At 42.9% G+C, this 144179-nt stretch overlaps 2 protein-coding genes across 10 annotated transcripts; both read left to right on the top strand.

Annotated features, from left to right (window-relative positions):
* Window positions 1–60645: 60645 nt before the first annotated feature.
* LOC102457772 (phospholipid scramblase family member 5) lies at window positions 60646–80245 on the top strand. Of its 4 annotated transcripts, XM_006116280.3 has the most exons (8): window positions 60652–60923; window positions 65599–65750; window positions 71895–71937; window positions 72871–73091; window positions 74262–74423; window positions 77143–77304; window positions 78230–78312; window positions 80107–80245. In XM_006116280.3, the coding sequence occupies exons 1-7, from the start codon at window positions 60911–60913 to the stop codon at window positions 78266–78268; spliced, it is 792 nt and encodes a 263-aa protein (XP_006116342.1). In that variant the 5' UTR covers window positions 60652–60910; the 3' UTR covers window positions 78269–78312; window positions 80107–80245. The 4 variants fall into 4 exon arrangements, with proteins under 4 accessions (XP_006116340.1, XP_075793792.1, XP_075793791.1 ...); XM_075937677.1 differs by lacking the exon at window positions 65599–65750 and having other exon boundaries at window positions 60650–60923; XM_075937676.1 differs by lacking the exon at window positions 80107–80245 and having other exon boundaries at window positions 60650–60923; window positions 78230–78358.
* A 22909-nt stretch (window positions 80246–103154) lies between these two features.
* Window positions 103155–143908, top strand: LOC102445273 (phospholipid scramblase 1-like). 6 transcript variants are annotated; one of them, XM_075937673.1, is made up of 9 exons: window positions 103155–103206; window positions 118254–118283; window positions 120596–120697; window positions 127166–127329; window positions 129914–129956; window positions 132042–132262; window positions 137067–137228; window positions 138427–138588; window positions 142929–143908. In XM_075937673.1, exons 1-9 carry the CDS (start codon window positions 103170–103172, stop codon window positions 142986–142988), a joined length of 981 nt encoding a protein of 326 aa, XP_075793788.1. In that variant the 5' UTR covers window positions 103155–103169; the 3' UTR covers window positions 142989–143908. The 6 variants fall into 6 exon arrangements, with proteins under 6 accessions (XP_075793788.1, XP_075793787.1, XP_075793786.1 ...); XM_075937671.1 differs by lacking the exon at window positions 103155–103206 and adding an exon at window positions 107125–107251; XM_075937674.1 differs by lacking the exon at window positions 103155–103206 and adding an exon at window positions 115502–115594.
* Window positions 143909–144179: the final 271 nt, after the last annotated feature.

Below are 144179 nucleotides of genomic sequence, written 5' to 3'. Positions count from 1 at the left end.
AATAATCAATTAAATGTCCATCATAGGGTGGTAGGCAATCTTCCGGTCTGACAATTTCTTCCCTGCCCAGCTCCAAAATATTTATCATCCATAAATATTCAATCCTGAGAATGTTCAAAGGGATATAATTCTGATCATTGTACTGACAAGAATTACAGGACCAATTTGAAGCATGACTGACCCCAGCCTCATAACTCGGCAAACAGAAGTAGATGAACTGAAGAGGTTCTGTGAAAAGAAACAAATTTAATGGGGCAGAGGGTTCTTGCTCTGCAAATTTTGAAATAATAGTGAAATCTCTGTCTTAGAAAATTTTAGACCAATCTCCTTAAGAGAAAGATGTGAGTGGACCCTAAGAAGCCTAATGGATATTTATTTAGGATTCTAAAATAAGTTATCAGTTGCAAATTATGGTCTATTAAAAGACCCAGCACATGAACCAGAAATTCTGAGCTACTGCACACTCAGAAGTGTTATGACTTCTAAAGAAATCTGTGTCAGCATGAGTTTCATATGTTCAATATTTTTTGTTGCTTCTATTTTCCTTATTTAATAAATCTGACTGTCCCAGATTGTAATGTTAGATTCCAATGCCGGGTTCTCAAAGCAGATCTTATAAGAACAATTTATTTTGCACACCCAAGTGCTGTCCACACACATATTTTGATGTTTTGCAAACAAGAAATATCAATTTCAAACCTTGTTTTTGTTCTCTGAATTTGGTCCATTTATATTAGCCACTGCAAAGCAGGGCTTACATCATTCTGGCACTTTCCTGGGGAGCTGGAACAGTGTTACGTTACTGCAGGTACTATAATTTATGAGTGATAGCACAGAACTAGAAGTGCATTCTGGCTCCACTTCTTTCAGGGTGTGAACTCCAACCTGGAGTACACACACACAAAAAATTGGTAAAACCTACTGCAATATTTTTTTACATGGTCACAGCCTATAGGCCCAGACTCACATAATGCTTCCATAGCCTTCCACTCTGTGGATTTTGGTTCTACATGCTGAGTCTCTTTGAATAGATAGAAAGGTCCAAACCCTTTCAGGGGCTTGGTTAGGCTTGTGTTGCTTGGACAGGGACAATGAATACCGCACAGCTGACATTTCTGAACTCTTCAAAATGGGAATAGTTTTTTTTTCAAAAAGGTGATACAAAGTATAGGTACTATTGAAATATACCTGGCATCTGTTGCTGGTTCCTAATTGCTATTTGTATGAGAAATATATATATCTTTGGCAGACTACTAAATATTACTGCTTAAGTCTATTACTGGGAAGCACAATTTTCTGTAACTTAATTTCCTAAGCCTAATGAGCCTAGTAAATTTGCTCTGATGTCTTCCCAAGTTAATATATTAAATCTAATTTATTTGGCAAAAATTGGATAAATTTCCTCTTAATTGAATTAATCTAGAAGGGAAAATATATATATTACTGTGGAAATCTGTGATTTATAATCCACAGATGTGAAAGTCCTACTTTCATTCCATTCATTTACTAAGTTAAATTGCTACTTTTTTGTTTGTTTAGTCTACCTGGAAAAATAGCAAAGTGACTGATTACAATTTCGTCTTAGTCTTATATGGAAGTTTGCTAAATTTACACTATTTTTAGCACTATAAGGTATATAGAACTTCTTGTTCTATATGATTATTTGAATATTTACCTAGCTGTTCCATATCACATTTCAGTCAGCTACTACAAATTCAGTATAATGCTGTAATACTGATGTTTTGGATTTGTCCATTGACTTGCTTGTAAGTCTTTCCCAAAACAAATACATCCAGTCAATATATAGAATAGAAACCATTGCTCTTGATTCCCCATTGTTAGCTGAACCCATAAAACCCTTTTAACAGAGAGGCAAAAAGCAAAATTGGGACCAATTTACTTTGTGAATTATTCTCTGCTTGAATGTGAATGGTTTAATCATTAGCAGTAGCAGACCACCATGAGAGGCAACATCACACATATGTTACATACCTCTTCCAGTAAGGTAATGCTAGGCTGTACATTGCATCCAGCAGATGGCTGGAAAGCTATGATATGAGAAGTATTACTGTAATTGTACAAAGTATTGGTAAGGCCTCATCTGGAATCTGTGTACAGTTCTTGTCCCTCATGTTCAAGAAAAATGAATTGTAACTGAAGGCGTTCCAGAAAAGAGCTGCTAGGATGAGAAGGGGGAATGAAGACCTATTTTATGAGAGGAGACGACAAGACCTTGGCTTGTTTAGCCTCGCAAAGAAAAAGCAGATGGCTTGTTCTGCCATCTGTCACTACTGTGAACAGCCATTTTTCATCCTCTTTGGAACCTCCCTTCAGGAAGTTGAAGGCTGCTCTGAAATCCCCCCTCACTCTTCTCTTCTGCAGACTAAACAAACCCAAATCTCTCAGCCTCTCCTCATAGGTCATGCACTCCAGCATCCTTATCTTTTTGGTGACCCTCTGCTGGACCCTCTCTAATGCATCCACATCCTTTCAATAGTGGGGAGCCCAGAACTGGACACAATACTCCAGATGTGGCCTCACCAGAGCCAAATAAATACCTCCGGTAAAACCAATTACGGAAGATGAAGAGCTATTAAAGCTGAAGAATAATGTTGGCATAAGAACAAAGGGTAAAAATAGTCAGGAACAAATTCAGGCTAGAAATCAGAAGAAAGTTTCTAATCATTGGTGAAGTGAGGTTCAGAAACAGCCTACTAACAGGCATTGTGTGAGAGGCTGCTTAGAGGCTCAGGGCTCAGTGTGTGGAGCTGACTGATTGGGTGGAGCTGATTAATCACCTGTGAAGTTGTGAGGCTACACAGGGAACACTGAAAACAACTTACATTTGTTTTAAGAGAAACCTGGACAAATTAATGCGGGGAATTGTATGCCAGAGTTGCATGTGATGGAGCCAGGGTTCCATAGCCTGTTTATGCCTATGGCAACCTGCTACCATTTTAATTCCCTCCCCCTCCCCCCCCCCCCCCCCCCCCCGCTGGATTAGATGATCTGATGATGACAATGATGACCTGATGATCCCTTCTGGCCTTAAATTCTATGACTCTACAATCTTTGACAAATATGTTGCAAAGGTCACTAGTAAGCATGAGTTGCTCCGATGCACCCGAGTCCATTATGCCACTTCTGATCTCTGCAATGGCTATGGAGACAGTCCCACATCTCAACAAGCCTTTTGCTCAGAGAGCCATGACTGAGTCACCTAAAATTGTAAAATAACCTTGGAAATGTAAATGATAAGGCTGAATTCTGTGTTAACCAGCTCAATGGAACTGTATGGGGAGTAAATCAGTCAAGATTGTGGCCCCTGGTATTTAAATTAGAAATAGATCTAGAAGTCTAGCATTTCAAAACTATTATCAGCCATATCTAAGGTAATTTATCAATATGCCTGGAATTTCCTTCTCTATTTCCCCAGATTTTATATCTTTCCTGTAGAACAGCAACAATATGAAAAAATAGTCAATAAACTGCAATAGTAAGGTCAACAGTTTTAGTATTAAAATCAATTTACAGTATGTTTGCTTGAAGTGCACATAAATTCAAAGAGGCAATAAGTATAAACAGAATAGCTGATTTCTTGGATGCGCTCCAATATAATTATAGCTATCCACCCTTGTGACTATTTGTGAGTGTAGCTTAAAGCTATTTGCCTGCCCTGAGGTACAGTAGCAGCATTTTTATACAAGTCTGCATCTGACTGAAATGCAAAACTCAGTAAACCTGGAAAAGAAGCTAACAAGCTTGAAGAAACGTCTGAGTAAAAGCAAACAGCAGATTAAATGTACATTTTGATCTTTGTTAGCAGTACCACCCACCTCTGAGTATGGATAACCTCTATTCTATTTAGATTTGAAACTGAGTTATTCCTAAAGGATTTGTCACAAAATAGTGTATTTCTAATAGGCAATTATAAAAAATGATCATCAATCACATTTATTGCAAACATCTCATAAAACAGTAAAACATTTATGTGGCTTTGGAAGGCAAGTATGTTGCCATGTAATATACCAAGATTTGCATATAAAGAACAGCAGGCAGCAAGCAAGTATATTTTCTTTCTTTTCTCTCCACAACCTCCATTTATAGACATATAGCCGATATTTTGAATCTATTTAATTTACATCACATATAGCTGTAACACATGAGTGATATTAATTGACATTAGATCCCCAAAGCAACCCATCCTTTGGTAACCAACAAAAATTCTTTCTTCAGGTAAGGCACATTAGACAGCTCGTACCTTGTCTAAACCTATTTGTCAACAAGGAGGCAGACTTTTGTTTCAAGCTGTTGTACACCTGTCAAGAATTTTCACTCTTTCTCTTGTCTCACATTTGCTTTCCCTGATTATCAAATTCAATAAAGGTTTTGTTTTCAAACTAATTCCAGTAATGTTGGGTTTCTGTATTGTTTCCATTGTTTGCATGTGAATGAGAATAAAATGAATTTTATGGCTAGAAACACAGCACTTTTTGTGTGCTGCCTTATGGCAGCTGACCATCAATACCTAAATCCACTAATCCTCTCTGTAATCATATGTTCACGTGCTGTGCAAACACTCAGAAATCATTTTCCAGAAACATTATTTTTATGGCACAGAGTGTGGATAGCAAGGGCTGTAGGATACAAAATGACTAACCAAATGTTTGGCTATTTATATGTCAGAGCTGGGCAGAACTGTCTTGAGCGGGGTTTTTGCACAAGCCTCATGGCAAAACAAAGCAGAAAACTTAGTAGTGAAGAGGAAAAAAATGAATGACATCATATAGAACAAATCTGTGGGGTTTTTTTGTTTGTTTATTTTTTGACATTTGACTTCCACTATCATTTTTAAAAGATTCTGATATCTATTTACTTGTCAGGGCTGGATTTAATTCATACATGCTGCAAACAGTTCTCCTTGTTAAGATATTGATATAACAAATTGCTGCATGTTTTAGAGATTGATTCTTGCTGACCAAAATGTGCTTTCAGATTGGAAGTCTTTTCCCCCTCCTCCAAATAAACCCTGCTGAGAAAGAAGTCTGACTGCTACACCAAGACATATATGGTTTTTAGTCTGCTTCTATCTGGCAAGTTGAAGATTCTATAAAAATTGCATTTTTAATTAAAATTACCTAAGGATTTGGCAGAAGAACCTTGGCAAAAACAAACTAACTGTCCATGGTCAGGCAGAGTATTAGCATACTGATTGGTTGTTACTTCTGTCAGTCTTCTTTCTGCAAAACTATGACAGGCCACACAGCAGGGAGCAAATGATCATTAATACCCTATCCTCTGGGACACAATAAACTGCCATTCACTTGCATACAAATAAAATACATAAAGCTTGTCAGACAAGGTGACAGCAAGAGAGATGCTTTTTCAAAATGGTTTTATATTGCATTGGGATGTGATCATTTAAAAGATTTTTTTGTTTCCTGGAGTATATCATCTTGACAGAAGAATCTTTAAAGCTGGAAGCTTTAAAAAGAAAGTCTTTCTCCATATATATTTTTAAAGAGCAGTAGATACCAATAAGTGTTCTCTGATATTAAACTGACATTTTAGTGTATTTATTAACTGCTGGAAAAAACATATCTAAAATCAACCATATTTACCCATTAATGTAGCCCACAAAGGTTGAGGTTCTACATGCATACATCTACACTCATGCCTACACACACTGGATTTTTTAGATACTAACATGCAAAACTCAGATTCTAAAAATCCTTTTGGAACTTAAACAAACTTGCCCAAACCAGAAAACAGCCATCCTGAGCTTTAACGGGATATTCTGTTTACAAAGCTAAAAGCTGACAATCTGCCAAAAATAAATCCTTCGTTCTACCTTACTTTTGGTAAGATCAGGTACAGGCTAGGATCTGACGTATTTGCTGCACATAATGCTATTCTGTTCTGGGAAGTACATGATGAGGATAATTACTGATTTGTGAGGGAGGGGTTGCATATTCTGGTTGCAGTGTATTTAACACATCAATCAATGAATTATTAGGTGATTACTTCAGTGGAGTTTTGGGTGGGAGTTTAGGGTTGCATTAACCAGTCAGTAATGAACCACACAGTGTTACTATGCCAAGAGTGAAACTGGGGCAGCACCTTGTAAAAACAAATGGCAATTAATTAATGCCTTTGACATTTATTATGAGAACAATTATCCTGATGTGTTGTTGGTTCACAGTTCCCATCTCTGTCTAAGACACATTCAGAATGCAGTGTATGGCATTACAGCATATCTCATTGCACCCATATAAGTACTCCTTTGCTGGACAAATATATTCAACATTCTACTACATAGCAAAAGGTCAGATTACATCCACCATGCCCACATAAAGATAGCAGCTTTTTAAAAAAATGGAGCAGGTAATGAGCAGCTGTTACACTTTTGCTTTCTGGATCCTTATGCAGAATGCATGGCGTACTGTGACTGTTCTTTTCTTTCAGCTCTTTGTAAGATAAGGAAGAGGTCAAGATCTCATGAGAGTGGAGACTTTATCATCTTTCAGTTTACTTCAGAATATAAGCATCAGAATGTGTTATTTACTTGTGCAGAGCTACTCTACTGATCTTTCTATCAGATACATTAATATTATATCATACCTGTGTTTCTTGCCATGCTATAAGACCACACTGTTTAGGATAAACTAGAATTTAGGTATTATTTGTTTTCTAGAAGAACCATTTCTAAATGAGAAAAAAGGTTTACAATGCTATAAATGTGAACTAATGTAATGGTCTGTTTCGATTGTTGCATATTCTCAAGGCCCATACTCACATTAAAATATCCATAATAGAAAATAGGGAATTCTTTACATGGTAATACGAAAGCCAGTGCTAATTAGGTCTTTTAGCATCTGCTTAAGAATGAAAGTATGGCCATATTGTATCAGACCAAAGGTACATCTAGCCCAGTATTTTGTCTTCTGACAGTGGCCAATGCCAGGTGATTCAGAGGGAATGAACAGAGTAGGTAATCATCAAGTGATGCATTCCATTGCCTATTCCCAGTGTTTAAAGATTACTTAGAGCCTATTCCCAGTGATTAAAGATTACTTGGGTCGGGACCCAAATATGGGTCACCATTACATTTGAAAAGGGTCACCAAGTGTCTCCCCAGATGGCTCTGTCCCCTTCCTCCTCCCCGCATTTTTGAATTGCCTTGCGTCACCAAGTCTTCCTGAATTGTCAAAATGAGTCGCCATCTGGAAAAGGTTGGCAACTGTTGACTTAGAGTATGGTTCCAAACATAAATATGCAGTTATTAAGCCTTAAAATTCCACTTCTACTCTAAAGTAGAAGGTGTGTGTGTTGTAGTCGTGGTGGCTTTGTGTAATATAATATAATTTTGGTGTGTGTTTGTGTGTGCTGGTGAGAACAGCACACTTGTTGGTTGTGTGGTGGCCTATTCAGTACCTGGTGAGAGCAGAGAGGGCAGGGGAGGGTTCTTGGTGAGAGGAAGTTCCCTGCTACCTGCCTACACTCAAGGTCAAGGAAGGGTTGTGTTTATTTTCTCTTTTCATTATGTGCTTTGGCATAGATAGGGTGGCTAAGGGGGAGGGTTCAGATAGCATTGTGGCACTTGTGACAGGTAGGGGAAGATATGGCAGTAAGATCCGGACTGGCCATCCAAGGGGAACGAGATTTAGCCAGTTATGTGCTATTCCTTGTTCCAATCCTGTTCCCAGCCTCAATAACTCTGGGAATCTTAACACCTGGCCATCAGCCCTGAGGGTGCTGCTGCTGAATGCTAGGTCAGTATCCCACAAGACAGCTGTCATCCATGATTTAATCCTAGATGAAGGGGTCGACCTGGCTTGTGTCACTGAGTCCTGGCTGGGAATGGGGGGAGGCATTGACCTTTCTCAATTGTACCCAGCTGGGTTGTCGGTACAGCACCCGCCGCGGCTCGATGGTCGAGGAGGTGGGGTGGCGATTGTCTATTGAGATACCATCTCACTGGCTAGGGTCTTGGTCCAACAAAGTGTTAGATTTGAGTGTTTGTACCTGATGATGGGTGGCCAGGATAGTGTGCTGCTTGTGTACCGCCCACCTCACTGTATGGCAGATGCTCTGCTCGAACTGGCCGAGGTGGTCTCAGACATGGCATTAAGTCTTGGGGGACTTTAGGCTGTCCTGTCTACTCCAGCCCAAGATTTTATGGATACCATGACAGTCCAAGGACTATCCCAAGAAATAACTGCTCCCACCCATGTTGCAGGTCATACGCTTGATCTGATCGTTTGGACTAAGGGTGATAGGGTATGTCTACACTACAAAGTTAATTTGAACCAACAGCCATTAGTTCGAATTAATTTTCATAGGTGCTACACATGCAAACTGCTAGTTCGAACTTAATTCGAACTGCGGAGCACTTAATTCGAACTAGGTAAATCTCATTCTATGAGGACTAACGCCTAGTTCGAATTAAGTAGTTCGAATTAAGGGCTGTGTAGCCACTTAATTTGAACTAGTTGGAGGCTAGCCCTTCCCAGGGTGCCCTGGTGGCCACTCTGGACACAACCACTGAAACTCTTCTGCCCCCCTCCCGGCCCCGGAGCCCTTGAAGGGGCACGGTCTGGCTCCAGTGCTTGTGCCAGTTGCAAGCCTGCCAAGCACCCAGCCAGCAGACCCTGTACCTGGCACGGGATGAGCCAGCCACCTGCTGCCACCCAGCCCTCTGCCTCTTCCCAGGACCAGGCTGGCGGCTCACAGGAGCCTGCCCGGGGCTGCAAGAGGCGGGCGCCCACCTGGTCTAGTGCAGAGATTGTGGACCTCATCGAGGTTTGGGGGGAAGCCTCCAACGTCCACGATCTCCTCACTAGCCACAGGAATGCGGCCGTCTACAGCTGCATGGCTGACAGCCTGGCCACCAGAGGACACATGAGGACCCGGTAGCAGGTCCGCTGCAAGGTCAAGGACCTGCGGCAGTCCTACTCCAGGGCCTCCCAGCCAAGGGCCGACTCAGAGGCCTGTCCCCACTTTGAGGCCCTAGACCACATTCTGGGGGCTCACGCCATCCATGCCTCCCGGGTGGTGATCGACTCTGGGGCAGAGGGACCCATCCTGAACACGGAGGAGGAGGACGCTGAGAGCCAGGAGCCTGCAGAGAGCCTGCCCAGGACCCAGGACCACCAAGGCACCCCACAGACCACATCGGCTGTGTCATCTGAGGCCGGGGAAGGCTCCACATGTCAGTGCCATCATGCTCCCTGTATGTGTATGGGGGATGTGGGGGGAGAGAGAGCCCAGGGACCATGCACCTGGGCCTTGCCCACCATGGAGCAGCAGCTGGGTGTCATGCAGGGGTCCTGGCCCATTCTCCACATGCCGACCTCACCTTGTAGAGGTGGGTTGGGTTTCACCCACCATGTCCCCAGGGAGAACTGACCACTGCTCTTGTTTCACCACAGCCGCAGCACCTGGGACTGAAGGGTGCACCACCCCACCTGCAACAGCCACCTGCACCCAGGCCAGCAGGCGCACCAGGAACCTGGAGGACTACCAGCGGCGGCCTGTGGCTACTGGAGCACCAGATCTGCATCCAGGAGCACTGGGTACGGGAGGACCTGCAGCTATGGTAGCGGAGCTTGGAGGTGCTGATGGAGCAGAGCCGTGCTCTCAGAGGTCACCTCCAGACCCTGGTGGACAGGTTCCTGCCTCCTCCTGCTCCAGCCCCTGTGGCCGCCCCAGCTCTCACTCCTCCTCCCACCCCTGCTTTCTCTCCCGCTTCCTCTGCACTCCCCGTCCCTCCTGCCCCACCCTCCACACCCACTCCCCCCCGACACCCCCGCACCCGCAGTGCTGCGAGATGGGAAAGCAGCAGGACCCCCAACCCTGAGCTTTCTCTTCCCTTCTTCCCCTTCCACCCCCTTCCAGCTCCCTCCTCCCAGGTTTCCCCCTCTCCTCTCCCCCTCTCACTCCTCCTTCCCCCTCCACCCCAGTTATGTAAAATAAAAAGAGATTTTTGTTGGCAAAACAGGTGTCTTTATTTTACATTAGCAAGGGGGGTTAGGGAGAGGAAAGGGGAAGGAAGGGAGGGTGGAAGAAGGCCCCAGTGGGGCATGCAGGGAGAGTTCAGTCCTCCTCCTCCACCTGGAAGCTCTCCCTCAGGGCTTCCCAGATCTGGACGGCCCCCCGCTGGGCTTCCCGGATGGCGGTGGTGTGGGGCTGCGTGTACTGGCCAGCCATGCGGTCAGCCTCAGCCATCCAGGCTGGCAGGAAAGCCTCCCCCTTCCGCTCACACAAATTGTGCAGCACACAACATGCTGCCACCATGGGAGGGATATTGTGTTCGACAAGGTGGAGGCGAGTGAGGAGGCACCTAAATCGTGCTTTCAGGCAGCCGAAGGCCCCCTCGACCACGATGCGGGCCCTGGTGAGCCTGGCATTGAATGCCTGGCAGGAGGGGCTGAGGTGCCCTGTGTACAGCTTCATCAGCCAGCGCTGTAGGGGGTAGGGTGCATCCCCGACCAGGCACACGGGCATGTCCACGTCCCTAACCCTGATGTGGGGGTCAGGAAAGAAAGTCCCGGCATGCAGCCTCTGGCACACAGAGGAGTTGCGGAACACCCTGGCGTCATGTGCCTTGCCGAACCAGCCCACATTAATGTCCATGAACTGGCCCCGTGGTCGAACACGGTCTGCAGGAGCATGGAGAAGTACCCCTCCCTGTTGATGTACTGGGAGGCCTGGTGTTCCGGGGCACAGATGGGGATGTGCGTCCCGTCAATGGCCCCCCCACAGTTGGGGAAGCCGAGGGCGCCAAACCCCCAGATGACGGCGTCTGGGTTGGCAAGACGGACCACCCAGCGGAGCAGCACCCGGTTGATGGCCTTGACCACCTGCAGAGGGATACAGGCATCCACGAATCACTGGGGCACCTGGGTGGCTGGGAATGTTCATTCCCTGGCACTGCCCCGTGCCCCACTCCCAGAAGCAACCCCCACGGGCGGCATGTACTACCGCCGGGACAGACTGAACCCTCCGGTGTGGGGCACTTTCACCTCCTCCCCCTACGTTTTCCCTGGTGCAGCCCATCCCTTCCTTGCAGCCCCCCCTTCCCCCAGCCCAGTGGCCGGTGGATGCCGTACCAGCATGAGCACTGCTCCGACGGTGGATCGGTAGCTGTCCAGCATGGAGAGCTTCCACAGGGCGATGGCCACACGCTTCTGGAGGGGGGTGGCGGGCCTCATGTGAGTGTCCCGTCACCGCAGAGCAGGGGCGAGCCACTCGCAGAGCTCCAGGAAGGTGTCCCTCTTCATCCTGAAGTTCTGGGTCCACTGTTGGTCTCCCCAGCGCTCCAGGATGATGTGGTCCCACCAGTCACTGCTGGTGTCCAGACGCCAGATACGGTGGGGCACGGTGGCATCCGGGCGCTGCTGCCGCTCCTCCATGACCCCCGGGGAGGCCAGGGGGAGCTGCAGGGGGCTGATGTGCACCAGATGGTGCAAGGCAGCTTCTACCCATTCTGGCAGGCTTGCAGCAGCAAGTCCAAAAACTGGAGCAACACGCCCAGGGTGAGCTCTGGCTCCATATTGCCAACTGCGGCGGCGTCCCCAATGGAAACCACCGACACAGGCAGGCGGAAAGAAAAATGCTTTGCTATCCCTTGGTGAGGTAGGCAAGCAAGTGGAAAAGCTGAGAACCTGCTGTCCGGGGGGGGGGGGGGGGTCCCTTTAAGCACAACCCTCAGATAGCCTCAGACAGTAGCCACACAAAGCAACTACTGACCTGATGCCCTGCCAGAACCGGTTTCAGCTGCCCTTAAATGCGACCCAGCGTCTAATCAGTGTGGATGCGCTAGTTTGAATTAGCAAAACGGTACTTCGAACTAGTTTTTAAGTCTAGATGCACTAATTTGAACTAGCTTAGCTCAAATTAGTTAATTCAAATTAGCTTAGTTCAAATTAACTAATTCGAACTAAGTTAATTCGAATTAGTGCTGTAGTGTAGACATACCCATAGAGTTCTTGGGATAAGGGATGTGGTTACACTCTCTTTGTCATGGACTGATCACTACCTGGTCCAGTTTAGACTATCTGCTGACTCTCCCCTTCACAGAGGTGGGGGACCAATTAAGATGGATGGCTGATGGATCCAGAGGGCTTCCTGAGGTCCCTGAGGGATTGTTCAGCCATTATGGCAAATGGTCCTGTCGATGCCCTAGTCTATATATGGAACATCAAGGTAGCCCGGGCAGTTGACATGATTGCTCCTAAGCACCCTTTTCAGGTTAGTCGAGCCAAGTTTGCTCCCTGGTTTTCTGGGGAGTTGATGGCGGCAAAACGATCTGTGCAATGGCTAGAATGCCGCTGGAGGAGAACTAGATCTGAGTATGATCGATTGTGGGTTAGAGCTGACTTGCAAGCTTACTCTGTGGCAATGCTGACAGCAAAGAAAAGCTACTTTTCCACCCGTATCACATCCACACAATACCGTCCAGCAAAACTGTTTCGCTGGCACTCATGATGAAATGGAGGAGCTCTTGGCTCCCCACTGTGTCATTTGTTCACAAAGCACTTTGCAGATATGATCGCTCACATTCTATCCTGATTTGAACTCTGGCTGCTATGTAAGTGGGGCACAGAATGTGTTGAGTGCACTACCCGGTTGTTTTTCTTTGGAATAGTTTCAGCTCTTGCAGACTGAGGATGTGGACAAGGTGCTTGGAGGAATGCGATCTACCATATACTCGCTCAACCCCTGCCCTTCATGGCTCATTAAATCTAGCCAGGAAGGGATGACTGGCTGGGTCCAGAGGATTATTAATGCATCTTTTAGATCTGGGATGGCTTGAAAGATGCGGTGATAAAACCTTCCCTGGATCCACATTATTTGAATAACTATCGCCCAGTTGCTAATACTCCATTCTTGGCCAAGATACTCAAGTGAGCAGTGGCATTGCAACTCCATGCTTTCTTGGAAGAAATGAATTATTTAGATCCATTTCAGTCTGGCTTTAGTCCAGGTTTTGAAACTGAAACCGCCTTGGTTGCCCTGGTAGACAACTTCTGCTGGGAGATAGACAGGGGGAGTGCATCCCTGTTAATTCTCTTGGACCTCTCAGCGGCTTTTGATACCATCAACCATGGTATCCTTCTGGAATGCCTGGTGGAGTTGGGTGTTGGAGGTCTGCAGTGGTTCCGGTCTTATCTGTCGGGATGTTTTCAGAAGGTGGAGCTAGGAGGCTACTATTCGACCCTGTGGCAATTGTGCTATGGGATCCCACAAGGGTTTTCTGCTTACCATCTATATGAAGCTGCTGGGAGAGGTCATAAGGAGTTTTGGAGGACTGTGCCATCAATATGCAGATGACATAACATTATTTCCCTGTGACATCAGAACCAGGTGTGGTGATGACTGATCTAAACTGGTGGTCTGGATGAAGTCAAACAAGCTGAAGTTGAATCCAGATAAGACTGACGTCCTGTGGATCAGAAGGCCATATGTTAGGAAATGTGGTATGGTACCTGTTCTAGATAGGGTTACTCTCCCCCTGAAAGAACAGGTATACATCCTAGGAGTCCTCCTGGACCCTTTTTTAACATTTGAGAACCGGATTTCTTCAGTGGTCAGGAGTGCTTTTAGGCGGCTTCGTCTGATCTTCCAGCTGCGACCCTTCCTGAACAAGTATGACTTGGCCACAGTGATCCATACTCTTGTTACATCCCGACTGAATTTCTGTAATGCCCTTTATTTAGGGCTGCCTCTAAAGAGCCATCAGAAACTTCAGCTGGTCCAGAATGTGGCTGCTCGAGTTTTAACTAATACTTGTTATACGGAGCACATTATGCCAGTGCTCCGGCAGCTGCATTGGCTTCCAGTATGTTTCCGGGCACAGTTTAAGGTCTTGGTTATGACTTATAAAGCCCTAAATGGGTTGGGTCCGGGGTTTATGAAGGACTGTCTTCTCCCATATGAACCAGCCCGGGGGCTGAGGTCATCTGGGGAGGCTCTGCTCAGTGTTCTCTCACTTATGGACATAAGATTAACATCTACGTGGAACAGGGCCTTCTCAGCTTTTGCTCTCAGGCTATGGAATTCTTTTCCTCGGGATATTCGCATGATGTCAACATTAGCAAGAACCAAATCGGTTTCTGAAGTTTTTTAAGTTTCCCAATTCTTCTGGGTTCTTACTGGACAAAGAAATGTCAAAATGGAGAATATTTTTGATATAGCTAAAGTAAGAAGCATTAGGAATTTCACAAGGCAGCTAAGTACTTACGCCCAATTTTGCAGAACCAAGAAATGTAATTGGTTTATCTAAGCATCCACGTTTTTGCTTCCATTCTACACTTAACCTTATAAACTTTCACCCTTCACTATGCCCTCAGATTTACCTCAAAGTTCTTGGTCATGTTTCCTGAACCTCCTAAGTTATAATGTCATTATTATTATTGTTATATCAAATATGCCAAAGCTTAAGTATAGCACTGTATCTACAACCGATGATCAGCATTTCTAGCAATGCTGGATCATTTGCTGAAGTACTAATGGGAAATGGGACATTATTTCTGCAGGTAGACAAAGAACTAACTAAGTAATTGTCTACTTGAAATGACATCATGATGACAACTGAGATGAAAAGAAAAGGACAGTTAGAATATAAAATCCTCCTTTCCTATAGGAATGATAGTTCTTTTCTCTAGAACCCTGCTCTCCTTGCGTGCATAGAATTACCATGGAAGTCACTGGGAAACCTATATATGAAAGTAAGCAGAGAACCAGTAAGTGTGGTTTTCTCTGATTTTTTCCTTTGCAGAAGAACATTAAGAATTTGTTCCAAAGTCCTTTGAAGTCAAACAAAAGACATCTATTGATTTCAATGGACTCTGGGTAAGTCCCTAAATAAAAAGATGCACTATTTCTTTAAGACATCGCTTTTATTTTAGCACCAGTTTATCTAGGAGTACTTTAATTTTAATGCAAAGCTAGGAATTGTTGATAGAGTAGGTAAGATGATGCTTTCCTTCAATTTTGCACTGTGAGCTCTTAAATACCATGGTAGGCATTGCTTTGGCTATGCAAAATTTCAGTGTTTTTTAGCATGATAATTTTCCTTTGCTCTTCTTTAGTCCTATTCCTTCATGCTTGTGCATGCATAAGAATGAAAGTTAGGAATGATTAAATGGCAATGGCATTGCAATATCCCAAGAAAAATACTACCGTTAATGAGAATTGTGCATATAACCCCCTGCTCACTTCAATGACAATTCTGTGCTACGGCACTGTCAGATATAAATAATAAAGAACCAGATAGCTGAATAATAAGTAACTTCACGAGAACTACATCTTTTTAAGTATTAAGGACACAATCAGTTAAATCCTCAGGAGCAGTAAATCAGGATCTTTCCATTAACTTCCATTCAGCAACACATTGATTCACATCAGTTGAGGATCGAGCCCAGAATGACTTGACCTGTAAGTATGCAGTTCTTTAAAAAATTCTATGAAGTGGTGGCACAGACGTACGTTGGGTTTTAAGATGTTAAAAATGAAGCAGTCATTAAAACAACAAAAATATGTAAACCACTGCTTGAAAATCCTTAACTACCATCACTGTCCAAAAAAAATCCTGCATATGTTCCAATAATCTACTGAGTAATACAGTCCATTGTATTCTGAGTAAGACGAAAACTTCTCATGAGAATGTTTGAAATGTCACTGGGGTTGAGTTTACATCAGGGTGCAGGTGGCTCTACAAAGCATTTGCTGAAGAGATGTATGTTTATACAGTTGCTGCTGCAAGATGGTATTGATTGGTTAGGCAACTAATAAAACAAGCAATCTCACTTTCATCTTTGTGGTTCCTGTTCGCCCAGAAGATGGAAAAATGGTTTTAATTATTTACCCCTAGCACTTTGCTAAATTTTAATATCTCTTTCCTTACCACCCCCTCAACTCACTTTTGTTCTAACCAAATCAACTGCCCTCTTGTAGTCATAATACAAACTCTGCAGGCACCAGGGTGGAAGACTAAGTTTTTCCAAAGTGAAAAACTGAAGCTATTCCATGGGCCATGACTGATCAACAGAAGCGAGGGTGCTCTGAAAACTCACTTGTGGAAAAAAGTGTTTTATTAACAGTAAAGTCTGCGACAGTGTTTTCATGCATTGCCTCATTATCACCAATGTGTGATTATACTTTTTTTCAGGGAAAATTTTTACAAAAGCGCAATTTACCATGACGGAATCCAGCAAGCATGAGGAATGATGAGGCTGCTAGATCATGAGCACAGCATGCTCAAATGGGGTGGGTTGAAGGGTTGGTACAAGTAGCTATACCATAATGCTCAGCAGGGAAAACAAAAGGAGTAGGAAAGTAATGACTAAAATAGCAGTGAGTGAGAGTGCAAAACATTCAGAGCAGACTCTGACCTTTTCCCTAAATTCAAGCCCTGATTCATATAGTGGATGTTAAAATGGGATTTCTGAGCTAAAACGATAAAAAATAAGCATAAAGAAGGGAAAAGAGTTGTTTTCATTTTAAAATAATTCCTCATGCTGTGAAAAAAATTAAGGATATTAGAGAGATAAGGTGGGGAAGGAAATAACTTTTTCTGGATCAACTTCCGCTGGTGTTTACACAGAGATTCTTGTCATGTCATCAAGCAAAGTTGGTCCAATAAAGGATATATCTTCACCTCTCAAAGACTTACATTTGATAGAATCTTAATTACAGAAAAATCCAGGTGATCACAAAACTAATATCAGAATTTGCGTCTAGAATGGAAGATTAACTGATGGCTACAGAATATAACTAACTACCTCTTTCCAAAGGAATGAATGGAACACTTAATTGCAGTATGTTGACACATTGGCACAAAAAGCCTGCAAACATCCATATGCAAATTAGGGGTTCTGCTGAGTGATTGAAATCAATGGAAGAACTCCTAATGAAGTCATTGGAACAGGTCCTTGATACCTGTAGTTATAGCTATAGTTTGAACCTCCTAAATTCAAGACACTCTGGTCCATCAACATCCATGATCTAGCAGATGTTGCCAGACCAGAGAGCTCTGGTGCTGGGGAGTCTGAGCCGAGCAGGAGTCCATCAGTGGGGAATCCCACCAGTCGGGCCTGTGGTGGCTGGAGACCCCATTCAGAGGAGCCCCAGCCTGGCAGGGCAGAAGTGGATCCATGGCAAATGGGGAGCTCCGTCCTTAGGGATACCCAACCAGCCCTCTGTGCCCAAGCCCAGTGACAGTGAGACTGCAGCAGCAGTGATGCTGGAGCAGAACCAGCTACAGGGAGGAGCAGCAAGCTGGGAGGCTATTGTCAGGGGGCCTCCCCTGATCTAGCAAATTTCCTTATTTGGGATGGGTCAGGTCCTGAGAGTGCTGGTCCAGGGAGGTCCAATCTGTACAAATTCATGTTTAATTAGAAGATAGAATGTCTTTCTGCTAAAAGTCCTCTAAATTTACTATTTTGAAAGTGTTCCCTTCTCTAATGGTTGCAGATATATTTCTAGTGTGGAATCCTTTCACTTCAGGTATCAGAGCTACATCCCTTTCCAGAGTCCTGACTGTGCATTGGAATTTCTGAATGAACTCCTGCCTCCCTTTAGGTTTTAGGAGTCTGGAACAACCTAAGTAAGGGTTGTTTTCCAACAGTGTGCACATATGCCTGGTTGAGAACCACTGAGGTAAAGTAATAGAAAGCTAAGTTGTACCGACTTCTGTTGAGGAAAGATAGAAGTTTTACTAGGAGGGCTTTTCTGTGTAGTTCAAAAGCTTGTGACTTTCACCAATGGAAATTGGTCCAATAAATACATTACCTCAGCCACCTCATCTCTCTAACATCCTGGGACTAAGATAGATACCCCAATACCATAAACAGGTAAAGTAATAGGAAAACACAAGAACGTTTTTTGTTCCCTCTATAATTTTTTTAACACTCGTAGTTTAATCAAAATATGAAAATAAATGTCCCAGACATACCAGGAAATTGTCAATATGAAATGAGTTGGCAGTCTCAATCTTAGTAGAAAGGCAGCGACACCTCAAACTCTCCAGTTATAATCACCAGCTTTACAGACAGTTTCATCCAAAAAGCCAAGTTTTGAATGGGAACAGTTTGTTCTCTCTCAGTTGTGAGATGGGCCACTGCAAACAGGTGAGATAGAACTGAGAACCACACACAGCTGTTATATTGCTGGAAAAGACCTAATGAATGATTCCATCCTAGAATAGTCAACCACACTATAGTACTAATGGGCACTTTTAAAAATGTATTTAATTAATGAACTAATATAGAGCGTGGGTAAGTTGCCGAACCCTGACTGCCTTCTGACCTCTTTGAAAGAAAAGAGAAAAGATACTCAAGGCAATGTCTAAGACAAGGGAGCTTCCGGGTGGCCCAGCTGCTGGGTCCAATGACAAAAACCAGATGGAGAGGGAACTGATGAGATTTATTCCTGTTTCTGAAGTGGCCTTCCTGGACTCTTGTGGTCTCTGATGTCAGGTAATGTGGTGTCTGGTAATGACTGTATCACGTGTGTTAATGATGAGAGCCTTTAGAAAGTGTTTTCTGGTTCAAAAAGAATGGTAGCATGTGAAACCTAATGCTAAAAGGTGAGAGAGAGGAGTACAGATTGGGAGAAGGAAGAAAAAGTCAGATGTGGCAGGTTTGTATGGGTATAAGTCCCATTCCACCCCAACCCCCCAACACACACACACACTTTCCTCATAAGGGTTGGGGGTGAGGGCTTTGGCTCTGGGTAGGGATGAGGGGTTTAGTGTATTGGAGGGGTTCAATGTGGAGCAGAGAGTTGGAGTGTGGACTTGGGGGAGGGGGAATGAAGGATTTGGGATGCAGAAGGAGCTCCAGGCATGGGGAGAGGGTTGGGCCAGGGATGAGGAGCTCAAACTTTGGGCTGCAGCAGGCAGGCATCCTGGGGCAGCAGGCAGCGAGAGATCACAAAGGGTCCAGGGCAGCCGCTCTCTGTCCTGGGTGAAGGTCAGGGGAGGTAGCCAGTGATTGTATGCAGGGATGGGAGGCAGGGCTCAGGGACAGACCTGGCCCTGACATTGTTGAAGCTAGGCCCCAGGGACCCCACACTGGTGAAACCCTGGCACTGGGCTCATACAACTTGATGTCCCTGGAGAAGGGGCAAATTATCATGGAGGACTATAGTGTGAAAGCTGGGATGGGCCCCTGTTAATTGTGTACCCCAGAAGGGGTTTGCATTGCACACAGGAGTGTGACTCAGCCAGAGGGCTGAATAGGCAAAAAGGCTTTTTTTAAGGCACGATGCAGTCACATGCACTTAACTAGATGGGGGTGCTTGCGGGAGGCAAATGCTGCCCTGTTACAGTGGACTAAAGTGAAAGTTATTCAAGTGTATTTTTGCTTTACAAGGCCCATTTTATCCTTGCTCCTTCACATTCTTGCTTTTGTCTGAACTGTGCACTCTTTTTGTTACCAGGACACATTTCCTTTGTTATACTTCAGTTCATGTTTTGTTTTATCTCCAGTCTATTTTCCAGAATTTCATTTGCATGCAGGAGACACATGTTGAGTTCATTGCAGAAGTGATCCACATTCCCCTCACCCATAGAATAGACTGGAAACCCATGTAAATGATACATACCATTTATACATGATGATGTTCAAGTGCATCTTCCAAAATTTATTAACTTAATGTAATATACACCAGAGACAATGATACCTATGATTACAACAATTTAAATGGAAGTTGTCTGTTCTTCTGCAATGCAGGTTAACACTGCAAGCATGGAAAGCACATCTCTCCATGTAAACCAGTTGAAAAAATGATAAAGTGAGTCTTCCAGCACTTTTTAATGACTTATGGAGGGATAGGCATTGTTACTGGTGTTACAGATAGTTAAATGTTGGCCATAAAACCAGTGGAAAGCCACACAGATATAGTACAGTAGAACATCAGAGTTATGAACACCAGAGATACAAACTGACCACATCACCACACACCTCATTTGGAACCAGAAGGATGCAGTCAGACAGCAGCAGAGACAAGCAAAAACAATCAAACGACCAATCAACCATATACAGTATAGTATTGTGTTAAATGTAAACAGCTAAAAATATAAAGGGAAAGTTAACAAAAAGGATGTGAGAAGGTTAGGAAACTCTTTCTGTGTTTGTTCCATTTGAATTAAGATGGTTAAAAGAAACAATTTTCTTCTGCATAGTAAATGTCAAAGCTGTATTACTCAATATTCAGTTGTAAATGTGTGAAAGAACCACAATAATATTTGTTCAGAGTTATGATCAACCTCCATTTTTGAAGTATTCATAACTGTGAGGTTATGCTGTACAGTAAGTATTACAACAAAACAAGGGATTACAAGAGCTTAATGAAAGCATGAACATGTGCACCAATAAATGCAAATAAATAAAATTAGCAGTGTGTGTCAAGGAAAACACTAGGACAATAGGGTCAGTGGGTGAGGTTGGCCCACAATCACACTTGAGGACAGCATGGGATTAAGGCTACATTGTGTTTTGTCCTTGTTCTTATTAATGTAGTTGTGGATGGTAACTGATGAGACAGAGAATGCATTGTAAGGCATCACAAAACATATGTGAAGTGTCACTTCTGAATCCATAATGACCAATTGTTTCTGTCCCATGAGGTGAAAGAATATTTGTCATGTGCCCCCTTTGCCAACCTATATTTTAGAAGTGATATAACACAGATACAAAAAGAATTTCCCTTTTTATCTCTGTTTTTATATTCAGTTATCTTTATTGTCTTTGTTTTGCCTCCAACAGGCATTTTACACACTCAACAGTATTTCATAACCTTTCATTTTAAAGGTAATTACTACTGCTGTCCTCCAACTTGTTGTGTGATACGCAACCAGAGGGAAACTTTCAAAAATTCAGTTTTGCAAAACCTGTCCTAAGAACTTAGCTTGAGTTCCCAGAACATCTACAACTTGCCCTGTGACATCTTTAATAATAAATACTATATGTCCTTAAAATTGGCACACAACATTAGACAAGCCAGTATAGAATAACAACCCCTCCAATTAAAACAGGGACCTAGGAAATGGTAATTGCTTTAAATGTATGTGATTATGTTGGATCCTCCCCCACTACACACATACACACTACCCATAGATAAATTACCACCTGCAGTGCATGATAGTGGACATGGTAAGCGGCTGTCACTGTAGATCTGTAATTATGCAAGTATTTGTCCAATATTACGCAATTAGATGGCTCCATTTCTTTTTCTTTCTCTTGGCAATGTTTTTGTAGGTGTCAAAAGCACTGAGCTATCTACTTGTTCAATCACTTATGCCTTAGTGGAACACAACGAGCATGTTACTTGATGCTGGCATTCTTTCTATGCCACAGGATGTCGTCTGATCTGTTTTCAGTGCCACATCGCTTTTTTTTTAATAAATGATTTCTGAGATTCCCACATTAAGATAAGATGCATTTTCTTGCTAAAGATTGAATTTTATTGTGAAGTGCAGGAAATAGAATCTAGAAGAAAGATGCAGCTGCCTTCTTCATTAGAAATTCCTGTCCTGAATACCTAATCCAAAATATGATCTGGCTGAAGTATGCTTTTGGCACAGTAACATAGATCATATACACAGTAAGGGTATGTCTACACTACCCTCCTATTTCGAACTAGGAGGGTAATGTAGGCATACCGCACTTGCAAATGAAGCCCGGGATTTGAATTTCCTGGGCTTCATTTGCATAAGTGGGGCGCGCCATTTTTAAAACCCCACTGGTTCGAACCCCGTGCAGCGCGGCTACACGGGGCACGAACTAGGTAGTTCGAACTAGGCTTCCTAGTTCGAACTACCGTTACTCCTCGTGGAATTAGTGTTTTTCATTCTCAGAACTGTTCATGTCAGGTACTGTGAGCAGGGGCCTGCCTCTTGCTCACAGCTTAGCTTTGCTCTATGTTAGCCATGTTTTGTCCATTGTTCGCTGGGCCTCAGGCCTCAGACTAGGCCTGTGCTGCATGGGCTTATGTTTTAGGCTTTCTTCTTACTAAACAGGAAAGAAGGGAAAACAGTTACAATATTTGAAATGTAAGATATTCGGTAAAGCTTTCATTTTTAGAAGAAACCCCCTTCTCTTCTTTGATAGTTGTTTAGATGGTATCTAGGATAGTAATAAGTGTCCTCTTGAGGAGGAGAGAAAAAGCTAGTTGAAATGGACTAAATCTATTGGTAATCCCAAGTCCATTTCCAACAAACAAAACAAACATATGGAAAAGTGGGAGACAGGAGAACAGCAAAAACAGAAAATGCAATTTCTATCTCTGGTGTTGACTTTCACTTGCATCCTCACTGCTGGAGGAACACAAGCCCAGCATGCAGTCTTGTTAGCCACTCCAAGATCTGGCACACTCATATCAGCACGGGGCTATTGCTTTTAACTGCTCCTTTTTGGTCACAGACTTACAATAGTGTTGCAAAATATATAGTCTTGGCCAGTTAACCAGATCTCTTTTTAGAGACAAGGGAAAAGGAAAAAGATGAAATACCGTGGTGAAGAAGGAAAAGAACATACAAAGAGGAGAGGGGGCATATGTTGACAAGGTCTCAGATCCCAGGTGGTGTTTAGGTTTCATGCAGAACTGGAAGAGGTGCCAATGCCATTTGTGTCCAGTGCGGTCTCCGAACATTTTGCGGGTCAGGAGATAGAGGACAACTATGATTGTCAAGCTCACAGTAGCCAATCTTTTTCAACAAAGTCTTTCTTTAAGGACCCCAAAAGGAAGTGATGGGAGGAATAGCCCATCATCTCATTATTTTGTTCACTGGTCAGGTAGGATTGCCAACTTTCTGATTGCAGAAAACGACACTCTTGCCCTGCCATGTCCCACCCCTTTCCCAAGGCCCCACCCCCTACTCAGTCCATACTTTCTTCCTCCATTACTTGCTCTCCCCTACACTCTCTGACTCGTTCATTTTCACCAGGTTTGGGGATAAGGATGAGAGGTTCAGAGTATGGGAAGGAGCTCAGGGCTGGGGAAGAGGATTGCAGTATGGGGTGGGAGCTATGGGCTCTGGGATGGGGGTGCAGGATCCATAGTGGGGCCAGAAATAAGGAGTCCAGGATGCAGGAGGGAGTTTAGAGTGAGGGCAGGAAGTTGGGGTGCAGGAGGATCTTCATGTTGTGGGCTCTATGCAATACTTATCTCAGGTGGATCCCAGAAGTGGATGTCATGTCCCTCTGGTTCCTACACACAGGGTGGCCAAGGCCAGGAGGCACCGTATGCTGCCCATATCCACAGACAGTGTCAGCGCCACTGACTAAGCTGCTAAAACTCTGACCCCAGCAGTCAGCTTCAGACAGCTCCTGGAAGCAGCTGGCAATTCTTAGGCATAGGTGCAACCAGGGGGACCCTGCATGCTGCATCTGCCCATTGCATAGGCAGTGCCCCAAGTGATGGCTCTGCAGCTCCCACTGGCCATGGGTCCTGTCCAATAGGAGCTGCGGGGACACAGTCTGTGGATACATAGGCAACCCTACAGGCACACCAGTTTTGGTTCACTGATTTCTCATCCATGCTGTCTTTGTTTATCAAGCATAATCTTCACATAGTCCTTGCGCCTGATTCATCAGAAATGCAGTACATTTAGGATCTGAGCTTTGCCATTTGAAAGGATGACTGTTCCTAGTAAAATAGCTTACTCTTGGCTTTTTGTTTCTGTAGGGGCTGAAGCCACAGGCTGCCCTCAGGGGAAGTGACATCTCTTTATGTTGTACAAGCTCCCTCAGTGCAGGTCATCCAGACTGAAAGATTTGACCCCTAAGGCTAAGTTACATAGTGACTTTGTGTAGATTAAAATTTCTAGATATCTACTTATGGTGACTTTAGCTTCATGTCATGTAATTACTGTGCACCCACCCAGCCAGATAGGTGCCAAAGGTTGCCATACACTAAACAATCAAGAAAACCTTATGTTGTTTAAAAAAAAGGCATAATGCAGTATTCCATTATAATACTTCAAGAGCTCCCTCTAGTGGTGACAATGAAGATTTAATTTAATTGTAAGTAGAATACTGCATAATTACCGGAAACAGGTGCATGATAACATATGAGGCCTTTGGATTGTAGGCACGATGGGGACACTAAACATCTAGGATGGAGCCTTATGTTTTGATTTTGCAAGTCTCCCACTAAACCAGCGAAAAATGGGGATCAAAGGGCCTTGTCTTGAGCTTGCAAGAGGGATAGTCTCAGGGATAGCTGTGTTAGCCTGTAACTTTACAAATAACGAGCAGTCCTGTGGTACCTTCGAGACTAATATATATATATATATATATATATATATATATATATATATATATATATATTGTTTCATGAACTTTTGTGGGCAAAACCCACTTCTTCAGATGAGCATGAGTGAGGAAAAAAGGGGGATTCTCCAAATTTAAAACAGAAAAAGAAGGGAGAAAAAAATGAGGGAGAAAAAGAAAAAAAGGTACCTGTCAATTGTAGTGCCAGTGCTAATGAGGCTAAATGAGTGGGCTGGAAGTATTAATACTATATATATTTTTGTTAATCTTTAAGAGCACATCTACACTGTGTCACATGACTACTTGTTTTGCAAGAGGGACAGTTAAACCTTCCCTAAAAGGATGGGATACTATCCAAGGGTATGTCTACACTACCCCGCTAGTTCGAACTAGCAGGGTAATGTAGGCATACCGCACTTGCAAATGAAGCCCGGGATTTGAATTTCCCGGACTTCAGTTGCATAAACTGGGTGCCGCCATTTTTAAATCCCTGCTCGTTCGAACCCCGTGCCGTGCGGCTACATGCGGCACGAACTAGGTAGTTCAGACTAGGCTTCCTAGTCCGAACTACCGTTACTCCTCAAAATGGCGGCGCCCAGTTTATGCAAATGAAGCCCAGGAAATTCAAATCCCGGGCTTCATTTGCAAGTGCGGTATGCCTACATTACCCTCCTAGTTCGAACTAGGAGGGTAGTGTAGACATACCCCAAGCTAGCTCTTAAGATATACATCATCTGCCCAGTCTGATGTGAAATCTGTACACTTGGAATGTAGTAGAAAGTCAGTTTCTCAAGATGAAGAATTTGTTTTGTTTTTGTTATTTAAAGAGAACCTCATCTTTAAAGGAGCAACTAATATTTCCTTTGTTATTAGCATGTTAAAATATCATATTTAATAGATCCTTTAGATGCAGTGTATATTTATTCTGAAATTGCTTCATTATTTTAAATAATGCACTTTAAATAATGAGGGTTACCAATCTTGTACTCTAGATACACTTAGCAGGATTAAAAATAAGATCAATAAATATAATTGTAATGTACAAAATGGGTATCTTCCTGGATCTGCTTTTTGAATTTATATTTTTAAAATAGCATGTTTTAGATCTTAATGAATTAGATACAATGAAAAAGCTGTGTCCATCCTTGGAATGGATTTATGGATTTGATGAACTAGAAAAAAGAACCATGGCAGCATAATCCCCCCTATGGTTTATGAGGGGTTATATATGGTAAAGGGAATGCTTGCCTGATATTTTCTTTCAAATGAGTTGGGGATTACAATTGGAGTTTCTCAGTACAGACAATGAATAGAGAAATCTAGCTGGTTTTGCTTAATGCAAAGGATATCCTTGCCTGGAATTAGAACACCGTTAACCACATACTTTCTCTCCCCAGAAAGACTTCATGAGTAAAGTCCAAATAGATCAGATTTCCTATTTAAATGGCTGAGAAGAGTGGAAAAGTTTTAGTAAAGCAAATTTAAACACACAAATTACTGCCTTTTATATAGGAAATCGGTATTCAAGGAAAAGTGCTTGTCCTAGCCTATCCCAAAGGGACTGAAGTATCTGTGTTTGACTGAATGGCCACTTGATGGCAGTGTTCTACCACACAAATACAAATATGTCAGCATTTGACAGTAGAAACCAAGAAATTTAAAGAAAACATCGTGCATGTGTCAAAAGTGCCCAGTATAGATAGCTCCAGATTTAGTTGCAACATTCAGTTCTGTGATTTATTTTAATAGGGTTTCTGTGTCTAGGTTATTCCTATGTATTATACCAACTGAACACTGTCCTATAACTCCTGTATCAGATCATGCAACTTGAACAAAATAACCCTTTAAAGAGGTAGAAATAGGTGCATTTTGTTAATAGATCACTGGGCTCTGATGATGAGGATACAATATTTATCTTTCTACAGAGTTATGCAATGATTAGTGGAAATTTTTCTTTTTTTAAATATTGCATTTTAAAGCAAAGATTATTATGTTTTATCCTGATCCCCACAACCCAAGTTCAGATACAAATATAGAACAGCCATCATGGATCATCTAGCCCAATATCTTGCCTTCCAACAGTGATCAAGGCCAGGTGCTTCAGAGAGAAGGAACAGAAGAGGAATTATCAAGTGTTCCATCCTTTGTTGACCACTTTTAGCTTCTGGTGGACTGATGCTAGGGACACTCAGGGCATGGGGTTGCATCCCTGACCTTTCTGGAGAATAGCCATTGATGGATCTGTCCTCTGTGAACTTATTTAATTCTTTGTGGAGTCCCATCATAATTTTGGCCTTTAAAACATCCCCTGGCAACAAGTTCCCCACAATGACTGAGTATTGTGTGAAGTACTTTGATTTGTTTTAAACCTCTTGCCTATTAATTTCACTGGGTGCCCCTGGTTCTTGTATTGTATGAAAGGGTAAATAACACTTCCTTATTCACTTTCTTAACATCATTCATGATTGTGTTGATCTCTCTATTATATCTCCCCTTAGTCATTTCTTTTCCAATCTGACAAGTCCCTGTCTCTTTAATCTGTCCTCACATGGAAACTGTTCCATACCCCTAAACTTTTTGTTGCCCTTCTCAGTGTCTTTTCCAGTTCTAATACTTTTTAGATGAGGCAACCAGAACTGCACACACCATTCAAAGTGTGGGTATACATGGATTTATATAGTAGTTTTATGGTATTTATTGTTTTACAATCTGTCCTTTTCCTAATGGTCCCAAACGTTCTGTTAGGTTTTTGACTGCCGCTACAAACTGAGCAGATGTTTTCAGAGAACTATCCGTAGTAATTCCAAAATCTCTTTTTTGAGTGGTAACAGCTAATTTAGATCCCATCATTTTTATGCATAGTTGGGAATACATTGTCTAATGTACATTACTTTTCATTTATCAACACTGAATTTTATCTGCTATTTTGTTGCCTGGTTGCCCAGGTTTGTGAGGCCTCTTTGCAACTTCTCAAAGTCTCTTTGGACTTAACTACCTTGAGTAATTTTATATTGTGGACAGATTTTGTCATCTCATTGTTTGCCTCTTTTTTCCAGATCATTCGTGAATATGTTGAACTGCACTTGTGCAAGTACAGATTCTTGAAGGATAGCACCACTATTTACATCTATCCATTCTGAAAACTGGTTATTTACTACTCTTTTGTACGCTGTCTTGTAACCAGTTGGTGACCCATTAGGTCTTCCCTCTTATAGCCTGACTGCTTACTTTGCCGAGCGCCTTTGATGATGGACTATGTCAAAGGCTTTCTTCAAGTCAAAGCACACTAGAATCACTGGACTGCACATGTTCACATGTCTGTTGACTCCCCAAAAAGAATTTTAATAGATTGGTGGGGCATGATTTCCCTTTATAAAACTGGTGTTGTTTCTTCCCCAATATTTCATGTTAATCTGTTAGTCTGATAATTCTGTTCTTTACTATAGTGTTCAACCAATTTTCCAAGTACTGAAGAACTAGGAAAGGAACCTGTAATATTATTATGTTTAAGTCACAAATCCATATTAACAGAAATAGTTTTCAGATTGCTGCCTCATCTTGTCTTATCTCATCTTAAGAGCCTTTTGTTGCATTTAGTAACTTACAAGTTCTTAGATGATCTTATAGTCCAGATAAAAATGGAATTACCATTGGTTTAATATATATTGGAATATTAAACAAGCCAGTTAATTAATAATACTATCTGCAAAATATCATGATTTTTAAAATACTGGTAAGTTGGCTAGTGCTTTTTGAAAAATATATTACAAGTATATTTGAATAACAATAAAGGACACAATCAAGATTATTGACTCAAAGAATTGGAAAAGCAATCCAGAACTGGGCTTAAAATGTAGAGTCCAAACTGCACCCACCTGTGAGGTTTGGGAGAAGAGGGGGTGAGAATTTTATGAAGAATAAAGAGTAGATATTATTAATTGGCAGCATATTCATGATTACATGACATTCCTTTTTCTTATTGTGCCTTCCAAATATTAAAAAGTATTTCTGATAACTACCAAATTTCCATAGGAATAGTAACAAATATTGCACCAATGGAAATAATATCATAATTTTGAAATGTACAATGAGTAGTACTTTCTATAAACTCTACAGAAATTAAATGATTATTATTTGAACAGGTTGTTTATGTTCCCACTTAGACCTGTAAGAAAAAGAAATGTCTAAACTATAAAGACCTTCACAGCAGTCTTTATTCAAGATTTATTTGGACTACTTGGCTTTGTATTAAAAATTCCAGCCAAGACTATAGTTGAACAGTAAGGACAACATTAACCCTATGCAGATGACCAAAATGAGATTTAAATAGAACTTTGCACTAGACCTTTTAATGATCTTCTGTGCACTGGTGAATCTCAAACTAGCAGAATAAAGAATAGGATTGTTAAAAGTACTCAGTGTTATCCAAACTGTGCTCTTGTTCAAGTCAATTTTCTCTAGAAATTACACTGTAATTTTGATGGAAACAACAAACTCAGGTTACTGCACTTCCATTTGCAATATTTTCCACTGAACAACCATGTGAAATTCTATCCGTTGTGTAACAGTAAATGAGAAGAAAACATATATCAGTGACCTAATGTCACCATGGTAGTAGATGGAATTTGCAGTAAATGTATTCCCAACATATATCAGCTTATTAGTTCCTATGCAACTCATAAATCCATTTAATATTAAGTTACTGGATAGATAAAAATAAATTTTAGCACTGAATTTGTAGAGGCCATAGAAGATATTTACAGCAATTAAACTAATACATAGAAATTCTTTTTAGGCTGACTCCATATTTACCTTCATGTAATAAAGTTTGGATACATCACAGTCTACTACACAAAAGCATGGGAACAATGGGTGTTGACTAGGAGCATGGCCCGATCTGTAAATATATTCTTTGCTCTGTGAACATAATGGAGTAGCAAATGCACATCAGCTACTGCGGGTTATAAATGATGCTTTTGTTCTTCACCTACAACTGCATGTGGCTGGTTACTTGAGCTATATGTGCTTTTCAAGAATTCCTTCCTAAATCACCAAAATGTAATGAGCATATACCTTTCTATAGTGAAGAGTTACATACTTAAATCTCTCTCAACTAGGGTGAGATGGGATAAAACTAACTCTCTGCAAATAACTGTTGTGTTCTGTCAAGATGCAGTGAAAATTAAATTGGCAGTCTGGCTATTTAGCTGGTGTTCCTTTGCTAAACTAAAGGCAGACTGACTTTGGAGTAACTAAATTTTAAACTTCACTCCTCTTGCGCATCTCAGAATGTAACTACAACCAGTTATTCCGCCACACTCGCACTGTACTTCCCCCATGGTACAGCAGATACAGGCTGGCTGTGTATACATTGGCATCCCTTTCCGGAAAAGGGATGCTAATGAGACACTTCGGAATTGATATTTAAATCCCCCACGGCATTTGCATTTACATGGCTGCCGCTTTTTTCTGGCTCGGGGTTTTTGCAGGAGAAAAGCGCCAGTGTAGACGTGATTTTCCGGAAAATAAGCCCTTTTCCGGAAGATCCCTTATTCCTACTTTCAAGTAAGGGGATCCCCTTTCAAGTAGGAATAAGGAATCTCCCAGAAAAGGGCTTATTTTCCGGAAAATCGCATCTACACTGGCGCTTTTCTCCGGCAAAAACCCCGAGCTGGAAAAAAGCAGCAGCCATGTAAATGCAAATGCTGCGGGGGATATTTAAATCCCCCGCGGATATGCAATTCCGAAGTGTCTCATTAGCATCCCTTTTCCGGAAAGGGATGCCAATGTAGACACAGCCGCTATGTCTAGACTGCAGGCTTCTTTTGGAAGAACCTTTTTTCAGAAGAGATCTTCTGAAGAAACTTCCTCCGAAAGAGAGCGTTCGCACTGCCAAAGCACTTCAAAAAAGTGATCTGCTTTTTCAAAAGATAGCATCCATACTGAAAGGACACTATCTCGCATTTGAGCTGTGATTACTGTGGACCGAGTGTCCACCAGGGCACCTGTGCTTTTTCCTCTTTCCTCTTCTTTTGAAAGAACTCCCTCTTGCCTGTCCACACACACCTTTTACTGAAGGAGCTCTTTTGGAAAAAGGCTTCTTCCTTGTAGAAAGAGGATTACCAGCACCAGGAAACCCCCTTCATTCTTTTGATTCGCTTTCGGAAGAACGTGATTGCAGTGTGGACGTAACTTAAGTTTTGTTGGAAAAACAGCCTCTTTTTCCACCAAAACTCTGTAGTGTAGACATAGCCACATTTGCTAAGCTTGGACTACAAACACAATTTACAGGTACATTTCCTACTGCTAAGGTTAAACAAATGGCTATTTGTTATTTCAAGTACTGATCCAAAGCCATATACACAGCTAACATTTTTAAAATCTATGAAAAGACTGTTACCATATTCACAAGGGTTTGTGAAAAATAAGGAGGCAGTTTTCATACTCGTAACACTAGAGAACTGAAATGAATTGTATGGTCAATGGGAGCCCTTGAGGTTATTTAGTTTTCCATAATCTATAAAGCTTCTTCAGAATCATGTCATTAGCTTTCCTGTGGCACTGCACAGCAGAGCTAATAATGCAATTATGGTTCATGTAGTTAAACTGTGCTATTGATATTTTTTTCCCAGGAGGCCTTCATTTCTAGCAATTGTAATCATCTTCATTGTACAGCTGTATGGATTCCACGTTTCACTGCAAGAGAAATAAAATTGCAAATAAATACAAGCTTCCCTAATGTCTCTGTAAATGCCAGATTTAGTAACCATTAACCAAATGTTGGAGTCTATAAAATGTATAATCTTTGTATAAAAAAATAAGAGGCTACATTCAACTCTTATTCACAAGGATTACTACTATTGCACAGAGGCAACAGAGCAGAATTTTGCCCAATATTTGAAAAAGAGAACACTAGTATTTTATCATTTGTTGCTCTTTGATTCCATCTAATGTATTTTTTCTTTTCCTTTTACAGTATCTAATTCTTCTCCCCCTTGAATTTCAAATATGCTAATTCCTAGAACAAAAAGCTTTAGCAGCTAAATTAGAATAATTATCATGAAAATGCTATGTGCTTCTAGTTACAAAAAGTTAGGTTTTTTTAACTTTGAGTTCCTATATTAGATAAATGTGGAATTCAGAATTATTCACTTTTAACAGACTTACAGCTGATAAAGTCCCTTATTCCAAGCACAAGATCATTAAGATGCTATTTAGTCTATTATTGAATTATCCATAAGTGAATCCCATTCAGAAAATATTCTAATTATTTGGAGTAGGAATGGTTTTCAGCTGTGCCAGTCATTACTATAGCAATCCCTTAGTAATTTGCGCTAATGATGGGCAGACCTATTGCAGATTCTTGATTTTTGCAAATGAGAGCCCAAACTTGTGAGGAGCTGAGAACACTCAGTTCTGATGTATGCCAAAACTGCTATATAATGGCCTACTAAAAATGATGCAGTAGGCACTGAGGATGCTCACTGCTTTCTGAGAGGGGTTTGGTATCTTACAGGCAGATCTGTGGTAAGTAAATAAACAGCATTAAAAACACAAGTGAAGCCCCAGTAAGAGGATGGACTTTTTTTGTGGTGGCAATTGTAATTTACATTCTGTTATTTATGACAACATTTCAGAGTAAACTAGGAAATGCAGTATACGGTGTTTGGCAAAAGCAATGAATTCTTGGTAATAGCAAAGATTACCAAAGGACTTTGCTATTAAAGCTTTGCTGACAAAATCCTCTAAAGTACAGGAGACAAAAGTATGCTGAAAATGCACTTCAGAGAACAAGTGCATTTAATGTGTCCTATGGCATCTAAGAAAACTGCACTCAAACTCCCCTTTGAAAAGGAAGAGAAGGGAGGGAGGTTGCTGTGATTCATGCCAATGGGCAATGTAGCAGCATAGGGATGTTGCCAACTGTGACAAAAGTAAAGTAAATGTGGCTAGGCTGAAACTGATCTTGCAAATAGAAAATGTCTGTGAATACTGGAACATGGAGTTCTCAGCGCCTTATCAGTCAATTTTGCATGAAAGAAACGTAACACTATACCGGTCAATGTAGAATTCTGGTGTGTCTGTGGTGGAGAATCATAACATCCAGAACAAACCCCAAGGAGCAGTGATACAGCAAGTGGGTACTATCATCTTTTAATGGTACTTCACATTATATATGAACGTGAAATAATTAGAATGTGCTTCCCTTCCCACATGTCCTGATCAGTGACAGACATACAGCCAATCAAACCTAGGTGGTACTTGGTCCTGCCAAGAGGGCAGGGGACTAGATTTATTGCACTCTCACGGTCCCTTCCAATTCTAATATTCTATGAACCTGCTCAGAACAGGCAGGGTATGCATCAGATCCATCATTTGTCCAGGCTTTTCTTGAAGATGTGAGCAATAGCAGTCTTCAGGCCAAGTTCCTCATTCTGTACGTTGTCATCTGTGACATTTAAAGCTGCCTCTGGTAGATTTAATTTCTGCTCCTCTAGCATCATTTCAGAATGCCAGAGAGGAAAATCATGTGTTTGATATTGATTCCTCTGGCTATGTCCCCTTTTCTTGTGACTACAATCAGGAGGTCCAGTGGAATTGCTGGGTCCCTGGACAAGGAAGGGGAGGGCCCAGTTCTGTGTCTGTGAAGGGAAGGGGCCATAGGTGGAAGGGGAGAGGGTGAGGCTAGCGTCCCACCACCAGCGCATCAGTGGTGTTAGAGTGCAGTAGTGACAGCAGCTCAGAGCCCTGGGCCCTTTTGAATCACCAGGCCCCACAGCAATTTTCCCCCTTTGCCTTCCATTGGTGGGCCTGACTACAATGTCTTTTCCAGTCCTCCACGTGATGTGCACTTGGTACGTTGTGCTTCATTACCATGTTGGCACTTGGAGAAAAAATAGCCGTGTTTCCCTGTGCCATCACTTCACTGATTTTACACATACTGGCTGTGTCTAGACTGGCAAGTTTTCCTCAAAATCAGATGATTTTGCGGAAAAACTTGCCAGCTGTCTACTGGCCACTTGAATTTCCGGAAAAGCACTGACGATCTAATGTAAAATCATCAGTGCTTTTCCGGAAATACTATGCTGCTCCCGTTCGGGCAAAAGTCTTTTTCCAAAAGACTTTTGCCCGAAAGGGCCAGTGTAGACAGCATAGTAGTGTTTTCTGAAAAAAATCCCCGATCGCGAAAATGGCGATCTGGGCTTTTTTGCGGAAAACTGCGTCTAGATTGGCCATGGACGCTTTTCCGCAAAAAGTGCTTTTGCGGAAAAGCATCCTGCCAATCTAGACGTGCTTTTCCGAAAATGCTTTTAACGGAAAACTTTTCCCTTAAGCATTTTCGGAAATTCATGCCAGTTTAGACGTAGCCACTGTGATGCACCGAGCAGTTTTTCCCTCCTCTGAATCTGGCCTCGCTTACAAGATGAAAGGGCCTGTACTAATAGTGATGGTGGTGGTGACAGTTATAGATAAAGTTCAAATGTAACTTCCATTTCAAACCTTATTTTTGATTTGCTTATAACTTCCTCTGGCTATTTCCTTTAATGATGACATATTCTTTGCTTCAGCAAAGATGAGAGGCTTTTTTCATTTTATTTTTGAAGAGTCCTTGGTAAGCTCTCGAAGAATTCAGTAGGGTGTTGTTTCTTGGTTTTGTTTTTAAGAGAGATGTGCAAGTCAAATATAGCTGTCTCATATATCCCACTCAGAAACGTTGTGTATGCATAACTCAGCAATGTCTTGTTCAAGTCTGTTTTAGGGAGCTCCCTGGGATCCAAGGAATAAGCTGGTTTGTAAGAAATTGGTCCTGTAGTTCTGAAATTTTGATCATTGGTGTGCTTTCATGTATGCCAAGTAAGATTTTCCATCTGGTTCTTTTGCTCAGATGAAACCTTAGAACTTTGGGGGACTGCTGTGAATTTTTCTTTCTGTTGTGACTTCAAATATTGGGGATGCTGGGAAATGCTTTACAGCAATCAAAACTCAGATGTCTGACATGCTTTTGGAAATCAAAAACTTTCTAGAATTGCAGCAGCCCTCAGCCTAGAGGAAAAACTGGCAAAAGCTGGGACCCCAGGATTCTTGAGCATAGTGTCTAATTCTGCCTAATGGCCTTAATTCCATGCAGTGGGATTGCTCCCATGAATCTTTTCTCATGTTTTTCTCCTTAGTTCTCCAGGAGCCCCAAACTAATGTTGGGTCTGATGTGCCTACCTGTACGTTTGCTTTTACTCCCCACAGAGAACAGAGTGAAAGTTTTGAATAACCAAGTAAAAAAGGATGAGTCAGCTAGGCATGAAGCCATTTTGAAGAGGACTAATGGGCTACTGTGCATATATATACATTCACATAAACATGACATTTGGACAGAGAAATATGTCACTTGATGACCACTGAATGTTTCAAGTGTATGCAACTACAACACACCTTTGGTGCTGCTCAGTGTACCAGCTACATGCCTAATGTTTCATGCAGGCCCATTGGTGGGTAGATCTGGGGGGAACTAAAGGGGACAACTGCCCCAGGGCCTAGCAATTCAAAAGGCCCTGGGGCTCCCAACTGCTGCTACCGTGACTGTGGCAGCCATTGGTGCCCCAGGGCCTTTAAATCACCACTGGAGCCCCATATAGCATGGTCCTGGAGGACAGGGGAGAAGTGCAGCACCATCTTGGCAGCACTGAGGGATGGCTGCCCCCTGGCTGTTCTTCCCAAGGCTTTGCCCTTTACAGGAGTATGGAACTAGCCCCCCCCACACACACACACAGCTTGCCCAGGGGCCTGACAAGTCTGTCAGCCATCCTGGTTCCATGAAGTCCAATGGAATAGAATAGATAATAGCCACTGAATAGGTTTGTTGGAAAACCAGCAGTGGGAAAGGATTTTGGAAACCTCATTTATTATTTCTTTTTGTTATTGATAGTGTAGTTGAAACATTTTATAAATCATAGAATACTAGAACTGGAAGGGACCTGTAGAGGTCATCAAGTCCAGTCCCCTGCCCTCACGGCAGGACCAAGCACCATCTAGACCAGTGTTTCTCAACTTTTTTTTGAAAAGGGGGTACTTTATTAAAAGAAAAGGTAATCTCCCCCCCCAGTACCTACAGTTTTCAGACACACAACTTTTTTCTACCATTGCAACACATTTGTTCAAACAACTTAATCATGGCCGGGTGGGCAATGACATTTTTGGGTGTAAAAAGTACAAAAAATAATAAAGCACTATAAAACTTAAAACAAATTCAGTTTTCTCCAAATTTCAGTTGTGTTGATGTACCCCCAGACTTCTCTCAAGTACCCCTAAGGGTACTTGTACCACTGGTTGAGAAACACTGATCTAGACCATCTCTGTTAGACGTCTATCTAACCTGCTCTTAAATATCTCCAATGACAGAGATTCCACAACCTCCCTAGGCAATTTATTCCAGTGTTTAACCACCCTGACAGTTAGGAACTTTTTCCTAATGTCCAATCTAAACCTCCCTTGCTGCAATTTAAGCCCATTGCTTCTTGTCCTATCATCAGAGGTCAAGGAGAACAATTTTTCACCCTTTTCCTTGTAACACCCTTTTGGGTACTTGAAATCTGCTATCATGTCCCCTCTCAGTGTTATATTTTCCAAACTAAACAAACCCAATCCTCTTAGTCTTCCCTCATAGGTCATGTCTGGGGTGCCTGGGGTGTTGGTGAAGCAGTAGTACCTTTGCAGCGAGAGTGACATACCTGTCACGCCGGTCAAGCTGCACCGGTCCTCATACCATGTTCAACTTGTACAGTTGCCTCCTCATAGCCAGATGGATATGGTGGTGGGCACAAAGTGGTTCCTGATGTTGGCCTGTCAGCTGAACACCATGTGGGCAGCCAGCCAAAGATTTTTTTGTCTGGTGAGAGGAACATCCTTCCCCATCCTTGTGTTAAGTGGCCAATGGCAGATCCCATGTGGAGATGGCAGATGAGATGCGACCTGGACAGCCAATGTTTTCAGATGGATTTGTTGCTGGGTCCTGTGCTTTGAGACATGGCCTCCCAATCATCTTGGACCTCTTTGCCATTGGTTCTAGGCTTTCCTTTGGTCAAACATCGTGTAGTCACTGATGTGCAATGTCATCTCCATATAAGACACTATCATGCACAGTCTGTTCCTCCTTCAGGTCATGTTTTCTAGACCTTTAATCATTTTTGTTGCTCTTCTGTGGACCATCTCCAATTTCTCCACTTCTTTCTTGAAATGTAGTGCCCAGAACTGGACACAATACTCCAGTTGAGGTCTAGTCAGCACAGAGTAGAGTGAAAGAATGACTTCTCATGGCTTGCTCACAGCACTCCTGTTAATGCATCTCAGAAACATGTTTGCTATTTTTACAACAGTATTACACTGTTGACTTATATTTAGCTTTTGGACCACTATGACCCATAGGTCTCTTTCTTCAATACTCCTTCCTAGAGAAACTAAAAAACAACAATGGTCCTGTCGCATCTTAGGGTACGTCTACACTACAACATTATTTTGAAATAACGCGTCTACACACAAAATGCATTTCAAAATAGCATTTTGCTGTTTTCCCCATTCATGCCTTGGAACACCAGGCCTCCCCCTATATCAACCACTTGGGATACTTTTCCATCATCCTGCAGACTGTGTCTGACCACCGGGATCACTTTGTGGACATCAGTGTGGGCTGCTCCAGCAAAGCACATGATGCACGTGTGTACCGCAACTCCTCCATTTGCTAGAGGATGCATGCCAGGACTTTCTTCCCTGACCACCACATCAGGCTCAAGGATGTGGATATGCCTGTGTGCCTGGTGGGGGATGAGGCCTATCCCCTACAACCCAAGCTCATGAAACCCTACACGGGACACCTCAATCCTCCCTGACAGGCAGTTAATGCCAGGTTTGGCAGGGCCCACGTCATGGTGGAGGGTGCCTTTGGCTGTCTAAAGGCCCATTTTAGATGCCTCCTCACCCGCCTGGACCTCTCCGAGCGGAATATTCTGCACGTGGTGGCAGCGTGCTGTGTGCTGCACAATTTGTGCAAGAAGAAAGGGGAGGCTATCCTTCCAGTCTGGATGGCAGAGGCCAAGCACTTTGCTGGTCTGTACATGCAGCTCCACATGGCTGCCAGGCAGGAGGCCCATCGAGGGCCGTCCATATCCGGGAGGCCCTGCGGGACAGCCTCCACCCAGAGGAGGACTAAAGTCTCCCTGGTGGGCCCCACTGGGGGCTTGTGCTTCATTCCACCCTGAAATCCTTCCACTTACCCCTCCCTAACTCCCCTTCATGATGTACAATGTAGACACGTGTTGAAGAAAACAAACTCCCTTTATTGAACAAAACTGGTGTGTGTGGGGGGGGGGGGGAGAAGAAGCGAGAGAGTGGGAGAGGGGAGGGGTAAACCTGGGGGGAGGGAGCTGGAAGGGGGAGGCAAGGGGAGGAAGGGGAAGGAGAGGCTCAGGGCTCAGGGTTGGGGGTCTTGCCGGCCCATCTGTCTCCCAGCACTGCGGGTGTGGGGGCATTGGCATCCCCACGGGGGGAGGGGAGGAGAAAGAAGTGCAGGGGGAGCAGGAGTGGGAGGGGGAGCAGTAGCTGGGGAGGCAGCAGGGGCTAGAACAGCAGGAGGCAGCAATCTCTGCACCAGTGTCTGCAGGTGGCCGCAGATGGCATGGCCCTGGACAAGCAGCTCCCACCAGCTCTCCCACTGGAGCTGCAGGTCTTCGTGCACCCAGTAGTCTAGGGTGCAGTGCAGGCCTCGCAGTATCCCCAGGTGCTGCTGCTGGTACTCATCCTGGTTACAGGTCAGCGGGCTGAGTGCCCGGGTGCGGGAGGATATCTTGGGCAGGGTGGTGCACCCTGCACTTGCAGCTGGTGCTGCTGTGGAGAAACAAGAGAGGTGGTCAGTTATCCCTGGAAACAGCCCCCCTCTGCGAGGCGAGGATGACAGGTCTCCGTACCATCTGAGCTGATGTGCTAGCAGAGAGGCCATGTTCAGGATGTCCTGCTATCTCTGAGGGTATGTCTACACTACCCCGCTAGTGTCCCACCCCGGGGTCAGGAGCATGTCATGTGCCTTCATACATATACGCGTGTGGGTAAAAGGTCACGCCAGACAGCTGGGACCATGTGTCCAGGGGTGGCACGGCATATGCACAGGTTGCTGCATGAGCCAGGGCCAGCAAAGCCCACCTGAGTGGTCCCTGGTCTCCCTCTCCTCCCGCCCCCGCATAAGGGGACAGTGATGGTACTCACATGTTGTTGCCTCCCTGGCCACCAGCGACAGGTCCTCTGGGACTGCTCGGGGGCCCTGGCTGCGCGGCATGCTCCCTCTGGGATCCTGGCTCTCCTCCTCCTCCGTACCCTGACCAGGGCCCTCTGCCCCAGGGTCGATGACCACCTGGGGGGCATGGATTGTCCCGCTCCCCAGGATGTGGTCCAGGGTGTCCAAATAGAGGCACCTCTCTAGGTCTGCCCCTGGTTGGGAGCTGCCCTTTGTGGCCCTGGCATACTCCTGCCTCAGCTCCTTGATTTTCATCCAAAATTGCTCCTGGGTTCAGATGTGGCCTTTGGTGGCCAGGCTGGCAGCCATCTGCCTGTAGGCGGTTGCGTTCCTCCATCTGGTGTGGAGATCATGGACGTTGGCAGCATCCCCCCAAACCTCAATCAGGTCCATGATCTCCTTGGACCAGGAAGGCACCCACCTTCTCCAGCCCCTGGCAGGCTCTTGGGAGCTGACAGACTAGTCCTGGGGAGTGGTGGAGGGCTGGTTGCCAGTGGCTTGCTGGCTCATGCTGCAACCTGGCTCAGGGGCAGCAGCAGAGTGGCTCTGGGCTGGCAGGCCTGGCTGGCAGCCACAAAAGACTATAGCCACCCTCTACCCCCTTTAAGGGCTCCAGGAGGGGGAGAGGAGTTTTCCTGTTTGTGCCCAGAGTGGCCACCAGGGCACCCTGCAAAGGGTTGGAGGCCCCCTATTTCGAAATAAGCCTCTAGACAGCGCTTATTTCAAAATAGCAATTTTGAAATAGGTGCTCTTCCTTGTGGAATGAGGTTTACCAATTTCAAAATAAGCCTTCTGCTATATCGAATTAATTTCAAAATAGCAGTAGCCTTGTGTAGACGCTAGTACAGTTATTTCGAAATAACTTTGCTATGTAGACATATCCAGAGAGACTAACCAAGAAAATATAGAGAGAGTATCATGAGTTTTCATGGGCACAACCCACTTCTTCAGATGACAAATATGGGATACGATTGTTGTTTTTTTAAGTTTTCGTTAGTTACAGACTAACACAGCTGCCCCTCTGGTCCTTCCTAGAGAGTCATTTCCCATTCTCTGTGTGTGAAACTGATTGTTCCTTTCTAGGGGGAGTTCTTTGCATTTGTCCTTATTAAACTATATACCCATTTACCTCAGACCATTTCTTCAGTTTGTCCAGATCATTTTGAATTATGACCCTATCCTCCAAAGCACTTGCAACCCTTCCAGGCTTGGTATCATCTGCAAACTTAATAAGTGTACTCTCTATATCTAAATGGTTGATGAAGATAGTGAACAGAAGTGGTCCCAAAACTGACCCCTGTGGAACCCCACTTGTTATGTCCTTCCAACATGACTGTGAATATTAATAACTACTCTGAGAATGGTTATCCAGCCAATTATGCATGCATCTTATAGTCCCATCTAGGTTGTATTTCCCTAGTTTATTGATAAGAAGGTCAATTGGAAGAATAAAAGATCAGTATGGAAGAAAAGGTCAATATGAAGAATAAAATGAACTGAGACAAAGCATAAATAATTATTGCAGAATAACACAGTGTTCCATTTATTTTCATTAAGAAAGATATTTCAAATGCATTAAGCAGCAAAAATGAAACTTCTTAAAATTAAAAAATAGTGCTACACCATTTGTTGGAATTTCTTGACATTGGTATAAAATGTGGAAAACAAATTGGATTAAAACTTTAATTTCTTTTATTGTTATAATAATTATTATTTATTACTACGGATGAAATGCTTTATTAGAATTAAGCTCATCTGAGCTTCTTATTCCTCAAGTATGCTAATTAATAGAGTAGGATCAAAGATTTGTTAATTAAAATAAGATACCTCGGGGAACTGAAATTAATTTTGATGTCCTAATAGAGTTACTATTACGCCATTAAATCTTCTGGATGTTTTAATTTTCTCCACCCCACCCAAATAACTGAATAAATGTTTGATTTAATTTAAATTTCAAATACAAATGTGGAATGACTCACTGCTTACGAGTATAAAGGAAATGGATCAGTACAACAGTATAATTTTGAAGTAGATCTGACCTACACACAGCATTAGATAGACTCATTAGCTTTTTGCCTCTCAGACACTAGTGCACTAGTATTTTGTTTGCTTGTTTGTTTGTATTCACCAAGCCAAGGAATAGTGTTCTTAATGTCCAAGTGGAACTGAGTCCACTGCTGAATTTGGTTAGTGGGTGCTCCTGAACAATATATATTATTGTTTGACCTGTGGCACAGACAACTTGGGTTGTCTCAAAGACCCAGTGACACTAGCTGGCTATACATAGGCCTTTCCCAATGTAGAATCAGTTAAGAAGAGTCCACTGATGATGTGGCAGGTGGAAGCTGGGAGGGTGTGCACTAGGGTCAGGGATGAGGACCTGATTGATGGTTGGTATGAAGTACCAGTCTTCCTACCAAAAGGACTCCACTGTCATATCTTGGCATGGAAGTAGGCCTGGCCAAAGAGTGTGTGGGGTCCAAGGCAGCATGCTGAGCCGCACAGCTGTGCAGCTTCCAGCCATGTGGGCAGGGCCAGGAGCTGGGCAACGTGTGGCCCTATATATGCAGAACCACGGGGCCTGAATACGCAATGGCCAAGGCAACCGCCACACTCACCTTGCCCAAAGGCCAGGCCTGCATGGAAGCTTTAACTACAATGGGTATTGTGATAAAAGACATATGACCTAAAAAGATAATTGAAAGAGCAAGCTAAGATTGGCAAATACCTTCTCAAGCAATTTCCCAGATGCAATCTCCCTCTTGATGTAAGAGGGTACAATATGGCGCTAAAGAGGAAGCCATAGAAGATATATCAGAGAGGCCCTTTGATAATTAGCGCATTGTTGAGTTGAGTGGCAGGTCAACAAGTTTGGTGTGTGCTGAGCAACTCTGTAACCACACAGTACTCTGCTTTTAAGTTTGAGATGGCAAGGACTGTCAGTGTTTTCTCTAGGGTCATGCCTAAGAAAACTAGGTATGCTTCATGCCTCTGACCATTCTTTATGATATTTAATTCCCTCACAGTATTGGCATGGGAGATGTAGAATGTGCTAGAAACTATCCTGCTGCTACTAAGCTGCAAGTGCTATATCTTTCAGTAGTTGCCCAGATGTGTAGCATTGTTGTTTAGGGTCTTTTTTTCGCTCAGAGAAAGTTGGACCTATAGCCTTCACATAGATGAACCTCTGTGACTGGATTAGTGGCAGGTCATTGATGAATACATTAAACAAGGTTTGGGCTAGAACAGGCCCTGGAGTAACTCATTAATCTGTTTTTTTCCCCCTTGTTTTCTTAGCCACATGCATGCTGAACCATCTGTAAATTTACTGAACCATCAGTAAATAGGGTTGCCAGGTGTTCGCTTTTGAACCGGACAGTCCAGTATTTATGCTTTCTGTTTGTGAAACAAATTGAGAAAATATAAATGTCTGGTATTTTCTAAATAAGATGTAATGTAGGTTGTTATGTAATGTCAAGTGTGTCCGGTATTTTTGTTGAAATCATCTGGCAATCCTATCAGTAACCCATGGTGGAAAGACTCTTGATATTTTAACAAGTAGACCTGTGTGCCACACTGTATCATATGGTCTACTGAAGTGAAGGAAAATTGCACCTATTTTCAGTGTTTTTTTGAAAACTGGTTTTGATATAGCACAATTGACTTTGTTGAAAGCCTGCTTCCTCGACATTTAAGATGTTCTCTACCTCTGGTATTGTTGGCTGTAAAATTAGGCATTCTAGAACCTTGAGGTGCACAGAAAGCAGTGATATCAAGTAGTAGCTTGATGCCTAGTTTGGGTCTTTACCAGGTGTGGGAAGGCCAATGAGCTTTTCACCATACTAGTAGAGATCAATTTGTGAGCCTTAACTCTAATAGTGAATTGAAATAAGTTGTTGATTTCTGCTCCTCTCCTCCCTCACGGAAACAGGTGGCTATACTACAACTACCACAGCCACTGGTCTCCTTGTGAGTAGTATTTCAGGGTATGTCTACACAGCAAAGTTATTTCGAAATAACAGCCCTTATTTCAAAATAACTTTCCTAGTGTCTACACAGCCAAACCGCTATTTCGAAATAGAAGAGCGCTTATTTCAATTTTGGTAAACCTCATTCTATGAGGAATAATGTCAAATTCAAAATAGCTATTTTGAAATAAGTGCTGTGTAGACACTTATTTCGAAATAGGGAGCCTCCAGCCTTCCCAGGGTTCCCTGGTGGCCACTCCAGCCTCAACCAAGAATACTCCACTCCCTCCCCCCCTCCCTGGAGCTCTTAAAGGGGTAAACTCTGGCCATAGTCCCTGTGCCAGCTCCAAGCCTGCCAGCCCAGAGCCAGCAGTGCCCCGACCCAGTGGCCCCAAAACATGAGCCAGCAAGCCACTGGCAGCCAGCCCTCCAGTGCTCCCCAGTAGCAGTCTGCCAGCTCTCAGGAGCCTGCCAGGACCCGGAGAAGGCGGGCGCCTTCCTGGTCCAGGGTGGAGATCGTTGACCTTATTCAGGTTTGGGGGGGGATTCCCCCAATGTCCATGATCTCCACACTAGATGGAGGTAGGCAGCCATCTATGGCAGGATAGCTGCTAGCCTGGCCACTAAACCTGTGAACCCAGGATCAGGTTTGCATGGCAATCAAGTTGGTTCAGTGAGACCCTGATCTCTGAGCTTCCCCTCCCCACTTCTTCCCTTTGCTTCCCCCTTCCAGCTCCCTCCTCCCAGGTTTCCCCCTCCCCTCTCCCACCCTCTCTTCTCCCCTCTCCCACCTTCTTTCCCCAGTCTCACCAGAGTTTCCTTTCCACCTCCCCAGTTTTGTTAAATAAAGAGTTTGTGTTCATGAAAATACATGTATTTTATTTGACATCAAGAAGGCAGGTTAGAGAGGGGTAAGTGGAAGGACATGAGGGAGGAATGAGGTACAAGCCCCCACTGGGGCAGACCTGGGAGGCTCTTAGTGCTCCTCAGGGTGGAAGCTCTCCCGCAGAGCCTTCTGGATTCTGACAGCCCCCCAATGGACCTCCCGGATGGCAGCCTTCAGAAAGTGCAGCCAGGCTTGCAGCAACGTGTCCAAGAGAAGCACCAGAGTGCACAGGAGCAGCTCTGGCTCCATGTTGCAGAGTTCTGTTGTGTCCCAAGTGAGGACAACCAGAGCATGCAGAGGCAAAATGCTTTGCTGTCCCTTATCGAGGTAGACAAGCAAGCAGGGAAACCTGAGAACTGGCTGGATGGTGTGGTCCCTTTAAGCACAGACCTCAGATAGCCTCAGGCAGCAGCCCCACACAGTGGGGGTATGTCTACACTACAAAGTTAATTCGAACTAACGTCCGTTAGTTCGAATTAACTTTGATAGGCGCTACACAGGCAAACCGCTAGTTCGAACTTAATTCGAACTAGAGGAGCGCTTAATTCGAACTAGGTAAACCTCATTCTACGAAGACTAACACCTAGTTCGAATTAACTAGTTCGAATTAAGGGGTGTGTAGGCACTTAATTCGAACTAGTGGGAGGCTAGCCCTCCCCAGCTTTCCCTGGTGGCCACTATGGGCACCACCAGAGAAACTCTTCTGCCTCCCTCCCAGCCCCGGAGCCCTTAAAGGGACACGGTCTGGCTACGGTGCTTGTGCCAGGTGCAAGCCTGCCAGCACCCAGCCAGCAGACCCTGCACCTGGCACAGCATGAGCCAGCCACCTGCTGCCAACCAGCCTTCCACCTCTTCCCGGGACCAGGCTGGCAGCTCCCAGGGGCCTGCCCGGAGCTGCAAGAGGCGGGCACCCGCCTGGTCTAGTGCGTACATCATGGACCTCATCCACGACCTCTGCACTAGGCACAGGAAAGTGGCAGTCTAAGGCAGGATAGCTGCCAGCCTGGCCACCCAGGAGCAGGTTGCATGAAAATCAGGATGGTCCAGTGTGACCCCCGACCCTGAGCCCTGAGCTTAGAATGGCCGTACTGGGTCAGACCAAAGGTCCATCTAGCCCAGTAGCCTGTCTGCCGACAGCAGCCAACACTAGGTACCCTGGAGGGAATGGACCGAAGATAATGACCAAGCCATTTGTCTTGTGCCATCCATCTCCAGCCTTCCACAAACAGAGGCCAGGGACACCATTTCTACCCCCTGGCTAATAGCACTCCATGGACCCAACCTCCATGAAATGATCTAACTTCTCTTTAAACTCTGTTCTAGTTCTAGCCTTCACAGCCTCCTGCAGCAAGGAGTTCCACAGGTTGACTATTTGCTTTGTGAAGAAGAACTTTCTGTTATTAGTTTGAAGCCTGCTACCCATTCATTTCATTTGGTGTCCCCTAGTCCTTCTATTATGGGAACTAATGAAGAACTTTTCTGTATGCACCCTCTCCACACCACTCATGCTTTTATAGAGACCTCTGTCATATCCCCCTCAGTCTCCTCTTTTCTAAGCTGAAAAGTCCCAGTCACTTTAGCCTCTCTTCATATGGGACCTGTTCCAAACCCCTCATCATTTTAGTTGCCCTCCCCTCTCCCACCTTCTCTCTTCCCCTCTCCCACCTCCTTTTCCCAGTCTCCCCGCGTTTTGTTCAATAAAGAGAGTTTCTATTTTTGAACACACGTGTCCTTTATTTTGTACATCAGGAAGGGGGTTAGGGAGGGGTAAGTGGAAGGAGGTGAGGGAGGAATGGGACACGAGCCCCCGATGGGGAGAACTGGGCTGGCTCTGTGGGCTCCTCGGTGTGGAAGCTCGCCTGCAGCCCCCAGATTGCTCTCCCCCGGATGGCAGCCTGCAGCAAGCCGGGCTAATGGCCGAGTGCTGTGATATGCCAAGTGTGGGCACTTAGGGCACTCCAAGCCAGGACTGCTTTGCAAGTGGGGAACCCCTGAGAATGGTCTGTCCAGGGTGGGGGGTCGGGTCCCTTTAAGCACAGCCCTCGGCTAGCCTGAGACAGCAGCTCCACGCTTTAAGTCCTAATCTGATGCCCTGCCGGCACTGCTTTTGGCCATCCTTAACCTCGGTTCAGGGTCCACTCAGTGTGGACATGCTAGTTCGAATTAGCAAAATTAGTTTTTAGGTCTAGATGCACTAGTTCGAATTAGCTTAGTTTGAATTAACTAATTCGAATTAAGTTAGTTTGAATTAGCGCTGTAGTGTAGACATACCCTAAGTCCTGACCTGGTGCCCTGCCAGAACTGGTTCTGGCCAGCCTTAAATGCGATTCAGAGTGCACTCAGTGTAGACATGCTATTTTGAAACAGCAAAATGCTATTTCAAAATGCATTTTGTGTATAGACGTGTTATTTCGAAATATCTTATTTCAAAATAACTATTTTGAAATAACACTGTAGTGTAGACATACCCTCAGAGACTGAAGACAGAATGCCTTTTAAGATTCAACTGTCCTCTCAAGATGGGATACATTACTAGAGAATTATGGGGAAAGATATACCGTGGGAACCTGCCCATGATTTCCCATTGCCTTGATAAAGACTCAGGCTATGTCTACACTGCCAGATGTTGGAGGTGGGGATAGGGTCAGAAAAAGATATGCAATTGAGAACAGCAATTTGGGTATCTTTTTCTGCTTGTTTTTCAGAAGAGGCTTTTCCAACATTTGACCCATCTACATGGGGCTAAATGTCAGAAAAACCTCCTCTTTCAGAGCATCCCTTATTCCTCATAAAATGAGGAATACGGGGATGCCAAAAGAATGTGCCCACGTTTTCGGAAACTGCGGACGCATTCCCTGCATTCCCCTGCATTCTAGACATAGGCTCAGTGCCCCTGGCTATGGTTATGACAACTTACATGAATATTAATTTTATCTTCAAACAGACACAAAAGAGAACAGAGCTATAGCCCAGTGGGATATAGAGTCTTCCTAAATGTTACTCTAACTAGGGGGGGAAACATGGTTGGCCTAACCGAAGTAAAGGGATTTTCAAGGGTAGAGCAGGCATCAGAAAAGAGTTATATTTTGTTCTGTGCCTTATCACCAAAGCCACCTTCATCCTGATACCAGAACTTTTAGGGATGTAGCTATGTAGAAAGCAAAAAAGGAAAGAGTTTGGCTTTCAGAGCGAGATTGTTATATTGGATGGTGTACAAAATCTTGATTTGATTTGTTATCTGAACAAGTGATCATAATAGGCTGTTCAATGTGAAGCATCAAGATATCCTTTTAGAGAGTCATTACACACTAGTGTAATATGGTTTGGTCATGTTATTGGATTTTAAAGTGAGCAGACAGATCACTATTATACCCCCAGGTGGTGTTTGCCCCAAATTCTCTACAAAGAGGGACATGTGAGGTGTCAAATGAAAGCACATGCTCTGCTGATTCTATGTATGATACACATGTACTTGTTTGATTTTTGTATGTGAAGTTATGACTATGGGCTCTGTTCTTGTATTGTAAATGTTGTCTGTTTGGGAGGGAGCAATGGGCCTGGACTGACTGTCGTAAGGAATGATTGTTCAGTGAATAGCTATGCTAATTAGCACTGCTCCATGGACAATTGCTCTCAGAGTGGCCAATACTCACCTGAGGAATGTGTCTGGAAGCCTACAAACCAGCCAGTGCATAATGACTATTTGCATGTGAAACACAGACAGGTCACTTGATCATGTGATCAGCTCCAATTTGGGAGACACCAGGAATATAAAAGTCCCATGAAGCCATCTCCATCTTGTCTTCAATCTTGTTCCTGATTCCAGATGCATCCTTGCTAGGGACAGAAAGCAGGAAGGACTGCTGACCCGTCCTGATACAGGATATATACCAGAGACTTTTAAGCTAGCAGTTTGTAACAACTCTGCTTAGAGCCTGCATCAAGAACTTAGTGTATAAGGTCCAGGGCTGATAGTGGCACAAGGAAAGCTGGGGTGTCTGAGGGGTTTTGCTTGTGAGGCTTCCTGCTGGCCAAACTGGCAGCTGAAGTGCTCTGTTTGACTGGTTTGTGGCTTATTTGGGAAAGGTCTCCAGTTGAGGGCTGTAAGTAGCCCTGTTTTTGAGCAATTCTCCCTGAGCTGATGCCCTCAGTGGTACCCAGACCCGGCCCGGTCTGCCACAGATTTCCCCCATTATTTTTCAACAGCATTGAACTACTGCTATAATCATTTTATGTTAATGCTGGACAAAACCCCAAAAGACTTTTGGGCCTTATTCTCAGAGATGCAGAGCACCTATAGCTCAGCTAGACTTGTGGATACTGAATGACTCTGAAAAGCCAAGCCTTATTGTTTTTCCTGGGTCAGATAAATTACTTACAAGGTACTTATTTGACAAGTTCAGATGTAACCTCATGCTTCAGGTTACATTTTACCAAAACAGGCTTTTTTGAAAGATTTCCAGTACTTCCTGGTTCCAGACAGCTCAGAAGTCACATTTACGGAGCCTTTAGCACTATATTTGTAAGGAGTAAGAGGCATATGAGATATTTTTGTTAAGGAAGGAAGAGGTGCATGAGGGTTTTGGCAATTATTGAATAAGGTGGTTTTCTCTTTCCTCTCCTTGTCTGCCCTTTGGACCAAATTCTGAGAAGCAAATAAACAGCTAGGCTCTGAAGAAATATCTGAGGTGCAATGCTGCTGAGGGAATGAATTCTCAGCACCATGAGGTTCTTCATGGCCTTCACTCCTGTATGACAGGCCTCTGGCTACTCCAAGAAAAAGGGTAGAGTAGAAGACAGAGTTACTACTTATTACATCACCAACAGGGGGGGTGACCCGTATGGATTTTCCATACTTGCATCACAATCTCTTTTTCCTAGTGTAATATGGTGTAATATGTGTAGTGTAATATGACTTTGTGTTACAGTGTAAAGAGCCTCTTTTCTTGTCTCCTCTAGTTTAGCAAAAATGTGATATTCCTGCAGTAGGGATAAGGAAGCCATTTTAGGTTTTGACCAAATTATTCTTGTTTTAGTCTGGGATCTTGCTCCCCCATCCAGTGTATTTTCAGACCCATAAAATCATTGCTGAAGATAACACTAAAAGAACCAATACATTTTCAGTATACAAATATTATTAACTACAGGATTTTAAAAGTTTTCCTAGTGTCTTCTGGCATTGGAGTTTAAATTAAATTATCCTAAGCTACTCCTTCCTAATTCAATTAAATGATGTAATAAACAGTTAATTACTTACTAAACTACTTTAAAGGTTTTATTAAACTTTATTTAAACAAACTCACAGCATTTAGCTTCTTAAAAGAGCTAACCTACAGGCAGCATGGTCAAAGGATGAACTACTGAAAACTGCTGAACAGTGTGGTGTGGAATGGGTGCACTGTCAGAGCAGTTTATTGAAGAGAGCCACTTCACTATGTTGCAGATGCTGGTGTGCCTGCTGCACTATGTCAGTAAAACTGCAGGCACATTTGGTTGGATGGAATTACTGTAGATCCTCAGAAAAGCTGGACCTCTCAGAAACCAATGTTCAAAGTGGGACCCTCATGAGATGATGGTAGATTTAATCAACTGGTTTTTCCAGTGCAGAAAACCAAGACTGATAGGGATAGAAAGGGTGAAAAACTGGAAATTGAAAATGAAGCTTATTGTGACACAGCCATGGTGTGAGACTTATTTTAATGCTCATCAGTATTCCCTATCCTTGGAAAGGGAGGAAAGTTGCATCAGTTCCTATGAACAAGAGAGGAGAACATGATTAAATATTCCTAGTGGTGATAGTAATAACTGGACTGGTATACTAAGTAAATAGATCATAAAATGGCACCGAGGCTTATTTTATGCTGCTCATCTAGCTGCATGTTATCCAGGGTACTGCTGTCCTCCTCTGTCATATTATGTATTAGAATTAGGTTTGTCAGAATTCAATTTTAATTGTTTTTATAATTTTGATTAATAATGTTTGTTAGATATTTTGAAACATATATTGATTTCAATGTCCATTCTGACTTCAGTGTCCATGTTGTGGGATATTATGGGACATCAGACAATAGCAGCATTAGACAATAATTATTTAATGACAATAGTCATTGAGATTCAAAAAGTTAAAATTTTTAAATCAGCTAAAACCCCAATTGTCAACATCTTGTATGACAAAACATACAATGTACATAGCCTTACATCGAACTCTAGTAAGTTTGAAGGCAGTCTTTTTCTTTCTTTTTCCATCGGGAAATTTTGATTATTATTGATAGAAATATTTTGTTGGCTTGTGTGTATCAGTGAAATCAGCATTTACTAATAAAAATCTAATCCATTCAGGCTTACTTATAATGTGCTTAGTGAGCACCCAGTTGTGTTTCATAGTACTTATTTGCAATAACTTAACATTCAAGGGCTTCAGTGGCTAATGAAGCGCACTCAAAGCATCACAGAATTGACCCCTTCCTTTGTGGTTGGTACAAACATTTGGTTGAGGGAGAAGAGTTAGCTGCACTATTATTGTTTTGCTCTTCTATCACTATTTTCATTGAATTTGAAATATTGTTGAGATTATCAGGCTCGATGAGTAACTCTTTGCTGTTACTCTAGTCACTAGGAGCAGCAGACCTGGTGAGGGGACAATGGTAATGTTGGGGCTGCTCTATGTTTCCACCCTTGGATGGCATTTTTAAGCCAGTTGTTTCACATGGCTGAGACTGGGCAGGGCTGCACAACTGCTGGGAACAGAGGTGAGAGCAGGACCTAGAGGAGGAGGAACAGGAGTGACCAATGAGTTACCTTAGGTCAGGCTGGGGAGCTGGTAGGAACTGGGATGACTGTTCCCAATAACCTGTGCAAAGCATCCATCTTGGCTCTCCCTCCTATCACTGACACCTTGAGCTCCCCTCACTCTTCCCCACTCTCCTCCCCCTCGCCATGCTCCAAGCAAAACACTTCCCCCTGCTTCCTCTCACTGCCCAGTCCCCACATTTAGTATGGTGCTTAGCATGTTTAGGTTTCACTGTGTACCTCTGTTTCCTCCCCATACATCCATTTGAAAGGAGCTTCTGCTCCCTCTGGTAGCCAGGATAAAATTGATAAAGATTGCTGGTCCTGATGCTTCAGGTTACACATGGATTAGCAGATTGTCAGGAAAAAACTACCCATTTGAAACCAAATTGTCTAGTCCCTACTCCAAATGCATTCTGGATGGGTGGCTTGTCTCTAATGAGTAAGTGTGAGGCTGGAATAATATTCAGCCTTGCTGAAAGGACACATTGAACCCTTACACTTTTGTGCACCTGTACGAGACAGGGCCCAACCTGGCCTTATAAACTGAACTCCATACCTTTTGAAGTTCATCATTAACAGCATACAAAACACACATCCTGGTTATGTACATGCTAAGCAATTTGATATAGCTAGATTTTTTTATTCACTTAGCTATAAAAGAGTTTGCAAGGTTTTCTTATGTCATGTAAAGATGTCTAATGGTAAACTCATAACTGCTGAAGAAAAGTTCTTCAGCCAATATCATCTACACAGTGTGATAGTACATTGGGTAAGTCATGTTATCATGTCTCCCTCAAGTGACAGGTCTCATAAATGATAAAAGCTGACTGCTTTTTCCACATCTAAAGGAGTTACTCCTTTATCTCATTTGGAAAAAATGTGGCTTTTGGGATTCATCTTTCCATCATCCAGAGACTCTTCCTCCTTCAACCCAGAAACCTCCTTGAAGGCATGTCTACACAGCAGGGCAAAAGTCAAACTAAGATTAGCAACTTCAGCTACGTCAATTGTATAGCTGAAGTTAAAATAGCTTAATTTGGCTTTTGGCGTTGTCTACACAGCAGGAAGTCAAAATGAAGGTTACAAGAGTCGGAGTAAGAAGTCCTCCATCTCGACATTATTTTGAAATAATGGCTTGCTGAGTAGATGCACATTTTGTTATTGCAAAATAACGTCAGTTAATCCAAAAGAACTGTGTAGTTGTACCCTATAAGAGCATTCCCTCAATCACTTAAGGAGATAAGCTGATTTCTTTTAAGTTCATATACATTTTTTTATTGATCATTTCTTAGTGTTGTATTACTGTGGATTTTTTAAAATTAGATTTGATTTGTTATTTGACATCCTGAGGATTAGAGCAGGGCAGGGCTGTCACCATAAACAAACACAATAAGATATATAAAAAAAATTATTATTAATTCTATAGGAAATTATATTTCAAAAAACTTAAACACAAAGAATCTAGTAGCACCTTAAAGACTAACAAAATATCTAGATGGTATCATGAGCTTTCATGGGCACAGCCCACTTCATAATATGGGTGCATTTTGAACATGAGTAATTCCTGGCAGGACTGTGCTTAAAAAAAAGGCATGACTGTTATTCCAGCAATGCTGTGGACTACTGGTGTTTCTAATAAAGGGAGTTTTGTCATAGCTATCATTAAATGGAACTGTCTACATTTTACCCATTTATGCACTTACTAGTCAGATAAACTCCCCGTGTGATTAATGAGAACTGTGCTTACATCAGGAGTGTGGGATCATGTTCAGAGACCATACTTTTCAAACAAAGCCTGTATGTCAGCTGATCTGATCTATACAATCTGTGTGCGTCTAGACTGGCAAGATTTTGCACAAAAGCGGCCGCTTTTGCACAAAAATTTGTCAGCTGGCTACACTGGCTGCTTGAATTTGCGCAAGAGCACTGACTTTGTAATGTACAAAATCAGTGTTTCTTGCGCAAATACTTTTACGCTCCCGCTCAGGAAAAAGCCCTCTTGCGCAAGAATACTTACACCACCAAGAATACTTGTGCAAGAGGGCCAGTGTAGACAGGGAAGAACTGTTTTCCACAAAAAAACCCCGATGGCTAAAATGGCGATCAGGGCTTTCTTGCGCAAAATCGCGTCTAGACTGGCCACGGATGCTTTTGCGCAACAAGTGCTTTTGCGCAAAAGCATCCGTGCCAATCTAGATGCGCTTTTGCAGAAATACTTTTAACGAAAAAACTTTTCCATTAAAAGTATTTCCGTAAAATCATGCCAGTCTAGACACAGCCTCTGTGTATATTTATCCTGGTTTTATCATTATTTTATTCCTTAGGAAGGGAGTGGTGTAAGGTGAAGCGCAGAAAGTGACTGCTCTAAGTGCTTGTTAAGTATATGATTCCCAAACATTGCTCCTTCTTTGAAAACAACAACAAAAGTCCTAGCTCCACAAAGCTGCTTCTGGCCTGCAGCTTCAAACGTTCACATCCTACTGATAAAAGGGCCTGATTTTTCAAAGGAAACATTTTTTTTCAGACCTTCACTCTAAGCAAAGTTTCACTGCAAGTGAAATTACAATTAGGAGAGTGAGATGTACTGAAACAAATCAGAATTTACATTTTACTTACTTTCCTATAAACAGCAACTTTCCTATAAACAGCATCCCCCCATATCAGAGAACAGGTATCTGCCAGTGATCCACTATAGGCTTCCATAGTAGAACCTGTGCATGTGCACAATAAAGGTGTTGGTGGATGTAGTACAGATTCCCTTCTGTGATTGATTCTCAGAGGACATAAGTCAAGTGCAGGTTCAGATAGGAAACTGTGGAATTCAAGCTGTAGCAATTCATGATTTTAGCTTTGGAGGTCCCTGGTTGAATCCCTGATGTGTCAGACAAGGCATGTACATAACGAAGACCTGCACCTTTCAGGCACTATGTAGCAATAGGTGAAGAACATGCTAAGTAATTATCTTTGCCTGCTGGAGGTAACTGTACAGTAAGTTGTACAGTTTGTTAGAATATATATAAACAGTGTCCTTAGACAAAGTAAACTCAGTGAATTTAGTTGAAATATTCAAGTTATAAGTAGGCTCCCATGGGGAGATTTCTTTGTAGCCATAATGTCCTCCTTGCAGGAGGAATAACAGTTCGATTTAGGGCTTTAATTTGAAATACCAGGTCCTTGCCGCGTGTAAATGCAGGCAGTTAGTCCAGACTTGAAAATTTCAAAAATGGCAACCGGTCGGGAAGATGCAAATCAAGTATTGGATATTTAAATCCCGGGCTTGATTTGCAACTTCGAATGCCTACATTAGCCTCCCTAGTTCGAACTAGGGGGCTAATGTAGACATACCCTTATAATCATTGAGGCATGGAGGTGTGGAACAGGAAAATGTTGATGCAGGACGCATAGACATTTTTCTCCATGAAAATGAATATAAAATAAGTTCCACATGACAGGTTAAAAAGTGAAAAATTAACTACTTTAAAATCTGCTTAGATTCCCAGCCTGGATTTCAATTTTCCATTGTTTTCCATTTTAAAAGAAAGAGGAAGTGATGGTTCTAAATAATGAACTAATCTGAAGAAGCACTATGATAGCAAATCATATTAATACTGTAGCAACTACTTCAACAGCAAACCACTATAATGGCAAAATATTTCAGCTGCAAAGCCCTCAGATATCAAAATGCTCCATCAGCAAAACTCATCAATAACAGAACTGCTGTGATACAAGAAATACCCATTAACAAAACTTACTAGTGACAGTCTGTGAAATATAATCAGGGCCAGAGCCTCAACTAGGGCTTGACTCAAAGTAAAATTAGCGTAACTTTTACTGATTTAAATGGCAACTATGGTGATTGGTACCAACTGAGGATTTGGCCCTCAATATTTATAAACTCGATAGTATGTGGAGCTAGCAATATAAAGTATATTTTGCATGTCAAGGCATTCCACATCTATTTATTGTCTTTGAATTGTTATTTATATAGTACCTGAAATATGCAAGCTACTTCCCAAAGGGCAGAATTCACCCCTCTTCAGAGACCCAACAGACCCATTTGCACCATTTCAGGGCTCATGTGGAACTTAAACGGTGCATAGGCTTCATGCTGGCTGTTCCCACAAGGGTGAGTTTGACTCATAGTTAAGATTCATCCTCTTCCCCAAATATCTTGTGGTATTTAAAAAAAAAAAGAGGGGAATAATCCAAGAAGAGGAGACAGCAAAGATGGAATCAATTAATCGAAGAGTGTAATAATTATTTCTATAGTGACGGTCATCCAAGGATCAAGGTGTACTTTGTTGGTGCCATTACTGAAGTAAAGCCACCTCTAGTATGGAAACAAAGTGGTCATTGTGTGCCAGAGCACTACATGTTCACCAGTTGAGTTCTGGGATAAAAGAATGGGAAAAGTAATTTTTCCAATCTATACTGCAGGGTGATTTTAGGTAGGCAGAAACCGTATTGGTGGTATTATCTTGTTGGTGAGAGATAAAACCAAGCACCTGGCTTATTGTGTCTACTAAAGATCCGGTGGCAGTGTCCCCAAAATGTCGAGGTATTAACTTTAGTACCCTGATCATTACATTCTGATTGCCTAAATTCCCCTATAAATTCAATTTAAATACTTTTCTACATTCTTGCGTAGTTCTGCTCTGAGCTTTTGAATAGCTGTCTCATTCCACAACAAATAGCTGCATTTGATGGCTGTGTAAAACTTCCCCCACCCTCTCTCTCTCTCTCTCTCTCTGGTGGGGGTAGAGCAGGAAGGGATTTCAGAAGCACTTAGCATTGTCTTCAGTTTGCTGCTACTGACATTAATAGTAAAAATGTCATTATCTTCAATAGCACATTCAAACCCATACCTGAGGGTACGTCTACACTACAACGTTAATTCGAACTAACTTAGTTCGAATTAGTTAATTTGAACTAAGCTAATTCGAACTAACAGATCCAGACTAAAAAACTAGTTCGAATTAGCGTTTTGCTAATTTGAACTAGCATGTCCACATTAAGTGGACCCTGAACCAGACTTAAGGATGGCCGGAAGCAGTGCCGGCAGGGCATCAGAGGAGGACTTAGAGCATGGAGATGCTGTCTCAGGCTAGCCGAGGGCTGTGCTTAAAGGGTCCCGACCTCCACCCTGGACAGAAAGTTCTCACGGGTGTCCCGCTTGCAAAGCAGTCCTGGCTTGGATTGCCCGGAGTACCCACACTGGGCACATCACACCACTCGGCCATCAGACCGGCTGCACTTGCCGCAGGCTGCCATCTGGGGAGAGGGGGCAATTGGGGGGTTGCAGGAGAGCTTCCACCCCCAGAAGCCCGCAGAGCCAGCCCAGTCCTCCCCATCGGGGGCACGTACCCCATTCCTCCCTCACCTACTTCCACTTACCCTTCCCTAGCCCCTCTTCTTGATGTACAAAATAAAGGACAATTGTGTTCAAAAATGGAATCTGTCTTTATTGAACAAAACTGGGGGAGACTGGGAAAAGGAGGTGGGAGAGGGGAAGAGAGAGGGTGGGAGAAGGGAGGGCAACTAAAATGATCAGGGGTTTGGAACAGGTCCCATATGAAGAGAGGCTAAAGACTGGGACTTTTCAGCTTAGAAAAGAGGAGACGGAGGGGGGACAGGATAGAGGTCTCTAAAAGCAGGAGTTGGGTGGAGAGGGTGCATTCATAAAAGTTCTTCATTAGTTCCCATAAAGAAGGACTAGAGGACACCAAAGGAAAGGAATGGGTAGCAGGCTTCAAACTAGTAACAGAAAGTTGTTCTTCACAAAGCAAAGAGTCAACCTGTGGAACTCCTTGCTGCAGGAGGCTGTGAAGGCTAGAACTAGAACAGAGTTTAAAGGGAAGTGAGATCAAGTCATGGAGGTTGGGTCCATGGAGTGCTATTAGCCAGGGGGTAGGAGTGGTGTCCCTGCCCAAGGTTTGTGGTAGGCTGGAGAGGGATGGCACGAGACAAATGGCTTGGTCACTGTCTTCGGTCCATCCCCTCCAGGGTCCCTAGTGTTGGCCGCTGTCGGCAGACAGGCTATTGGGCTAGATGGACCTTTGGTCTGACCCAGTACGGCCATTGTAAACTCAGGGCTCAGAGTCGGGGGTCTCAGTGGACCCCCTTGATTCTCTTGCACACCTGCTCCTGGGTGGCCAGGCTGGCAGCTCTCCTGCCCTAGACGGCCACTTTCCTGTGCCTAGTGCGGAGGTCGTGGACGAAGTCCACAATGTCTGCACTAGCCCAGTTGGGTGCCCACCTCTTGCGGTCCCGGGCAAGCTCCCGGGAGCCGCCAGCCTGGTCCCGGGAAGAGGTGGAGGGCTGGGGGGCATCAGGTGGGTGGCTCGATCCGTGCCAGGTGCAGGGTCTGCTGGCTGGGTGCTGGTAGGCTTGCACCTGGCACGGACACCGTAGCCAGCCCGTGCCCCTTTAAGGGGTCCGGGGCCAGGAGGGGGCAGACGAGTTTCCCTGGTGTTGGCCAGAGTGGCCACCAGGGAAACCTGGGGAGGGCTAGCCTCCCACTAGTTCGAATTAAGGGGCTACACACCCCTTAATTCGAACGAGATAGTTCGAACTAGGCTTAATCCTCGTAAAATGAGGTTTTCCTAGTTCGAACTAATCGCTCCGCTAGTTCGAATTAAATTCGAACTAGTGGAGCGCTAGTGTAGCGCCTATTAAAGTTAGTTCGAACTAACGTCTGTTAGTTTGAACTAACTTTGTAGTGTAGACATACCCAGCGTGATTTAGAAAATTCCACCAGACATCTAGAAAAAAAATTAAATTCTTTGGGATAAAAGGAACTATGCAAATAAAAAAAATTATGTGAAAACAAGGTTTTTCAGAAAACAAGAAGCCAAACTTGGTAACTGAATAAAACAACAAAACAGGACAAAGGATGGGCATAGATAAAGAGTCTGTGAAAGAACAAATGAATAAGATCTACTTTAAACAAAGAAAGCACACAGTTGTAGAACTTTTAGAAAATTCTAAGAGATAAATATTTAGAAATGATGCGAGAAGGAAAAGTGTAGATTGCAAGCTCTTTGTGGCTGGAACATAATATTTTATGACTCTGTAAGGGTATGTCTACACTACCCCACTAGTTCGAACTAGCGGGGTAATGTAGGCATACCGCACTTGCAAATGAAGCCCGGGATTTGAATTTCCCGGGCTTCATTTGCATAAGCGGGGAGCCGCCATTTTTAAAACCCCGCTGGTTTGAACCCCGTGCAGCTACACGGGGCACGAACTAGGTAGTTCGAACTAGGCTTCCTAGTTCGAACTACCGTTACTCCTCGTGAAATGGAGTTCGAACTATCTAGTTCGTGTCCTGTGTAGCCGCGCTGCACGGGGTTCAAACCAGCGGGGTTTTAAAAATGGCGGCGCCCCGCTTATGCAAATGAAGCCCGGGAAATTCAAATCCCGGGCTTCATTTGCAAGTGCGGTATGCCTACGTTACCCTCCTAGTTCGAACTAGGAGGGTAGTGTAGACATACCCTTAGGTACCATCCACACCAACAGTAATTTAGAAATAACTTTAAAGAAAACACATCCTCCCTTATGATGTCTGTAGATCGTATGCATGCAACTGAACCATTATTAATGTAAGTCAAGGATTAATATTGTCTAGATTTCTTATTCCTTGTCTCCACTTCTGCAAGAGGAATTATTGCAGAACAGATAAAGACGTAAGTAGAGGCCTGTGCACATACAACAGTTGTATCTACAAAAATGCATATATCCACACCCAAATCTGTGGATGAAGATACTCATGATATACAGAAGATATCTGCAAATTTGCAGGGTTCTAGATACAAAATTTGTATCTACATCTGCATCCATATTCACAAAAATGAACTGCAGATATTCGCATCCACATCCACAGATACCTGCAGGTATAAAGTGAATGGCTCTATTCATAAGCAACCATTGAAGAGGGCAGTGCTTTAACTATTCTTCCTGCAAAATGATTGAAAGGGAAATGAATACACAGTGACCCAAAGTCCTGGTCTTATTAACACAGGGGTAAAGAGTCAGCTTTCCCTTTGAGCACATTGTGGATTACATTTTAATAGAGACTCTTCTGTTAATACAGTATTTTAATCCAAAAACATCATGTATTTTACCACTTTTTAAATGCATTTTAGTCGCTTGAAATAAGTATGTGCGTACATGCGTGTGTGTGTGTGTGTATGTAAAACCCTAAGGATGCATCTAGAAAGCGGTGCTATTTCAGAATACTTCTGGTATCCTGAAATAGCTATTCCTCATCTTGACAGCATTTCCATTATTTCTAAGTATCTTTAGAAATAACAGGCGCGCTATTCCGACATCCCTATACACACAGTTCCATGAGGATTAATGGGCATTTTGGAATAGCGCTCTATTTAGAAATTTGGCACTCTGTAGACAGGGCCAAATTTTTGCGTAGCTCAAATTGCATAGCTTGTTTCATGCTAAGGGTGCAGTGTAGACACACCTTAACAGAGCTATGGATTGCTACAAACAAAAGTATTTTTTATTGTGGATTCTGGAGTGCGAACATGTGAATTAGCCCTTTTAAATAATTTTAAAGGTGTCAGTGTGAGTTTTGCAGGCAACTCCCTGAAATGCCTTTGAAAATACCACTCTTAGCTTTCAAGTTTATTAAGGTCACCGCTTTCTCTCACCAGTTGCTCTTCTCTGTTTACTCCCAATGTTTCTTAAGGTTTATTTGTGGGTTTTTTTCTTTGGGTCAGGTCCTTGGGTCTCTAAATTCTGTACTGGAACAACTTTGGAGGGAGGGGGAAGGGACGGTAAATAACAGTGTGCCTTTAAGCAATGTTTGTCTCTTACCCAGTCCCTGATTCTGGGCGGGCAAGGGTTTGGGTCAGTTTCAAGGCAGAAAATGCCGTCAGTCTCAACAACCTAGAATTTCTGGGTTATAGGGATACTTTAGCCACACTCTCTTCTCCCCTATTTCCCACCAAGGCTGAAGGCGGCAGGAGTGGTGGGGACATAGGAGTCCCTATACCTCTATGTTATTTGAGTTTCTCTCTCTCTCTCTCTCACACACACACACACACACACACACACACACACACACACACACACAGGCTGTGTCTACACTGGGCCACTTATTCCGGAAAATCAGCCGCTTTTCCGGAATAAGCTGCGAGCTGTCTACACTGGCCCTTGAATTTCCGGAAAAGCAACAATGCTCTACTGTACAAAATCAGCCGCTATTCCGGAAAAACTATTCTGCTCCCGCTCGGGCATAAGTCCTTATTCCAGAACACTGTTCCGGAAAAGGGCCAGTGTAGACAGCCCAGTAGTCTTTTCTGGAAAAAAGCCCTGATCGCGAAAATGGCAATCGGGGCTCTTTTCCGGAAAAGCACGTCTACATTGGCCACAGACGCTTTTCCGGAAAAAGGGCTTTTCCGGAAAAGCAGCCTGCCAATGCAGACGCTCCTTTTCTGGAAAAACTGAAAACGGAATAGTATTCCGTTTTAAGCATTTCTGGAAATTCATGCCAGTGTAGATACAGCCACACTGAGTGTGTAAATTCCAAGGCAGTTTCACAAAGTCCAAATCTGCTGTATTACAGTGTAAGATTGGGATTGGGGTGTGTGCTACTTTGATTAGAACTCCTATAAGCAGAAATCATCTGGTTTTTTAAAGAGGCTTTTCAGAAACTTGATTGAATTGTAAACAATGAACCAAATTCTGCTTGTTTACACCCAAGCAAACCTTTTCAGATCAGTGGGAGTTGCATGAATGTGAATGAGAGCAGAATATGGCCCCAAATACTTTAATTCTTCTGACTCAATGTACAGACTTCACCATTCCAGCAATCATGAATCCTGTCTGCCTACAGATCACATGGGTCTGATCTCCATGGCGACTTGGTCACTTGAGGTAGAAATATGAGCTGGCAAGTCAAGGTTACTGTGTCTCCCTCTCTCCTTTTCTCTCTGTCCAATGCAGGTAATTATTAGCATGCCATTTTGACTTAAAGTGGATTTCATCTGGAGCAAAATTTGCCATTTTTAAACGTGTGTTAATTTAGTTTGCAAAATGCACTGTCCACCACAGATCTTAGATGCATTCACAGAGAGCTGGTGGTATCCTTTTCTGGATCTCATGTGATAGAAAAGCCAGCATCCTTGGTTAGAGAAAGTTAATGTTACAAGAAAAATAAATAACATGAAAAATCCTGTAAAGATCTTCCTTCTCTGAACAGTGGAAACTTTCATTATGAGGAAGCCATCAGCTCCTGTGTCCTTTGTAGAAGTCCTGGGAAAATAGAAATATACAGAATTACAAAGACAGAATATGTCTAGTCTTAGAATACAAAAACCTAAGCTGTACACTACAAAGCAGGACTCATAGGTCTTATCCATGTGTTTAAATTAACCAATGGGCACTTGAATTTTACGTCTTTGTACTGGTGATGCACCTCTCCTGTTTTCATTGATGCAAAATGATTTAAAAATGAATAATATATTTCTTGTTTGCTCGCACCATCTCCCCCTGTTGTCCATCGTCATAAAATGCATAATCCTGGAACATAGGAAAGGTGATACATTTCCTTCCAGTTCTTTTGTGAGCTGACATGAAGTAGACAGGCACCTTCTGAAGTTTTGCGCATGCTGTGCTCCCCCCTTCCTGCAACAAGAAAAGCCTTTTCTTTTAACCTGGCTTCCTTTGAAGAAGTGACTCAGGCAGCTTCATGGCCTCTCAAGGTAAGTGCATATAGAGCCTACATTTTGATACCATTTTTTACAGAAAACTAGTCTTGTAAATTTCCAGCAATTTAATTAAAGGAGCAGGGTTCAGATTAAAGACACATAATCTAAAGCATGGCTATTTCATTATTTTTTTTTCAAAATATAAGATGCTCCTTTGGAGAGTAAAACCCATAATAAAATGTTAATTAAATAAAATATACTAAATAAAAAGTAGCATTTGCATTTGCATTTGCATTTGCATCAGTGAGGTGTTTGTTCATATTTCTATGTTTTCCACTGCCTGTATATTTGGCACTGAATATCTGGAAAGGATATACGCTGATCCAAGGTTAACATATTTTGCATACACACTATTTTCAAAGTAGACTATGGAAGAAGTATCAGCAGATTATGCTCATTTTCCAGATGTCACCATCCTGCACCAAGTAACAAAGGAAATCTTTGATGATTAACTGCATTTAGTCAGATTAGCTATATTCGCGTTCATTCTTGACATTATTGTCTTTAGCTGGAGCCTCAGAACTGCAAGTGAAAGTAGCAGTCAGTTAATCATCAAATCCTTCCAAGTTCATTTGCACATACTAGCAAATAATATGACTAAACAGAAACAGTCAAAATTTAGTTCGCCTTTATGTTGGTACAAGTCCGCATTGAGTTATTCAGGTACAGCAGGGGCAGAATTTTGGGGTCTAGCAGAGTTCCAACAATTTGCTATACAGGATTGTCAGTTTTCTTCTATCTTTTTGCAAGATCTTTAAAATTAATGCGACTTAACACTAAGGATGTCTTTGACTACCAAGTAGTTTTTATAGCATTTTTGCTGCATGCTTTGAAATATTATTATTTTAGAGTGTGAAGACTTGCATATTTCTACTGAAGTTATAATAGGGAATTTGTCATGTATATTTTTAACGTAGAATAGTTAGCAGAAACAGCTAAATAATGTAGCCATCTAGTATAGAGCTTCCATAGCAAAGAAGCATGGCAATACACTTCTGGACAGTAGCCAATAATTCTACAAATTATTATTATACTGTCCAATCCATTTGTTTATCTTAAGTGTTCACTTATCATAAGTGGAACAGAAAAAAGTTCTCACAAAATATGCACAAAAATAGACAAAGGCCAGAGTATCTGAGATTTCCTTCAATATTTAATGTATTTACTCTTTCGGGTGTTTTTTATGATTTAAATGTGATGGACAAAATTTTAGTTTGTCATTTTATTTCTTATTACTGTTCAAAAATGACACTAACATGTGGCCAATAAGACTTCATGGCATTTCACGTATCAAGAGTTGGAGCAACAACAGTACTCTGTGAGGTGAAATGATGGAGAAGCACTATAAAATATTCATAACCCAGTTATACATTTTTTAAAAGCCAGACAGAAATTCAAAGGGCTTTCTTCTTTTTCCTGTGGTCTTAGACTTTGAAAGAAGGCAGTGGCTGCAAAGATAAATTAAGATCAAAATATGATTAAACGATGAATCAGCTACACTGTGTTCAAATAATAATGAAGGATCTCATTTAAACTCATAACAGCAATGGAAAACTTTAAAGCCACAGCTCCTTCTGGTGCTAAAAGCCCATTGTCCCTAAGTATTTTAGCATGCTTGGGGACCTCACAGTGTCTAAGTGTGGAGGCTTAGTTTAATAAAATGCTGTATTATTTAAACACAATGGGCTTGGCGTTGTTTTAATTTATACCAGTACTAGAAGATTTATTTGGCATTGATTAGGTCCTTAACTCAAATAAATTTGATTTTTCTTCATTTAAAACATTGCTCTGGGAGAGGCTGGGATGAGGATTTCAGTATGCAGGCTTGGGCTTCCTTCGGGAGAGAAGACAGCTCCAGCCCTCTCACCATAACCTCTTGGGGCCAGGTGAGAAGCACCTCTCCATGGCCACAGCAGCAGACGCTGCTGGGAGAAGGGTGCATGTCCCCAGCTAGGGGACAGACAGACAAACTCTCTGAAATATATAGTAGATAGCTGTCCCTTTCTCTATCCCTGCCCTGCTGTCCAATGGGGTTAAAGCTGTCCCAGTCCCCATCTCTGGCCTCTTGCTGCTCCCTGTGGTCATTCTACAGTATAACTCCCATCTGCTAGACCCTTCCCTTTCTATTTTATGAGAATCAATCAAATTCTAGGCACATCTCGTTGTCCTGGTATGACCAAATCCTCACCTTACTTTAAGTTATAAGAGGAAACTGCATATCAAATTTGTTGCTCCTAAGTCTTATGGTTTAGGATGAGTTCTTGAACAGATTGGCTCACAAACAGATAGACAGATGCATATTTCTAAACTAGATAGTAAGACGATAACAAATATAGCAGCACTGAAATCAATGGTAAAACCCATGTGAGATCAGAAATGGGTTCATAAGGTTTTCTTTTTGTTATGTGCATGTTAATTGACTTTGGTGGCATTGCATGAGTGTAAGATAGGGCCCAATTTTACAACCACTTACAAGCAGAAGTAGCCTTATTGCCTTAAATAGGACTACCCGAGATAACAAATACTATGTCCAATAGTGAGTGTTTCCAGAATGAAGCCCTAAGTGCACAAACAGATAAACCTGATCTCCTGATAGTCTAAATCCATCCTAGAATAACACCAGTTAAACTAATAGCATTACATTGGTTAAAACCATTTAGTTAGTATGAAAAATCAGGCCTAATCATGGTAACAGCAATGCAGCCATTGGTATCTTTAAAAAAAAAAAAAAAAAAGCCAGCTTCAGGAACCGCAGATCCCAGACAAGTCATTCACTTTCTAGTGAAGGTTTCTCTCAGATTAAGGTAGTATACTTGTGCCGACGCGTGGGGGTTTCCCCGATGCTGCACCCCCGTAGCAGCAAGAACAGACTCCACCAGGCAGTAGAATAGAGGGTTTATTGCTTCTCCAGGATACAGCACAGCCTAGACATGATGTGGTTACAGGAGTCAGGGTCAGGATGCCTCAGACTCCTTGGGTTAGGAGTCCATCACCCCTAGCCCTTGAGCCTTCAGCTCAGGCTGTTCCCTTCATGTTTCCCAGCCAGCAACTGACCCTTCCCCCAACATTCACTTCTTTTGTTCCATCCCTTCCCTTTACCAGTAGAATCAGTTCGGTCACTGTCATGGGGGCTCTCAAGATGCCCCCTGTGGGCAGTCCTTACAGACATAGGCCAGTAGTGGTCACCACAGCCGAAGCACAGCAACCAGCAAGGTACTGACACTACATCACAGTACTGAAAGCCTATTATGCATTAATGAAACCATAAACATTTAAGAGGATATTGCACAGGCACTCTCAGTATATAAACAGCGACAAGGAGTCCTGTAGCACCTTATAGACTAACAGATGTATTGGCGCATAAGCTTTCATGGGCCAAGACCCACTTCATGCATCTGATGAAGTGGGTCTTTGCCCATGAAAGCTTATGCTCTAATACATCTGTTAGTCTATAAGGGTATGTCTGCACTGCCACCCCAGTTCGAACTAGGGTGGCTAATGTAGGCATTGGAACTTGCCAATGAAGCCTGGGATTTAAATATCCCGGGCTTTATTTACATGTTCCCGGGCGCGGCCATTTTTAAATGCCCCGTAGTTCGAACTACCTGCCTGCGGCTACACACGTCACGGGCTAGGTAGTTCGAATTAAAGCTCCTAATTTGAACTACCGTTACTCCTCATTGCAGTGCTACAGGCCTCCTTGTCGCTTTTGCAGATCCAGACTAACACAGGTACCCGTCTGATACTTAGTATATAAACAGTTACCCCATTTGATGCAAACAGTCTTGTGGCATTGTTGCCATTAGAAGAAATTAATGATGGAGTCAAGCAATGTTCCTTCTAATTTTTTCCATGCATGTGCAGAATAAATTTTATTATGTGCACCAAAGCTTGTGCAGGCATGCACCACCGGTAAAAGCACATGCTGCCAGCTGTAGGAGCTGTGGGCATTCTGCTAATCAGCTGGAGGATATTTGAATTTCTCTTGAGTGGCTGCCCTAGCCCACAGCCTACAGGGAACACTGGAATCAGGGATTTCTTTGGTGCAATCCTGTTTGTTTGCAGAAAAAAAGTACTGTGAAGTCCAGATTTCCTGAACACAGGAATCACAGGTCAGGATACAGTTTCTCTGTCCAGAGTCCCATGCCCCTTTCTAACCAGCACTTTACCCAAACGTACTCTACTGTCTTTCTCACAAGGTCACATGGCAAGTACTTCTCAGGCTCTCCCTGATGCTGTCTTCTTTGGTAGTGGCGTTTGTGCGGCTTTGCTCTCTTTCTCAAACAATAATCAGCCCCTACCTTTGCAGTCAGCTATCAGAGAAACATTTCTGCCCACATAGTTCAGATTTCTTACCATTCGTGTGTGTGTGTTGTATTAATCAAGAATGCGGGGTAGCTATTGCCCCACCTGTGAGGTTGCCTTCAACTCCCAGCATAATATAATGTACATGTGCATGTTGTTTGTGTCTCTGTGCATTGATGTCCACATTCTACCACCAAGTTACTATAGGTCTGAGTCCTGCAAAATTCTCTCATGACAGACTTCTGGATAGATACAGCTACATAAAAATGACACAAAAGTAAATGTTAAGTTACCTAGGAAGCAATATCATATCCTAATTGTATAACCTAAATGTTAATTAAATCTTTTTTCCCCCTTTCTGCAGAGCCTCAAGGACAAATAAACAAAATCTTTCAGGATTATCTCCCAGGTTCTCCTGACCCTCCTAGTCAAGGCAAACTTATCGAACCTATAAAAGTCTGGAAACATGCACCACCGCCTCCCAGCTTGCCTCCTGGTCTGGAATACCTGAGCCAGGTCCTGTTGTCTCTAAACCTTAATCACATTGTATTTTCTCAAGAGCTTGAGCTTGTGTTGAAACAAAACAAAGCTTTGAAATTAATTTAGCCTTTTAAAAAGGGCCTGCCTTATGGTTGCTGCAGCTTTAGGCAAATGTATTGGTTTTACTTTCAGCCCCCTATGACTCAGCAAGGTGGGTCATACCTTACCCCTTATCATACCTTACCCATTTTCTTTGCCCTGTCTCCCTTCAACTCATTAAGAACTCACTCCCATGAAAATCGTTATCAAAACTCCCATTGACTTCAAAGAAAGAAAAACAAGGCTCTGAAATGGAGCCCACATTTTGAGGCGCACGAAGGTCTTATAGATAGATGGCTTCTGCCCATAGTGATACTTTTACCGGGGGCCATAGGCAGTGTTCTCTGTATGCTGAGTGCTTGGTCAGCCATGCAGATTAGCAGAGTGCCCACAGCTGGCACCATATGTTTCTACTGATGATGCACATCTGCACATGCCTCAGTGCACATAAAAATGTATTCCATGCATGGATGGAAAAAATTCAAGGATACATAGGCCAGAGATATCCCTGGATCATGGCATCTTAGATGCCCACCTATACAATTTGTGTCCAAAACCATCCTTGCCTCTTGCAAATTGTGGTTTGTAAAGGGAGTGGCAAACACAATAGGTTCCAATGATGATTTTTTAAAAATCTTTTAAGTTTCATAGCCAGAGAGGACCCGTCAAACTGCAGAGTCTGTAGGACCAAAACCAATCTTAGCTGTGTTTCCACGAGCACATGAGACTATTCAGAATGTAAGCATTTTAAAGATGATACTTTGCCACATATGCTGATTGAGTCCTAACAGCACTTTGCTCACAGTCTCCTTATGCAACCATTATTCAAACCATGTACAGTAGACTTCTGATAATCCGGCACCTTTGGGCCTTAGGTGGTGCTGTATTATCGGATATGCTGGAGTACCAGGAGGTACTATAAGGGGACATACTCCCAACCCAATCCTCCTCTCCCCCCACACCTAAAGCTCAGGTCCTGAAGCCGCTGGTACAGCCACGCGTCTCCCTCCAGGTGCTGGGGCACGTGAGCTGAGTGGCCGGCTTTTCAATGAACTGGCCGGGACGCTGTGCACAACCCAATCCCTCTCCCCTTCCCCAGAGCCAAATATCTCCCCTCCCTGCTGTCTCCCCCAACCTTATGTCCGAGTCCCGATGCAGCTGTCTGTGCTCAGCGGCTGGCTGCTAGTACGTGCAGGCTGGATGCTGTGTGCGCTGGGGACCATGAGTAGAACGGTGCTGCTCACAGAGGCCTGGCCGTGAGAGCGGCTGACCTGAGCAGTTCTGGATTCCAGCTGATGCCGTACTATCAGGAGTGCCGGACTAATGGAGTTTTACTGTAGTAGTTTACTCCACATTATTCCCACTGATCAGCATGTGGGAGGGAGAAGGAACCAAGCCCTCTGTTTTGACAATGAAGCTAGTCTGGCAATTTAGAATTTATAGCTTTGATTCTCATGCACTGGACAGATGTAGAGTTTGGCTCCCAACGCTCTAACAGGGCTAAGGAATGTTTAAATTCATAAAGGCTTAAACTGAAATCAATGCATGAGAACGTTTCTGTCCATACTAGGATTTGATAGGAAAAATAATGTATTTTACATTTTCAGCTTAAATTACCTTGTAGTGTCTATTTGTCAGTCACCTTATGAAACTTCAAAGGACTAGCAATTGTTTTTTGCCCCATTATTCTTCACTTTAAAGCCATGGTATACAGGAGTGGCCTGAGGCAGGCTGCGGAAGCTGGCACCCAGATGGATCATGTGACCAGTGCCCCCACCTACACGGCCATCCATGGACTGACGTCATCATGGGGCGCCCCGGGCGCCCCGTGATGTCATCATCGGGTGCCCCATTGAAGGCGGTGCCCTAGGCGACAGCCGAGTCCACCTATAGTCATGGGCCGCCCCTGATGGTATAGTGGGTCCATGGCACATTGACTGAAATGACATACATTGTCAATTCCGTGAGCATTAGTTCAGGGATGGTGGAACAAGTAGTATCAATCAAGGACTAAAAGTAATGGCAATAATAAATACTTAGCATGTTAGGTGTTCAGAGTTTTGTACAAACAGTAACTAATTATTCCTCAACTTACCCCTATGAGGTAAGACAGTACATTCTATTATCCCTATTTAAAGATATTTTCAATCTGACACATGGGCAAATTACTGTCAGAACCAAGTTTAAAGCTCTGAGCTTCCTGTATTTAATGCCGAAAGTTAGTCCAATAATCAGGGTGTTTCTCTGAATGAATAACCATCATGACTTCCTCAGATAGTGGGTTTATCATCTCTCTGTTTACTCTTAACCACCTTTTCAGTCTAGAGAAATAGAAGAGAAGACTTTCTCTATCTCTGGCTATGTCTACACTACAGAGTCGTTGTTTTTTTTAAGAAAAACAGCTGTTTTTCAAAAAAAAAAACCTTCATTTACGTCTCTACTGCAATTGCATTCTTTTGAAAAAAAAAAAAAGCACAGAGGGGGTTTTCCAACATTGGTAAGCCTCTTTCTATGAGGAAGAAGCCTTTTTCCGAAAGAGCTATTTTGGAAAAAGGTATGTGTGGATGGGGAAGAGGAAGTTCTTTTGAAAGAAGAAGAAAGAGGGAAAAAGCACATGTGTACCCTGGTGGCCACTCCGTCTATAGTAATCACAGCTTAAATGCAAGATAACATCCATTCAGTGTGGACGCTATCTTTTGAAAAAGCAGATCGCTTTTCGATGCACTTTGGCAGCGTGGGCGATCTCTTTTGGAAGAAGTTTTTTCTGAACATCTCTTCCGGAAAAGCTTCTTCTGAAAGCCGCAGTCTGGACGTAGCCTCTCTGAAACATTCATACACTTGCCACTGAACAACTGTAGGATTTGGGAAGCATTTAATCAGATCTGATATTCCTCAGCAGAATCCTAAGGTTTGGATGCATTGAAGGTGTGAGAGGCATTCTAAGTAGTCATCATTTAGGTTTTATTTACCAGTATTAGGTCCAACTATAAATTAAAGTTTTGCTTTTGAGAGCATCTCAAGGATTGTTTCTTTAAATCTGTGCTAGTAGCGGAAAAGCAAAGGTCTAGTCTAAAGGGGAAAGTTAACTTAAGATACACAACTCTAGCTACGTTAATTACATAGCTGGAGTTTAAGTATCTTAAATAATGTTCTGGCAGCATCCACACAGCGAGAGGTCATTGGGAGCTCATGCTTCAGTCAACTTCCCTTACTCTTCATTAGAAGCAGGACTACTGGCGCCAATAGGAGCACCCTCTCAGTTCAAATTAGCAGATTTTCACTGTGGCAGTGAAGATCTTCTCTGTAGTATAGACAAGCCCAAACAGAGTAGTTGCTTCCATTTCAGGATAGCAACCCAACACCTATGAAACTTTTTCTATTAAATTGAGGATTTCCCTGCTCCCCCAGAATCAGAGCTGGTCCTAGCTAATTGGCAGCCCCAGGCTACTACTCGGCTTGCCCAGAGGGTTGCTAGATGGTTTCAAAAATAACGGAGAAAAATTTGTCAAGCAACAAAAAAAGGGGATCAGGAAGTAACCAGGGGGAAGATTCAGGAGGTCGGACTGAAATGCGGTCATAGCCTGCCCCTAAAACTGGCTCTGTAGGTGGCCCCTTGAAAATGGCAGCTAAGACCGGCTCTGTCCAGAATGTTTGCTTGTCATTAAGAAGAGTCAAACTTAACCCCATGACTGAAAAAAGAGCAGTTTTAGAATAACAATTTTTAATGTGATATGCTCAGGGAAAAGGCTGGCAGACTTCTACCCAGTGTAACCTTTCTCATTCAGGGAAACTGCTGAGGACATGCTGCCTCCAACATTCTTGTAGTCTTGCATTCAGAAATACCTCTGTTTTAGTCGTTGGATTCTTCTGGCATTTTACTTTCTTAAAGTACAGTTTGATAATTATTTTTTGGGAGTAGCTCAAATCCCTACATTGATACCAGAGGATTTGTTCACATTTCCATTTAATCCACCTGATTTGCAAATTAAAATTACTGGAGTTTATACACAGAAAGGCTCTGTGATTATTTGAAATCCCTGCTTCACCCAATTCTTGCAAGATTAGCAACACAGAAATGACCAAGTGATGGACCAAGTGGAATTCGGAATGAGACCTGATTGGATGTGGGAGAACTATCCTCCCAGAATGACAGGCTCTACATCTGTTGAGAGAATAGACCCTACATCTTTTCCTGAGGTACAAGGTGATTTGTAGCAAGTTGATATCTCCTGTGAAATAGGCAAAAGCTTGTGGTCACTAGAATAGAGATAGCTATTCAGCATATGGAGATATACAGGACAATACCCAAAAGAAAAAAAGTGTAGGAAAAGAATGTGAAACATGAAACAATGAGTGGTCCTGTGGCACCTTAGGGTATGTCTACACTAGCCCCCTAGTTCGAACTATGGAGGCTAATGTAGGCATTTGAAGTTGCAAATGAAGCCTGGGACTTAAATATCCCGGGCTTTATTTGCATCTTCCCGTCCGAGAGCCATTTTTAAATCACCTTAGCCCAAACTAACTGCCCGCGGCTACATGCGGCAGTCAAACGTTAACTTGAACTAAGTCCTTACCTCGAGGTATAACAGTTAACTCAAACTAAGACCTTAGTTCAAATTAACGTTTGACTGCCGCGTGTAGCCGCGGGCAGTTAGTTCGGACTAAGGGGATTTAAAATTGGCACCCAGATGGGAAGATGCAAATAAAGCCCAGGATATTTAAATCCCAGGCCCTTCATTTGCAACTTCAAATGCCTACATTATCCTCTCTAGTTCGAACTAGGGGGCTAGTGTAGACATACCCTTAGAGACTAACAAAAATATACAGGATCGTAAGCTTTTGTGGGTAAAATCCACTTTATCAGATGCGTTGGAGTGGCAATAACAGAATCCAAGATATATATTACAGTGAAGCAGTTACCTGTCCATTGCAGGGCTCATGTAAATGAGGCTAATATAATCTAGATATGTTTAGATTATACAAACAAAACTACCATCATTGAAAATGATAATTAATCTGCTAAAAGGACTAAAGTTAAGTGAGCAGAATAGACCCTTATAAATGTTGGGTTCTAAGACCATTTGAGATGCAATGTGAGAAATCTTTGTGATCCTTGAGTGCTCTGATAAATGATAGATTCAGTAAAACAAAAAGCATATTAAATATTGTTAACCTTACTGCACTCTCTAAATTTAGACATATTTTTCATTGATAATAAATTAACTTATAGGGTTAAAATAGTTCCAGGCTTTTAAATAGCTTGACTGCACTCCATATGTATTGTCCTGTGAAAGACTAAATTGGGGTATGAACCCGGTATTTGAATATTGGAATATTCCTGTGACATTCAAGGTGGTTGGCAACCTACAAAGTACTTGTCCATTTCATTGATAGCAAAGCTCTATACTAAGCTCCCTTAAGCTGCAAGAAGTGCTTGTTATGCCTCCTGCAGTTAAAGCTGCAAGTAACTAAGTCTTATGGAAACACTTGTAAGTATAAAGGCTTTATTCAAAAATCTCTTATTTGCTTGTGTACTACAGCGATAACTGTGAGGCCGTGGAGGGTATCTCACCAGATTCTTTTTACAAACTGGATGAGCTGCAAGATGGACTTGAACCAAATGGCTGCAGGTTGTTTTGAATATGTACTACACAAGGTTTGCCAAATGTAGAACTGACAGTAAAGGGTTGTGGCATGATGATACCATATGTTCTTTCTTCAGCCTTAAGGAAAGAGAAAATCCTGTAGCAAATATCTCATGGGCATCAGAAATTTAAGGAAAAGAAATGACCAAAAGCTAACTTGTTAGTAGAGTAACTTACTGTCAAAGTGACATAGATATAAAATCCAGTTAGTTTTGCAGCATTAACATCCCCTTCTCAAAACAGAGCAAATACTTCAGAGAGAATTATAAACCATTTAGCAGCTTTGTGGAGAACAGTTATCAATAAATGGCTAATATTCACTGTTTGACACTGGGTTTATCAGGTATGTGAGAATGATTACTCTGGCAGTTCCAAATCTCTTTAATGTTATGAGAGTGCCACCACGTTGTTTCATTTATTTTCATTTTTTTAACAGCTGGACCAGATAATCATTCACCAGCAGGTGGAGCTTCTTGAAGGTACCATGTGAATGAGTTTCATCTTTACAATGCCAGCATGCAGATATCTCTGTAAATGTGACCTAAGTTATGCCTTGACTGTAGCCCTTTTAAATCAATGAAAAAACTTCCACTGACCATAATGGGCATTTGATCAGTCCTCAATGCACTGATAGGCTTAATGCTGACAGTGCATTTTGTTTACAGCAGTTCTACTAATAAAAAGAGATGAAAAAGTCAATGAGGAGTTCAGTGGGACTGCCTAAAGCTATTCACATTTTTAAGAGTTTCCAGGATTAGGATGACATTGTTCTCTTTATCAGTTATTCACACACTACCATATAATGTAATGCTCTCCAATCAGATGAGTTAAAAAAAAAAAGAAGAAATCTCTAAGTGATACAATATTGCAAAAAATTTTACATTTATATAGTGACTTAAAATTGCAAAGCCCTCTGGAAACTAACTGCTAGAAAATAAATGTCATATTTCTTGACTTTCTTTTTCATTGCAGATTGGCATGGCGCCTGATTCTGCCTTATTGACATGAATAGGAGTTTTGCTACTGAACAAAACTGAACAGGATCATGTCATTAATTTTCACCTAGTTAGTGAGGAGCTCAGCCCATAACTCTGGATATCAAATCTGGTTCCTGATCTTAATTTCATAATTTCGCAGTTGATCAAGCTGGGCACTCTTTAATTTGGTTTGAAATACAGATCTGATTTTTCCAGATTCCATGGTGTTCTGATTCAATCCCTCATCTCATTATTGTTGCATAACTTCATTACTTTAATGGGATTTTAAATGGTCCCCATTCCAAAGACATTGCAATATATATTATAGAGAGAAGTTGGACTGTAAACTTGGATCTACACTTGGGATCAAGTGTTTCTGGGCTATCTGTAATTCTAATTTATTATCCTAAATAACTTTCTGTTTTACTTTACTAGTCATACTTGGTACAGAGACCTGCAGCAAATATGAGATAAAAAACCATTTGGGACAAAGAGTTTACTTTGCAATGGAAGAAAATGGTTGCTTTGATCGTAATTTCTGTTCACCTATACGATCTTTCACCATAAGGATAACTGATAACACCGGTCGAGAGGTGATCACGGTGAATAGACCCTTGAGATGTAACAGCTGCTGGTTCCCTTGCTACATGCAAGAGGTCAGTGAATAATAACAACAGTATCTATCATCTGTGCTCAAATTATTTACCAACTTTCACCAAGCCTCAGGAAACCTTTCTTAGTTTGGCATTATACCCACTTTCCAAATGGGTAAAATGCACAGAAGATTATTTGTTTTGTCCATCTTCATGTGGTGAAATAATGTTAGAGCTGAGACTAGAGATCACAAGGCCGGGCTCTGGCTGTTAGACCATAGTTCCTCTTCAAAAAAGACATAAAAATCATAATTATCTAGACAAGTCAAGGAACATCTCTTTTTGGTGGTAGTTTGCTTGGTATTTGCTATGTTTAGTGCAAAAAGGTCCGTATTAGTACTCATAAGTCCTGTGAGATACTACGTATATGCGTTTGTATGTATAGTTTGAATAACTTGATTTTTTGAATTTTTAACACAATCCTAAAGAAACAATTAGCACAATAAATATCATTTTATTTGTCACAGGCTAATAGTAACTCTACAGTACAAATCACATACTGTGTGACAGTAAAGTATATAAAAGATAGGAATATTAATGGAGGTCCTTAATTGATGTGGGTCAATCTGACTTAGATGGGAACACCTTGGACTCTGCAACAGAAAGTCCTAATGCTGCTCCTATAGAGCTTCACTGTATCCACAGTCTTGTATTAAGAGACTCCAATGTTAAAAATACTCTCCTTTGAATGAGAACACAGATCCTTTCTCTTCTATTGTACCATTCATTACTATAAAGCACTCTGACTCTGAGACGCATTGACTGTGAAGGGTAAATATTCTATTCCAACATGTTGATTTCATCATTTTATGCAAGTACTTTATATATTTGCCCACTTACTTTCTCAGTGGTGCATTATGATTTGCACTAGAGATGAAGATTGAGGTACAGCAATATCAACACCTCTATAGAAATAGACCTTTGTATATTAGCTAATAACTGTAATTACATTAGCATCTGTATATATATATATATATATATGATTTTTTCACATGATATAAAACTTTATTCTTTATCAGCAATTATTAAGTTAATATTGTTCAATGTATTTAAAACTATCATATGAAGTGTTTTCACCCTATTTTTATGGTTCAAAATTTTGCATTTAAAAAATAGGGAATTAATCTTCTAAAATTACACATGCTATTATTGTATGCCACTTTCATCTAATAGTTGGAAGTTCAATCCCCTCCCGGTACAATAGTCGGCTACGTTGTCCAGAAGTGGGACCCTCTGCTACCTAAATTCACTATACTGAATGAGAGCAAAGAAGATGTATTGAAAATAATTGGCCCCTATGCAACATGCAGCTGTTTTGGTGATGTAGACTTTGAGGTATGTTTCATACATTAGAGAATACACATTGTTTAAAAGTAATATAATATTCTGACTGACACATTCAATGAAAGTTTTTAATTTAAAAACCAATGAACTACTGTACTTTAAGAACCAGATGTCCAAAGTGCACAGAGCGACAAATTGAAATTCATGGTTACAGCTTCAGATCTTAAGCTGGAAGTTGAGCCTACCACCTGCATTTCTTCAATAGGAGTGACAACTGATGCAGAAAAAAACATTCTTCTAAAACGAAATCCTGGACCTCTGAAATCAATGGAAGTTTTGCCATCTGCTTCATCAGGGCCCGGATTACATCCCAATCTCCATCTGAAAGATTCTGATCCAAAGTCCACTACACTCAGAGGGACTCTTTCCATTGACATCAATACCCTTAGACTTGATTCTAAAAGTAGTATTGCCATTGAATAGATTTACATCCACTTCACTGCTACTTCCACAGAAGGACAGTTGATTTTGAGAAGCAGTAGATTGCGGGGGGAAGGGAGAATAAAACATGCATAGAATTTGCTATGACAAACCCAGTGCTTGCTTGGGATTTCTCACTTTCTCTCTGTTTTATCCAGATTAAGGGGTCATAGCAACCTTCCACACCAAAGACTTCAGTGATGTTCTGCTCACAAATGTAGGTTAAATTGACTAAATAATTGTAATGACTAAGCAGTCAAGGACACATTTGTCAGAGCCAGACATGATACTACTGCTATTTAGAGACAAGAGTTTTTTATTGAAGTGAAATTTCCTTGTGAAAGAAGGGGAAAATTGTATACCTTTTTGCAATTTCTTTTTCCTGACTCCCAAGCAGCTTCTGTGCTGCTGCTGATCCTGGATGTCTAAAAGGGGATCTTTGTGGTGTGTCATTTCACATAGATAAAGATATGCATGCTACCCCACAGTATAAGTGATAATGAACAGGAGACTACTGATTAGAGGCAATCTGAAGTCAGTGGCTAGAGGAGGCCTACAGATTGAAGGGAATTTACCTCATCTGAATCAGAGCAAGTAACTCCATTGGTCAGAGACAGCCGCAATGGTATTGTATGCATTTAAATTATTTTTGTGGAATCTACTGCAGCTGCTGTCTTTTATTTCTATTGTTTCGGCATCACTGTGACATGATACTTCTCAGCAGCAGAAGCAAGAGTCCTCTAACTCTTTGTGTACAGTGAATATGTCAGAGATTCAATGATCTAGTGTTATTCCGCTGGGTGACAAGAGTATGGGAGGAAGGTGTCTAAGTGCTGCCACTGAATCAGCTGCTCTGTGTGTGCAACTGCACGTGTATTTTCCAGTCAAAATGTTGTCTGCTTTTCTGATTTTACAGCTACTGCAGGTCTTTGCTGTGGTATCATGCTGCAGAGGCATGCCCTGCATGCTTGCCATAAACTGCATTTCAACATATGCACTGCACAGCTATTATTTATCAGCCAAATTGACAAAAATACTGAAATTCCCATTTGCTGACTATGGAGAATGTGCGAAGAAATAATTTTCCTCTGAACAAAATGAAAAAGCCACAAAATTTGAATTCACAACCAACATTGATGGTTGTTCAGATGTGCTGTTTTGCACCCAGCTCTTATTGCATGAGGACCAGGGATGTCTGTCAGTCCACTGGAACCAGTCCTCTTCCCATTGGAGTAATAGGGATTTTGCCCCTGAATACCAATGGGAATAGAATCAGCCTGATTGTTAATGGCCACTGGGAAAGCTTTTTGGAGGGAAAGTTGGAGAGAAGAATACACATTCAGCAGAGGTGGCATGGGGGTTACATGCTGTGCATGTGCAGTTTCCACAATTAGAAACTGCATTAAAGTTCATTGTACAAATGGAGGGAGGCAAGATGACATCAATGGTTGACCAGCTCCTCTATCAGTCCTCTGGGATCATAGTCTCAGGCAGTAGGGGTGAATCTGATACATGGTGATGACATTGACCATATACCCTGCTTTTCACATATCACAAACTGTTTTTTCAAATTCCATCTAAAAAGCTCATACAGAACATGGATCCTCTCTCTGTGACATCTTGACATTTCATAGGCATAAAGTGTCAAGGAAGAGTGTCCTTGTTCTTTATTTATTTGTGTTGTGGTTACATAACGAGGACTCTAACAATCTAGGACCCATGGTATTGGGCACTCTACCAGCACAGAAAATGTCAGATCCTGCACCAAAAAGTTTAAAGTCTGCAAAATAAGACATTACAGCTGCTTGAGACAAGCAAGTCAAGGTGAAGGCAGGAAAGATGGGGTAATCATAAATATTGTAAGCTGGTCTGTTGCAAATGTATATGCTTTGAATAACCTTTCCAAAATGTCATAGAAAAGTGAAAAGCAGAGGTTGTAAAACTATTCAAAATAGGAAATATTTTTGTGTTTTGATTAAAATAATAATGAATTCTAGTAAGTATTGACATAAATGGGTAACATTGTTCTGGCTGCCTACATGGTGTGAGCTTCATTTTACCTTCGTGGACAAATCCTCAGCTTGTGAAAACTGGAGAAGCAGCAATGGAATCAATGAATTGTACTGATTTATGCCAACTGAGATCTGTCCCACTAAAAATAGAATACTTTCTTCTCTGTTGCAGGGCACTGATTATAAGAAATCCAGTAAATTATTGTTTGTGAGGGAGGTAATGGAAGGTTTATATATGTTAGTGTGGCTGTTTTTAATCCTTATTTTCTCATGTGTAGGTAAAAACCCTTAATGAAATGTCCACAATTGGCAAGATTTCCAAATTTTGGTCTGGATTTGTAAACAATGTCTTTACCAATGCTGCTAACTTTGGGATCCAGGTTCCTATAGATCTTGACGTGAAAATTAAGGCTATAATGATTGGAGCATGTTTCCTCATAGTAAGTACACAAAACCAGAGGGAAAAGCCACGCCAAGCTAGGTAATTGCATATGTTGTCATGTTATAAAAACTGTGACCAGATATTTTAATCCTATGAAAAACAAACAGAACACAGGATAATCTGAGGCATGAGGAAAAACTATTCAATTTGAACTTATTCCTCTGCCTATGAACCTAGAGCGAAGAGAAATTACACTGATTCTTTATTGCAGTTTCAAGATTCTGGGCCTGATTCACCCCATCAGGGTCTAAATAACTCCCATAGATTCCATAGGAGAGTTATATGAGGAGACAAGATTTCCAGATTTTGTTCTGGATTTGTAGACAATATCTTTACCTATGCTGCTAACTTTGGGATGTGGAAAGGTGAATCCTTTGATTTATCCTATGTCTGACCAATGGGCCATAATGTTCTCCTTTGCCCATGTTTCTTTCTTCAAACATTCTGGTATAAAGCACTGAAACTTAAAAACAGGGGCAAAGAGGGCTTGCATATAGATTTTAGGTGCACAACTATCATGGCAAAAAAACATCTTTTTTCTTGCTTGATTTATTTCTCCATATGCATTATATTTAATATGCTACACATCTGCATCGCTATGATGGCCACATAACAATTTCAATAAAGTGTTTGGATTCTCTAATCAGATAAGACAGGAAGACAGACAAAGCTATTTTGATTGTATTTCTGAAAAAACAACAACAGTGATTCTAATTTTTTATTCTAGTTCTTGGCTGCAACAAGTTTAGAAATATAATTCTCATGACATGTAATATTTTCACGTAACATAACTATCATTGCTCAGTGGCAAAAAGCCATTGACTAATATACTTATTTTACATAATAAAAGCCTACTAGTCTTTTTTATATTAATTGTTGCCTTTTTGTATCTTCTTTAACATTCAAAGTTTATTTATTTGTAGGATTTAATGTTCTTTGAGAACTCATTGGATGGATTATAACAAGCAAGATGACAGAAACAATAAAATATGCAGAATGTGTTCCAGTAAGTAAGAGAGAATATAAATTGATCTTCTTGCTTTGAAGGCTTCTACATCAGACACTTTTTAATTCTTTTTCATTTTCTTCTGCAAATCTCTTGAGTTCTAGACATTATATTTTATTACACACAAATCTTTTTTGAGGAAAAAAGTTAGTGATTGTATGTATTAAAAATATCTTATGTAAATAATAATTTCCCCATTTGAATTGTATTTTTGATGGCTAAACATACAGTTTACAGACAGAGTAATGTTGCTTTGGAAATAGCTTTTCTCCTTTTTTCTCTTTTGATGTTTTTGCATGTGAAGCATGAAAGATTAGAACTAAGGCTTGCAGCATCATTGATGAAGTCTATGTTGAGAGAACCCTTTGAAGTTTTGCAAGTGCTGGTACTAGTTTTTAACCAAATAAGGGTGGGACTTTCCATTATTTCAGTAGTAGCTTTTAGATCTACTATTAATTAACAGTAACAAATTCAATATAACAATAACAATGTACTGGTATTGCTCAATGGGGAAGTTTAAGATGAGTATATATTTATGTGGGGCGAGTAGAGGTGAAAGAATTACCTTCTTGGATTTAAAGATATTTTACAGAGCTAAGGTTTATAAATCACTATGGGGCTGCACCTACTGTATGCTACACTCACCAACCCCCTTCTCTCTGGCCACTTCTGCGGCAAGACAGCCTAATGACATCATTCTGTCGCAAGGCAGGAAAACTTTTTTTATATATAGAGATGTGATTTTTTGACAAAGATTTTTCAAAAATGGGAGTCCAAATTGTCCAAGTCCATAATTAGTCACATATATGTGTGACCTGTTTTCAAAAATTTTGGAGCATCCAGAGAGTCAAGTAAGCATCTCTGAGTTCCTTCGCCACATTATACAAACAGGGAGAGAGAGAGCAACAAACATTTCAATAGGCAATGCCTTTAAGTGCTCAAAAGTTTACTCCCATCTCATTGTTGTGGAAGATTCTTTGTTTTGATCCACATCATACCCTAATACTTTTGAATTCAAACCTGCACTTTTCTGAAGCCAACGTAAAGTGAAAAGCAACCACATAAACCAAAGCAACAGCCTTTTATACCTCCCCTCTGGGAATAGGCAGACACAGGTATTTTCTGTGATATTACTGGTCAATAGAAGCTTTCTAGCTGCACTTCAGACACAGATGTAAATTGCAATGTACAAACATATCTTAAGGCTGGAGCTAGTTACATCCTGCTAAGAGTGTTCACTACCACATTTTCTGATTTTGAATGGCTGTTCATTTGTACCATGTTCATATATATTACTAGTTACTGTTCACAAACATTCACATTGCCAGACTTTTGCTCATGCAATTGCTTGGAGATCAGCTGTCCCTGCTGAAATACTCAGAACGATTTATATATAGGTTTATTTATATGTGAGCAAGAGTATTTGTGCACAAAAACACACATTCGCTGTACATTATTTACCATTTGTCAATTGTTATATATCATTCTCATCTTAAAATTTTTAGTGATCCATTCAGGGAACAGAAATAATGCCGAGTAACATAGGTGGCAAATCATGCACAAAGAATAACAGTGCACACAACCTGAGGGAACAGTTTACAAAACATCTGTTGTATGAGATTTGATAGCATGAATTGGGCAATGAATACTGGCAAATAGTTAACACATTTTTGAGATTATTTAATAAGGTGACTAGTTTCACTACCAACCACTATGGCAAATAGTAAAACTACATGCTACATATGTTCAGTAGGTGGCAGCAACACTTCATTCTTCAATATTTATTTTCCACAGACTATGATCTTCACCAGAGACCGCTTCAACCTATAATTGATTTCCAGCCTTTTGCAGAGACCAGTTTCATTTTGTTTGCTGTTTGAAATTAACCTTTCGCAAAAGACATTGGGACTGTTTTACTATTTTCAAGTTGCTGCTATTTTCAAGTTGATAACTCAGGAAGTTCTCACTGAAGCTGGTAGCTGGCATCTGCAGGGGAGAATTCAGCATACCATAGTGGGAGCATCTCTGATCAAGCCTGTAAATACTAGCCTGGCCCCTAACTATCCATACTGATTTCATAAGTATAGGACAGGGGTGGCCAACCTGTGGCTCTGGACCCACTTGTGGCTCTTCTAAAGTTAATATGTGGCTCCTTGCTCAGGCACTGATTCTGAGGCTGCAGCTACAGGTACCAACTTTCCAGTGCTCAACTCCTGGCTCCACCTCCTCCTCCAAGCGTATTGCACCCTTGCTCCTTTCCTCCCCCACAGAGCCTCCAGAGTGCTATGAAAAAGCTGATGCAGTGGACAGGAGGCTCGGAGAAGAAAGAGGAGGCATTGATTGGTGGGCCAAAGATACTGGAGATGGGAGAGGAGGCACCTGATGGGGACTACTGACAAATTACTGTAGCTCTTTGGCAATGTACATTGGTAAACTGTGGCTCCTTCTCAGGTTGGCCACACCTGCTGTAGGATATCCCATTTAGATCTAGTTTGAGAGGCTACCAAGCAGGGAAGAGCAAAAGTGCCTGCTCCCACGTCTCCCAATCGAGCAGAAATCTGTTCATAATTGCACAGTTTTGGAGTTCAGTCCTGAACTTTGTTTAGCAGTCTGATCCGAAAGCATAGCTCTTAAACAGCTGCTTCTTTTTAAGCATGTGAGTATTGAAGTTATTCACAAGCTTAAAGTTAAAGATGTGCCTCAATGTATCAAGGCCAGAGAGCAAAGCAATTTGCAGAATTGAGCCCTAAGCAACCAAGAAGTTGAGAAGAGCAACACCAAAAGGATCTCATCAGTCGATCATGCACAATCCGAATCAAGTGGACAGTCCTTGCTCATTGAGCAGTCATACTAACTTCATGAACACTGCTTTTGTGAGATTCCTCACTTGATTAAAGGTTTGAAGATGAGACTCAGTTTGTGGATGGGAAGGAAGTACCACAGAAAAATGGGTAACAAAAATAGCCTTACCTTACCACCAGGTGGCACTGTGACAATATTACTGTTTTTCCTAAAAAGATCGAACAGTGGATTGTTCTGTCATAGCTAGAATTGTACAAAGTTCATGGCCATGAAAAATACTTCACAGACTGTGAAATACGATTTCCACCATGAAACCAGATCTCCCTATGAAATCTGGTTAGTGTAGGGAAGTAGTAGGTCAGGGGGCTCCTACCATGTGCCAAGGTCCAGCAGCTAATCTTTGCCAGGTTGGGAGCAATGGGACTAACTCTTCCTCTGCAGAGGCTGCTCCTGGGGCTGGGTCAGAGCCATTTCTAGAAACCTTCCCCAATTGTAGGAAGCTCCTTAGTTGCTGGTCAGGCACCCTGTTCTAAAGGGAGCCCCACTGCCAGCAGTAGTGTAGAAGTGAGGGTGGCATGGCATCCCACCAGTAGCAGCACATGAGTAAAAGTGGCACTACCATACCATGCCAACCTCACTTCTGCATTGCTGCTGGCAGTGGGGTTCCCTTTAGAGCTGGGTGCCTAGCCTGGAGCTACTGCTGTCTGGCTGACCCAGCTCTGAACACAGTGCTGCCACCAGCAGCAGGTCAGAAATAAGGGTGGCAATATCACTAACCCCATCATAGCTTTGCAAACTGTCCCTGTGACTTCCTTTTGAGATTGGATCCCCACAGTTCCCATTAAATTTCAGATTTAAATATCCGAAACTATATAATTTATTATGCTTAAAACCCTATCACTGTGAAATTGACTTAACTGGACTATGAATTGGTAAGGCCCTAATCACAGCTTTGTTGATTTAAAGGTTAATGTCTCTCTCTCACACACACATGTACACATAAACAGAAAGAGTGTGTAACACAGTGTCTTTCATCTTCAGTACATAGTAATTCTTATAACTCAAACAACAAGAAATGCATTGAATGCTTGTTTTCAAGACAAAATTATGGCAGGTTGTTCTTGATACTAGTTTCTGGCTTCCGTATATTTATTTGCTTAAAATGGAAATTACAGTTAGTTTAGCTCTTGTTTAGTTTTGTGTAAGGTGCACTGACTATGTAACTTGTAGGCGCATTAAATTATTCTTACATTTTCAAATGGACTCTGTAAGTGTCTGTTGCTCCTTGATGTACTGACATGATCCTTGGAAACTGCATTTTCAAATTAGCAAATATAGTGGAAATTGATTACTGGATTTCTATCTGCAGTATTGATTACTGGATTTCTTTCTTCTATCATAGGATTTGCCCATGAGCCTCTGGCACAGCTATATATAAAGAAAGAAAACAAACAAAGGGAATGATTACAATGATTATTATATTGGTCCTGCCCTTTGATGCTTATCTCAGACATTAAAGAATTACACTGACTTTGCAAACAGATATAAGAAGAACATCGGGTCACATGTTGTACCAAGCACCCTTGATAATTATTCTTCTGAATGTCAACTGCACATAGGAATGAGGAAGTCAGCATGGGAAAAATATCTGAATCCCTAGCATATATGACACAAAACCTTCGCCTATTTCTGGACAAAACTCATACTGAACTTTATGAAAAATTTGCAGGCCCGTACACAGGAATTTCTATGACGGGTGTTTATTTGTAAATGTGTATTGCAATTTTTTTAAATATAAAGGAGTTCACAGTACAACCCCACCCCTGGCCTCACTTCTGGGGGGGCGGGAGGGATCAACCACAGCCTTCCTCTAGCTGGGCGAAGTGCGGGGGAGGGAGGTTTGGGCAATGTGCCACTTCTACCTTCCCCTGGACAGCTGGAGGACCGGGGAGGGAGCTTGGGCAGCATGCCGCCACAGCTCTCCCCAGACCAGCTGGAATTGGCCCCAGCCTCACCCTTATTTGGGGGACTATGCAGGGGTGCATTCTCACCCTTCGCATACCACCTGCATATGGGCCTGATTTGGATATGTTTTCTTTCCCCCTGGGTTTCATCTACAACAGTGGTTTTCAACATATGGTCCACGGACCCCAGGGAGCCAGAAACTATGTCGTCAAAGATTTCCAAAGAAGTCCAAATCTCCATTCAAAAATTGTGTGAGGGGTCCTTAAATGAAAAGAAAAGTTGAAAACCATTAATATAGAACCAGATGTGCCAAAGTGCTACATGAAAGCTGTTTGTTCTACATTGCCAATGAATCTGCACATAAACACTGAGATTACTTGTACTTTTCCAACACTAATTGGTTCTTTGAAACTTTTGCCTGTTTCTACACTAGATTATTTTTTTCTGAAAGATTTCCACTAGGGCAGCAGCTGCTAAGTGGTATTTTATCTATGGTGTCATATAAGCCGTCTCAAATCAGGTCTCAGACCTTGGTTAATACATCAGTGGCCAGTTGACTCTGGTCTATGCTGGCAATCTTGTCACTGCTATTCCTAGGGGCATGTCTACATTAGGAAATTCTTTCCAAATAACTTATTTCAGAATAATAATTCCCAAAATAACTATTTTGAAATAGCATGTCTACACTACAGGGAAGCCTCAAAATTAGTCCAAGGCAGGCTCCCTTAATGTGGACGCGCTATCTCGACTTAGAGACCCAGGATGCAGTGTGGAGTAATTACTACCAAAATTTCAAAATAACTATTTTGAAATGAGCCTTATTCCTTGTGGAAACCAGGAGTTATTATTTTGAAATACAAAACATAAAGTGTGGACACTTCATTTGTTATTTTAAAATAAGGGGAGTTATTTTGAAATACAGTAAAACTCCGATGATCTGACATCTGATGGTCCGGCACCATCAGGAACCCGGAAGTGCTCTGGGCAGCCGGACCATTGGAGATGCTCTGCCCCCAAGTTCCCAGATTCAGCCACTGCTAAAACTGACCAGCGGCTGAATCGGGGAAGCCAGGGGCAGAGCAGCTGGGGCGCTGCCGGGTTGGTTCCATAGAGCTGTCCCTCAGGGCTGCGGAACCCAACCCGGCAGCGCCCCAGCTGTCCCCGATTCAGCCGCTACTGAAACTGACCATCAGCTGACTCCAGGAAGCCCGAGGCAGAGCTGCTCTGCCCCGGGCTTCCTGGAGTCAGCCCCTGATCAGTTTCAGCAGCGGCTGACTTGGGGACACCTGGGACAGAGCAGCTGGGGTGCTGCCGGGTTGGTCTTGCTGCGCCAAGGGTTGGCGCTACCGGACCAACCCGGCAGCACCCCAGCTGCTCTGCTGCAGGCATCCCGATTCAGCCGCTGCTGAAACTGACCAGCAGTGGCTGAATCAGGGACGCCCGGGGCAGAGCCGGACTATCGGAAGGGGGGGCTATGAGGGATCTGGGGTGGCATCTCCCCCATCCCATCCCAGACCCCTCATAGCCCCCCCTTCTGGTAGTCTGGCAAATCTGATAATCTGGCACCCCCTGGGTCCTAAAGGTGCCAGATTATCGGAAGTTTACTGTAACTCCCTAGTGTAGACCAAGGCTAGCAGAGAGGAATTTTTTTAGAAATAATGCTATTATAGACAGGCAGAGGAAGAGTTAGTCTCATTGCTCCCAACCTGGCAATGCTATTATAGACAGGACCTTTGAGATTTGTAGTTGTGATCTAGAAATTATCTCAAATTTCATGATAAAAATAAACAAAATGTGTAGATGTTCTGACTTTTCATTATACAGTTTTAAAGAAACAGTCCTTTGTAAAAGCATAAGCATAATCTCTTTCCTAGTAAAGTCCTGAGGCCCAATTCTCTCCCACTGGTTATGACTAACTCAATTTTAAGTCAAATTGAAGCCTTATCTTTTAACTGAAACATCAACTGTTTCACTTGTGAACAAAGACAGTTACACTGTGGTCGCTGGAAGAAGTGGTGATTGTGGGAAGTGGAGGGATTTTGTGTTTCTTTGACTCAAAGGAAAGTGAAGGAATGGAGAAGGGTCCACTCATACCCTTCAGGATATTGCCTCTCTGGACTGCTCTGTAGAAAGTAAAATATGCTCAGCACTAGGAGAACTGATTATAAATGTGGATGTGAGGTACAATTCTTTCTAGTAACTAAAGTTTACAGGACTCAGGCAGAAATATGTGCTCAGTAGAACGAAGAGCATTATGAAACTAATATACAGTATAAATTTATTTAGGGATGCCATGATATTATGAAAACTCTGCCTGTGAACTTAAGTTATACTGCTCCATTAATTTTTATTTGCTTTATGGGACATCATATTTTAAAAATAAGTCCTTTTAATGGAAACTGAAGGTAAATTAAAAATATCGGAACAGTACTGCCCTACTTGACACTATACTTAATCACTGCATGATATGTATGATTATTTTCATGATGTCCTTTGTATTATAGATCATTCAACAGTGGAAAACAAAAGCAAAAAACAAAACAAAAAAAACCCTTACCTCCCTTGCATGAAAAAGATTTGGAGGTCAAGAGCAGGTGTGGTTTAAAGTAAAAGGTTCGGAAATGTGGCTAGCCCCAGGGAGGCGCAGAAACAGGCAAACTATTACTAAATATCTTTAAAACTTTTATTAAAGGGCTTCTATGTATAATTTATTATTTTATCAATTTTTTATATACGTAGGCACCAAATAATTATTAGAATGTCCAATAAGCAAAATGCAATACAGTAAAGAAACTTCTCTGAAGTTTCTCTAAATCCCAATAGTTGTTAACGAGGGACTAGGGATTATTAACAGTTACATTTACATCAGTGTTACTTATAAGACTAATCATTTATCTAAAACTTTTAACACTACTACTTAACAATACCTCTAAACAATTTCAGATAACAATACTTACATTTAACAGACACACAAACTACAACAACAACAACATATTTGGTATTCGTGATGTTTGGTATACGTTACGCTCTACAGGAACTCGTTTGGTTCAGTGAGCAGGAGGGGGCCCTCGGGTGTTCAGTCCTCGGACCTGGCTCATATTCTGCCATCCAATGTTTATTTGGGATTTCTCAGTTTGATACAGGAGGGGAAGCTGTTTTATAGAGAAAGCTTTTGCGCACTTTTTGTGATAGGCTAGCAGACCCTGTCTGTTAAGTGACTGGAGTAAGGGGGTGAGATGGTTTCCTGTTTTTCCTTTTCTGCCTTATCGAGCATGGCACAGTCAGCACAAGCAGCACAAACTTTACATGAACTTTTCAGGTCTGGTTTTGGTTCCTGTTCGTCTCCGATCTTTAAGTTACATAGTGTAAGGTTTTTCATCAAGGGGATGGCAATACGCGCGAGAGGCCTGGCCAGCAAAGAGCCTGCTTCCACAGCAGGAAGGAGGAGGGGTGGGACATGGTGGGAAGGTAAAAGCAAATAATTCCTTCGATGAAAGGAATAAATCTTAGGGTATTGGGTTTGGTTTTGTTTGGTTGGTTGTTTGCATGATGGGCCTATTAGTCACAGCTTTCAACTCCAAATTTATTTTTTTTGCAAAATACACACCATGTGGGTTATAGGTGTTAAATTCAAATTATCAAATCAAATCAAAACTTTTCTTTGGTGAGAGTCTTTATCAAATTTAATCAGAGCTTTTGAGGTTCCCCTGTCTCTAATGCTAGGTTTCCAAATTCAATGGCAACCCAAAAGTTATTACTTGTGTTCTGTTGTGTATTTGGACTCTGAATATTTTCTTTTAACGGTTATTTTAAGCATCAGTGCAGAATACATAACAGGTCATTTTATCATCTTGTCTTTGTGAATTAGCGCTATTCTGAATAATGCATATTGAAGACCAGGATTTGTCCCAAAGATCATAAAACAATCCTGCTGTACTATTCTGTCATGCAGGCCTGCATGATTTTGTCTATGGATTTGTTCTATGGGGGGGGGGGGGGGTCTTCTATTGCATCTATCACCATGATATCTGAGTGCCACCAAAGCCCACTGAAGTCAATAGAAATTTTTCCTTTACTTTTAATGGAGTTTGAATCAGGTCACTTGTGTCCTTTGGCTAAACATATATCTGAAACAGTGATAGGCAACATTTTAGGGTCCTATGTGCCCCACGAGACAATTTGTTTACTGTTGCTTTTGTAGAGGGTTGCCAGATTCTTCTGGGTTTTGTCGGCGTAGTTTTTTTCCTACCGGTATACAAAAGTGACACACGCTTAAAGCAAGGGCATGAGAAGTAAGGTATGGTGATTGCATGCAAAACTGATTGTGACACCCATGTGCTCCTTCTGCGTCCAATCAAAGTTCTGCTACAGTTCAATCAAATTCTAGGGATGCAAGCACAATTAGCAAAACTACCCTATCCCATGGGACTGTCTTGTTTATGACAATCTCGCAGCCCACTGAGATGAAGGGTCACTCATACAGCCCACTTAGTATCCTAGGTTGCCCCTTACTGATCTAACATAATAATATCAGCAATATAACTCTCTGGAATAGAATGCCCATGTCTTCAAAATGTTATGCAACACTGTTGGTGCTCTACAGAGACAGGATGAAACAGGATCAAATTAACCAATAAGGAAGCAGTAAGGATCAGATGTTGTGATCAGTTTTCCATTACAGATTATTATATTACACTGCTATAAAAGTTAATAATTGTATCCTATCAATTAATACACAGAACCCTGCCCTTATCTTTCAAAATCCCTCTAAAACAAAGGTGACTACAGGCAGTCCCCGGGTTACGTACAAGATAGGGACTGTAGGTTTGTTCTTAAGTTGAATTTGTATGTAAGTCGGAACTGGTACATATTGTAGGGGAAACTCTAGCCAAACATTTCTCCAGAGCTCAGTTTTATTCTCCCACACCTCACTTCCCTCAGTCCTTTATTCTCAAGCTGAGGTGTCTGCTGAGAAAAGCCGCTCCGCGTCTCCCTGGTCTGCTGGGGAGGGGGGGGGCGCTAGCTTCGTGTCTCCCTAGTCTGCTGGGGAGAAGCAGCTAGTGCAGGGTTGCCTCACCCCGTTTGTAAGTAGGGATCCAATGTAAGTCGGATCCATATAACCCGGGCACTGCCTGTATTCTGAAATACACATGGAGATAGAGCTAGTTAAAGGAAAGTTTTGTGAAAAACTTCAAGATTGTTATAGGGTCTTCATTTCATGGGGTTCAAAATAGACCAACGTATTTTCCCCAAAAAAGTTTGGGCTGCTGGGTCAAACAAACAAACAAACAAACAAACAAAAGACATGGCATACCAAAAACCCAGGACAGAATCATAGCAATCTAACATGCCATATGGATGGAATACAATGTATTTGGAACATCCCAAGGAATTTGGGCTAGAGTCTCCATTTCTTCTGAGTTACAATTGCCAAAAGAATGGAGGGAGGAATAGAGATACCTTCAAACTTCACGTATTCACAACTCTGTCATAGAACTGCCTGCCTTCTGGTTTAAGATGCTCTTACTTACACTAACCTGTAGTGGCCCCCAAAGAAGACATTTCCAGCAGCATCCTGCGCAGAACTTCCTTACTCTGATATCCAGGGGTTGTGAAGAAGGAGGTGCTGTGTGGGGCCTGATTAAGAAAGGGGCCCTAGGGGCTGCAGACCAGGGCCCTGAGTTAAAGGGGCCCCTTAGCCCAGGACTCTGGGCTGCAGTCCCTAAAGCCCCTGTGCTCCAGGCTAGCCCTTCCTGGCAGGAGGGGGAAGGTGGCTCTGCACGCTGCCTTTTCTGCCCACTGGACTGAAGCCACATTGCCGCAAGCACCAGGAAACTCTGTCCCCGGGCTTTCCTCACCTGCAGGCTCCGCCTCTGCAGCTCCCATTCTCCAGGAATCCCCACCAGTGGGAGCTGCAAGGGGCAGTACTTGCAGGCAAGCATAGGGCAGCGTGGAGTCACTTGCCCTACCATCAAATGGGAGCTGCCCCGAGTAAGCACCACCAAATCTCAACTCCTACCCCAGCACTGAACTTCTTCCTGGACCCTAACTCCCTCCCTGGCCCCACACCACAATCACTGGCGCTGAGCCTCCCTCCCTCATCTCAATTCACTATCTCCCGCCTAGACCCCACCCCCCAAACTTGCACCCCAGCCCTGAACCTGCTCGTGCACCATACCTCCCAATCAGATCCTGCATCTCACCCTAAACTCCTACCCTGAGACTGCTCCCACACTCCTTTGGCTTCAGTCTGGAGTCTCATCCTGCACTCCAAATACCCCAGAAGAGTTAATCCACCACTGGGGCTGCAAAGCTATTCCACCAGCTCAACATTAACTAGCATCCCATTTACATCGGGAGTTACATGAAGGGGCAGGAGAATCTGACCTGATGTGGATTGAACCTAGATATGCTATAGGCAATAAGAGTTGCTGGAATGCTCTTCTTCAGAAAGAGAAAAGCATAATTGCAGCTACTCTAAATTATGATTCTTTGTTTGTACTTGTACCGTGATCTGAGACAGCATCTCAGCTGCAAAATACTCTAAATGCAAGCACTACACTTAGGAAGAAACAATCAGATGCACACATACTAAATTATTCCTCCCCAATGCTTCCTGGGGTTTTAAATCGAGATAGCACGTTTACATTAGGGAAACCTGCCTCGGACTAATTTTGAAGCTTCCCTGCAGTGTAGATGTGCTATTTTGAAATAAGCTATTTTGGAATAACTATTCTGAAATAGTGTATTTCGAAATAAGCATGCAGTGTAGATGTACCCTTTAATCTCTGACTATACAACAAGAAATAATGGGCTTAAATTACAGCGAGGACAGTATAGGTTGAATCTTAGGGAAAACTTCCTAACTGACAGGGTGGTTTAGCACTGGAATAAATTGCCTATAGAGGCTGTGGACATTTGTCATTGGAGATTTTTAAGAGCAAGTTAGACAAACACCTTTTTGGGATGGTCTATAACACTTAGTCCTGCCATTGTCCAGGGAACTAGACAAGAAGACTTCTTGATATCCCTTCCAGTCCTATGATTCTATCTTATTGTAGGATGGTTTTTCATTTTGATGATCAGAAGAGTAGCAGCAGCTTTCCTGGCAAAATCTTTCTGTTGCTTTCTAATTACATCATAGCTGATTATAAATTGACTTGTTGTAATGGACGGACTGGGTGGGGGTAAGGGTTTTTTTCACTAGCTAAAACATAAACAATGTGGTTATGGCTGAGTTCTCAAGCATGTAATGTTTTCTTTACAGTCATATTGAAACTGGCATACTGCACATTAGATTAGCATTTTATTTCATTTGTCTTAAATAAATTATATTTTAATGTGAGTAGGTTCTGGAAATGTAATATAATAGCCTGGATTTTTAATCTAATTGAATGATTTTAAAATAATTAAATCAGAGGAAAAACAGTAACCTATTAACTGCAAAGAGACTATTGTGCTATTGTATCCGATCCTCCTAACATACTCTATCCCTGTGTTTCATTCCTTGTGGCTGCCATTTCATCTTCAACATGATGTTGAACTGCCAGTTTGGGAGGGGATTCATATATATGTTTTATGACTTGGATGGACTCATTATTATTATTGGAAACTAAGTTTCTTATGGGGTAAGTATTGTTTTTGTCAAAATGCAAACACTTCTTAACAGGAATTTAAGAACAAGAAAACATAGTACAGTAAACTTCCGATAATCCGGCACCTTTAGGACCCATGGGGTGCTGGATTATCAGATATGCCAGACTATCAGAAGGGGGGGCTATGAGGGGCCTAGGGTGGGGTGGGAGGGATGGGGGGTCAGTGCTGCGGGACCAACCCGGAAGCACCCCAGCTGCTCTGCCCCAGGCTTCCTGGAGTCAGTCGCTGGTCAGTTTCAGCACCGAGGGGCGGCGGTACGGGACCAACCCAGCACCCCAGCTGCTCTGCCCCGGGCGTCCCCAAGTCAGCCGCTGCTGAAACTGACCAGTGGCTAACTCGGGGAAGCCTGGGGCAGAGCAGCTGGGGTGCTCTGCCCCGGGCTTCCCGAAGTCAGCCGCTGGTCAGTTTCAGCAGCGGCTGACTTGGGGAAGTCTGGGGCAGAGCAGCTGGGGTGCTACCAGGTTGGTCCTGCAGCACCTCCCCTCCCAACCCTCCCACCCCACCCTACCCCAGACCCCTCATAGCCCCCCCTTTCGATAGTCTGGCTCTTCTGGGTTCCAGGTGGTGCCAGACTATCAGAAGTGCCGGACCACTGGATGCCGGACAACTGGGCTACATCTACACTGGCATGATTTTCCATTAAAAGCATTTTCGGAAAAGCGCGTCTAGATTGGCAGGACGTTTTTCCACAAAAGCACTTTTTCACAGAAAAGCATCCACTTTCCAATCTCGACGCACTTTTCTCCAAAAAGGCCCTGATCGCCATTTTCGCGATCGGGGCTTTTTTGCGGAAAACAGTACTGTGCTGTCTACACTGGCCGTTTTGCACAAAAGTCTTTTGGAAAAAGACTTTTGCTCGAACGGGAGCAGCATAATATTTCCGGAAAAGCACTGACGATCTTACATGAGATCGTTAGTGCTTTTCCAGAAATTCAAGCGGCCAGTGTAGACAGCTGGCAAGTTTTTCCGGAAAAGCGGCTGATTTTCCGGAAAAACTTGCCAGTCTAGACACAGCCCTGGAGTTTTACTGTATTATGTTAAACGATTTAACTAAGCTTTGTCACCTACTCATGACAAGATTGTAGTGTTAGTTTTCAACTATCAGGAACTCACATATTATGGGAAGGTAATTTCACAAGAGATTAAAAGATACAGGATGGCAGGTTTATGGTGTGCTACAGAATAGAGAAAAATGACTTGTCAAATTCTGGACTTCTTGCAGAAGAAAGAAATTGCAATTCAGAAAAGTGCACTACGGTTGCATTGGAGTAAGGATATCTAGTACAAACTAAAGTAAATTACAAATTACTGCTTCTAAAAACAAAACTAGCCAGAATTTCAATGCTAAAATTTGGATTAACACTCAAATTCTTCAGTCACATAGGTGAATAGTCTCATTGCCATGCGGTAGGTATCATCTCGGAGAAAATAGGATGGGGTAAATAAATAGTGTTGCCAGATGGTTTCAACAAAAATACCGGACACACTTGACATTACATCACAATCTACATTATATCTTATTTAGAAAATACCGGACATTTATATTTTCTCATTTATATTTTCTCAATTTGTTTCCCAAACAGAAAGCTCAAATACTGTACTGTCCGATTCAAAACCAGACACCTTGCAACCCTATAAATAAAGTAAAATATGCAGTGTGTTCTTGGAATGCTTCACTTTCTGCTATCCCTCCTTGGCAGGTCTTCCTTTTCATCCATGTAAAGCTTCTTGGTCCAGGAAAGAAGTCCTGGATTTCCTCAGCCTGTAGGAAAAGGAATAGAGCAAGCCCAGCTTCAGGCTAAAGCAGAAATAAACATGCAGAATGAAAGCAGAAGCTGGAGCTGACTAGTGGCTATGTTCGTCAAAAGGGAAAGAATTGTATCAGTCATACCAAAAGGCAATAAAGGCCTACAGAAAATCCGGAACTACCCCTCTCTCCACCCCACACTTGCTGCTTCAATGTGGAGTTGGAGTTGTACTAGGTAGGTACCCCACAAGCATGCCATGAGTAATTGTGGACACCTCAGGAAATCCAGAGGAAAGAAGCCCAAAAGTGCATATTGACAAAAAGCTCTTTTAGGAGGGGGGACACAGAGAATGCAGCCCCTTCAGAGAGCTAGTTTATCAAAAGTCAGCCAAGCCCACTCCAGATGAACCCAGAGGAGGTACTCACAGTGGAAGAAAGTAGATAAGATGTATATTAAGGCTTTATTTATTTTATGGGTTGTTAACCTTCCCCCTCCCTGTCCTTCCTCCACCATTCTCAAAATGGTGCCTGAATGATCATGGGCAGGAAATAAAGGAATTGTCTTCTAAAGTAGCTGATATATTTGAATAAAATGCACTGGCAATCTTAGCAAAGAAGAAAAGAAAATATTATAGGCAAAATTAAAATCTTCCCAAATTCATGCTTTTGCCAGATAGAATTTCTAACAACATAAAGCAATGCACTGGAACAGAAAAAGAAACCTTGTGAAACCAAAAACTGAGCATTCAGCTAAGTGATAAGATACTGTAGCCAGACATCTCATGCATCTGACGAAGTGGGTCTTTGCCCACGAAAGCTTATGCTCCTACACTTCAGTTAGTCTATAAGGTGCCACAGGACTCTTTGTCGCTTTTGCAGATTCAGACTAACACGGCTACCCCTCTGATACTTGTAGCCAGACACAAAACCCCATCTTGTTTTTCCACGAGCCCCATCTTGTTTCCCCCCCCCCCCCAGAGAGCAAGAGAAAGGCAGTCAGCCTTTGATGCCCTGGGAACACAGGTTTGCTGCCTGTCCCTGACTCTACCATGAACAGAAACCAGACAGCAAATGGGCTAGCTGACGACCCGGGGCCTCCCGTCGCCCTGATGGCTAGTACCAGTAATTGACACGCCTGCACTGTCCCAGGAGAGGAATCTTCGCCCATCACATACCAGAGGTGCCCATTGTCTGCATTTTCCCAGGTGTAAATTATGCTTTGCACCCTTCATGGGAAACTTGGCATTCAAAGCCATTTTTCCTAATTGGCCACTTGAGCCTAGGAAGAAGCCTTTATGACCCAAGGGGTATAAAAAGAGGTTCTGCTGCCCACCCCATTTGAGCTCCAATCATCTATACCTGCTGGCAGGTATTGATTGTCTCCCGAGGTCTGTGGGACGCCCAACCTCGCCCTACTTCTTCCCGAGGGATTGAGAGAAAGACGCTGGCCACGCCAAGTCTGGAACGCAGGGGTGAGAATATATACCTGCTATGTGTCTATTTTGCATGCATTTAATAAGAGCTCAGAGAACCAAAGGGTTTCATGGTACCTGTAAGTGACTTATTAGTGTAATTTCTGTCCTGTCCTTTGTAGTGTCTGTGTTATCTGTAACACAGTAGTAGCATCTAACAACTAAGTTTACCCTGTAACAATAAATAGTAACTGTTTAAGCTTTAACCTGACTCCTTCAGTTGCTGTAACAGAACCAAGCACAATTTAAAAGAACTTCAGCCGGTCATAAGGGACTCACTGCCCTGACCGTCGGCTGACAGATACATAGATAATTTAAAATAATCCTCATATGCAATCCAGTAAGTGGTTATTTAGTTCAAGTTATTTTTAGAGCTCAAACTGTAATGTATTATAATCACCAACCAATGCAGTGCTTTATTTTTTCCAATCTAAGAACCCAAGTCCAAAAAATGACTTGCATGGTATGCTTGGATTCAAGGGTAGAAAGAGATAGAGATGGTCTGTTGCTGGCTAAAGGGGGCTTGGCTTTGAATTAGCTTGCAAAGCTGGCAGTGACGAGCAGCCTCCTTCTCTTTCAGACCATTGTGTTGATCTTGGCTCAAAGCTCCTGTTTGTCATCTGGTACAATCTTGATAAGGTTTGTCCACAGATGTTCTTTAATTTTTGCCTGACCATTTCTTGGAAGGGCTGCCTTTGTTTCCTCCGCTCTGGTAAGAAACTTTCTCACGCCACTCCCCAGTGAGGTCTGGAAATGCTACCACTGTGGAAGAGTTGCTACATATGGAGCAACGCAGCTTCCAGTAACCATGAAAAAATTGCTTTCTCTGAGGCTTTGCTACTGATGTAATATGACCACTGATGTAATAAGTTTAGCTGTGTTTCCTGTACTGTCACTTGACATATCTGGGACACAGGGTCCTTACAGCTACAGATTTTGAAAAATGGCCCCATATATATATATATATTGACCATGCTAAGAGCAGCTGAACTGTCCTAAAGCTTGGAACACTGAAGCAGGTTGGACACAGTACTTACTTTTCTGAATATTTTTATTGTACATTTTTAGGGACTTTTCTCATATATCTTTTCCATTCCTACCAATGAAAGGGGAAGAAGTGGGAGGTAATGGGGGCATTTACACCTGGGGTCCAGCAATTCCAAAGGGCCCAGGGCTCTGGCAGCCACCACTATTTTAAATTGCCACCGAAGTGCTGCTGCTGCTGCAGCGTGCTCCAGATGGCTGTGAGGGCTGTGGGGAGGAGGGTATCGGGGATATAGCGCAACAAACTTCGGGCAGCACTGAGGGCTGGCTGTCTTAGCCCTGCCTGATGCTCCCTCACTCCCACGTTGCCCAGGGACCCAGTGAGGCTGTTGACTGCATCTGGCTGGGGAGTGGGGGGTGGGCAGAGAACAGTGCAGCGCGGGGCAAACCCTCCGCTGTTTTGCAGGAAGGTGGGGAAGCCCTGCGCAGTCTCGAAGAGTTTCCGGAAAAGGAGAGGGTTCCCCACCCCCAGATTGCAGTAGTTATCACTGAGCAGGGGGGTGAAAGGTGGCGCTGTGGGACCAACCCAGGAGCACCCCAGCTGCTCTGCTCCGCTGCTTCCCCAAGTCTGCCACTGCCACTGCTGCTGCTGAAACTGATGAGCGGCAGACTTGGGGAAACTGCCGAGCAGGGCAGTTGGGGTGCTATCGGGTTGGTCCCACAGCGCCGCCCCTCACCCCACTGCTCGGCAATAACTGCTGCAGTCTGGAGTGTGGGGAGCCCACTCCTCATCCAGAAACTCTTGGCAGAGGCATGGCGCTTCCCCCACCTTCCTGCAAAATGGTGGAGGGTTAGCCCCTCGCTGCACTGTTCCCCACTGAACCCCCGGAAGCAGTGTGGGTCCCGGCAGACCCGTCACAGCCCCCCCACCGGAGTACCTCCCGATACTCCGGCATATCTGATAATCAGGTCCCAAAGGTGCCGGATTATGGGACGTCTACTGTATATAGTAAGGAATCCTTTAAATATGATGTGTGTTGCTTTCAGTCCTCTATGTACATGGAAATCTACTATATACTTGAGAGAGGTTGTGTGTCTGTCCATCCATATGTAAGTCTGCTTGTTCAAGAACTCCTCCTAAATGGAAAGAGCTAGGTATGCAGTGTCATCTTATCCTAATTTAAAACAATGCCAGGGTTTGGTTATGCCAGGACAATGTGCATGGAATATGATTGTTTTTCATCAAATGGAAAGAGAGGGCTTTGATAGCAGGGACAGTTAGACTCCAGAATTACCACAGTGGGGCAGCAAGCAAGTATACCTGCACTGCCCAACAGCCTCAGATTGCTACAGAGCAGTTGCCAGGCATGCAACACAGACTCTGCTGTCCGAACCTAGCCCAGGGCAGTAGCCACCAGCCAAGCAACATGGCCTTTCTGGTCTGCCCTGAGGAATAGATGGTGGCTGGGCAGTGCAGCCCCGGCTGCCCCTGGGCAGCCTGAGGAAGCAGCTAGCAGCCAACCCCACCCTCTGAGACCTTCATCTCTGCCCTGACTCCTGCATCTTCCATCCCTCTCATCTGAGCTCCCCCACTACAACCCACTGTCCTGATTCCTGCACTCCAAACTGCCTTCCCTGAGCCCCCCACTCCTGCCCTGACTACTGTACCTTCTACACCCACTGCCCCCTGACCTAAGCTCCCCAAATTCCCAAGCCTCTGCCCTGACTCCAACACCTGTCCTCCAACACCTCCAGTCCTTTGCCCTAAAGGACCCAAGCAACGCTGGGTAGATCTTCTAGTGTGCGTGCATGTGTGTGTTTAAAGAAACAAATGCACATTCATTTCTCACCTAAAGCTAATGCAGCCTAATGTTTTTCCTTTCCTAGATTCCAAATCTCTTACATTCTCAGAGCCCTCATTGTGAGAAACCCCTAACCAGTACCATATATTTGTATTATTATTCTGTTTATTAGTCTGTGTTCAAATCCTGAACTCTTCCAGGCTGTCAGAGTTGGTTCTTCTGTCTTTATAGCATTTTCTTTTTATTAAGCCCTCAATAAACCTGTTGGCTACGTCTATGAAATAAGGGATAAGTGATCTTTCGGAAAAGGCTTTATTTTCCGCAAGATCCGCATCTAGACTGGCGCTTTTTTCCAGCAAAGCTCCGTGCCGAAAAAAAGCGGCAGCCATTTTTATGCTAATGAAGCGGGGGAGATTTAAATCCCCGCTTCATTAGCAATTGCGATACGTCTAATTTACATCCCTTTTACGAAAAAGGGATGTAGTCTAGACGTAGCCATTATGATTTATCTGATGACTATTGTGAAATACATCACCTTTTTGATGTAAGCAACGTCTTGTACTCCACTTGACCCTTGATGGCTTATATGATGAGACTTTGTCAGTAATGATAAGGTAAATGACTTGTTTTATATATTTAATTACATGTAGCAATAATCCTTTATAAGCCATCTCTTGCGCAATCATCGATCCATCCCTTATTTACACCCCACTCTCCGCAAGCCTTTAAAGCATCAGTTTCAGAGTACAAAGGTAAAAGCTATTGTTTTTGCATAATATCTGTATACTCTATAATCGATATAACGAATAGCACTGAAATAATGCAAATATCCCCAATGATATCGTAGGTATAAATAAGGGAGATCAGCTCATGGGATACTGAGACTACAAGCTTTCAAACGGCACTTTACAGTGTATGTATTATACAAAAATATACCTATCTATAGTCAAGAGTCCATCTGGTTCAAATTATGCATGTATCAGGAAGAATGGTCGTGCTGGATATTAGCTAGCAGTTCTCTCAATATTTCCAAAGGGGACTGAGGAGTGGGCCTGTTTTCTAGAGCAGGCCCTTTTGTATCCTTCCCATGACTCCCCCCAGCCAAGTATAGCAAAAAAGAAATAATATTATCACTTCATCTTTTCCACTGAGGTGCTGAAAATCTTCCTCAATGTCATTGTCCATTATATCCAAAGAGAGGTGGAGAAAGACTGAAGATGACTGAGATTCACTGCAGCAATGACTTTTCAAATGTAAATGATTATTTTTCAACCCCCCTTTTTCCTGTTGGCTGGTTGGTAGAAGTTTGAGAAAGGGCAGTAATGATCAGAGCATATTTAAAACTAAGGTCCTCTCTCTTTTGTTGTTTGGAATTCAAAGATGTACATTTCTATTATCCAGTTATAGATTTAACAAAATGACCTATAAAACTAAACCTCTGCATCATCTAGTTGTTGTTTTTATTTTCAAAAGAGCATTTTAAAAAATACTTATTCCAGGTAATTGACCTGTTGTCCACAGGCTTGGTGAATGACTTGACTTACCACAGATGGAAATGTTTTTTCAATACAGAACTAATTAAATACCATGAATGTTTTGATTATCACTGTGACAGAGAACTGATAATTTTACCGAAAGAGTCTACACCTCCATACCCATTTTGCAGACTTGAAGGGCAATGAAAGTCAATTTCTGTACTCCTCTTTGACAAAAGGAGTGGTGCTAAATTCAACCTTCCATGGTCAATTTTGGCATAGTGCAGACACAGCGCTGTTAAAGTCGACATTCTTGGACTCAGGAGGCATCTCACAGGGTATGTCAGGAGGTGTCTCACAGGGTATGTTTCACGAGGCATAAGGGAGCGGATGACAAAGGCTTCCCCTGTCGACCGATCCGCGTCTTGACTCGTGCGCTGTGCCAACAATCAGCTGAGCTGGCACAGCGCAGTGGCCATGTTTATTTTAATGAAGCTGGGGATATTTAAATCCCAGCTTCTTTGACTATGTTGGGTAGCCTAGTTTACATGCCTCTGTCGGCAGAGACATGTAATCTAGACATACCCACAGTGCCCTAATGTGACTTTCAGCTTTTCTGTTCTCTCAGGTACACAGGAAAACTCCCAGGAAATTTTGAATTTCATTTCCTGTTTGGCCAGCATGGTAGGCTCAGAGGAAGGAAGGAATGAAAGATGGAACTAAAGCATGCTATACAAGTTTTTAATGTGGGAATAACTGTGCTTTCTACCAAGTTTAATTATTAAATTATCTTTTAAATTATCTATTAAAATCTAGATAATTTGATTATAGTAGAAAGGAAGGGACAATGAAGGCACCTCAGGGTGCAGAGAGAAAGGGGGTCTCTCCCTTGTCTCCCCCCACAATGTATTTTTACTTCATTTAGTTCAACCAAGAGTCTGACAGGGCACTATCAATGGCATCCTGATCATTGTTATTAACTTGGAGACAATTTTTGGCCCAGCTGAAGACAATTGTACAGGGAGCTTGTGAGTACCTGCATGGCAATCACTAGGCTAATGAGGTAACAATATCAGGAGTGGAAATAGGAAGCAAAAGCAGCTCAGAGGGTGAACCTAGGCAGAAGCCTAAAGGCTGTGGGGAAGCCTACCCTTGCTGTAAGACTGCATTGGATAAATGAAGAATCAGTACACATCTTGGTGTGTGTTTGTGACTGTGAAACCACATGAACTGGCTACATAGCATGGTTCAGTGGGTTGCAACAGAGCTGCCCTGTTACAAGGAAAGACCCGTGCTTTTATTGCTATAGATACCACTGTTGATGTATATGCTGCCACTGTACATTACTCAAGTATAAAAGAAGATACATGAATAATATGCAGTTGTTTTTTAGATAAGTCATTCACAAAAGTGGTCTAGGAAAGGCCTCTTCGTCTTTAATTATAGTGTTTCGACCATCAATATTAACAATGTTTCACATATCAAAAAAGCCATCTGTGAAATCGTCATGTTAGCATTTACTAAGTTAAGCAATACTTAGGAATGTCAACAGATTGGAAGAACTGTTCTTACAAATCGTATCCTGCTCTGTCACTCTGCAAATATGATTGTGCAATGTTACTATGAGAATAACTGTGCTGACATCTCTGTTACACTTTTAAATATGCCCAATGAGAATCAAATGTTTCCAGAATCCTAAACAATCTCAATCTGAGCCAGCAGCTCATTCATTTAATAAGAGTACCAAGTCATCTCCCACAGTTGCTGATTTGACTCAGTAAATATTATATGATATCAGAAGTTATAGTGGAAAAACATGTTTAACAATAATTTCCTCAACTGCCATGACACTGAAAGGAAATGTTGTAAGAAGTTCCATCAGTTTAAGCAAGTTGATAATTGTTCTCACTGCCAGAAGGTCTGAGAAAACACCTAAAATACTGTCAGTGACTTTCTTGATGGGCCACTCCTATTATTAGTACAAGCACAGGAGGGTGATTTTGCCTTGACTATGGAAAACACAGAGATATAGTGTATCTCTAGCAAAATGTTATGTTCAAGAGATATTTGTCATTTGCAATGAATCTGTAACTGGAAATGCTCAAAGATGTGAATTTGGGTCACTTTGACTCATTAATGAACAGACAAGAAAGCATATGGAATAATATAATAAACAGATTGAGACACTAACTGCTACAGGGAGCATGAGTTAAATTTAATCTGCCCCATAAACATCGGCAGGGGCAGTGAAATATAGCCACAGGCTCTAGAAGGTACAACAAACACCAATTCAATGAAGCAAAAAAACATAGCGGAAGGGAATGGAAATCACAATCAAAATAGAAATAAAAAGTTTTCTGAAATCAGATTCATATTTGATAGAAACGATGGTGAATGTGAGCCAAGAAATATAGTCAAATACAAAGAGACATAAATAATTTTTCAGAGGTATATTGTACTGTTACAACGTACCACCTATGCTTAAAGAACAGCAAGGCTTTGGATCTTGGGGATATATGGACTGTACAGCAAACTTCTTCACCTTGCAAAATACAACTAAATGTAAATGACAGATGTAGCCATTAAATAGGATAATAATGCACAATGGAGTGCAGTCCAAGAAAAAAAACTAGCTAAGGAAAAGGTACAGAAATCTAAAGCAGATTTCACATTTAGGACATAAAGAGTGAGTCTAGACCAGTGGTGGGCAACCTTTTTTTTCAACTGAGCCAAATCTCGCCAAAACCACGATTGAAATTTATTTTGAGAGCCACATTTTTAAACCCGAAAATACATAGGATGGTACACTGTTTTTAGTTTCAATAAGTTTTTATTGAGAATATTCTGCATGCAAGTATGCCTTTTCACCACTCTTGGGTATGTCTACATAAAAAAAGTATGCTTAACTCAAGGGTAGCTAATTTAGGACAAAACAGTGAAGATACAGCAACACAGCATTTAACTCTTATTAGTATACTGTTAAAGTCTATAGGGCAGCCTCAGATGAGCTAGCACTGCTAACCCAAGTTTAAAGCTAAATTGCTGTGCCTTAGTGAGCATGAGTTAAAACCCTTTTCCTCAGCAGTGAACTGTTCTCTTCTGATTCCCCTACATCTCTAATCCTCCATCAATAGGTCTTTCTAAAAATCCTCATCCCCACTCCATCTTTCTGTGGAAGTTGTATAGGGCTCTTCATCTATACCTTATAGCCAAGTAAACTAAATTGCAAAGAAGTTCAACTAGCATCTCTATGCTGCCAGCTCAGTATTTCAGATCAGTCTCCCTCTGTCCAAATTCACATCTCAAGCTTGAAATTCCTAACTATAAGGTCACAGAAAGCAAATAAAACCTTAAAATGTTCAGGCTACAGTTACACATCACAAAGCAGCACAAAAGGAACAACCCCCTCCCAGCAAGTCAGTTTTAAATAAACAAAGCTCCCCCAGCAGTATCTGCAATCCAAACATGAGGAAGTGCATTAACTCACTGGAACAATTACAGAAAGGCTACAATAAAAAAAACCAAATCCTGCAACCCAATCGCCCTATTTTCATTGTTCAATTGCAAGAAGTGAGTAACCTCAAGGGTGAAGACTGCACTGGATTTTTAGAGAGCTTCCAGTTTCCAGAATCCCGGCTGTTCTTGTTAACACTTCTTAGAGGTATCTGTGTGTTGTCTGGTCTCTGGCTATCATGATAAGGGACCTTCTGCACTGAGTATCTTTGCACAGGCCCCTCCGAGTGATTACGATAAGAAAGAACTAGTATTTTACAGACTGTTTAATTCACACAGAAAGAAACTTCTTCTCTCATTTCAGACCAAGCAAAAATTCAGAATGAAGCATCGCTAAAATCCACCCCTCTACTCTCCCGGGCCGTTTATCTGCCCAGGAGTGTTTTACACAGGTTCAAACTAAATGCTCCAAAATGCTTAGCATAACGTTCAAAGCGCAACAGCAGCACAGGCCAGCCAGGGTGGGGGTCTCAGCTGAGAAAAGGCTCCGCAACAAAACAAACGAGCTGTGAAGCAAGGAGTGAGACCCGCGAGCAAAGGCAGCCCGCCCCAAGAGACTGGGGTCCCAGCACCAGAGACAGGCAGCTCCGTGTAGAGACCCCAACGCCACCACCCCCCGACCATACAATTCAGACACCCCGACTTCCCGCAACGAAAAGAAGTGTCTGATCTGCCCCTCCTCCACGCGTCCGCACTGTCCTTTCCCGCACCCCGCCCTTCCTGCCACTTCCCCGTCTGCCCTCTCCGTCCCCGCCCGCCTCACTGACCCGCCCCGTCCTCTACCCCTTCCCAGTGCCCCTGTCTCGTCCACTCCCCCGCCCCGCTGTGTGTCCGGCCGGGCGCCGTGCTGCCCCGGGCGCCACCCCCCCACTGCCCTTGCCCCCTCCTTTCTCCCCACCCGTCCCACTGCCCCTGCCCCCTCCATTCTCCCCCTCCGCCCCTGCCCCCTCCATTCCCCACCCGCCCCACTGCCCCTGCCCCCTCCATTCTCCCCCTCCGCCCCTGCCCCCTCCATTCCCCACCCGCCCCACTGCCCCTGCCCCCTCCTTTCTCCCCCTCCGCCCCTGCCCCCTCCATTCCCCACCCGCCCCACTGCCCCTGCCCCCTCCTTTCTCCCCCTCCGCCCCTGCCCCCTCCATTCCCCCCCCCGCCCCACTGCCCTCCTTTCCCCGCCCCTGCTCCCTCCTTCTCCCCCACGCCCCATCTTCCCCTCCGTCCCACGGTTCCTCCACCCGCCACTCTGCCCGGGCGGCGCCCCCCCCGTCCCTGCCTCTAGCCCCCTTCCTTTACCCCCCCCCCACTATCTCTATGCCCTCCTATTCCCGCCCCCCCGTCTCACTGCCCCCCGGCCCGGCACTCACACGAAGCGGCGCTGAGCAGCAGGAGGTGCCACCGGCCCCACTTGCCGAGACCAGCCATCGCCGCGCTCCCAACTGTGCCAATGAGCTCCGAGAAACACCACCCAGCCCCCTTCCCAGGTGAGGCCCCGCCCCCGGAGCCCCATTGGATCCCGGCCCACGCCCACCCGCCCCCTGCGGCCCTGCCCCACTCCAAATGCGGTTTGAATTGCGGTTTGGTCTAGTAACTAGACTTTTGGGGCGGCCGCCCGAGAGGAGGGAGGGGAGCGGGCGCCCGGCACACAGAAGAGCCGCATTAAAGCGTGTAAAGAGCCGCATGTGGCTCGCGAGCCGCGGCTTGCCGACCACTGGTCTAGACTACAGGGTTTTGTCAACAAAAGTGACCTTTTGTCGATAAAACTATACCTCTGTCTACACTATTGCCAAGTTCTGTCGACATAACATTGACAGAACTCGGCAGTTTTGCCAACGGCAGTAAACCTCATTCTATGAGGAATAACGCCTTTTGGCAACAGAGTTCTGTCGACAGAAGGTGTTATTGCATCTACACTGTCCTTTGCACCTACACTCACATGTCGACAAAGCGGCTTGCTTTGTCAACAGAACTGGATGTAGTCTAGACACTCTTTGTTGAAAAAAGCTTTGCTGACAGTATCTGGCCCAGCGGGCCATCGTCTGAATGGACTGTAATATCCACCATAAAGCTTCTAATACCGTGGTCACCAACCAGTCGATCGTGAGGCATTCGGGGCCACCCCTGTGATTTTCCCCCACCCCCAAGAAGTCCTACTACCTACCTCCAGTGACAATAGAAGTAGTGGCGGCTTCCTGCAGGGTGGACAGAAGTCCAGCAGCTGCGCGCCACTTCCAGGGGTTCCGGAAGTGCAGTGGCTGCTCCCCTCCCCCAGGTCTGTAGCGTGCTGGGAATTGGCATGGTGGGGCGGGGGGAGTCCCCAGAGGAGGTGCGTGCCAGGGTTTCCCTCCTCTGCGGGGGGAAGGGAGAGGGGAGAAGAGTGCTGGGAGGAGGCAGGTGCGGGAGACTCCCTGCCCCAACTGGCACCCTGTCCCCTGCTGCAGAACCCTGCCCTCTGCCCCCTGCCCCTCCGTTCTCCTCTGGTACCCTGTCCCCCACTGGCACCCTGTCCCCTGCCCCAATTGGCACCATCCCCTGCCCCAGCACCCACTAGCACCCTTCCCTACTACCATGTCTCCTGCTTCCACCAGCGTAGTAGGGGCCACAGTAGTGAGGTTTGGGGTTTTTTTGGAGGAGGTTTTTTTTTTGCATCTCACTTGTGTTGCCCCAACTGACTTTTCTGTGAGTCAGTGACACCTGATTCAAAACAGGTTCCCTGCCCTTCTAATAAATAAAGACAATGCAGAAACTTTTTGTGTTTGACATAGTATTTTATTTAAAAATGAAACCTGTCCAACAAACTCCCAATTGCGGCCAAGTCCCCATCTAGCCTCAGCATCATAACACTGCTACACCCCGTCCCAGACTCTAGATCTGAGCCTATCATACACTGGAACCCCCTGCCCTGAGCCCCTGACATATTCCAACCCAAATTCCTGCACCTTCACATCCACAAGCCTGTGGCTTGCTTAGTACCCCAACCCTCCATCTGACCTCAACACTCCCCAGCCAGGAGTCCCCTCCCTGAGCCAGCATCCCTTTCTCCACCTCCTCCAAATTTTCTCCCAGAGCTTGACCCTCCCACCCCTTTCCACACCCAAATCCCTCATTCTCACCCCAGAGCATACATATCCTGTCTCAAGCCAGTGAGAGTATTGCTAGACTGCAGGAGTTTTTCCAGGATTCCAGAGATATCCCGGAAAAATTCTTCCACGTCCATGGATGCGTTTGTTCTTCCATTTTTTCTGGCGGAAGAGCAAACATGCTCTTTCAGCAAGCCCTGTATTCCTCGTTCCACAAGGAATAAGGGGACTTCTGAAAGAAGGGTTTTTTCTGACATTTGGTCCTGTCCAGATAGGCCAAATGTTGGAAAAACCTCTTCCTACAGAAGAATCGGAAAAAAAGCAGCAGTGTAGAGTGTAAAAGGGCTGGGGATAGCAAGTGATGGAGAGGAGGAAAATAGAGAGGGTAGGTGGAGTCTTGGGGGAAGGATGGAGTGGTAAATCTTGGCTTGTTCTGACATTTAAAAAACGATCTTAGGTGTAAAAAGGTTGGAGACCACTGTTCTAATACCAAAAAAATCTATAATACCAAAATACAAAATGTTTCCGAATAAATGTGAGGCGGCCGAGGCCATGTGTGTATGTGTGTGTGGTTAGGAGTGGGTCGCTGCACCGGCTTGGCCTTAGTTTCTTTGGCACTAAAGTGAATGACATCACTTTATGGTTGAAATCAACGAAATGGACGTGCAATGCTCAATGCTCGATGGTGCATAACAGTAATGCGTAGGCCTGCTTTGTGCAATGGTGGAATCGGTGATGGATTAGCTTGAATCTTGACCGGTGAACAAAGAGTATGCAGCGGTTGGATGCGTTCTGTTATCGTCTGTCATTGTGGGTGTGTGGTTTTCCATAACTGACAATAAATAACAGTGTGAGTATGGTGTAAACGAACAAAGATAGTGTGCGTGAAAAAGTCGGCCGTTCTCAACTCATTTCCCGGGCCTATTTTGATTGCCAGTCCACCCCTGCATATAATTCATTTCAACCCTGTAAAATGGTCAAAGTGAATTGGTAAAATTTATACTGAAAAAACAAACATTAATAAGCATTTGAGAAGTGAGATGCTATTCACCAATCTATCAGTTTTAAAATATTATTCTTTAACTGAGCCATTTGTATTCACAGCAGATATTTTTGAAAAACCGCTATTTGCATCAACACTCTTAACGAGGCAGAAAGAAATGATGTATACACAGTAAAATATATATAATTTTTACAGTATCTTTGAGGACTTTTTTTGCTGCACTTTGAAATAGAACATCTTCCCTGCTACAGAGGCAGAAGAGAGTGCTACATTTTCTCTAGCTCCCTCAATTCCCAAGTTACAACAGGTAGTATATTTTCTTTAGTCTTTCTCTGCCCTTAGAATTTCCCATCTTTGTATGGTACTAGTACTATGTGAATAGGGAGAGGTGGTTATGGAAATTAGACAGCGGTTTTACTCTACATCAGTGCTGCTAATGGGCCATTCTGGTTTGTTTACTTAATGGCTCCAAAGCCATGGAGCGTCGTGGCTCACATTGGCTGTGGTTAGCTGTTTGCAGCCACGGATATCCACAGGAAGCAGTGTGGCCGGGACTGCAGCTTCCCGCAGCTCTCCTTGGCAGCAAACCAGAGTGGCTTGTTAGCAGCCCATTTTGAGAAACACTGCTCTACACCAACTGTCATCTCGCTCAGAATCAAGACAGGGATTGGCTATCTTACAATGTTATTACACAGACTAAACTTAAAAAACAACAAATAGTCTGGTAGCACTTTAAAGACTAACAAAACATATAGATGATAGCATGAGCTTTTATGGGCACAGCCCACTTCTTCACATGACCCATGTTATATAGACTGTTATTCCATATGTATATTACAGTATCTGTTTTAGAGTTTGTGCTCCTGTCCATCACCATAGTATCCCAGGACATACCATCCTAAATTCATAGCAATAACAAAATCTCTAGTGAACTTCCTGGATCCTCTGGCTCCAGTAAGACCATAATAGGACTGGAATCCTAGTGTTAGGTTCTGTACAGACACAAAGAGGCAGAGAGAGAGAGAGAGAGAGAGAGAGGAGGCCTGCCCCCAAGGGCTTACCATTTGAGGCCTGGGCCAATAGTTTGGAAAGGGGTCAGGCTAGGGAGCCCTCACTGCCTGTCTTTTAAGGCAGATCTGAGGAGCTAAGACTGGTGGGAAGCCAGTTATACTGGGCCCTCAAGGGATGAGATCACAGCCCCAGAAATGCACTTATTAAGTATATTTGCATATATATTGGCCAGCTGCAATGCAGCTCATTTATGTGCACACGGCAGGTGGCCCCGGGGTTCGGTCCGTTTCCTCTTCCTCGTGTTTCTCAGTCCCAGCTCGCCTGATTTGCTTCCCTCGGGTCCCCTCCCTCAGCAGGCGTACGGGGCGGGGTCTCAGCGTCCGATCCCGGTTCCCAGCCCCAGCCAGACGCACGGACCTTGCTGTGGCGCTGCAGGTGAGGGGCCAACGGGGTGTCCCTGCCCAGTCTCCCCCGCCCTCAGGGGCAGCGGGGGGAGGCTCGCCCTGGAAGCGACTGAGGGGGGCGGCCTGCTGCCCCCCAGGCGGGTGATGGCGCTGGCGGGACCCAGAGCTTTCAGTTTCGCTTCTCCCCACCGGGGTTTCGGGTGACCGCGCTGGGCTTTAGCGAGCCTGCTTCGGGTGTGCTGGGCAGCCTGTCCGAGCGGGGGGAGCGGAGCCCCGTCTGCAAATAGCCCCCGCGAGGCGCACGCCTTTAGCAGGGAGACATTAACTGTTGGAACAAACCGCCCAGGGAAGGGCGGAGGCTCCATCACGGGACTCCAGGGCGCTTTTGTGTAAGGCAGGTTTGCTTCAGAAATGCCCACTGGGAGGCATCCATGGGCACAGGGCTGGACCCCGCCTGTAGGGAGGGAACTAGACGTTTGGGATGGAGCCTGGCGTAACTGACTAAAGGGTTTGTAAACGAGGATCCGGGGATGAAAGTAGCTTCATTTTCTTGCTGATATTGGCCTATTGCAACTCCGTTTTTGGAGGGGGGGTCCGAGCAGAGGGCTGGGGGAAGTGTGGGATAGAGTGTGAGAAGCTCAGGGTAGGAGTTGGTGTGTATGGAGGGGAGGAAGTTCAGGGCAGGGTGTGATGTACGTGGGCTCCTCGTATGGGTTTGGATTGTGGTCAGTGCATGAGTCAAGGCAAAGGGTTGGGAGATGTTGGGGGGAGGCGCAGGAGTCCAGGCAGGGGTGGGGGTTAAGGAATCAGGACAAGGATTTGAGCAGGAGCTCAGGAGGACAGAGGATTGGGGTCAATAGAGGGAACTCGGGACTGGGAGAGCAACCATGGTGTTGCCTGGCCACTCAAGTTCTGGAGTTGGAACCTGGATGTGATGTGGCCGTACAGCTCAGGGTGGGGCAGCATCCAGAGCCCTACCCTCAGGCGTCCAATCTCTTATCAGCGTGGTGTGTTGCATCATGGTGCACAGTGGCAGCCGGTCCCATGGGTCTCTATGAGCACAAGCCTCTTCTCCCCTCCCCCGTTGCCACTCTGAATTTTTAAAGGGACAGAAAATCTGTCCCTTTAAAAATGCAGAGTGGCAAGGGGGCTGGGGAGGTTCTGCAGAGTTCTAGAATGCAGAGTGGCAGCATGGGGGAGGATTGTCCTGAGACCCAGCAGGGGACCAGAGACCGAGTCAGTGTCTTTGTGCGCTGGCTCCTCTCTGTATGTTGAACAGTGCAACCGCTGGGAGTTGTGCTGAGACTCAGCATGAGCCAGAAGTGAGAGCTTTAAGTGCCCTTCCTTAATGACTAATTGAGTAGTTGATGGAAATTCCATCGATTACTCAACTAGCAAATTAATTGCTACTTAACCCTCCACCAATTTGCACAAATGGAAGTCAGCAGTGGGAAAAAAATTCCCCACTTTAAGTTGTTTTGCTATAAGTCCAAGTTTTTTGGAATGTATCTTGGACTTATAGTGAAGATGAACTGTAACCATCAGAGGAATAAAGTTCTGGCACAGATTTCCAAGGGACATAGCGGGTGCAAAAAGTCTTACTTGTTTAAAGAGTGAACTTGGTAAATTTATGGAGATGATATGATGAGATACCCTATGATGGTATGTAGAGTATGTCTACACTACCACCCTAGTTCGAACTAGGGTGGTTAATGTAGTCAACCGGAGTTGCAAATGAAGCCCGGGATTTGAATTTCCCAGGCTTCATTTGCATGTTGCCGGGCGCTGCCAATTTTAAATGTCCGCTAGTTCGGACTCCGTGCCTGCGGCTACACGCGGCACGAACTACGTAGTTCAGATTAGGCTTCCTATTCCGAACTACCTGTACTCCTCGTGGAACAGGAGGGTTTGGAACGGGTCTTCATAAGGGACCCGTTCCAAACCCCTAATCATTTTAGTTGCCCTTTTCTGAACCCTTTCCAAGGCCAAAATATCTTTTTTGAGGTGAGGAGACCACATCTGTACACAGTATTCAAGATGTGGGCGTACCATAGTTTTATGCAGGGGCAGTAAGATATTCTGGGTCTTATTTTCTATCCCTTTCTTAATAATTCCTTTTTGCCTTTTTGACCGCTGCTGCACACTGTGTGGAAGTTTTCAGAGAACTATCCACGATAACTCCAAGATCTCTTTCCTGATTTGTCGTAGCCAAATTAGCCACCATCGTACTGTACGTATAGTTGGGGTTATTTTTCCTGATGTGCATTACTTTACACTTATCCACATTAAATTTCATTTGCCATTTTGTTGCCCAATCACTCCATCTGGCGAGATCTTTTTGGAGTCCCTCACAGTCTGCTTGTGTCTTAACTATCCTAAACAGTTTGGTATCATCCGCAAACTTTACCACCTCACTGCTTACCTCTTTCTCCAGATCATTTATGAATAAGTTGAAAAGGATTGGTCCCAGGACTGACTCTTGGGGGACACCAGTAGTTATCCCCCTCCATTCTGAAAATTTACCATTTATTCCTACCCTTTGTTTCCTATCTTTTAACTAGTTCTCAATCCAAGAAAGAACTTTCCCTCCCTTTGGTGAGGGACCTTGTCAAAGGCTTTCTGAAAATCTAAGTATACTATATCTACTGGTTCCCCCTTGTCCGCATGTTTGTTAACCCCTTCAAAGAACTCTAATAGATTAGTAAGGCATGATTTCCCTTTACAGAAACCATGCTGACTTTTGTCCAACAAATTATGTTCTTCTACATGCCTCACAATTTTATTCTTTACTATTGTTTCAACAAATTTGCCCGATACTGAAGTTAGACTTACCGGTCTGTAATTGCCATGATCACCTCAAGAGCCCTTTTTAAATATTGGTGTCACGTTGGCTACCTTCCAGTCATTAGGTATGGAAGCTGATTTAAAGGATAATAGTTCAGCAGTTTCCCATTTGAGTTCTTTTAGAATTCTTGGATGAATGCTATCCGGTCCCGGAGATTTGTTAATATTAAGTTTTTCTATTTGTTCCAAAACCTCCTCTAATGACATTTCAATCCGGGACAGTTCCTCAGATTCATCACCCACAAAGGACAGTGCAAATTTGGGAATCTCCCTAAGATCCTCAGCCGTGAAGACTGAAGCAAAGAAATCATTTAGTTTATCCACAATGGCTTTATCGTCCTTGATTGCTCCTTTTATATCTCGATCGTCTAGGGGACCCACAGGTTTTTTTAGCAGGCTTCCTGCTTCTAATGTACTTAAAAATATTCTTGTTATTTCTTTTTGAGTTTTTGGCTAGCTGTTCCTCAAAATCATTTTTTGCTTTTCTTACTACATTTTTACACTTGATTTGACAGTGTTTATGTTCCTTTCTATTTATCTCTCTAGGATTGGACTTCCACTTCTTAAAAGATGCCTTTTTGTCCCTCACTGCTTCTTTTACATGGTGGTTAAGCCATGGTGACTCTTTTTTAGGTCTCTTGCTATGTTTTTTAATTTGGGGTATACATTTAAGTTGGGCCTCTATTATGGAGTCTTTAAAAAATTTCCATGCAGCTTGCAGGGATTTGGCTCTAGTCATTGTGCCTTTTAATTTCCATTTAACTAACCTCCTCGTTTTTGTGTAATTCCCCTTTTTGAAATTAAATGCCAAAGTGCTGGACTGCTGAGGTATTCTTCCCACCACAGGAATGTTAAATGTTGTTATATTATGGTCACTATTCCCAGACGGTCCTGTAACGGTTATCTCCTGGACATGATCCTACACTCCACTCAGGACTAAATCGAGAGTTGTCTCTCCCCTTGTGGGTTCCTGTACCAGCTGCTCCAAGAAGCAGTCATTTAAGCCATTGAGAAATTTTCTCCCTGCTTCTCTTCCTGAGGTGACATGTATCCAGTCAATATGGGGATAATTAAAATCCCCCAATATAATAGAGTTTTTTATTTTGGTAGCCTTTCTAATCTCCCTAAGCTTTTCAATGTCAGTATCGCTGTCCTGGTCAGGTGGTCGGTAATATATCCCTACCACTAATTTCTTATTATTGGAGCATGGAATTACTATCCATAGTGATTCTATTGAACATGTTGATTCATTTAATATTTTTATTTCATTTATTTCTACATTATCTTTCACGTACAGTGCCACTCCGCCACCCACCTGGCCAGCTCTATCCTTCCAATATATTTTATATCCCAGTATGATTGTGTCCCACAGATTTTCTTCATTCCACCAGGTTTCAGTGATGCCTATTATGTCAATCTCCTCCTTTAATACAAGGTACTCTAGTTCACCCATCTTATTAGTTAGACTCCTAGCATTTTTGTAGAAGCACTTTAAAAATTTGCCATTGCTTATTTGTCTGCCCTTCCCTGATGCATTGGATTCCTTTATATGCAGTTGTTTGTCTGCTCTGGCCCATGGTTTGTCCTCTCCCCTCCTCTCTTTCTGACTACAGCTTAGAGAATCTCTATCAATGGATTCTCCTCTAAGAGAAGTCTCCATCCGATTTATGTGCATCTCTGCACCAATCGGCTTTCCCCCATCTCTTAGTTTAAAAACTGCTCTACAGCCTTTTTAATGTTTAGTGCCAGCAGTCTGGTTCCACCCTGGTTTAGGTGGAGCCCATCCTTCCTGTATAGGCTCCCCATCTCCCAAAAGTATCCCCAGTTCCTAATAAAGCCAAACCTCTCTTCCCTACACCATCATCTAATCCACACATTGAGACTCTGACTGCTCTGCCTGCCTACCTGGCCCTGCACGTTCAACAACTCCTAAAGCAGTTGTTTCCTCCACTGCTCTTCCAAATGTTTTGAATGTTCCCGAGGCATTTGGGCTAAATCTATTTATTGTAAACATAGTAAAGTACTTGAAGTATGGATTCCTCCACTGGCAGCAGAACAACATTGGTACTAATTAATACTGACCATTCCATCAATAGTGTTTCTGCTTGAGTAATAAACGGAACTAAACAGATGCTTGATATGTTCAAACAATGAGCTTTTAATTTGTATTGGAAAGAAGGGCATGTTGTTCTGCCAGTTCAGCTTGTTCGACTGGCTCTAATCAAGTCCTGCCTGTTTCTTAGCAACAGCGCTCCCTTTTAAAAACACACTTTCAGGGAGAGGAAGATATTTGCTAATACCTGTCTGCCCTCTCTGACAGGCTGGATAATGGTAGAAAGCAGAAATTCACAGCTGGAGGCTAACTAGGGATCTTTATTGGACAGCAGGATTTAAACACCTGTGCATCAGACCTATCTTGTTTTAATTTTGAATGCTGAGCACACATCAGCCTGAACTAAGAAGATTCGTATATTTGAACAGAAAAGAGGTCATATCCTAGGTTACCGGCTTCAATGTATCTGTGGCATCCGTGTTACAATATTTAATATACTTGAGATTTTTTTCCAGATATGTATACTACTTATCTCTCATTCAATATCTAGAAGTATCCGTCTTTTAGCTTATGCAAAGCAGTTTAAGATTCAAGGAAAATAGGATAGTTATTTATCGTTAACCACCTGTTCCAGATTAGTTTTGCAGATTCCTTAATAAACCAACAACAGCAAAATAAAATTCAAATTCTGACATGGTTTAGTAGGCATAAACTATCTTCCTCTAATCAACTAACAGTTTCATCACTAGAAGTAAACAGCAATTGAGCCATGCATATGGAAGAAAAGATGATATTTTAGATGGCTATAGTCAAATCCTATGGAGAGTTTTGATTTGGAATATTAAGAAGTTGGGGAATGACTCTGTTCTGTTGGAAGCCAGTGTAGGAAGTGGATTACTGGGGTCAAGTGTACATGGTAACCTGTTTTGTTGTGTGGGATTTTTTTGGGGGGGATAGCTGGGGGGAAAGTAGGGGATGGAGAAGGGTTGTTTTTGAGCAAATGATTGTTGCACTTTGTACCTGGTAAAGGTTTTTTTTTTTTTTTTTTTTTTTTTTTTGAGTATTCTTATTTGATTAGTTGTTTTATTAAACGTATATAGCTTCATTTCCTAGTTGGACTGTAATAATTGAGCCTGGAAGTTACAAAAACATATGATTCTATAGCTAGTTTTGTCTCTGATAGGATTGGATACAGTCTTCCAGACTAAGGATGTTAAAATGTGATTATCTGGCTAATCGTATAGTCGATACAATTTGTATTGACTATACAATTAGTTGATAAGCACTGCTCTGCAGAGCTAGCTTTAGGAGGTGACTGGAGCAGGGACTAAGCAGTCCTGTCTTGTGCCAGCTCCGGAGCCCTCCAGCTTCTGCCCTCCTCCTTTTGCTGCCTCTCTCTGATAGAGGCAGCAAGTGTGGGGGGATGTGGCTTTGAGTCTCTACTCTACTATCCAATAAGCATTTGCTTATCGGATAGTCGACTAGTCGCTTACATCCCTGTTCCAGAGAGCCTCTTTTTACTCTCTGCTTGCTGCTTCTTTCACATGAGAAACATCCTACCTCCCTCCCTTCAGGGCACCCTGATCCCGCCTTCCTAATGGGGCAGCTGCTGGTGGGCCTGGTGCCCTCACAAGTAGGCAGGGCTTGAACCCACAACCCTGGGTCCCCAGGCCAATGCCCTATCCCACTACCCTTTCAGTGGTGTCATCTCTCAAAACACTGTGTCAGATTTAGGAATGTGGATGTGGGGCATGTGTGCACATGCCCTTTACACACTTCTGGACAAGTTAAACCAATGAAGATTATTAAATTGGGGTTGATCAGCTGATCAGTTGACTGCTCCATTGACAGACTATTATTTGACTACATATAGATATTTCAGCAAGAATTCCCCGATTATAGGTGGCAGCCTGCTTTTTTGATTGTATGATGGTGCCGTTCTTCCATTTTATTAGCACTTTTTTCTGAGATAAACTCAGTTAAGTAACCTGGTCTTTCTGGTTGAGCTAATTATCTATCTAAGGATAAGTCTTTATGGCAGGGGTGGGAAACCTTTTTTGGGCTGGGAGCTGCTGACCTACCAAGCAAAAACCCCAAACAAATCCTCATTGATGTGGCCACCATCTGAGAAGGAGAAAGACACCTCCACATTCCTCTCACACAACATAGACTAAGGGGACCCAGGATAGTAGATTTTGTGTGCTCTAGCCATGTGGTGGTGGTGGGGTGCAGCAGGGGACCAGACTACTAGCACGGGCTCCTCAATGCTGTCTTGGGGGTCAGATCCAGGCAAGCCAGGGGCTGCATCTGACTCCTAGGCCTTCGGTTCCCCACTCCTGCTTTATGGAAACAGTATGCTCTGACTTTCAATCTTACTGTTCTACTAAATTAATGGTTTAAAATATTTGATCCATAAACTTATCATTTATTTTTGGACTAGTCAAATGCCCAACTGTGGCTCCTCTTGGCTGCAAAGGGCAACCCAGAGCTAATGGGAGCTGCAAGCCTCTTTGGCTGCAGTGCCGGTAAAGTGGTTTTGCAGACCACTTTGTGAAACAGTGCTCTAAGGATATGCCTACACTGTATTGTAAACACAGACTCAGACTTGGTTTTAAGTCCAGACCCCCTGCCATCAACTAGCGATGTAAAGTCCCAGTTAATCATTTAGCTGGTTAAACCTTTAGGTTTAAGGTTAACTGATTAAACAGGATCCCCTCCATCCCCCGCATACAGGACTGCCAGCTGTTGCTGCTGGCCTCTGTGAGGGGGGGGATTAGCAGCGGGAGTCGGTAGCCCCATGTGTGGGGTGGGTGTGTAAGGACTGGGAGTAGAAACATTCCTCCCCTCCCCAGTGTGCAGGACGACTTCTAGACCCCGCACATGGGAAGGCCAGCTTCTGCTCCTACCCACCCCCTTGAATAGGGGCATGCCCAGCTCCTGACCGGGAGTGGACTGCTCCTGGGCACTGGATAGCTGATACTTGTGTAAGGGGACTGTTAGTCCCTTACTAAAACTCTGTGGGAGTTTTTGGTTCGCCAGCTCCCAGTGTCAAAAGGGGAAGGGTCCATGAGACTGACAGACCCCAGAGACAATGGAAAGCAGCCAACACTCCAGCTCGGCCTGATTGACAGGTTGGACAGGCCAGTGAGGAAAGTGAGAGGCCAGGCCCCATCCTCCCTGTGAGCTGGGATTTTTCTGGGTCTCTCTCTGAGCAAGGAGAGAGCTGAGAGACAGCTAAGAGGAGCAAGCTGTGTGGAGAAGCAGTCCTGCAGCAACAGAGCCAGGCACATACAGCCCAAGGAGTGCAAGCTGTGCTGAGGGGCAGTTTTGCAGCAACAGAGCCAGGCACACACAGCCCAAGGAGTGCAGACCCTGTGTTGAGCAGCAGACTGGCAGTGCTCAGAGAGCCAAAAGGGACAGAGAAGCAACGCAAGGAGCTGGAGACTGGCAAAGCAGCACAGCCTGCAGCTGGGTGTGGTGAGCAGCTGGGACCAGCAAAGTGCGGGGAGAGGCTCTGGGCAGGGAGATATCACCAGCCAAGAGGCCCAACAGGCCAGACTGGGAGAGGGGTCTGGCCACTTAGAGCTTGAGGCTGTGTGGTCACTGCCAGAGCAAGCGTGTCCAGCCTGCAGCCCCCCTGCAGCACATCCAGGGCCTCTAAGGGGCCTATAAGGAAGAGACTGTGGCCTGTCCTTATACTCTGCAGACTGCTGTTTTGATGTCCCTGTGCTACAGAGCAGGGCTGTGTTCTCTCATTTAACCATTCTCATTTTTTTTTCTTATTCTTTTCTCTTTAATCAGTTGATGTTTAATAAATTGTATTTGCTTTGAACCTTATGAAATGATCACTGGGCCAAGAAAGCCTGCAGTGTGAAGAAAGCACCTCGGAGTGGGGGCACCCTAACTCCTGCCCCTAGTGACTACAAGGTCGGGGATTAAGCTCCAGGAAACCTGGGCCCAGCCTTGTTGGGGTTTTGAGGACTCTGCTACTCAGGAGAGTGGAGGGGGATCCCTCAGGATCAGGGAAGCCGTAGAGTAAAGGAAGTGGGAACGAGGACTCAGATCCTTTCACTGGTCCATTTCACCGTGGTGGTATAGAAGCCAGGAAAGTTCCCCACAATAGCGGGACCGTTCCCCCGCTTACTCTTGGTAAACATCACCCAGTAAGGGTGATGCTTACCAGGTAACTGGCTAAACTGTTGCCTATTCACATCCCTACCATCAACACATAAATCTGACTTGAGACAGCAATCATTCAGAGGCCCACTGAAATTCAAGTCTAAACCTTGTCATTTTGTGTTGTGGACATAGCTTGGCCTGCAGTCCTGAGTTAGAAAGTTTGCATAGTTCAGTATGAATGCATTAGCATGCTTGTGAGACTTGGCTTCCTATTGTAAACCCAGATTTACAGCGCAGTGTAGGTGCTCAAGTGTGAGTTTAGAAACACACAGTCCACAAGTATGGGTCCCACAGAACCAGGTTTAAAATGTAGTGTAGATATTCTCTAAGGTTCCAGAGAGGTCATCTATAATGAAAAAAGTCCAAAGAAAACAGAGATATATTGCCCAGGTTGAATTGTGGGATAGCATTGGAGAAATAGCAGTGCCTGGCCTTAATTAGGATGCATTCTCACAGTAAAAACATGTGGATTGTCAGCTCAGGCTGTAGCAAGCATGACCTCAAGCCTCCACCCTCAGGTGTGCCTAGGAATTTGATCTTCAAGCCACCCTCAAGCCCAGATTAGAGGTGTTTTCATGTAGATAGAAGAAGGCTTGGGGCAACATCCTGGGTAGGCCCAGCTAAACTCTTTTGAAAAAATATCTTCTAAGGCAAGGGTGGGGAACCTTTTTGGGGTTGGAGGCCGCTGACCTACAGAAAAATCAATCGGGGGCCACTCACAAGGGAAAAGCAAAAAATTCACAAACCCTCACTGGCGTGGCCCCCAGCTGAAGCAGAGAAAAACACCTTCATATACCCCTTGCCCACCAGATGGTAGGGGTGCCCAGCCTAGTAGATTTTGTGTGCTGCAGCTCTACAGTGGGGAGGCGGGTGGTGGTGATTTGGTGTGCCAGTGTGGGCTCCCCAGCACTAGGACTGGATGCAGGCAATCCAGGGCCAATCCATAGTTTCCCCACCCCTTTTCTAAGGCATTGTCTTCACTGCAGAGTTAATCCAAAGTATAACTTGAGTGTTTCTCCTAGTTGAGTCCTATCCTCCCTGTCCTTACCTGAAGTGTGATGATTATTTTAACTGAAGTTGGTTGGTCTTTCAAGGGGACGTAGACTGCAGCTGACAAGCTGCTCTGACAAGCTGTTTACCTAGTGACTGTGCAACTTGAGTGTTGTTTTGCAGTGTTGAAAGGCTAACATGAATGAAGAAATCACATGCTATGCAAAGTGACTCTTCTGAAACCATGTTAGCTGTCTGTTGTAATTTAGGCCGCTCCTTCTTTACAAAATAGCTAGCTAACAGTGCTTCAGCCATGTCAGTCTGTGTCTTAGCATGATTGAAAAGCCCTTTTAATATTAATTAAATTGATTAAGCTAAGAAGATAGAAAAAAACCCACATCCTTTCCTTTTCAGTACGTACTCTGAAAATATTCTTGGGGGCTGTGTCTACATTGGTACCCTTTTCCGGAAAAGGGATGCTAATGAGACAAGTCGGAATTGCAAATGCCACGGGGATTTAAATTTTCCCCGCGGCATTTGTATGAACGTGGCTGCTGCTTTTTTCCGGCTCGGGGCTTTGCTGGAAAAAAGCACCAGTCTAGATGGGATCTTTCGGAAAATAAAGCCTTTTCCGGAAGATCGCTTATTCCTGATTTTAAGGGGAATAAGGGATCTTCCGGAAAAGGCTTTATTTTCCGAAAGATCCCGTCTAGACTGGTGCTTTTTTCCAGCAAAGCCCCGAGCCGGAAAAAAGCGGCAGCCACGTTCATGCAAATGCCGCGGGGAAAATTTAAATCCCTGTGGCATTTGCAATTCCGACTTGTCTCATTAGCATTCCTTTTCCGGAAAAGGGTGCCAATGTAGACACAGCCGGGTAGTTTCCTATAAATAGAAAACTAAAAATGTCAGTTTTGCGTAACAGGTTTTTTTTTTTTTTAAAGTGTTAAACTAATGTCTTATTTTGCAGACACACTTGAAAACGGAATCATGGAACAATGTGAGTAAAATATTTCATTAATGTTGAATTAATGTCTTCTAATATTTCTTGAAAATAGTGTGGATCACTTACACAAGTCGAAACTAAACAGCTAAATTAACAGATTCACAAGATAGCTGTGTTAGTATTTAAGGTGCTAAGGGACTCCTCGTTGTTTTTAAAGTTACACACTAACACATACATTATATCATTTTGAGCTTTTATGGGTAAAACGCACTTTATCACGTGAGTTGGAGTGAAAATTACAGAATCCAGGATACATAGAACAGCAAAAGCATTACCTGTCAATTGTAGGACCAGTGTTTAATTAAATTAATTGAGTCAGGCTGGGTGTGTACTGTTAATAGCATTTTATGTGTAAAAGCAATTATCAAAGGTGGGGGTGCTTTTGTAGTGTGTTAACCAGTTAATACCTTTATTCAAGCCCACATTGATAGTGTCAAACTTGTAAATGAATTACATTATTATAATGTAAATTAATTATAGTTATTATTACAGTACAAGTTGAACCTCTCTAGTCTGAAACCCTCGGGACCTGACTAGTTCCGAGCAAGAGAATTTTCTAGACCACGGGAGGTCAATATTGTCTAGCAGCATTACCTACACTTCCAATGCTTACTGTGCTGTTAGAGGACATTTAGGGGTAATTAGAGCTAAATAACAGCACCGGACACTGAGAGTTAGGACTGGTAGCTGTAAACAAATTTTATGGGACTGTGGGAAACTTGGCCATGCCCATGAAAAATGGACATCTTGCTAACTAAAATCACTTTGGACAATGGATGTTTCTGGATGAGAGGGTTCTGGATTAGAGAGGTTCAACCTGTAGTAGTGGAAGGGCTTAGAATAAAAGCTCTTCAACACAGATATTTAATTATCATCCTGTGACACCTGGCCACACTTAACTGTATTCATCAGCGTAAGTAGTAACCTAACCTAAGTTATCTGGATGAGCTGATAGGGATTTACGTGCAGATAATGAGTGAAATAGCTCAACACAGGAACTGTTTAAAAAATCTCAAGGATCTTGAACCGCAAAACTGCGTTTTAATAAAGTGAGAAAAATTATACAAAAGTGAATGTATAAGTGAATTCTCCTCTGTGGAAGAGAATTCTGGGTTGTGTTCATGCATAATTACATGCATTAGAATGGTACCAAGAACTTTCTATTTTCGTGGAACGAGGTGAACCGGTAGTTCGGAATAGGAAGCCTAATCCGAACTACCTAGTTCGTGCCGCGTGTAGCCACGGGCACGGAGTCCGAACTAGTGGACATTTAAAAATGGCGGCGCCCGGCAATATGCAAATGAAGCCTGGGAAATTCAAATCCCGGGCTTCATATGCAACTCCAGTTGCCTACATTAACCACCCTCGTTCGAACTAGGGTGGTAGTGTAGACATACCCTATATAGACACCGAAAGGCAAGCAAAACCAAGGTTGCCAGAAAACAACATGGTGAAGAGCTGTGGAAGCAGAACTGAAAACCTGGCATAGCTAGGAAACCACTGAAAGACGTATCATAAACAGTCAGTAGTAGAGGAACTTTGTTGTTCCCCTAAGTTCCAGAAGCATAATGGGAACATAATGAAGATGATGATGAACCTCCTAACAGGATACAGTTTATAATAGCTGTTTTCTTTCAGTACTTTTGGCATTTGAATGGATATGAATTGTTCGGATTCTTTCATAATGTAATTTCCATTAGCATTTTTAAAAATACCTGTTCTTAAATGAATTTCATATTCTTTAAATACAGTAAACTTATCACAATGTCTAATTTTCATATGTCTCTTATCCTAATTGAAATTGGTTCATTTTATAGATGTATTGTCCAGTTTAACAAAACAATGAGGCTGTGTCTACACTGGCACGATCTTGCGCCAAAGCGGCTGCTCTTGCTCAAAAACTTGTATCCTGTCTACACTGGCCGTGTGTTTTTGTGCAAGTAAACTGACATTCTGCATTATAAAATTAGAGCTTCTTGCGCAAGAACTATAATGCTCCCATTCAGGAATAAGCCCTCTTGCGCAACGGTTCTTGCGCAAGAGAGCAGTGTAGAAAGGCAACATTACTTTCTTGCGCAAGAAAGCCCTATGGTTAAAATGGCCATCAGAGATTTCTTGCGCAAGAGAGTGTCTACACTGGCATATGGATACTCTTGCACAAAAGCACATCTCTTGCGCAAAAGCACATGCCAGTGTAGACGCTCTCTTCTGGAAGAGTTTTTGCACAAGAACTCTTCCACAAAAGAGTTCTTGCGCAAGAAGCTGCCAGTGTAGACGTAGCCTGAGTATTTGTTTGTTTCTTCTAGCAAATAAAGCTGCTGAATTTCCAAAACCCACTCATCCTTCAAATTATGCAGGAAATCAAGTTCCTTACGGATATCCTCAGTATGCACCTCAAACTTTCCAAAGTAAGTTATTTGACTATGATCTGACATACAAATTAACCGATCAGTTTTGTCCTCAGAAAAAATAGTTTGGGTTCCATGACGGCAGCTACATGTGAACTAATTTCTCTGCTATTAATCTTCTAGGATTAAATTTTTAGACTGTACTTTGTAGGAAAGATTAGGCTACTTCTATACTGGTACGTTCTCATGCAAAAACTCTTTTGCATAAGAATTCTTCTGCAATAACTCTTCCAGAAGAGAGCGTCTACACTGGCATGTGCTTTTGTGCAAGAGATGTGCTTTTGCGCGAGAGCATCCATGCCAGTGTAGATGCTCTCTTTCTCAAGAAAGATCTGATGGCCATTTTAACCATAGAAAGTCATGGTTGCGCAAGAAAGTCATGTTGCCTGTCTACACTGGCCTCTTGCACAAGAACAGTTGTGCAAAGGGGCTTATTCCTGAGCAGGAGCATCAGAGTTCTTGCACAAGAAGCCCTGATTTCATACATTAGAACGTCAGTTTATTTGCGCAAGAACACGTGGCCAGTGTAGACAGGCAGCAAGTTTTTGCGCAAGAGCGGCCAATTTTGCACGAGATCGCGCCAGTGTAGACACAGCTTCAGTGTTTTTCCTTTATTTGGTATTAGTGTAATAACATGCTACTCTAATCTATAAAGGAAAATCAAATAGAATCTCCTGTCTGTAGGAAAACCCTGTTGTAGGGGAAATGGCAAGGCCGATGGTGCAGTTGTAGAAGTAGCTTATGCATGGCTAGGGTGAACAGATGTTTGATTTTTCAACTGGAACTCCCAACCAAAAAGGGACCCTGAGCCGTTGATTGTCCAGTTGGCAGATCTGCGCAGCAGGACTGTCAGGCTTGTGCACAGCTTCCATGAAGCAGCAGCATGGTTTTTGGTTCCTTGGCTTAAGGGTGGTTGGAGGGTACATGTTTTGTCTTATTCCCTATCTGCAGGCATTGGCTGGGTCAGGCAGGGGACAAACTAGCACCATTCACGAGCACTCAGCCGGCTACTGTTGAGGGGTTGTTGAGGCATGTATCTCTCCTGCTGCTGTCAGACTTTTTCTCCTCCTGTCGCTTCTCGCTGGGGCTGCTGGGCTCAAGCTTCGGTATGTGCCCTGTGGCAAACCTCAGTCTGTTGTCCCATCATCGGCATCCAGGAGTCCAAGGTATATGTATTCTTGGCCTCAAGTGCTGGGAATAGGGCTGTACCCCCATCCCTGCATCCCTCTCCATCCCACCCCTCATACCATCGACTTCCTATCCCATCCCCCACACCTCATCCTCCAATCCCTGCATCCCTCCCTGTCCCAGTCTCCCTGCTCCCACCCCTTCTTATCTCAGCCCTACACCACTTGCAGCTCTCTCCACCCTCCGAGCCACCATCCCTCTGTTCTTCATCCTCCCACAACCCTGCACCCATTCACCTCCATACACTGCTGCTCTCCCATTATGTCAAAATATCTTCATATCCTCAGGCATGTGTTGATTTCTGTCTTCCCTGCGTCCTCTCCCACCCCTCATACCTCTCCCAAACTCCTTCCTCTCTCCTCTGCCTCCTCTTGCTCCCACCTGCTCTCATCCTTGGCTTCTTTTTATGTGTGTAAGAGACTCTCTTTATATGGGGAAGTGCATATGAGTGTACCTGTGTGAATAAAATTTGTATCCTAAATCCGATTTTATTCCTTTTGCTGGTTTACACGTAAAAATATTATGACAGTTTAGTATAGTGTTTAATAGCTCTCCTTGAGATGAAGGGTATTTGAATCACAGATTCCATCTCCCACATTCAAACTGTTGCAGCTCGTGGCTGCCTCTTGGTGCCCTTTTTCCTTGTAGTGAAAATGAACAGGTGAACAGGAGAGAGGAGGAAAGAAGGGGGACGGGAAGTGGAGCAAGCAGGAGTGTAGCCTTAGGGTAGGGGACAGGGCAAAGGAGTTTGATTTTCTGGAATTAGAAAGTTGACAACCCTATATAGCAGCTCTTACTTTTAAACTCTTCATCTTAGTTGATAGTCTCTCTTAAAATCAAAGTATTTTATTAGTTTTCTTCAGCAATTCAGAACTGGAGTTAAAAATGGGAAAATCATAGTACTTTTACAGTCTTAGCTTCTTTCTGTCTGAATATCCTTCTGTTTTTTCGTTCTTTGGCTAGGTCTATACTGCAGGTTTAAATTAGAAAAAGATACACAATTTGCGGCACACAAATTGTGTATCTTTTTCCGATTTACTTTCAAAAGAGGCTTTTTCAAAATTTGGCGCGTGTACACAGTGCCACATTTCAAAAGAAAGTGCTCTTTTAACATATCCCTTATTCCTCGTAGAATGAGGTTTACAGGGATGGTGAAAGAGTGTGTCCGTTTTTTTGAAAAATTTTTGAAATAATGCCACGTTCCTTGGACATGGCATTGCATTTTTGGGATACCTAAGGTAATCTAGACGTAGCCATTGTTGCCCTTTCTTCCAGACTGTCCCTCTTTGCTGAGTGACCTCTCTCTGTACATTCAAATCTTTCCTCCAGAACTCACTACTTAAAATAACCAAAACAAAACCAAAAACAAAAAAACCTTTAAGTCCGTGGTCCCCAACCACTGGAGGTTGCCGGGCGCCAGGGGGCGTGGCCGTTCACCCGCCGAGCACCAGAGGGCAGGGACACTTGCGCGCCCGGGGCCGGAGCTCGCTCTTCCCCCCTCCCCCCCCAAGTGCCGCGCGCCCGGAGCCGGAGCTTCCCTTCCCCCCAAGTGCCACGCGCCTGGGGCCGGCGCCCCCTCCAAGCGTCGTGCTCTCTGGGCCGGCGGCCCCTCCAAGAGCCATGCGCCCAGAGCTCGGGCAGCCAATCTGCAGCGCTCCCGGGGCCGGCGCTCACCTTGAGTCATGCCGGGACCGGCACCGGCACCATGCATGTGCCACGTGCCCAGGGCCAGGCCAGCCCCGAGCACTTGGCGAGCGCACACAAATGCCCCCGCGGGCACCGTGTTGGGGACCACTGCTTTAAGTAGTACTTGCTGAAATCTGAATTTTTGACATTTTTATTTATCTTTTTTAAATGTAAGAAAGCCTCAACTTGAACCCTCACACTCAATGATATTGTGTGTAGCTTAGGTATGGAGTTATATTTATCCTGTATTTGCCTGTGCTTTTTACCTTTTGGATTTTATGTGCTCTGTGGCAGAGCAACATTTGCTTTTACATTCTGTAAACACCATATGCGTCTGGCAAATGACATGATTATGCATTATGAGACTAAAAAAAGGGTATTCGTTTTAGAACAAGAAAAATTAAATTCTGAGTTCAAGGTAGTTGATCTTCCACTTTTTGAGCCTGATACTAAGTACACACATTATCATAGTCGTAATCGCTAAGAATCTTCTCTATAGATTGTAATTATTTGCTATCAGATGTACTATAATCCACAAGTTCACTGGAAAAGATGCCATTTTCAAGTTGTATAAAAAGATGTGCAAAACATTTATGGTGGATCAGCTGCCACGAAGGCTGTGTTTGTGCAAAATATCTTTTGCAAACTCTGCAGTGCATGAATAGCTCTGCATGAACATCCTTCATAGTTTCAGTATAATGCTTGTTTCATTGTAGAAGAGGCAGCTTAAACTTTTACTTTCTGTAGGTGGAGGAACTTGTATCAGCTTGATGTTAGATTCATGTTAAAATTGAATGTTGTTTAGTTCTTAGATGTAACTTTCATGAACATTGTACACATTTGCTCAATTTTATCTTTATAAATAAATCTTTATATACTATCAGCATTGCTATGAATAACACATTCATAGCAGTGTAGAATCTGTAGTGTAGAATTTACATTATAGATAGAGAGATCTTAATTCAAGAACATAAATATATACTGTGTGCGCCATCTAGTGGGCCTATCACAGTGTTAATAGTTAAAGAGCATGAATTGAATCTGATTTTATACTGAGTTCTGTATAGGCAAAAACATTGGAGATTGTACATTTAATATAACTGAAATCACTATTCAGTTGTTTAATTCTTTCCGCATATGTATGTACAGTATGACAGACTTCTTGACCCTCTTTATTTAGACAAAACTAAATATATGGGAGTCTAGTATGGGTACGTCCACACTGCGTGACTATTTTGGGATGCCAGAGGTCTTAACAAGCCACCTGTTATTTCAAAATATTTTCAAAATAACAGGCGCGCATTTTTGCCATCCCTGTAACTCTTGTTCCACGAGAGTTAAGGAATGTCTCGGAATAGTGCATTTTTTCAAAATTTGGCACTGTGTAGGTGTGCCAAATTTCAAAATAGAATCAAAATAAGATACACAATTTGCAAATTGCCTATCTTATTTCAAGTTTAGGATGGTAGATGCACCCTAAGTGCCCCATACTTTTTTATCTTGAAAACTGCAGATTGACTTTTATAGACACATACTATCTCTAAAATAAATGCAAATAAATAACTATAGACCATCTTTTTCTAAAAGTTCTCAAAGCAGCTATTCACAACATGGCAATCTTACATCCATTTATCAATTACTTTTCCGTGTTCAAATCTACTCTATTTTCATTTGCTGTATTTTCTTTTCATATTGGTGTAAAATATCTGGTTCTAACAATAATAAACAACATGTAACTATTGTATAGATGTCAAATGGATTTACAAAGGAGGTCAGTATCATCCCAATTTTACTGGTAGGGAGGTGAAGTTGCTTACCTAAGGTCAAGCCATGCCAGTTGCAGAGGTAGAGATAGAAACTAGATTTTTTTTTTTTTTTTTAGTCCCTCTCAGTACTCTGTCTTCTGGTGGCTTCCCTGTAAATCCTGTTTACAGTTTATGACTGTGTACACATAAGTAGTATTGTTTTAAGTATGCCAGTATAGATGGAGCCACACAGTGTACCAATACAGATTGTTGATAAAACAAGCACTGCTACAAGCTAAGAAGCAGTTTTTCAGAAAAGGACCTGGGGATTACAGAGGATGAGATGCTGGATATGAGTCAACAATGTGCCCTTGTAACCAAGTAGGCTAATGGCATATTGGGGTGCATTAGTAGGAACATTGCCCATAGATCTGGAGAAGTGATTATACCCCATTATTTGACAATGGTGAGGCCACACCTGGAGTATTGTGTCCAATTCTGGACACCCTCCCCGCCCCCAATTGAGAGAGGATGTGGACACATTGGAACGAGTCCGGTGGAGGACAACAAAAATTATTAGGGGGCTAGAGCACATGACTTACAAGGAGGGATTTGGGTTTTAGTCTACAAAAGAGAAGAATGAGGAGAGGATTTGATAGCCTTCAGCTACCTGAAGGAGGGTTTCAAAGAGGATGGGGAGAGGCTATTCTCAGTGGTGACAGATGACAGAATGAGGAGCAATTGTCTCAGGTTGCAATGTAAGAGGTCTAGGTTGGATATTAGGAAAAACTGTTTCATTAGGAGGGTGGTGAAGCACTGGAATTGGTTACTCAGGGAGCTGGTAAAATCGCCATCCTTAGAGGTTTGTAAGTCCCTGCTTGACAAAGTACTGGTTGGGATGATTTAGTTGGTATTGGACTCTGACTTCCTGAGGTCTCTGTTGTTCTGTGATATTATGACTGGGACAGAGAGAATCAGCTTTGTAGAATGGAGTGGGAATAATGCCCTTTATATGCTCCAAACATCCAGAAGAAAGGTAAGGAGAAAAGGAGTTACTGTGTCAGTCGAAGAGCCACAAAATAATAGTTAAGCAGTGTCTTGGACATTAATGTGATGTTTGAGGCCTGGAGTTGGAATGGTTGAAGTATTTCATTATTGGAATGTGAAAGTAGCAAGAGTGGTGGTATCTGTTTGTAGCTTTGTGATCTCTGTCTATTTACTTTGCTATTGTAGTGAGTGGGTTTCCAGCTTTCAGAGGTTGAGGATCACTGAACTGAATTATGGGTGAGCTTGGAAGGATTAGATTGTTATAATTAAACATCAGTTTCACCATACACACACTAACTGATGAAGAAATATTTCCATGTATAATAATAGAAATGCAGAGATAAGCAAAGTAAGAAAAATGCTTCTTGAGAACTTCTTGAAGTATGATTTAAGGATATTTACTCTGAATATTTTGATGTGAAGTTTTCAATTTGTGTTTTAATGGTATAAAACTTTTACTTTTAGATCTCAAAATCTACTGTCATTTAAATAATTATCTAACCTCTCCCGAGTGTCCCACAACTACCAAAAATTTAAGTAGAATGAAATAAAAAAGCTACAGTCCATAATTTTGCATAACTGTGAAAATGCAAAGTAATAATTGTAAAATGCTTAAACTAAATGCCACTATTGTTGACATTATAATCGATTTCTGACCAACCTAATTATGTAATGTAGTTTCAATATGAGGCTTTAATAGTTGTAAATGGTTGAACTTCAGAAGTGCATTTATTGAAACTATGCTTTTAATGTCTAACTGTCAGAATTTTGTGTTTTCTTTGTTTCTCTTCCCACAAACTAGATGCTCCTGGACAACCTAATTATGCCTTACAGGGTTACCCAGCAGGAGCTTCATATGGACCTCTAGTCCAAAATCAACCTTCTGGGCCCAGTGGTGGGGCAGCTTGGATGCCAGCACCTCCTCCCCCTCTTAATTGTCCACCTGGATTAGAATACCTAACTCAGGTACCTATGTTCCTCTACATTTTAAGGCCCTAAAAAATAGAAAGCTAATAGGTATAGCAGGGCTCGACAAACTATAGAATCTACTCGCCCGCGGTGAGTAGATTTCAGCCGTGCACCCCGATTACCAGCGGCGTGCGCATGCGCAATGCAGCTCTTGCGCATGCACATGTGCAGTGCGGGGCTGGCAAGTGGCTTTCACCGCCGTTTGTCAAGCCCTGGGTATCGGAGTACTTAGGTACCCTTTTATCTACTCTGAGAAATCAGGTGGCTTTGATTAGCACTGGAGAATCAGAGCCATTTATATTTTGGTCAGAGATTAAAAATGTATCTCAGGACCATCGTAATTGAAGCATACTACCATGTTATGGCTGCACAGTGGCTCATTTTGAAAAGAACTTTTGGTCACAGTTTTACAGCAAGAAAGTGTTTGTGGTAATGCAATATCTTCTATTGGACCAACTTCTGGTGGTGAGAGAAACAAGCTTTATCTCACCCACCTTGTGTGTTTCATACCCCGGGGCTGGCATGGTTGCAACAACACTGCATAATCCCAGTTTTAGCAGATGTGTCCACCACTAATTGACATCTTACTTGGCAGTGTTAGCTGAAAATTTAAGATTAAATGAGACTGGGCACTGTTCTACTGTACTTTTTTTTGTTTGTTTGTACCAGAAATAGTGAATCCAAGTAGTGGTAGTATGGTGTGGCAAAAACTTATATTACAGTATGGCCATCAGTAGGACATCAGACTTCATGATTTTCAACATGGTACTTTTTCTGAGCACTAGCATTCATTCTTCTTCGAGAGACGTCTCTGCAGGGAATGCTCCACAGCAGGTGTCGGTATATTCCAGTGCCGCAGAGTGGATTCTTCTTACCAATGCATTAGGGCCTCACATGCACAGTGCGTGAGGCGCATGGTGCCATTCAGCACTATCCTGCCTCCTTCCTTCAGGTCCTCCATACTGAGCCCAGCTCAAGACAGTGCTTTTCGTTCCTCATTAGTTCTCTGTAGATAGATAGATTAGTTAATTCCAAGTTCATTTCCCTAGTTCTTCATTAGGTTCTTAACAAAACCCCTGCTCCAAAATACGCTGTTCGCCTAAGTTGGTTCTTCTGCCATTTAAGCTCACCAGGTTTTAAACGCTACACGGATTGTCACAATGCAGTGCCGGCTTCAGATGGCCACACTAAATGTGTCAAGTGTCTTGGGGACTCCCATGTTCAAAGGGACTGAACACACTGCGCTAAACTTAAGAAGTGGCTGCGGAGAGTCAAACACCTCTGTTTAAAAATGCTCAGTCCTGGGCTCTCAGCAGATTAATGATAAGGGGGGCAAACCAAAGAAATCCCTGAAGAAATGGGCCTCCTCTCTCCCACAAGATCTACACTCACCTAAATGGCCTTTGACTGAGAGGCATGTGACAAAAGCTGGCAAATCATGCCTCAGCACATATGATAAGCCAAGCACCTCTTAGCAGTTTGAACATTTCATTAGCGATTTACAGTCAGGCCCTACTCAATAGCTGAGGGCAAGAAATTGCATTTCCACACACTTGTTTTAGCCTGAGGCCCGTCTGCATGCTTGCCAGCACCTGACTTTAACAGGGCCTAGACTTCTTAGCTAGACTTATGTCAAGCCAGGGAAGGTCGTGCAGACTCCTCCACAGCCCATGCACACTCCATAAGAGTGGTCGCCACTTTGGTCACTTACCTGAGGAAGGTTCCCATCAACGACATATGTGTTGCTGCTACATGGACATCAGAACAATCTTTTTCCAGACACTATGCACTTTCTACCGGCCCTCTTCACCTTACGAGGGTAGCAAAGGCCACACTAAAGACAGCTTACCTTCCTGATCTGAAGTGCCTACCTCCGTAAGACAAATTGCTTTGCAGTCATTAGCTGTGGAGCACCCCTCAGGATCATTTCTCTTGAAGAAGAGGAGGTTAATCACCTTACTGTAGCTGACTTCTTCAAGATGAGCGTCCCTGGCGGTGCTCCACTACTTTCCCTTCCTCCCCTCTACTTAAGACCAAAACCAAAAAAACCCACATCAGGTTCTGGATAGAGAAGGAACTGAAGGGAGGATGGCCGTGCATGCGCAGTATTGTCGAATGGTACCGCACGCCACACACACACCGCGCATGCGTGGGCCAAATGCACTTCTAAGAAGAATCCGCTCTGCGGCGCTGGGACGCACCGACACCTGGTGTGGACCATCTCCTGCAGGGACGCTCATCTCAAAGAACATCAGCTACAGCCAAGGTGAGTAACCTCCTCTCCCCTTCTCCATCTCCAAGTATTTCCAAATAATGTAGGACACAATAGAGTAGCTTGCAAAATTGGTATCTTAGTGTTTGAATGATCTTGTTGATCATCACGAGTGAACATGTGAGTGAGACACTATTTCTATAGCGTAATTATGTAGATTATCTAACATAATTATGAATTGATCCATAATTTTGCAGCCTGAAATCAAATTTTTGAAAACGGATATCCTTGTTGATTTTATTTTAAAAATTTAATTATAACTTTCATTTATTGACTTCCTTTCTAATCTGTTTTTAACCACTGTAACAGATTGACCAGATATTAATTCATCAGCAGATTGAGCTTCTGGAAGGTATATATCATGCCATATTATTAAATGGAAGATTATTATACTGTAAATATATTAAATGACCGATCCTATTTGAAGACTGTTAAAAAGTAATCTTATTTAATTATAACAGTTCATTTCTTTATTGCATTTTAAAGACAGGGTCTTTATCAGAACCCTAACATAATATATTTTGGGAAGGAGAGTTGGGGTGTCACAGATTCTTTAAATATTGCTTGTTTGAGTATCTCAGACTTAAAATATTTATTTGAGCTTTTAAAATACAAATTGATATGTAAAAATGTGACATTTTCTAATTTAAAAGTGTAATCATTTTACATTTAAGCTCGCTTATTCATGTGATTTCAACTATCATCTTTACAGATCTCCCTCTCTACTTCTGACCTGTCTAATTCCATCTAATTCAACATCTTGACCTAACTTTCTGATATCTCCTCCTGGAACTTTCATGACTGACTGACTGATCTTTTCTCCCAAACTCTTTCCACTCTGCTTACTCTTTGCCTTATTTGGCAACATCCTAAACCTGATGGCACTCATGCTTTTAATATTGATGTTGTTGCCTTCTCCCTCTATAACCAGGCTATACCCACATTTTGCAGCTTCCTGCCCCATAACATTTCTAAGATCCATTTCTCTTTTTTTCAGGCTCTCATCATTTCCTATCTCAGTTATTGTTTTTAACACTTCTTTTTCTTACTGTCAGGCCCATTTACAACTCTGTCCCTCTTTAGCAATCTACTTTTGTTTCTTATTGCATTGCTTCCCACTGCCACATCCACTGTGAGGGTGGTGTCTGTCTTGTCTGCTCATTTGCCATTGCTCTCACAAACATCTCTGTTGCATCTCACTCATGGAACACCCTCTCTGAACTGATTATAAGGCCTTCTCCATCCTGCAATACCGTAAATCTCACCTGGATCAGAATATCTAAAGAACGCACAATTCAAATTAAGGATGTTAAGAAGCAGGTAATTTGCTAATCATATAGTTGATTCCATACAATTTCTATTGACTACACAATTAGTTGATAAGGGAGGCACTCTGTCCCAGCTCGCGCCAGGTCCTGGAGCTACCCTTACTGCGGCTTTGCAGTTTAAATGTAGTAGGAGCCGGGTGCACAGGCAGCCTGGCTCCTGGTATATTTAAACTGCAGAGCCGCAATGGGGGTCACTCCCAGGACCAGCATGAGCTGGGACTCCAGGACAGCTGTGGCTCTGCCTCCCCTGCTGCCTCCCCGCACTACACTGTGGACACGATGCTGGGGGTAGCAGGCTTTTAAAAGGCAGTAAGCAGTGAAAGCAAATAGTCGAGTAGTCACTCAGCTACCGATAAGCCTAGGCTTGTGGAGTAGTCGGCTACTCGACTAGTGGCTTAATCCCTAATTCAAATTAGTTTGAAGAGCAAATTGGAGTAGTTAGCAATTTATTCATAAGGAAAAAAAATACAATTACAAATAATGTATGTCTCTCTTATATTTCTTCCTGCTTGTATGTTTATAATGTTATTAGATTGTAATGTCTTCGGGGAAGGTCCGTGTTTTTCTATGCGTATGTCTACACTTTCAACCTCTTTCGAGAGATGGATGCAAATGAAGACATTCGAAATGGCAAATGAAGCCGGGATTTAAATATCCCACGCTTCATTTCATATTCGTGTTATGGCACTATTTCAAAATACCGTTATTTCAAAATAACAGATGCTGTTAAGACGCAGTTATTTCGAGAGAAAACCCTTCTCTCAAAATAACCCTTATTCCTCATACAATGAGGTTTACCAATTATTTCGAGAGAAGGGTTTTATCTCGAAATAACCGTGTCTATTTTGAAATAGTGCTGTTTCGAAATAGTTCCATAACTCGAATATGCAAATGAAGCACAGGATATTTAATTCCTGGCTTCATTTGCAATTTCGAATGTCTTCATTTGCATCCCTCTCTTGAAAGAGGGTGCAGGTGTAGACATACCCTATGTGTTTATATAAGAATTAGTACAGGTGAGTCCCTGATGATGATAGGGAGCTGTGCTATGTCTATTAATACTTGTAATTAGTGAATCAACTAAACACCTTTTTAATGTTAATTTTCAGCTCTTATCGGTTTTGAAACTAACAATAAATATGAACTCAAAAACAGCTTGGGGCAAAGAGTGTATTTTGCAGCAGAGGAAAATGACTGTTGTACTCGAAATTGTTGTGGACCGTCACGACCTTTTACCATTAAGATTGTTGACAATATGGGTCAAGAAGTAATAACATTGCAGAGACCTCTCAGGTGCTCTTCATGTTGTTTTCCTTGCTGCTTGCAAGAGGTGAGACATTCTTTTCTCTTTCCTGCACCTTTAAAAGTTTCCAGAGATTTTCTTTTGTGTCAAGAGGTGAGATGGAACAAAATAAGTTCTTCGTAATTTTTTTTTGTTTGTTTTTGTTCTTTGAGGGTTTTTGGAAATGTCTCATGACTTTTGTCTGCTCTTTGACAAAATTTCTTGACATTTTGCTATGGACTCTGCTGTATTCTTCCTGGAAGTGGCCTAAATTCCTAAAAACATAAGTGATATCCCTGGAAAGTGGGTACTCAACACTAATTAGAAATGGACCCTAATGAGGCACCAACTTAATTCAAAATCTTGATTATTATAAATAAACTTAGCTTTTTGAATATTGATAAGTAAAGGAAGACAAGAAATTACCAGGTTCATAAACCATTGACCTGACACTCATTGTAGGGATTTGACTCTACTAATTGATGTATAGTTGTTGCCTGATCTTTTTAATGATTGATAATAATTGTATTTATTGCCAGTAGGTTTCTTGTCCCAGAATCAGGCTTCACAGAACTAAAACTTACAAGTTCATTATCTTATAGAGAATCCCAAGGTGTATGGCAAAGTACAATGAGGACAAAGCTAATCCTTAGCCACTTATCTTTATGGATTATTTTAATAAAAGAAAGTGCCAAACCACATAAACAAGTAGTAGTAATACAGTAGTAATACAGTATTAGGGATATTTTTAATGTCATTCTTGCACAGGGGTGGGCAATAAAAAACCCACAGCCTGCAGGGTTAGTTCCTGGTGGGTCACTACCACTATGTGTATCTGCGCATCAGCAGATATTGCCATTCAGGGCTAGTGCAAGTGGTGGGAAGCACCACGGACCGGGACGCCACTTCCCACGGCTCACATTGGCTGTGAAAGGCGTTTTGCGGCCAACCAGAGCTGTGATCCTCCGATACCTGCGGAGGCACAGGTAAGCACGGAGGTGGGGGCCTGCCAGGAACTAACCCTACAGACTGGATCTGGCCCATGGGCTGGAATTTTCCCACCCCTGTTCTTGCATATGATTATATACTTAGACCCTTGGGGACCTTGTGATCAGAGACATGCCAAATGAATCCGATGTTCCAGAACCACAACGGTCACTCATCAACTCTTCATCTCTTTCAGTTATGAGTGATGGAAAGCTTACCCCTACCTACACGATGGCATTGTTATTATAGAGCGAGAGCATTATCATGAACACTCAATCAGATGCCCACCCTTCCATGTCCAAATCTTACTCCTTGCCTTCCTAATATTGGAGGGCCTTATCCTTGTAGGTAGACATATTAATGTCTTTTAGCTCATTATCATGTATGTCACCTATTGCTAAAGCAAGTTTGTTTAACATCTATCAGTGATTCTATCCTAAGTACCCAATCCCAATATCAGTTCGTTCAGCATTCCTTTGGCTTTCTGGTGTCAGTATTTACCATCTCCTTCTCTTGGGCAAGCTATTCTCAGTTCCCCAAAATCTAGGGTAACTGTTGGCCATTTTATCTGGGCTCAAGGTCATAGGCCTGTGACCAGGTGTCTGGGATAGGTCCACTGAAAATGGCACACTCAGTGCATACTGCAATAAATAGGACACATGGTATCCCAAAACAGGAGGTTTATTTTATAATTAGATTCACCAAGCCAGTAACAAAAGAGCTGCTTTCAGTACCGTACTGGTTAAACAGAAGCCAAACACAGTCCCCTTTAGGCATTCCAGCCCTGGCTCCCTTTCAGACAACCCAATCTAATATAGTGAGAGGTTATTGAAAACCCATTTCACCATATACAGTAAAACTCCATTAGTCTGGCATCCAATGCTCCGGGACTCCTGATGGTCTGGCACCATCAGGAACCCGGAAGTGCTGGGGCAGCCAGATAGGCTTCCCCCATTCAGCTGCTGCTGAAACTGACCAGCAGCTGAATTGGGGAAGCCGGGAGCAGAGCAGCTGGGGTGCTGCCCGGTTGGTCTCCTAGCGCTGCCCCTCGGAGCTGCGGGACCAACCCGGCAGCACTCCAGCTGCTCTTGGGGACGCCTGGGGCAGAGCAGCTGGAGTGCTACGGGGTTGGTCCCGCAGCGCCAAAGGACGGTGCTGCGGGACCAACCCGGCAGGACTCCAGCTGCTCTGCCCCAGGGGTCCCCAAGTCAGCCGCTGCTGAAACAGATCAGCGGCTGATTCCAGGAAGCCCGGGGCAGAGCTGCTCTGCCCCGGGCTTCCTGGAATCAGCTGCTGATCTGTTTCAGCAGTGGCTGACTTGGGGACCCCTGGGGCAGAGCAGCTGGGGTGCTGCCGGGTTGGTCCCGCAGCGCCGAGGGGCGGCGCTACAGGACCAGCCCGGCAGCACCCCAGCTGCTTTGCCCCACGTGTCGGGATTCAGCCGTTGCTGAAACTGAACAGCAGCGTCCATTTCAGCAGCGGCTGAATCGGGGACCCCTGGGGCAGAGCAGCTGAGGTGCTGCCGGGTTGGTCCCGCAGCCCGGAGGGGCAGCGCTAGGGGACCAACCGGGCAGTACCCCAGCTGCTCTGTCCCAGGCGTCCCCAAGAGCAGCTGGAGTGCTGCTGGGTTGGTGCCGTAGCACCGCCCCTTGGCGCTGCGGGACCAACCCAGCAGCACCCCAGCTGCTCTATTGCAGGCATCCCCGATTCAGCTGCTGCTGAAACTGACCAGCAGCGGCTGAATCAGGGACGCCTGGGGCAGAGCCGGACTATCGTAAGGGGAGGCTGAGGGGTCTGGGGTGGCATCCCCTCCCAGCCCACTCCAGACCCCTCATAGCCCCCCCCTTCTGATAGTCCAGCATATCTGATAATCCGGCACCCCCTGGGTCCTAAAGGTACCGGATTATCAGAAGTTTACTGTATGAGGTTCTTTCTAATCCCAAAAAATTAGACACATACCACCAAGTTAGTATGAATCTCAGTTGTTACTCAAATATCATGTTTGAAAGCTGACTTCCCCCGAGCACTGGCTCCCCTCTCTTACCCACCCCCTCCACTCCCCTCTCTGCACCCCGGCACTGCTGCTTCTACCAGAGGCAGCATTGCAAGGCAGTAGGCAGAGCTAGTCTGTGTAGAGAGCTGCTGATACAGAGGCAGCAGCGTGACATGGCAGGGGGCTCCCTGTTAGTGAGGCTGGAGCACACTGGCTGCTGGCCCTACCTCTGGGGACTATTGTAGTTGTAAAACTGCTACAATCTGATGTGATTACATGATTATTCAGTTACTCTCTATCTAACATCCCTACCCCAAAGCAGGGTAAACTACGGCATTAGTAACAGAGCCCTCGGTCCTCATTCTGCAGAGCCCTCAGTCCTCATTCTGCAGATCCCAGCAACAGTTCCCATTGTGTCCATCAAAACCACCAAGGAAAGGTTTATAGTTCTACCAGTGGTGCTTATCAACCTCACTCTGGCTGGGCCCACAGCAGGGACAAGTGTAAAGGAAGCAGCTTTGGCAGGGTAGTCAAGAACCCAGTTGGACCACCAGCGGCACCATCCATTTTTGGTTGACCAACCACCTTTATTCATTTAAACAAGCTTGGGCTGGGATCATCTCTGACCGATGGGTCCTTGAGACTATAAGTAAGGGTATCCTATGCCGTTTTAGGCTCTTATAATTCCCTCCCCACACCTCTTCAGGTACCTTTCTTACAGCATAGTTCTACAAGAATTTGATTTCCTGCTATAATTGGGAGTGATAAAAGAGGTTCTTCAAAAATTCAGAGCAGGGTTTCTATTTCTATTCCTGCTTGATACTAAAGAAGTTTAGGATGGTAAACCTAGCTTTCATTGTCCCCATATTGGATCCCATGGACTGGTTCATGACTCTTGACCTGCAAGATGCTTGCCTTCACATTTCAGTACTCTCAGCATACAGAATATTAATGGGGTTTACAATATTATCAGTACAGAATAATAACGTCATTTTATCAGTACAGGATTCTACCCTTTCATCCTTTCATAGCCACAGTGTTTTACTGAGTCCTCACTGTAGTGGTGACAACATACATAAGGAAATAAGAAGTCCTATTATATCTGTGCTTGGCTGATATGAGACTCTTCTCCACAATCTTCTCCAAAGGTTCTAGTTAGAACACCTCAAACCATTTTACCTTGCTGTGCCTCATGAATCACAACAAATCAACTCTGACTGAGGTGGAACATAAAGGCTATGTCTAGACTGGCCCCAAATTCCGGAAAAGGGATGCAAAGCAGGTAAGTCAGCATAGGGAAATCCGCGGGGGATTTAAATATCCCCCGCGGATTTAAATAAACATGTCCGCCGCTTTTTTCCGGCTTGGGGAAAAGCCGGAAAAAAAGCGTCTAGACTGGCGCGATCCTCTGGAATAAAGCCCTTTTCCGGAGGATCTCTTATTCCTACTTGAAAGCGGCGGACATGTTTATTTAAATCCGCGGGGGATATTTAAATCCCCCGCGGATTTCCCTATGCTGACTTACCTGCTTTGCATCCCTTTTCCGGAATTTGGGGCCAGTCTAGACGTAGCCAAAATGTATAGGAACAGTGTTAGACTCCAAGTTGGCAAAATCATATCTGCATCTGTGGATGCAGCTATTCAAAATAATTAGATTTTGTTAGCGTAGGGGTATATGAACACCAAGAATAGAATTTGTTTGGACATCTTAAGGTGCTACAGTTTCTGTAGGGTAAGTACCCATCTCTTACATTACAGACTTTCTCTGTGCTGAAGATTATTTTACAAGCATGTAAAACACATTGGAATAATTAGGTAGACACGTAACTTTTATCCTACTTATGTTTTGTTGTGTTTTTTTTTCTTTTAAAGCTTGAAGTTCAGGCCCCTCCAGGTACACCAGTTGGCTACATAAAACAAAACTGGCACCCTTGTCTACCTAAATTTACTGTTCAAAACGAAGCAAAAATGGATATATTTAAAATCATTGGTCCATGTGTTGTATGCAGCTGTTGTCAGGATGTTAATTTTGAGGTAGGCAACATTGTTTAAAGAATTTGTATTGCTCTTGTCTGTTCTTAATTAGTTGGTTTTCCTAATACTGTAGTTTAATATTTGTAGCTGGTCTTATTGTTACTAATGGACCATTTCCCACAAAACTAAGTTGAAATGTTATTACTGAATGCATTACATGTTTTGATAGTCCAACTGTGTGCATGAAAAATTTTCAAAACACTTATCCTTATAGATAACCCAGGTTTCAATGATTGTCATAACGAATCAACTTTCAGATTATCAAATCATGAGATATTGAATGTATGGATAATATTCTGTCAGTTTCTCTTTCCATTAAAGTGAAGCTTTCTTTACCAGTTTGAAATTACTTTGAATTTATTACAGTTGTTTCACTGTTGGGGTGTTGACATTTGGGGTGTTGACATTTGTTTAATGTTTATTGAAACACCAGTAGAAAATATCATTACATTATCTTATTTTAGGAAATGGTAGAAAAAATTGATTCACTATATAATTTTCCCTTAGTAATGTATACTTAAGTATTATTAAATAAGTAACTTTCTAGAGCCACTGACTTTATTATCAAGTAATTGATGTAAATCATCAAAATGGATCAGCAGAAGGGGGTGATGTATTTTTGTTATAAATTATTTAATTTTGTACTGTGGATCAAACTATGCTTTAATGAATCCTGTTTTCATATTCCAGCTACTAGTTCATTCAAAAACAATTGATAGTTTATCCTAAGCAAGGGTTTGCAAGTTTGTTCTAAGCAAACTTATTTGCCATTATGTTTTATTTTACATAACTTTGAACACTGAAACCAGTTTTCAAAAGACAATGTTGAATATAGCTTATGCCCTACTTTGGAAAATGATCATGTAATCTTTTAACTTCTATTTAGATACCTGCCCCTGGGTGAAGGAACCTTGATTTACAGAACTTCTAACAGTGTAGCCCTGCAAACCTCTCCATTACTTTGTTTCCATGTATAACCAGCATTGATATGAGCACAAAACATGCCGCGGATTTCAGCCCATAATTTAATGAAGTAGAGTCAACATTACCACAATTATTCAATAGCCATATGCTTCAGTATATCTAACAACCAATATAAATGTGAATATCCTGAAGTTTTTCAATTAACATTTAAAATGAACACACAACATCTTTTTATTATGAGTGGTAACATGTTTTTGTTTGTTTTTCAAACTAGGTAAAATCGATGGATGAAAGTTCTGTAGTTGGAAGAATTTCTAAGCAATGGACTGGATTTGTAAAAGAGGCATTTACAGATGCTGATAATTTTGGAATCCAATTTCCACTGGATCTTGATGTTAAGATGAAAGCTGTCATGATTGGTGCTTGCTTCCTTATTGTAAGTCTACCAATTAACTAACTTTAAACAGTGAATATATGTTCTATTCATCTGTAAGTTAAAATCATATTAGGATATGACTTGATCCTGGATTTATTGAAGTTAACAATAGAGCTTCCATTGACTTGGAGAGTGTAGAATCAAGTGTCTAGGAAGCGTGACGAATTATTTCAGATCATGGGATTACATTTAGAATTAGAATATATAAAAGCATAAAATTATATAGGAATATACTTATGTATTGCTGATATGCCTGTTCTTGTAAGGTTTCACACTTTTTCTATGCCATAAGGACATACCTCCAGTTATTATTTTATGGCTACTTTGAGGCTGCTTCAGAGCTGTTCCATTATTCAGAGCTGACATATACCATATAAAGAGCAGGACCCTTTGTCCATTCCATTGAAAACTACTGTCACCATGGCATGTTCTGGTTTCTGCTGGATGTTTACTATCAAACTTGAGTTTTCTGAAAATGGGAAGAAAACTAGAAGGAAGGAGAGAGGCATATACATCAGCTCAGGGATGGAAATGTCAACAGTCCCCTTCCTCTGTAGTAGCAATATTTAACACACCATTCTTCTTCAAGAGATGTCCCCGTGGGTGCTCCACATCAGGTCAGTGCGCCGCTGCCAAGCCCATTCTCTGGAGTCTTCACAGCAGTGACTCTGGGGCCACACATGCGCACGCCTCTTGTCACTCGCCCCTACTGTGCAGGATCGCTCATGCGCAAGTCCTCCCCCTAGTTCCTTCTCTACCGCCTCCAGTCACAGACGGACTTTGGTAGTGTCCCCAGCTTCAGCTCGCATTTTAGATGAGTGATCCCAGCTATATAGTTCTTACCTGTAGTTAGTTAGTTTTCCCTTTAACAGTTTTGTTCAAATTAAAAAAAATATTCCTTCAAGTTCTTTTCCCCTTAGTTAAATAGTGCTAGTATGTGCTATGCCCAGCTGTCCAGCTTTAAGTGCTGTTCCACATGTAAGGATCCTATTCCCATCTCAGACGCACACACTCTATGTGTCCGATGTCTTGGAGAGGCGCATGTTGCACAGAAATGTCTTCACTGTGCTAAACTGAAGGCCAGAGAAATCTTCACTTTAAGCTTATTCTGCTTGAGAAGTCGTTAAGACCAGCTTCAGACCTGGGTCAGCAACCCAAGAAATCCCAAGTGCAAAAGGAGAAAAATTCCTCAAAGAAATGTGCTTCCTCCTTACCTTAGGAGGCTCCGGCTCCTAAACGTTTCTCTTCGATGCCAAGAGCTTATCCGGCACTGCTGGCACCACCACAAAAGCCGGTCATATCAAATCCTGCCCACAAGTTTCAAGTCGCCTGCCTCTGTCACAGCACCTGCCAGCACTGATGTTACCTTGCCGGGACCAGCATTACTTTGCCAACACTGCAACCTGCCCCAGTGCCGAGAACAACTTCCAACACCATTATAGGCACTACCACAGCACCAACTACACTGCCTGCCCACTTAGTGCCGAGACATCGTACAGCACTCAAGTGGCGTCGGTGCAGCCGACTATGGCTCCGACAACACCTGCGCAACAGTACACACAACACAGAGGTCTCCTGGTTTCTTCATCTTTCAATTCACCCATTTTGGGCACAACATTCTCCTGGTCCTCCAGCACCAAGACCAGATATAGCACTGGAAAAGTTTTCTAGTGACTCTTGTTCTCTCCTAACAACTCCCCTCCTACTGACTATTCTGTGTATTCAGCCAGGACTCATCTCCCACACTCCAGACACCGAAATATGCCATCCTGGTACAACAGCCCATGGATGCCACCAACCATGCCTTATCCACAATGACAGTATTAGAGCCCTTGGTACCCTTGCCAGAAACACCATCGATCTCACAAAAAACCAACTGTACCTCAGTTGTCCCCTCCACCACAATTCCCATCTCCCCAAAGACTACGTGCAATACAAGGGGAGCAATCTGACCTCTCTCTGAATACCTCACCTGATACTAACAAATTGTCATACCTAGATGAAGTCATGGTACCAACTGCTTCTTCCCACTACAGCAGATGATTTCTCAAATTTTCAAGATCTTTTAAAACAGTTATCAGACAACTAACATGAACTGACTGACATTTTATTAGCTCATACGACTTCTAAAATAGCTTTCCATTACGGAAAACAAAGCCATGATGGAACCAACAAAGACCATTGAGCAGTCGTCGCAGTGGCCACTTCAACATGCAAACAAGCTGTCAAAAAATATTATGTTCCTCCAAAAGGGTCTGCACCTAACTCTGGTAGAAGCAGCCGATCAGAGGAGCAAGCAGCAGTACTTTAGATCTACCCCAGCTGATTATGACAGTAAAAGGTTGGATCTCTTCAGTTGAAAAGTTTACAGGTCCTCTACCTGACAATATCGAGTGGCGTTACTCTGTAAATATGACCATAGAAATTATTCATAATTAAATGATTTTATTGCAGATATCCCTGAGGCAAAAAAGCAACAATTTAACGCTGTCATTACTAAGAGTCACATAATATCCAGGGCAGCAGTCCAAGCTGCCTTAGATGCTACCAACACAGCTACTTGGTCTACTTCAACAGCCGTAGTCATGGGGAGGGCCTCATGGTTCAGTTCTGCAGCTTTCCCCCGAGAGATCCAATCTTCCATAGATGATCTTCCATTCAGCAGGCAGAAATTATTCACAGCCAACACTAATGAACTACTGCATTCCATGAAGGATTCTAGAGCAACGCTGCGATCTCTTGGCATTCACAATCCTGCAGATACAAGAACATGACAATTCAGGTATCAGCCATAACTGAGACACAGATACCCTCAATATACTTATCAGTATAACAGTCAAGAGCAACATCAACAGAACCACTCCAGAGGCAGGGGTCAATGATGCCAACTCTCTAACAGCTCTCAGCAATTACAACATTCTAATATGCAAATTTTGAGTCATTCGCTGAGGGCTGTGAATACCTTTTGCCCATCCTGTTTGTCTTCATTGTGGGCACTTTAGCTTGGAGGCAGAATCACAGCTGTAATTCAGGAAGAGAATGTCTTGTTCTCTATAGTTCCTCTTGTTCTCTACCTTCTCAGTGTCTGGCAAAATCAACTAGGTTTCCTTCCAGGAGAAAACGCCAACATTTTATTTCAAATTTCTGCTTAACAATTCCATTTCCATCATTTTTCTTGAATTTCAGACAGTGTCCTTGGACTGCTCTGGTTTTTTTGGTCTTTTTTGTTTGTTTGTTTTTGATGCCTCTGCAGGCTCCAGAGTAAAAAGTAGGCCACCTTTAAGAAACTTAAAGAAAAAAAAAAAGTCACACTTTTGCTTTAATGAACATTTTCTTTTCTCCTAGTGCCTCCTTAATCATTTCTCTCTTTGGGAAGTTTAGTCACATTTATGATCTAAGCCCAGTATATGTGGGGTAACAGTTCAACTTCCCTGCACAGCAGAGGACCCTGCAAGGACTAGGGAACCTAGTGATACTGGACATAATACAGGCACTAATCTCAGCTGGTCTGTCTGGCTGCAGACTCCTTGCTTCTATCCTCCAGAGTAAAAAGAGAGAAGTTTAAAAAAACTGATGAAGATACAAAAAACCTGACGCCTGTGCATATCGAGAGCAGTACTTTAGAGTTGCAGCTGCTTCTCCCTTCCACATCAGAATCCAGTGTATCAGGTTGGACAGATCAGCAGACCCAGCACAAATAAGAAAGATGATGCTTAAATCTCAAGAATTTACACCAGCAGCCACATCCCCATCAGTGTAGTTCAGTCACTTGCTCCCCCTCCACCTCTCCTGGGAACACTGATGCAGGGCTTTGGACATTGCGTAGATGCTGCTGATGTTGGAGTGTGGTAAAGGGACTTCAGGCCTACACTCCTTCCCATGCTACCAGCTCTGTAGGAAGTCTGAAACAAACGGAAGGAACTCAAGACGCAGGGCATTCATCCCTGTTGCTAATGAATGCCTGATCTGATTGTCACCACTATTTATTCTACATATAAGACAAGGCATTATCAGTGCAAACAGGCTGAAGTGGGGAGGACAAAGAAATCATGAGAAAATGCTTCTCAGCATGATAGGATGTGATCTCAGCACATCTGCAACCGAGTCATTCTTTGTAATACTTATGAAAAGTAACAGATATGTGGGCATTACCTAAAAAAGTACCCTTTCAGGTGTAAACAGATAATTTTTCCCATTCTTAGAACAAAAAAAATCATAAAATGTCACTTTTAAAATCATAAACTAAAAAGCAGCTGTTTGTTTGGCTACTTTTATTTAGAAGACCGTAACTATGGTGTCTTAAGCTATCTAATTCTATGTTATTTTTCTTTGCTGCTTAGGATTTCATGTTTTTTGAACACACCGGGGACAAGGGCCAACGAGCAGGAGTGTGGCAGTAGAGTCTACAGTTGGACTAAAATGTGCTTACAGAGAAAAGTTTCATAGTGCTTTGTGCCCTTTTTCTAAAATACATTGCAAAAATCGAATATGTATAAAATGTGTCTGCGGCTTTTGCATATTGGTAGTTTCTATTCTATTTTATTGTTTTGATATTGCAAATACAGTTCTATATATCTGAATGAAATATAGATTAGGTTTGTATAAATACTGTGAAATGTATATGAATCTTCCCTGAGTGGAATTGAAATTAAAAACAAATTTCTTCATTCTTGTGAGCACTTTTGTAGTACTGAAACATTGAGAGCAATTCTCTGTCACTTGCACACTATCTACAGTTAAGAACATAATGGTCCTACTGGGTCAAACCACAGGTCCATTTAGCTTAGTATCCTGTATTCTGCTACATGCTCCAGAGGGAGTGAACAAAAATAAGTAAGCATCAAGTGATCCTTCTCCTGTCATCCATTTCCAGCCCCTGACAGGCAGAGGTTATTCCTACCCTTTCATTCCTACCCATTCTGGCTAATAAGTTTTGATGGACCTACCTACATGAATTTATCTAGTTCTTTTTGGAACCCTATTAATGTCCTGGTCTCCACAGCATTCTCTGGCAAGGAGTTCCACAGGTTGACGGTGTGCTGTGTGTGGGGGGGGAAACCCTTCCTTTTGTTTGTTTTAAACCTGTTGTCTATTAATTTCATTTGGTGACCCCTAGCATTTCCTAGTTAATCCTATGACAAGAGCAGATTTTTAATATTCAACTTTAGCAATGTTATTATATATAATTTGTTTCAGTTCTCTCTAATTTCTATATTTTGTTTAATTTTGATAATATATACCAGCATTTGTATTTGTAAAGATTTTGATTTAAAATATATATAATATAATATATAATTAAATAAAATTATATGAAAGCAAATATGTAGTTGAAAGGTCTATCTCTTCCACTGACTTCATCCATGTCTCCCAATCAATATGCAAATTTACCCAACAGAAATAGAGTGCCTCACTATAATTTCACGATGTGCTGCCTAGTGTCAGAGTGATACTAGCAAAAGTGATTCCTAGAGACCTTGTATACAGCTAGAAGTCTTTCAAAATTAATAGTTTACACAAGCAAGATTAAAGCTGACAAACTCTTTTTGAAGTTTCTCACTTACCTAGAACACAAGGGAACAAAAGAAGTCATA

This window comes from Pelodiscus sinensis, chromosome 10 (assembly GCF_049634645.1).
Source record: "Pelodiscus sinensis isolate JC-2024 chromosome 10, ASM4963464v1, whole genome shotgun sequence".
NCBI lineage: Eukaryota > Metazoa > Chordata > Testudines > Trionychidae > Pelodiscus > Pelodiscus sinensis.
The sequence above is the reverse complement of the archived record's forward strand: the minus strand, read 5'-3'. Positions and strand labels throughout refer to the sequence as shown.

Excerpts from the sequence above, each read along its gene's own strand:
- LOC102457772 (XM_006116278.3), top strand. Across the intron at positions 71,938-72,870 it reads GCAGGTGGAGCTTCTTGAAG|TCATACTTGGTACAGAGACC; the intron begins GTACCATGTGAA and ends TTACTTTACTAG. Across the intron at positions 73,092-74,261 it reads TCCCTTGCTACATGCAAGAG|TTGGAAGTTCAATCCCCTCC; the intron begins GTCAGTGAATAA and ends TTCATCTAATAG.
- LOC102445273 (XM_075937673.1), top strand. The coding sequence starts at position 103,170 with ATGAGCTCCGAGAAACACCACCCAGCCCCCTTCCCAG. Across the intron at positions 127,330-129,913 it reads GATTAGAATACCTAACTCAG|ATTGACCAGATATTAATTCA; the intron begins GTACCTATGTTC and ends CCACTGTAACAG. Across the intron at positions 138,589-142,928 it reads TTGGTGCTTGCTTCCTTATT|GATTTCATGTTTTTTGAACA; the intron begins GTAAGTCTACCA and ends TTTGCTGCTTAG.